We start from the raw sequence: 143555 nt of genomic DNA, 5'->3' as shown, positions 1-143555 counted from the left end.
GATCGTTGGTCTCTTGTATTGGTATTCAAAATTGATACGAAGAAAACCAAACTAATTACGCAGCGGAATTAAAGAACTAGTTGTACCTTTCTTCGTAGCTAAAGACCTCTTGATCTTCTGTCATATTCCTCTTTTTTTCTTGGACGTCGTGTGAGCGATGATCTACCAAGACAAAACCACCCTCCTTCTCTTCTCAGTTTCCAAATCGCCGGCTACAAAAGGAGACTCTAGGATGAGGCAACTTCTCTTCTTCTTCCTCTTCTCCAAGCCGCCGTCCACCAAGGAGTAGAAGAGGGGGACACCGACCTTAGTAAAGAGGGGGACACCGACCTTAGTAAAGAGGGGGATGCTGACCCTTGCAAGGAGAGGGGTCGCCGACTCTTAGCAAGGGAGAAGGGGAGGGGCGCTAGCCCTAGGTGAGGAGGAAAGGGAGGGGCACCGACCACAAGGAGGAGAAGAGAGAAAATTAGAAAGTCAGGTTTTATAGACCACCACCTACTCCTTTTTATAGGCTTGCCATCGGTTACAAAGAAAGAAAAAATAACAGAATTTTGTTTAAAAAAAATCTAAACCAAAGTATGTTAAACCAAACCAAGTTTAACCAAACCAAGTTAAGTTAAACCAAACCAAGTTATGGATGGGTGGATGCGAGGCTTTATATAGAGGGTACAATAGGGACCTAGAGGAGGAATTGGTTTAGGCCTCCTGATGAGCTTGGGCTTCCTATGTTCGGCCCGAACACCCAACTCAAGTCCATCAATAATAACTCATACCACTAAAGGATTATTATTGAACTACCGCACCAATCCCATATTACAATATGGACACCTACTTATCATGAGTGTGTTAATCTCCCCATGTTTAAGATATCGTATGTTCGTTAATTAAATGAGTTACTGACAACTCAATTAATTAACATCTGATTCCAATAGTAGTACTACTCAACTTTATTATCATACAGGACTAAGTCCACCTACAGGGTTTACATGATAGTCCTTATGAGCTCCTCAAGGGGACATCATCAACCTAAATAATTAGGACACAGATTCCTTCTATAATCAACAACACACCATATAAATAGTACTATTTTCCAACTCATCGGGCCTACTGATTTAACGAATAAATCTCACCCATTGATAAGTTAAAGAAATAAATACTAAGTATATGTGTTTGTTATTATATAGGGATTAAGAGGGCGCACATCCATAATAACAAAGGTTCTGTTCTTTTATATAGTAAGCATAAATCGAACAACCTCAAATGATCCTACTCAATACACACATAGTGTACTAGTGTAATTTTATAGTCAAGACAAACTAATATCAAATTACACTACAACTGTTCCAATGGTTTGTCCCTACCATCTTAGTTGTGAGCTACTATTTATAATTTATAAGGAACCGATAACATGATCTTCTGTGTAACACCACACATCATGTTATCTACAATATAAATTAAATGGACAATTGCATCGACATATATATAAATATAAAATGCAGACATTTGACCAAAGTGATTCTCATTTCAAAATATTTCAAAACAGATGTTCATACAAAAGCTAGGCGTATAGTAACATCCCAACAAAAACAACCTTTGGGGTTCCAACAATCTCTTTTTTTTGATGTGAGCAACCCAATTTAAGATAGGGTAAATAGACATAAGATTAAAATAACTAATATTGCAATAAAGTGCAAAAAAGATAGTCTACCTCCCCTTAGACTTATACTCTTCCTTCTCCCCCTTTGATCATATAAAAAATAGGGTTATAAACAAAAAAAATCTAAGGGTAGTAATTTTGAAAAACTTTGAAAAATTATTTTGATATTACTAAAAATTTACAATAATTTTCAAAGAAATTTCTAAGTAAAAATGTTTAACAAATAATTTTTCCAGAAATTTTTCCTAAGTTTTGCATGCAAAATTATTTTTGAGAATAAGTAAAAATTTAAAGCAAGAAATTTTTCTAAGTAAAAGAAAATTCTAACTTAGGTAATTTTTAGACAATTTTGAGAATTTTTTCCAAAAAATGTTTAAAAAATATTTTAAAGCATTATTTACTTTTAATACTTTATTAGTAAGTTAATTAAATATTTTATTTCAATATTTTGACTTCCAAGCAGTGGCGAGGCACTGGACCTTCTTGGTTATTGGAGCAACAACCACTTTCTTAAACAAAACCTCATAAGGAAATTAGCTGTTTAATTTTCTTGTTGAAAGCGCTAAGTCTAATTCACAGTTTAAGTTAGTGATGTTTAAATTTCCATTTTAGTTTATCATAATTTCTCAAATTTAAAGCAGGGAATTTTGAACATGCAGAAAATTGTATTTGTTCCTTTAACATGTTATTTTCTCTTGTTAGTTTGTCGAGATTCTTTAATCAACAATCTGTTGCTAGAGTTTCTTTAAACTCACTATTCTTTATTTTATTTATAATTTCTAATTCACAAAAATATTTCAATAATATAATTTTTAACTCAAAAATATCTTTCAACAGTATTTTAATCGAATTATGCAATTGGTCAGGAGGTGGAGACCGTACCTGACTTACCTTGCCAACTTTTGATGCTCCTCCTGTTGAGTTGATTTCTTCCGAAGACTCTCCCCCTTCATCGATGCTTATCTGGGATGAGTTTTCTGTGTCGTCAGGACGGAATTCGGCTGTTAGGGCTGTCCCGACAGTTTCCTCCGTCTCGGATTCTTCTGACGACATCTCGGTGTCCATCAAGGAGTCGACTTCAAATGGTTCTTCATAGAGCTTCAAAAACTTTTCCCAAAGTTCTTTTGCGCTTCTGTATTTTCTGACTCTTTTGAGATCCTGAGTAGGTAGTACACTCAGAAGGCGGGATTCAACCTTACCGTTTGTCATGAATTCATCGCGCTGCTCGTCAGTCCATTGATGCTCCTCAGTTCTTCTCCTTTTGTATCCTTTGGAGCTTCATAACCATACGTTATTATTAATAACATATTAAAATCAGTTTTAAAATAAACCTGCATTCGTCGCTTCCAAAAAGTGAACTTCCCCTCGAATACTGGTGGGTAGATGTTAGCTCTGGCCATCTTATTGTTTTAGTCAACGGTTAGTCCTCCTGAGGCATCCTGGCTCTGATACCACTTATTGGACCGCATTGGCTAGTTAGGAGGGGGGTGAATAGCCCTGCAAAAGTAAAAGGAAACTACCTTTCTCGAATTCTCAGAATAACACTTGCATAAAATAAAATAAACATAAAGTAATAAATAGAAAGAGGCTCACAGACTTGACTTGGTTACAACGAAGGAGGTTGTTAATCAAAGGAATAAAATGTGCACTAGAATATCTCCTTCAGGCGGAGAAGCCTCTTTACAGCAGTGAAAGCACAAAAAACAAAAGCTAGACTAGAAATGAAAGCACACAAGTGTTGGATTGCTAATTCTTGAGTTGATTTGAAGCTTCTGGACCAAGGCTGCATTTATAGTCTTGGTCGGGGTGCCTGGGAGAGGATAAACTTTTATCCCCTTCGCAACGGATCGCGTTTGACGCGATCCTAGTCAAAATCCAACTCCGGGTGCCCGGACTGGTCCGGGCCTTTTGCTCCGGCTCCGCTCGCTTGGGTGATTTCAGCCAACCGAAATAAAGCTCACTCGAACCCAATTTCGGCCTTCTTAAGCAACCTTTCGCTCCGGCTTCTTGTCCCTCGGAAACACCGCACACTTCCTTCTCATCTGCCGGTGTACTCTTCCGCAACGCCTCGTCCCTCAAACACACTCTCCTGTGTCGTCCTTCTCGCTAGCTGCGTCTTCTGCTCGACTCCCTGTGCTCCTAAGCTCCACTTAGACACAAGGTTAAAACACCACAAGACCTAACTTAACTTGTTGATCATATCAAAACAACCTTTGGGGTTCCAACAAGTACGACATTACTTTTGTGAGGATATTATAATTTGATATGACATAATGAGTTGCGCCAGTGTCAATATATCATTCAGTAGATAAACTCTAATGGTTTACTAGGAGTAGGCATAGATGAGAGTACTATAGGATATGCTCGTGAAATAGTTGATTGCTTAAAGCTGCAAGACCATTGACGACATTTGTATCAAATTGTCTAGGATATTGAGTACTAATATGCCCAACTCTAAGATAAATTTGACATCATCTTTGAGTTTCTGACATTGAAAATAAAAGCAAAAGGATAGAGAGAAAAGAGAAAAGGAAAATTTTGTTAGTTTTTTTAAAAGAAAGAAAAAGGGCTTAAAAAACTAATATTTTTTTCTTTTAGAAGAGGGAGAAAGGAAAACTTTTCTTTTTTTTCGAAAAGAAAGGAAAAAATGGAGAATGAATTTTAAAAAAATAGAGAGGGTTGCGACAAGGATAAAGTGAGAAAACATCAAAAGAAAAGAAGGCTGGTGCTAGAAAAACAGAAAGCACAAAGGCCAAAGGAGAAATAGGAAGATAAATGACATAAAATTGATGGGGACACAAAGAAGCCAAAGAAGAAATAAGAAAATAAACGGTCAAAAAAAATTGAGGAGAATACAGAACTTCCTGTGCACGCTGGACTCGCTGGAGGTGACGGTCGACACCTCAAGGCAGAGGTTCATGACGGATCTTGGCAATGACTTCGTTGACGAGTCGCAAGGAGGATATCGCCGGTGCTAGAGCGGGCGGCTTAGAAGAGAATGATCCTTAAGGAGCAATGATGAGAAGTGGCAATGACGGTAACAAATTGGAGCAAAAATCCCAATAGCAAGAAGTTGAAGACTTGGGATGGCCTGCGTCGCCCGAAGAAGAAGAAAAAGGATGAGCAAGCCCTTTGGTTCAAGGCAGCAACAAAGAAGAGGTGGCTGTGGCGAAGAAGAAAAGCAAATGCTCTGATACAATATAAGAAAAAGAATAGAAAGAGTGTCACCCCCACGATCGGGACCAACCGGGGGCTAACATCGACGTTGCTTTCAACCCAAAGTTCGAAAACAACCAGCCTCAATAGTATAGTAATTGTCACATAAAGTTAGTCTTCACATACCTAACACAAAAGTATGTCGTTTTCACTGCTCAACAAATAAAATTACATCCCCCTAACTAAATTAAGAAATTTGTAGCTGCAGCAAATTTCTAATCCTCCTATCCGAAATTTGAGTCGGTTCACCATCCCCAGAACTCAACTTATTCTCTATCCTCGATCTCATTCTTGGCACCCTTTTCATCTTTATTTATAATGGTTTGTAAGGGGTGAGCGATTTAGGAACCACTCAGCAAGTGGGGGACACAACACAAATACTGAAATTCTTGAGAGGTCGTAGTAAAATAACAGAATTTAGACAGATTTTCACGTGGGCACTTAAATTGGATCATGTTCTGCATGACTTAACTGATATCAGCCCTCTAGAATTATCCCTCCTAAAAGAGAGGTCGGAGATCAGAAATATTGCAGAAGTCAGAAATAAGATGTCAGACATGTTCGGAATACGTATACCTACCATTTAGTTCATGATCAGCCTAGTACCCAAAATTATGAAAATCAGTAATTAGAAATGTTCAGAAATGAAATAAATTAATTGCAGGGAATAAAAGACCATTACTTTTTAAAAAATACAGAATTTGCGTAATAGGTCCACTTACACTTTCCTTGGAAGTTGCTATAACGGTGACCTCTTCTTCCATGCACAACAAGAATTTGTCGAGCTTCTGTCTTCTCTTACGACCCAACCTTTCCTAGATAGGTGTGAGGTTATTTAGAGTGGTGGGGGTGAAGATTTGGTCCCCCACTAACTCCACTACTTCCACCTTCCATTATCCCACCACTCCATTATAATGGTGGGGGTGAGGATTTGATCCCCCACTAATCCCACTACTTTCACCTTCCATTATCTAGCTGGTCTTCACATTTCTCCCTCCTTATGTGAAGTTTCATCCTCGAAACTTTGCTTGCCTTAAACCTCAAAAAGATGTGGGAGTACACGCATTTCCTCTTCCCGTTCCCAAGTAGCCTCCCTGGTAGTATGGTTGGACCATTAGATTTTAACATACGGAATAGTCTTTCGTCTCAATACCTTATCCTTTGAATCCATGATTCAAATCAAGATCTCTTCATACTTCAAGTTTTCCCTTAAGTTTCCTTGAGTCACCAACGGTTCCGCCTTCAGGATATGACTCGGGTCCCCTACATATCTTCTCAATTGAGAGACATGGAAGACATTGTAGATTCTTGATAACGCCGGAGGTAAGGCTAGTCTGTATGCTAGGGAACCGACCCTTCCTAAGACTTCAAATGGTCCTATGTATCTAGGACTCAGCTTCCCTATTTTTCCAAATCTTGCCACAGCTTTCATCAGCGATATCTTTATGTGTACTTTCTCACCGATATCAAATTCTAAAGGTCTTCGTTTTGCGTCAGCCGAATTTTTTTTGACAATCTTGGGTTATTTTTAGTCGCTCTCAAATAATTTCCACCTTACGCACGGTGGCTTGTATAAGCTCTGCCCCATAAGAGTTTTCTCTCTTATTTCACCTCAGTATAAGGGCGATCGACATTTTCGTCCATACAGTGCCTCATATGGTACCATCCCGATATTGTTGTGGTATCTATTATTATAAGAAAACTCGATTAAAGGTGGCAGATCGGCCCAATTTGAACTAAAATCTAGTGTGCATGCCCGTAGCATATCTTCGAGTGTTTGGATGGTCCTTTCTGTCTGCCCATCCGTTTGTGGATGGTAAGCGGTGCTAAGAGTCACTCTGGAGCCCATTGTTTGTTGGAAGCTTTTCCAAAATCTAGACGCAAATCTTGGATCCCTGTCGGACAAGATACTCACTGGTACTCCGTACAGTCGTACTATGTTATCCATATAAAGGTTTGCTAGCTTGTCGAGATTATAATTTATGTGGACTGGTATGAAGTGAGCGCACTTGGTGAGTCTGTCCACTATTACCCATATAGCGTCATGACTCTGGCACGATCTTGATAACCCTACCACGAAATCCATTGCGATGTGTTCCCATTTCCGACATAGGGTTTACGATGCTCTCCCACCACTTTGCAACTTTATCCACCAGGAATGGGGTGACCACCTCTAGTTTAACTTCTTAGGGAACCTCCAGCAATCGGAGATGATTTTCTATCTTCTTCAACCGATTTTGTCCCACCTCCGAGTCTGAGTTCCCATCAAAGCTTGGAACTCTTGCCCTCCGAAGGGACTCATAATGGTGCTTAGTCCCATTGGGCTGAGGGACTGGTGGTGGTGGTTGGTTAGGGGTTGGGTTTACCAACCCTTTAAGTGTGGTCGCCACTATTGTTGCTATAGCCATTAGGTCCTCGCGCCTTAAACCTGGTGCTCTGGGCGGTGGTTGTTCACAACCCCCAGTTTCGTTGTCATTTGGTGGTCTTAGTGGTGGTTGTTCACTACCGTCTGTTTCATTGTTATTTTCTCCTGAAAAAGCATAATGTGGGTTACGATTTGCTCATGGTGCCATTTCCTACAAGATCATGATATTTTAAAAATAATCGTTGGGATGTGTAACTTAATGCTAGGACAGAGTAAAGAAAGATCGTTTTAAATGATTTCAACGAATAAACACCCAACATAACATAATGAAGCACTCTATTCTAACTCCCAATTGTCTATTGCCTAGTCTATTATTTCCCCATCTCCTAACTCCTTATCTTCCATAGGGTCCTCTTCGGGGCCCTCTTCTTCTTCCCCATTACTGTCTTCTCTTTGTTGTTGGTCCATAGCTTCGAGTAAGACCGCGTTTTGTTCACCGAGGAGTTCTATTTTGCCTTGCAGTTCCAACACCTGGTTCTCCATTTGATTGTAGTACCCGTCATTTTCCTGCTGGATAAGATCCATCTGTTGCTGCAGGATTTGTTTTTGCTCCAATAGTGCATTTGTCCGAGTGACGGGTCCTCCAATTTTGTCTTGGGCCTCTTGCAATTCTTCTAGGGCATCCTTGAGTTGTTTCTTTGCAGCGTGGTGATAAAAGGCAAGTCGTGTTACGTCTGCTCGGAGGTGGTCGGTTAATTCCTAAAATCCGGTCTTCACCTGTCGTTCGCATGCTAAGACCATTTTTAGTTCCTCGATCTTTCTCTCTAACTGCCTGGTTGCATTGGTTGTGTTGACCATCGTCCTACACCTTATACGGTCAGGAAATTTCTTCACCTAGGCTGTCCAATGGTTCGATTGTTAATGTATTCTACATCTATATATATATATATATATAAAGCTTTGAAATTTTATCCAAAATTTCATAACGTTGAAAGAAAGAAAAATATATACACAATGGTACAACTTGAATGTTTATCAGACGCTACGTATGGTCAACACACAATTAGGAATAAATTTCATAAAATTACATGAACAGATAGAAACAAAATTGCTAACTGCAAGTAGATAAAATTTCATAACATAGCATGAAAATAGTTAAGTTGCTAAAAGGTCAAAATTTGATCACGTGAACATGCAAATAGGAGTTCAATAATTCCAAAAATCAATAAGGGTCCACTTAATGTCCAACAGATGGTAAAAATATTAAGAATGGCCAGACATATCTAAAACTCTTTGATCTTTCTGTACGAGGAGTTAATGGTAAGTCAACCAAGGGGTAGATTATCATCTAATACCTCGGGTCTAATGGTGTAATAACTCTTTCACGCATCCCTTGAGTTTAGGAGTGGACCGACATCGACGTTTCGAGCTAGCCCCTGATTTAGAAATTAATATAGAACTTGGCTCTGATACCACAAAAATGTCACACCCCACGACCGAGACCGACCGGGGGCTGACATCGGCGTTGCTTTCAACCCAAAGTTCGAAAACAACCAAACTCAGGCCCTCAGTAGTATAGTAATTGCCACATAAAGTCAGTCTTTACATACCTAACACAAAAATACGTCGTTTTCACTGCTCAACAAATTAAATTACATTCCCTAACTAAATTAAGAAATTCGTAGCTGCAGCAGATTTCTAGTCCTCCTATCCGAAATTTGAGCCGGTTCACTATCCCCAGAACTCGGCTTGTTCTCTATCCTCGATCTCATTCTCGGTGCCCCTTTCATCTTTATCTGTAATGGTTTGTAAGGGGGTGAGCGATTCAGGAATCACTCAGCAAGTGGGGGACACAACACAAATACTGAAATTCTTGAGAAGTCGTAGTAAAATAACAGAATTTAGACACAGATTTTCACGTGAACACTTAAATTGGACCATGTTCCGCATGACTTAAATGATATCAACCCTCTAGAATTATCTCTCCTAGAGGAGAGGTCGGAGACCAAAAATATCGCAGAAGTTAAAAATCGGAGGTCAGATATGTTCGGAATACGTATTCCTACCATTTAGTTCATGATCAGTCTAGTGCCCAAAATTATGAAAATAACGAAAATTAGTAATAAAAAATGTTTAGAAGTGAAACAAATCAATTGCAGGGAATAAAAAACCATTGCTTTTAAAAAATACAGAATTTGCGTAATAGGTCCACTTACACTTTCCTTGGAAGTTGCTACAACGGTGACCACTTCTTCCTTACACAACACGAATCTACTGAGGTTCCGACTTCTCTTACGATCCAACCTTCCCTTCGATAGGTGTGAGGTTATTTATAGTGGTGGGGGTGAAGATTTGGTCCCCTACTAATCCCACTACTTTCACCTTCCATTATCCCCCACTCCATTATAGTGGTGGGGGAGAGGATTTGATCTCCCACTAATCTCACTACTTTCACCTTTCATTATCTGGTCAGTCTTCATAAAGAGGGCAACAAAGAATAGAAAAATAATAATAAATCTTATTATTGTTCATTAATATTTGTCCTTAAAGGCAGTATAATAGTCAATTGACCAATTAATAAATAACAAAATTATTTTAATAACTATAACATAATTATTCTAATAATTGTTAAATCTTAATACTAATTTGATTTAATCTACTTGATCCGATCAAACCTAATATATTGAATAATTTTCTTTTAGTGTCATCTATTAGCGTCAAAGCGTATCATCATGTCAGAAGTAGAAGAAAAGGTTTGAAATAGGGAAGAACACTTCCTTCAGGGCGGCTACGACTACAACACCAACCTAGCTCAAAATGTTTATATGTGGTGTTTTGTTTTGAAAGTGAGACTGATGTCCACGGGGAGAGATTTTAGTCCGTCGACGGTCGGACGATGTAATCCTGGAGCTGCTGCTTGCGATTGCCGACATCGAGGAAATTAAATCAACAATGTGTTGCCGCTTAACCTGGTCGCCAAACTTCAGCACAGCATCATGGAGGAAAGCATGGGAGATCACAACAGGTAGCTACCTTCTGCCGACGACATTCAAGCGTGTACTCAGTCCAACACGCGCTGTTGAAGTCGAAATTGCAGAGTGATGTGTAGAGACCAGCAGGCGAGAACTTCCCCTTCATCTGTCAGTCTCGAACTGGTGACGAGCTTCACGCAGCTGAAGCTCAAGGTCATTAATGGCAGCTTTATGATCACGACGAACATCGTCTGGTGAGGTCATTGCGCTCGGCTTCAAACAAGGCGATCCAGTCCATCTCCCACACGGTAAAATGCTCCCCGCCTCTCCGGACAAGCCTTGGCTGAGTAATTATTTTATTTTAATCAAAATTATTATCGATAAAATGTTATTATATTTAAATATTTTTATGAATTTAATCGAAATTTTAATAATTTTTTAAAAATTAATAAAACTATTTTAAAAAGTTGGAATATTCCTATCAACTTCACTAAATACAAAATTTATTTTAAATTTTATATTTTTCATAAAAATCTTTATATTAATTACTCTATACATTTATTAAATTTAGATTTCATCAATAATATTTTTATAAATTTAGGAATGGAACTCATTCTCTAAATATTAAAATACCAATATTTTAGGAGAGAGAAAAAATAAAGAGAATAAATTAAATAATAAATAAATAAATATTATATAGGAGAGAAAAAATAATAAAAAAATAAAACAGTGAAGAAAATAAAATTAAAATAAAGGTAATAAAAAATTTAAGATAACTAATATAGTATTAGTGAAAAATAATTATCTAAATTTAATAAAATAAATATTTATCTTAATTTTTACCAATCTGGTAGGATAATTAACTTATAACAACTATCTTAAATATCTATTATATAATTAAAACAGTTACAATAATATTAAATTCACTAGAGTAATTATAAATACTCTTCTTCAACAGCAACAAATATTGCTTGTACACCAACTCACACGGTCACACTGCCTCACGTTGGCAGAAATGCTCTCCTTCAACAGTGCCAAATATTCGTTCCGGCTTTTTAAAAAAAAACAAATAAATAACTCTTTCCTCTTTGCTATTGAAGCCCTCTATCCCAAATCGTCCGTCTCATACTTCGTTTGTCCTCATCTCTTTATCCCTATATAAATCTGACTCTTAGATCTCATTTATAGATACAACCATGAACTAACTAGATTTTGATCAGATTCACAAAGAATAATTAAATGAGTTAAATAAAAGAAAACGCGAAAAGAATCTTCAACTTTTAAGAAAATCCAAGGGGTTTTTCCACGGTCTCAACGCTTGCTATTTGTTAAGTGTAAATTTGCGTCAAGCAAAGTTGATTCTGAAATTAATTAGTTTTATTACACATAAGTGTAGAAATTGGCCGAGATAATTTTAACATTGATTTATTGTGTGTAAATTTCTCCTTAGCAAGTTAATTCCACGATTAACTTGTTCAATTCAAAATGAGTTATTTAACCATCATGAGAAAGCCAGAATTCTCAAAATATAGATGTTAGGTGAAATTAAAACACAAAAGAATAAAATGAAGGGTGTGACCTAGCAAAAAAATGTTTTATTACAACAATGTTTATGACTAAAATGTTTTAAAATGTTTTAAAACACAAAAGAATTCTCAAAATTGAGTACTGTTGAAATAAAGAACAAAACGTTTTCTACCATATTGCCACTAAACAACAATTGTGCATTTAAAGTTGAGGATGCAAATTTATCTCATCTATGACATTTGCGATATGGTCATCTTAATCAGAGGGGTCATCATTTACTAAAGGAGAAAAATATGGTGATTGGTCTTCCAAATATTCAAATAGCAAGTAATGTTTATGAAGGGTTGTGTCTACAGAAAAAAGATGCATAAGCTTTCATTTTCAAAGTTGTCATGGCGAGCTAAAGCACCACTAGAACTTGTTCATTCCAATATTTGTGGACCAATGCAAACTCCTACTTCGGGAAACAAGAAATATTTTATTATCTTTGGGGATGACTTTACCCGAATGATGTGGATCTATTTTCTCAGCCAAATATCTAAACATTCTCTATATTTCTACAATTTAAAGCACTTGTAGAGAGATAAAGTAGTTTTCTTATGAAGACTTTAAGAACGGATCGAGGTGGAGAATATCTTTACAATCCATTCATGGAGTATTGTAAAGGCAATGGCTTCAAAAGACAATTAACAATTAGTCGATGTCTGTTGGAGTATATACTAAAAGCCTAGCTTTTATAAACATTTATTTTGAAATAAAGTATCACATTGGTCAAAATGTCTACATTTATATGTTAAGTGTAGTTGTTCAATTAATTTATATTGTAGATGACATGGTGTGTGGTGTCACACACAGAAGATCATGTTATCGGTTCTTTATAAATTATAAGCAGTAGCTCACGACTAAGATCGATAGGAACAAACCATTGGAATAGTCATAGTATAATTTGGTATTAGTTTATCTTAACTATAAAATTGCACTAGTACACTCTGAGTGTATTGAGCAGGACCATTTAAGGTAAATTTTTTTTATACTGACTTAATAAAAGAACAAGACCTTAGTTATTATGGAAGTGTGTGCTCTTAATCCTAATATAATAACAAGCACATATATTTAGTATTTATTTATTTGACTTATCAAAGGATGAGATTTAACTTGATACTCGATAAGTTGGAAAATGATATTACTTATAGTGTGTGTTGTTAATTATAAAAGGAAACTGTGTCCTAATAATCTAGGTTGATAATGTCCCCAAGAGGAGCTCATAAGGATTGTCATGTTAAACCCTCCAGGTGGACTTAGTCCGACATGACGATAAGGTTGAGTGGTACTACTTTTGGACTAAGATATTAATTAAAGAGAATTGTCAATAACTCATTTAATTAGTGGGCATTCGACATCTTAAACACAGGGAGACTAACACACTCATAATAAGAAGGAGCCCAAAATATAATTTGGGATTGGTGCGGTAGTTCAATAATAATTCTTTAGTGGTATGAATTATTATTGATGAAATTAAGTTGGGTGTTCGGGGCGAACATGGGAAGCTTAATTTCATCGGGAGACCAAAACCAATTCCTCCTCTCGGTCCCTATCGTAGTCTCTTGTATATAGAGAATTATACCCACCTATACCCACCTTTATACCAATCCTAAGGTGGCCGGCCAAGCAAGCTTGGAACCCAAGCTTGGGCCCGACCAAATAAATAGGATGAGCCAAATTGTGTGGCCGACCCTAGCTTGAACCCAAGCTTGGTGTGGCCGGCCACATCATATTAAAAGGATTTTATTTTAATTTAAAATCTTTTCTTATGTGGAAGTCATGATTTAAAAAGAGAGTTTAAAATTAAATATTTCATTTTATAAGTTTCTACAAAAGATTAAGAAAAAAATTGATATCTTTTCTTATTTGTAGATTGAAAGGAAGATTTTAATTTTATAGAAAACTTTCCTTTTTTAAAAATCATCCACATGTTTTAATATTTTAATAAGAGAGATTTTAATTTATAAAATTTTCTTTTATAACAGCCATGAAGGGAAAAATTATTAGAAAAATTTTTATTAAAAATTTCCGGAAATAAATTAGGAAGTTTTAATTCTTGTGTTATTAAAACTTTCCTTGTTTGGAGCTATGAGGTGACCGACCATATTGTTTTAAGAAAAAGAAATTGGTTTTAATCAATTAAATTTTCCTTTTCATGGCAAAGAAAATAAGGAAGGTTTTATTTAAATTTTCCTTATTTGCCAAGACCAAGAATTATAAAAGAGGGGGTAGAGGTGCCTTCATGAGACACAACTCTATTCCATTTTCCTCCCTCTCTTCCTTGGTGGTGGCCGACCCTAGACCTTGCTCTTCTCCTCTTCTCTTCTTTTTTAGTGGCCGGTTTTCATCCCTCTCTTGGAGCTCTTGTTGGTGGCCGGTTCTAGCTAGGATAAGAAGGAGAGAAAGGAGGCTTTATTTCTAACATCCCTTGGAGCTTGGTGGTGGTGGCCGAAACTCTTCATCTCAAGGGGAGGAGCTTGGCCGAAACTTGCAAGGAGTAAGAAGAAGGGTTTGGGTGGTTTTCAACTCGGTAGATCGTTGCCCACACAACGTCCGAGATAAGAAGAGGATACGGTAGAAGATCAAGAGGTCGTTGCATACAAAGAAAGGTATAACTAGTAATTATTTTTTGCATCATACTAATTTTTCTTTGTATGAATTCCAAACACAAGAGGCATAATTCTAGGTTTCGAATTTGTGATTCGAATTTGTATTTTTTTTATTTTTTGAATTTGTGATTCGATTGTTCCTTTTGGTTAAATCTAGGGTTATATAAGGAAATTAAATATTAGATTTCATTGAAAGACTTTGTTTAGGAAGTGGTGGTTGCTCCCATATCCAAGAAGGCCTAGTGTCTCGCCATGTTTAACCTGGAAGCCGATTTTTGAAATTAATATTTAATTGAATTTATAATATAGGTGGATTTGGATCAATAATGTTAAGCATCGTTTGCGATCCAAGTCTAAACCATTAAGAACAGATAAGTTAAATTTGGAATCAATAATGTTAAATTTCGTTTTCGATTCCGAATTTAATTTCTAAAGAACACAATAGATTGTTAGGAAAGGTTCGACATTTGTACAAAATTTTTGTACAGTGGAACCGGTACAATCTTTCTAGGATCAACCAACAATGCCCTCAACAAAATGGTGTGGTCGAGAGAAAAAATCGTACAATTGTAGAAATGGCAAGGAGTATGCTAAAAGGCAAGGGAATTCCAAATCTTTATTGGGCAAAAGCTATACATACAACTATATATATTCTCAATCGATCTCCAACTAAAGCTGTAGAAATAAAACACCGTATGAAAGTATAAAACTTAGTACAAGAAAAAAATCAGGAGTTAATCATTTCAGAATATTTGACAGCATTGCATATGCGCTTATACCATCACAACATCATGAAAAGTTTGATCAGAAAGGCCAGAAATTTCTTTTCATTGGCTATAATGATGAATCAAAAGGATATCATTTATTAGATCCATCAACAGACAAATTTATTATATCTTGAGATGTTATTTTTGATGAAAATGCTACTTGGGATTAAAAAGGGAAAGAAATTGTAACTCGGGATCATTGAGGTTTGATAATCAAATATCATCTCAACCTGGCCCATCTCAAGTCTACAGTATTGATCTAGTTCCTACAATAGAATTTTCTACAATTGACGAAGAAAGTGACTCAGAAAGTCCCTCAAGAAAAACCAAATTACTATGTGAAATATATAATTTTGTTGAGGTTGAGTTGTTCTTCTGTGAACCTCAAACTTTTGAAGAAGCATCAAAAGAAGAATGTTGGATAAAAGCAATGCATGATGAACTATCCACAATCCAGAAAAACAAAATATGGGAGCTTGTTGACTTGACCAAAGGAAAAAAGACTATTGATCTAAAATGGATCTTTAAAATTAAATACAATGAAGATGGGTCAATTCAAAAACACAAAGGTTGACTCGTTGGAAAAGAATATTCTCAACAACCAGAAATTGACTTCATAGAAACATTTGCTCCAGTCGCAAGGATAGAAACAATTTGTACAACTCTAGCCTTAGCAGCTCATTTGGAGGTAAATGTTTTCCAACTTGATGTAAAATCTGCATTCTTGAATGGAGAAATTCAAGAGGAAGTATGTGTTGAACAACTTGAGGGTTTTGAGATCAAATGAAAGAAGCCAAGGTTTTCAACTTAAGAAGGCATTATATGGGTTACGAAAAGCACCCTGAGCATGGAATAGCAAAATCAACAATTATTTCATCGAAAATGGCTTCGATCGAAGTGCAAGTGAATCATCACTCTATGTGAAGACAATTGAATATGACTTCTTGGTCGTAGGCCTTTATGTTGATGATTTAATCTACTTTGAGACCAATAAAACTATGGTGGAAGAATTAAAAAATAAAATGATGAAAGATTTTGAAATGATAGACTTAGGGCTTATGAAATATTTTCTTGGAATTCAAGTCAAGCAAAGGCCTAGAAACATTTTTCTATCTCAAGGAAGGTATATTGACGATCTTAAAAAATTTAATATGAGTCAATACAAGCTGATCTCTACTCCTATGGGTTTAAATGAAAATTTTCAAATTAATGATGATAGTGAAAAGGTTGGCCCCACTCGCTACAAGAAATTAATTGGTTCCTTGATCTATCTCAATACAAGGTCGGATATCACACATTTAGTAAGTTTGCTATCTAGATTTTTAACTGAACCAAGTAAAATTCATTTGACAGTAGCAAAAAGGATCTTAAGATAACTTAAAGGTACAAAGAATCATGACATTGAGTTCAAAAAAGAAAATAATTGCAAGCTTATTGGTTAGATAGATAGTGATTGGGCAAGATCGATTGATGATCGAAAAAGTATTTCTGGATATATTTTTTTGCCTAGGATCAAATGTGATATCTTGGAGTTCAAAGAAGTAAAAAATCTATAGCATTATCTTCAGCAAAAGCAGAATATTAGCTACAATAGATGCAGGTTGTGAGGCTGTTTAGATCAGAAGAATTTTGAAAGATTTAAAATTCAAGCAAGATGAGTCAACATTAATTCATGATGATAACATGTCAGCAATTGCAATGACAAAGAATTTAGTCTTCCATGCAAGATCCAAGTATATTGAACTACGACATCATTTCATTAGAGATTTAGTTAATCAATAAGAAATATACATAGAGTTTACCAAGATGAATGATCAACTGGCAGACATCATGACCAAAGTTGTTACAATTGAAAAGTTTAACAAATTCAAGACTCAAGATTATAATTAAGAGGGGATATTGAATTGTATTAATTTGTGGAATTGCATAGTCAAGGTTTGGGAAATAGAAGAACTACAATTGCATGTTAAAGTACCAGAAAAGAAGATCTCTTTGGTAAGTTAGCAAGAGTTAATATGGTTGACTAGCTTTAATGTTAATGTATCATGTTCCATTCTGCATTATAAATTCGAATATGACAAGCACTTGAGATCAGGGTGTGAGCAAGAGTGAAATTGTAAAAGATCGAGTGTGCTGTAGCAACTCCCATTTCAATAAAAAAAATCTCTTTTCCTCAAATTTCTACACTTCCGCACCCAACATAACATTCCTAGAGGAACAAATGAGATAGACATACCTAGTGGGAAGAACTAGCGTGGACGGATTGGAAGATGTCTGTGAAGCTACCAGTTACTGGCTTCATGATTCTGTGGGGCATAGTTGCTGGCTTCATGATTGTGTGGGGCATAGTTGCTGGCTTAAAGATAGATGCAAAGCGTACCTTAAATATTTCATCTTCTGGCAAAGATTCCCACCATTGCTCCTCTGCCTCAATAACTAGTAAAGTTGGTGCAAGCTCGTTGGTAAGCCGTGGTGGCCTTAAGTTAGGGCATCGACGGATTTTGATATCAACAAGGGAAGGCAATGACAGATCGCTGAACCATAGCTGTTCTAACTTTCCCAATTGTGAGAAGGAAATACACCGTAATTTGGGCAGACACATTCCGTCTCTCTTGAAATATCCCTCGATTATCCTTTTTAGGATCCGACAGCTAGAGACATCCAATTCTTCTAGACAACCAAGCTGATCGATCATTTCTTCTTGGAAGACAAATGGTATCATGTTACACTCGCACAAAATTATTTTTTGCAGATTAAAGAAGCTAGGAGCAGCAGCAACATTGTAAGAAAAGATGATCGATAGTTTAGGAAGGCGTTCAAGGTGCAAGAGCTGCAAGTGTGGATAAGTATTATCCTTTTGCTCCTCAGAAATAATTATACTCCACATCTCTTGGCAATCCCACACCCAACATTCTTCAACGCATTCAAGGTTGTCCAGCCCAAGTTGAGATATTGAGCGGAGTTCTCTGTTCTGATAGACGCAAAGCTTGTTTGCAAATTTTGCAAGTCTTTTGCAAGCGGCATCACCGGTGATGTCTAAACATCTTCCTCTTCTTTCCGGTTTTCTTGGCCCCTCCTTTTTCGCAACATATTCAGTCTTTGACGTTGCCATAACAGACCCCACTCTAAGATAAAAACTTGCTAGATTATTCAAATTACAGTGTGTTTCAAGGAGAGAGGAAAGTTTATCATTCTCTAAATCAAGTGAGAGATTGTTCAAACATTTCAAATGCTTGAACTGCTTAATGATTTCCTGTGGGTTCTGCAATCCTTCTAAATAAAAACTCTGGTTCATTTCAAGGTCTTCCAGGTGAGAGAACTGAGCAATCAGTCCAGCAGGGATTTTCTGAAGGCGATAGGTGTATGATATCTTAAAATAAACCAATCCAGTTAAATGCACCATACCCTCCGGCAGCTCAATGATTCCAGATTCTCTCATATCAAGGAACCTGAGTTTCTTTAGACATTGAACACGATCAATTCTCTTTAAGCGGGCACATTCTTTGAGAATGAGAGCACTGAGGTTGACCAACACAGAAATAGATTCAGGAAGGAACTCAATACTTGTGGCTGACAGATCAAGAACAGAAAGTAGCTTCATGTATTGAAAGAATCTTTCTGGTATATCATACAACATGACATTACCTTTAACCAACAAAGTGGAGGCATTTGGGCAATATAAATCAACTCCAATCAATTGTATGTTATTTTCCATCAATGAAATCTTATCCTTATCCTTCAAATCCTCAGTTTCGACAAGTTCCTCCAGTCGCATTCCAGCTTTTACCCAAAACCTTTTACCTTCTTCGGTACTATCAGAAGTAATTTTTATAGCCATGTCTCTAATGACATCATGCATCTTCACCATGTCTTTCTTTCTACTCCTTTCTAGCAGACATGAGTCGATCAGTAATATCAAAAGTCGATGAGCATCCTGATAAGCATCTCCCAAGCTTTCAGCACCTTCTATGTACCCTTCCATTACCCAGTACTCTATCAGGTCTTGGTCTGCAATGTCATGGTCCTCAGGGAATAGCGCGACAAAAAGAAAACATTTTTTGAGTTGGCCATCTCTTAGCATATCATAGCTGAATTTCAGTGGTACGAAAACACGATCCTTCATGTTTTCAAAACGAAAGTTTGATTTCTGAAGCAACCTTAGAGCTCGCTTCCATTGGTCCAAGTGGACTTCGTTTCTCAAAGCACTTCCCACAGTGATGATTGCAAGTGGCAAACCACTACATTCTCTGCACACTGAACGAGCAACATTCTCTATGGTTGTGGGGATATTTTTACCTGCTTTCTCATAAAACAAGTCCCATGACTCTTTATCGGGCAAAATCTCCACCATAATTTCCACATCAGTCTCCATCTCATTACAAATCCCCCTTTGACGTGTAGTTATAGCTATTTTGCACCCTTTGTGTTCGGTAGGAGAAGGAATTCCCAGATTTTCCAAATCGATCTTGTCCCAAACATCATCTAAAATTAGCAAGAACTTTTTCTTCATTAACCTCTCACACAATAGCCTCAAGGCCCTTGCTTCATTTTCCTTCTCCAGTTCCATGTACAACTCCTTCCCAATATCAGTACGCAATTTTTGCATGTCTTTATTCCAGTTCTTTGAAACAGTTATAAATATGACAACATCAAAACGCTTAGTTCCTTGGAATTCATTGTTGAGATTTCTCATGAGTCTAGTTTTTCCAACTCCCCCCATGCTCCAAACTCCAATCTTTCCGATGCTATCATCCTGTAGGAAGTCCCACAACTTGGCTAATGCACGAGAAGAGGATGTGTTGTTTTTTATTAGTGACGTAGGATAAGGTAGCACCGCAACTGGTGGAGGAGGAACAAACAAATTCTCCGGTTTCCTTAGGCGAACATCGAAAGAAAATTTACTTGCTCTCAGAATTTGTTTCCCCAGCTTGTACCGCATCATGATCTTGAAGCGGAAGCATGAACTATTTTGCATCATGCTTCCAGCATTTGAACAAATGTCTTCAGCTTCAGCTACAGCTGTATCAGCGTCACGTAGCCAATCGATAACCTCATCTGTGCAAATGCATCCTCTGATCTCAGCATTTCCTACCTCCGTTGAAACATGAGCCATAACAGAGGCATGTATCCGTTTGTTCCTCTCGAGTTCCCTTAATTTCCGACGGAAATGAAAAATATATACAAGATGGCGAGTCATGGGATCCCATAGAAGCTTGAGACATTCTATTGGTACAACGTATGATGCTGCCAGAACACTTGTCATTTTAGAAGCAACAAGATCAATCCACAAAAGCAAACAAAATTAAACTTGTCAAGTCTCTACGCCCTTAGAGGGGTAGCTTTTCTGGCTCTCTATGCTTCAACTGAAAAATATCAAAACAAGAGGAAGTAGTGATAAGTTTAAATGGCTGAGTGCCTGCCTTGTAATTTGATGCTGTATTTCACCATGAATCTTTCAATTGACTATTTCTTCACGTAGTTCTGCACTGAATGTGATCATCTGAAATTTGGGCTGGATTTAGAACGTAATCATTGTTCATAGTCTACACTAGAAATATCTTATGTTTGATTCATGCTTATAGATAATAGAAGTTATCATTGACAAATTGCAAAATTATAAACAGTATCTATAGCATTTATGATTATTCTATTCGATTGTCATTCACTTGTTTTTGTTGGCTAGAGTAAATCATCTGATACTCTGTATCATACTCTGTACATGCTAACTCTTCTTCATGCTTAGCATGAATGCTTTATAGATCAGGACTGTTGGTCAGCAGAGTCGTGTTGAGTTTTGCTCAAATCTGAACTAGCCATAAATGGTCAAATCAATACTTAGCTGCATCAGTATTACAAAACAACATCAAAAAATTGAGGATACTACCGAATTAAAAGCACAGGGACAGTTTGAAAAGAGTAAAGGAACATCAAAGCACTTATACTGAAAAGAGAATAAAGGAAGAACACATCAAAGCATTGAGGATACTTATTTAGAGAAGATGTCTAACAAAATCATGAATATCCAATATGAGTGGTTAAATTTCCATTAAAAAAAAAACAGAATACTTTGTAGGCAATACTTATATAATCTGCTAATTTCGTTTTTATTTTGCTGGCACATACAAAACTTTTTCACATCAACTATATTATAATCTTTAGAGCGTAGAAAATTACATAAGATGTAGGGAAAAGAATAAAAAAATTTAAACATGTAAACAAAGGAAATAGATGAATACCAAACTGCAGGAGATTCTTCTCAAAAGGCAAAGTGATATTCATATGCTAAAACTTGGATAGAAGAAGGGGAGGATTGCCCTAGAAAAAAAAAAAATCAATAGATGAATACCTAGCAGATTCTTCTCAGCCAGCAAAGTCATATGTGGAAGAGTGGACACCGAACATCGACATAGTGGACACTGAACATCGATGTGGATGACTCACACAGAAAGAGACTGAAAATAGGATACTTGATTAATTGTTATCCGCAAGACTTTTCAAAACAAAATGATAAATCAAGAAAAATTAAAAGTTTAATTGTTCTCCAAATGATAAACAAATGAATTTATAACCACAATGTATTTATACAAATTTTTTCTCCAAATGAAAAGTATAATAAAAAAATGCTCATATAATCAAAAGATGCTGAACTTCTGGACTGATCATCGCATGCGCTTCCTAATTTACCTCATAACCTGTGGAAAAATTCCGTGAAACCGAACCGATCATCACCAGAGATAGTAAATAAAAATAACTAAAATTATCATTTTTTTTACGTCTCTAGTTGACAAAAGACAATCACGGTTTACACATAGGGGAGCATATAGGAGGCATTTAACTTGGCTATACCAATACAAACCTCAAACCTCAACATACGCTAATCACTTAACTGTTCCGAGATGAAACTTCAAATGGTCAATGGATTGATCAATATGTAGCCCAAAAATAAATCTATATTTTTCCCAAATCATTTATCTGCTATGAGGTCATCATTGATCTCTACTAGTAATCAAATACATAACAGTATATACATAATAATCGCCTTGCATTCAAACATTGCAGTCAAATACCCTTTTCTCATACACTTGAGGGGCAATTCCAACTAGCACAAAAATTCAAACATTGCAGTCAAACAAATCAAATAACAGAATGCATTATCCAGTACTCAGCATAATATCAAGCCCAAAAAATCATATAAATTAGACACTAGGTAACATCATACTCGTTTGTGGAATATAAGTTCCATGCACACCATAGCAAATAACAGTGCAACATGACTAACAAACGTTAACCTATACTCTAGCAATAGCTCAGTTCATACCTCATGCGCCGAGAAAGTAGCATCTATTAGAAGGCAAAGCATGCAATCATGTCAGCATTAGAAGAAAAAGTTTGAAATGGAGAAGAACACTTGCTTCAGGTCGACTACGACTACAACACCAACCTAGCTCAAAATGTTTACATGTGGTGTTTTGTTTTTAAACTGAGACTGATATCCACGGGAAGATATTTTATTTCGTCGACCGTCGGCCGATGTAATCCTGGAGCTGCTTCTTGCGATTGCCGACATCGAGGAAATCAACAACGTGTTGCTTCTCAACCTGGTCGCCAAACTTCATCTCAGCATCATGGGCGGAAGAAAGGGAGATCAACAGGTAGCCGCTTCTGCCGACGACATTCAAGCGTGTACTCAGTCCAACACGCCTTATTGAAGTCGACATCGCAGAGTGGTGTGTAGAGACTCGCAGGAAAGTGCTTCCGCTTGATCCGGGCCAAGTCAGTCTCAAGCTGGTGACGGGCTTCACTCAGCTGAAGCTCAAGGTCATTAATGACAACTTGATGATCACGACGAACATCGTCTAGCCGCCCATTGAGGTCATTGCGATGGGCTTCAAACATGGCGATCCAGCCCATCTCCTGCGCGGTAAAATGCTCCCCGCCCCTCCGGGCGAGCCTGTCCTGCTGAGCAACTAGAGACAGGGCGTTCTGGCCGGCGGGAGTCCTCAAGAATTCGAGGAAATGGTAGAATTGCTCACCTGATGCACTGCGGTAGTTATCGAAATGCTGGTGATGGATACCGATCTTCAGCACACGCTCTAACTTAACAGCATCATTGTAGTTCAGTAAAGGACGAAGCCGCTTAGCGAACAAGGCACTAGTGTAGCCACGCAGCAGATAGGTTTCAGGCTGGAACACGCTAGCAGGAACGCCAAGACTCTGCAGAGCGGTAGACATCTCTTTAATGTAGGCAATGTGTGATTTCCGCCCCAAGGAGCATATGTCCTTAAACAGGATGGTTGGAGGAACATTCCCGGCCATGATCTGCAAAACAGTGTAAGTAAAAACAGAGAAAGTATACACTAATGTAATGAATCGGGAGGCCAGTACTGTGCCAATCACCTCCATCCTAAAGTAGGCATACAATTGCAGATGTGTAGGGAAGAAGATGAAGATAGAGAGACGCGAGGAATATAAATTGAACATCCAAGAAGAAGAAGATAGATAATTACCAGCTGTAGCAGATTCTTCTCCGCAGGCAAAGAGATAAGCGAAGACTATGATTTTTCTTTGCATATATAGAAGAAGGGGATGGGTGCCAGAGAGTTAGTTCACTGTGACCGAAGAAAAGAAGCTGAAAGGTCTCTTAACTACAGAACCAGCCTTTGGAAATGTAACACAAAACTTATGTCTCAAGGAAACGATCCAGCCTGGTCTAGAAAAAGATCTCACTGTCTTGTTCTTAGATTCGCCTTTCCCTTTACTTTCTGGTATTTAAATTTAAGCGACATGGTTTAGGTGTGCTTCTTAGAGCACTCGTATTAAGTTGTTTATTATTATATTTAAAATTTAAAATAAATAATTTATTTTATTAAATTTAGATAATTATTTTTTACTGTATATTCTATTAATTATTCTAAAATTTTTATTATCTTTAATTTTTTATTATTTTTTTTAAAAAAATTATATAAATATTTATGAAATGAGTAGAAAGAGATAAATTGAAAAAAAAAAATTATTATTTTATAAGTAGATATTTATTTCATAAATTTAAAAAATTATTATTCATCAAATATAAATTTAGAGAATAGATAGAATAGCTGATGCAAAGATTTTTTAACTGCATTATCAAAATTTAGAATAAAATTTTTAGATAGAGTAGTTGATATGAATATTTACTCTTTAAAATATACGAGGATATTATTTAGACAATTATTTAGAATTTTATATTTTAGTTATCTTAAAAATTTTATTATTTTCTTTTCTCTCTTTTATTTTTTTTATTTTTTTCTCTCTATTTTTATTACTAATCTATTTTCTTTATTTTTTCTATCTTCTAAATTAAATAATATTTTAATATTTAGAGAATGAATTTTATTTTTAAAATTTAGAAAAATATTATTTATAAAATTTAAATTTAAAAAATAGATAGGGAAGTTGATGTTAAGATAAAATATAAAATTTAAAGTAAATTTTGTATTTAAAAATTTGATGTGTAAGAGAAATTTTGGCCTTATGGTCTGGGTTTTGGTCTTTGCATTAATAAATGACCCATTCAAAGGAGATTATTTAAATATTCATGTAAAAATTCTGATAATTTCTTAATTATGATAATTATTTAAGATATCAGTTATAAGGTAATAAAATAGAATAAATATTTTTCTACATTTTTATAATTTGTTTACATGTGTGGCAGCGCTAATTGTCCTAAATTTGCACTTAGCATTGGAAAACCTATATATCAAAATTAGTATTGACAAATGTTTAAATTAAGATGTTCTAATAATTGAATTTGGTCGGGGCATTACATCATTCAATTGAATTTGATTCTTCTATATTTTATCAAGTGTACGATAAATATATACATTATTTAACAAAGAGATAATAATAAAAAGACTTAGGGCATATTACATACTAGAGGTCCATAAAATAAAATAAAAAATCAACCATTATAGATGTGAGGATTTAAGTTTGAAGTTTATAGTTTAAAATTTTAATAAAAATTTAAATTTATTTATTTTTATCTCAAAATTAATATAATAAGTATAAAGTTATAGGACTCATGTTATAAATTGGATAAAAAAATTTATTTAAAACTCTAATAATTATAGATGTTTCAATAAATTATTATATTATTGATGTAATATATTATAATCATATAAAAACTCATTTAGAGTTATAATCATTGGAGATGTCTTATATTAATAGTAATAATATAAGATAAAATTTATTTAAATATAAATAATGATATAATAGGAGATAAAATTTAATAACATAGAAGTATCTATACAATCAACTTCACTTAGTGGGAGTAGACTTGATTAATATGATTATATAACAAGAACAATAACCAAGCCTTATCTCACTATGTAAAGTCGATTATATCCTTTTATGTTATTGAGCTCTATCTCCTAATATATTATCATCTATACTTAAATAAATTTTATCTTATTTTATTGTTGCTAACTAAGTCTTTTTTTTGTCTTCCTCTTCCTCATTTGATATGTGTGTTTGTCATAGTTTCATATCACCTAACTAGAGCATTTATTGGTCATCTAAGTACATGCTCGTACCATCTTAAATGCGTCTCTCGGAGTTTTTCCGTAATAGATGCAACTCCAACTTTCTCTCTAATCCTCTCATTTCTGCAACTCTCAGAGTTTGCCCATCCTCGTATGTCCATGCATCCACCTTAACATCCTCATCTCTGTAACTCTCATCTTCTGCTCATGTGCTCGAGTCATAGCCCAACATTCAGCTTCATATAGCATAGTAGATCTAACTGCAATTTTATAGAACTTACCTTTAAGTTTTAGAGGTCACATAAAACACATGACGCTCCCCTCCATTTCAACCATTCTGCTTGTATTCAATATAAGTTATCTTTATCAATCGCACCATCATTTTACAAAAATAATCCTAAATATTTAAATCTCTCAGTTTCGGATAACTCGTCCTCTGCTATCTTAACAATTTCTCATTACTTCCAATATTACTAAATTTAAATTCTATACATTCTGTCTTTAATCTACTAAACTTAAAACCTCTCCCTTCTAGTATTTCTCGCCAAAATTCTAATCTAGCATGTACTCCTTCATGTGTTTCATCTATCGAAATAATATCATCTGTAAACAATATGCACCACGGTACTATATCTTGAATGTGCGCAGTGAATTCGTCCATAATTAATATAAAAAGAAAGGGACTTAGAGCTGATCTTTGATGTAACCCTATATTTATTGGAAATGCTTCAGTTACTCTGTCTGAAGTCTTTACTCTAGTTGTTGTTGGACCGTGAGATTCGATAGAGGGGGGGTGTGAATATCGAAACATAAAATCGTTCGAGTATAAACACAGCGGAAATAAAAGGACAATGCTAACACAAGCTGGCTTTTACTTGGTTCGGAGCCTGTGTCGACTCCTACTCCAAGGCCCCCACACAAGGGTGCTTTCGGTGGGCAATCACTAGCAGTTCGAAAATAATTACAAATTAAAGTACAGGAATGCTAATGGAAATAAAGCAAATACCGACAAGAATAAAAAACAAAGAAAGGAGCGTATTGTCGGATCTTTGTTAGCGTCGTAGGAGCGCAGAGCAGTAGAGCAAGCAGTGGAAGACTTTCTTTTCGTTGTTATTATGAAGCTCCCCTTTGACCCTCCTCTTATATGAGGCTCGGGGCGCCCTGGATCCCTTCCAAGCGCCCTGGTGGGACGTGGCAGGTCCAACCAGCAAGCTCCATGTGGCGACGCTCGAGTTTGGATGAAATTTACCTCCCGGGCGCCCGGATTGCTTCCGAGCGCCCGGACCCTGTTTTCCCGCAAAATCCATCCTGCAAGACAAACGTTAGTCCGGAGGCAAATTTACCCTACGACACAGATTGTTAGCAAAAGCAAAGTGAGTATGAATTAGCAAAAAGGAGTATGACTTAGATTCCGTCTTTCCGAGACCGGAATCAAGTCACGATCTCGACTTAGATATCCGAAATGGATCTAAGCCGGATCGACGCCTAATGTTCCCTTCCCGGGAACGTGTCCTCGCAGTCACTCCCCTCCAGTGACTTACCTTACTTACCTGCCAGACGTCCGGTCAGCCCATCGACCCGTCTGGACTTCGTGCCAGCTATCCGGTCAGCCCGTCGACCTAGCTGGACTTCGTGCCTAAGCGTCCGGTCAGCCCGTCGACCCGCTTGGACTTCGTGCCAGCTATCCGGTCAGCCCATCGACCTAGCTGGGCTTCGTGCCTAAGCGTTCGGTCAGCCCGTCGACCCGCTTGGACTTCGTGCCAGCTATCCAGTCAGCCCGTCGACGTAGCTGGGCTTCGTGCCAGATATCCGGTCAGCCCGTCGACCTGTCTGGACTTCTCTTGCACACTCGATCAGAGTGTTAGACAACGACAGACTAACTTAACCTGATTTGTCATTCATCAAAACCTGAGTTAAATCGTTAGTGCTAACCGCACCAACAATCTCCGCCTTTTTGATGGAATGACAACCTGGTTAAGTTAGTGAAAACATATGCAAGAAAAAAACAAGCATTTAAAGGGTTTTTAAGTTAGTTTGTATTTTCAATTTTGGTTTAGCTAACTTAATCACCTAACCCTCCCCCTTTGTCATTCATCAAAAGAACTAATGTCAAGTAAGCATAAATACAGACTTTAGACAAAGTAAGAAATTGTAAGAAAATGATGTCAAGGTAACTAGGGGGAGTTTAAACTTTTGAAAACTTTATTTAAAGCATTAGCTTTTAGCTTTTAAAAAAATAGCTAAGTTTAGATAGTCTAATTTTCAAACATAAGTGTATAAGTTCTAATTTTCAAGATCAAGTTTAAATTTTCAAAACAAGTTTCAACTTTGAAACGCTTTTCAAACATAAGTTTTCAAAACAAAAATTCCAAAACTAAGTTTATAAAAGATTCAGTTTTCAAAATTAAGGAAAATGATTTTGAGAAGCTTAGTTTGTAAACTTAAGTTTTGAAAAATCTAATTTCCACAATTTTCAATAACAACACAATTTTGAAAACTAATTTTTGTAAAATTTAACTTTCAAATCAAATTGTCAAAATTAAGTAAAATCAAATTTTAAGAACTAGATTCAGGACAATTTTCAAAGTGAAGTTAAATTAAATTTAAACTTTACTTTTAGTTTTCAAAGGAGTTCGGTAAAAGTAAGATCATATTTTTAGAATGTTTTTGTAAAATTCGTTTTCCAAAATCAAATTTTCAAAGTTCAAAAGTACTAGTTTCAAAACCATGGTTTAAAATACTTGAAAAGTTCAGTTTTCAAAGACTAAGTAAAAAGGATAAAAAGTTTGTGATTTTTAAAAAAAATTCACAATTTTAAACAAATTGTTTTTAAACTTTGATTTTCAAAATTAAGTTTAAAATTCAATTTGGAAAACTAAAGTAGTTTTATTTCTCCTCCTGAATTTGATACTCCTTTAATTTATTACTCTCCTTTAATTTATTAATTTTTCTAGGGGATTTAAAAAAAAAAATTGAACCTCCCCCTGAATTGGTTACTCCCCTTAATTTAATATCTCCCCCTTAAGTCAATAATAAGGTTTGGTTGTGTTAAATTTCAAAAGTCCTAACACATTTATCTAATTTAGTAACACTTATATTATTATCTCTGTATCCTTGGTATAACTATTTATTTGAATTTGATTAATTAATTTTAGATTCAGGCGCTTAATTTTAGTTTAATCTTAAATAAGATAAGATTTTAATAATTCAATAACAGTTAAGCATTATCAATAATTTATTGATAAGTTTTTTACTTGATTTAATAATTTAATACTTAGTGAAATAATTTAAATTTCATATTACCTGATTGAGTTGGTCAATGAAAGTGTTAGTTATAATTATTATTATTATTTTTATTTATTTATTTAATTTTTTTAAAGGAATTTCTAAAACAGTATTTAAAAGGAATTTAAAATGATTTTGAAAATATGTTTTATGTTAATTAACATACGTTTGATACAGTTTTGATTTTAAATTTAAATTAATATTAGTGGTTAATTTAAGTTTAAGTTTAATTTTAAGTTTAAGTTAAAATTTTTAATTTTAATTGTAATTTCAATATTAAGCTTTAATTTAAGATTTAATTTTCAGTTAAGTTAAATTAACAAATAATTTTAAGGTTAAAATGATGTTTAAGATTAAAAATGAATTTAAAGTGAAAATAATAATTTTTAAAGTGAAAATAATCTAGAGAAATAATTTATTATTATTACTATTTTTTTAAGTTAACAGAATTTTATTATAGTGAAAAAATAAGAAGAATTTTTCAAAATGATACATAATTTATAAAATAGTTTTAAAACAATTTTTAAAACAGTTTTTTTTAAAATGATTTTTAAAAGTTTTTGAAATAATTTTTAAGTTAAAATAATTTTAAAAATATTTTTAAGTTAATTAAAATAATTTTTATATTAAAATAATTTTAAGTTAAAATAATTTTTAAGTTAAAATAATTTTTATGTTAAAATAATTTTAAAATAATTTTTAAAATAATTTTTAAAAGAGTTTTTAAATGATTTTTAAATGAATTTTTTTTAAAAGAATTTTAAAATAGTTTTTAAAGAATTTTTAAAAGAGTTTTTAAAGAATATTTTTTAAAATAGTTTTTAAAGAATTTTAAAAGAGTTTTTAAAGAATATTTTTTAAAATAGTTTTTAAAGAATTTTTAAAATAGATTTTTAAAGAATTTTTAAAAGAGTTTTAAAATAATTTTTAAAATAGTTGTTAAAGAATTTTTAAAATAGTTTTTCAAGAATTTTTAAAATAAATTTTAAAAGTTTTTAAAAGATTTTTTTTAAAAAAAATAGTTTTTAAAGAATTTTTAAAATAGTTTTTCAAGAATTTTTAAAATAAATTTTAAAAGTTTCTAAAATATTTTTTAAAAGAATTTTTAAAATGATTTTTAAAAGTTTAAAATAATTTTTAAAATAAGTTTTAAAAGTTTTTAAAATAATTTTTAAAAGAATTTTTTTAAAAGGTTTTTTTTAAATAATTAAGTTAAAATAATTTTTAGGTTAAAATAAATTTTTAATTTAAAATAATTTTTAGGTTAAAATAAATTTTTAAGTTAAAATAATAAATTTTTAAGTTAAAAAAATTAAGTTTTAAAATAAATTTTTAAGTAAAAACAAATTAAGTTTAATTTTTAAAATAGATTTTTAAAAAATTTAATTTTAATTTAATTTTAATTTAATTTAATTTAATTTTAATTTAATTTAATTTAATTTTAATTTAATTTAATTTAATTTTAATTTAATTTGAAATTCGAAATTTAATTTGAAATTCGAAATTTAATTTTAATTTGAAATTCAAAGTTTAATTTTAATTAATTTTAAGTTAATTTGAAATTTGAAATTTATTTTAATTTGAAATTCGAAATTTAATTTTAATTTGAAATTCAAATTTTAATTTTAGCTAATTTTAATTTAATTTGAAATTCAAATTTTAATTTTAATTAATTTTAATTTAATTTGAAATTCAAATTTTAATTTTAATTAATTTTAATTTAATTTGAAATTCGAAATATGATTTTAATTTGAAATTCAAAATTTAATTTTAATTTAGTTTGAAAATTAATTAATTTAATCCTTATTCATCTCACCCGATCTAGATTATCAATCAGGGAATCTTATAATTTTATGAGATGAATTAGATTTAATTACAGAGTTTGGTTTAACTTGTGTTAGATTCCGGTTTATCTTTGGTCTCAACAAATAGGCATTTTTCGGATAAACTTCTAAGTTTGGTAAGTCACTTGGACGTCATTAGAAGTAACCAACCTTTCGAGGTTTTCCGAATAGTCCTTTCCACGGAACTTAGTACTAAACCTTGGTCCAACTAGTTAGGATCCATTTAAAGGTAGCTTCGGTCGGTTCCACTTGGCCAAATGCACCAGATTGAAGCCATATCTTTCTAGACATGCGATGCCCAAGCTTCCCCAACGTACTATCATCAAAAAACTTCACCAGTACCATGATTCAAGTTAAACTTGAACCCTCTTTAACTAGTCCTAATTACCCTGTCGGGTAGGTTGGTTGGGGTTACCCTTTTCGGGTAGGTTGGTTAGGGTTACCCTGTCGGGTAGGTTAGTTTTGGAGGTGTCGGCTATTCTGGAGCCTCCCCCTGAATTATTGACCATTAATTTAGTTTTTAGTTCTGGGTTTATTATAGTTAAGTTTTGGTTAAAATTTAATGTTTAATTTGTAATTTAGATTCAAGTTTTTAATTTTGAATTAATTAAATTAGTCAAATTATCTTTCTTTAAGAAAATGTATTTAATATTTAAATTTTCTTTCAATTTCACTTTTATTAGGTTAATTGAATTATCTTTCTTTAATAGTTTATTTTAAAGTTTAAGTTTTTATTCATTTTTAAATTTGAATTAATTAAATTGTTTGAATTATATTTCCTTAAAGGTTTATCTTTTAACCTTTTATTAATTGTTAATTTTGAATTTTTCATATTATCTTTATTTAATATGTTATTTTTAATATTTAATTTTAATTTTGTTAAATTTAGTTTTGATTTTATCAAAGTGTTTGATTTTATTCTTATATTTTCTTTATTTTTTAAGTTGATATAATTAGTGAAATTTATTAGATTATTCTTATCATTAAAATTTAATTTTTTATTAATTAAATTATCTTGGGTTTGGATAGGATTTTCTAGATTAATATTGTCTAGATTATTAAATAATTTATTAATTTTATCTAGATCAATATTGACCTTGCCATCTCTATCATTTGAGTTTTCAGATTTGTTTAGGTTCAAGTTTGAATTTTTTAAATTAATTGGATTTGTTTTATCAGATAATATCCTAGGGGTATTTTTGTAATTATTGTCAACTACATTATTTTCACATATATTTTCTGAAATAATCAGATCAATGCTCATATTTTTTAAACTACTATTAGCAGGGGTATTTTGGTAAATATCACTAACCTTGAGCGCAACCCCTAATTCAGTAGACTTTTCGATTGAATCTAACCCAAGTTCGGATTCGATTTTTACTTGATCCTCGAGCTCCATCGCTCCTCGTAAAGTTTGATCAATTGGGTCCAAAGCTCATGTGCATCTTTGTACTTTTTTACTCTGCATAAAACATTGTTAGGTAAAACATTACAAATGATTTTACTTACATTTGTGTTTAGTTCTGAGTTCTGAGAAGATTTTCTCAATATCAGCCAATAATCAAAGTTTACGCTTCCTAAGAAGCATTCCATTAATCACTTCCAATAGTTGAAATCTTGATCGTATGGTGGTGGTTCGTGGGGGTTCCGTCCTTCTTGAAGAGTCATTTTTCTTGCACACAGAGAAACAGAAAAAAAATCCCAAGACTTGGTCTTGGATTAGCAGTACTGAAAAAAATAATATTTCACTATTTAAAAAAATAATAATAAAATATTGTTAAAATATTAATAAAATATTTGAAAAAATATTATTTCAAAATTTTGAAAATGTAATATTTTTTAAATACTAAACAATGGTGAAAAGATGGCGATGTATTTTTCAAAAACTGTTTTGGAGGGAAAAAACGAAAGGCGTTTTTTTCTTTAAAACAAACAATATCTAATTTTTTCTTTAAAACGACCCCCCTTTGCTTGATTGGTGGTTGCACCAAATCAGAGCGGTACCTGCTCTGATACCACTTGTTGGACCGTGAGATTCGATAGAGGGGGGTGAATATCGAAACACAAAATCGTTCGAGTATAAACACAACGGAAATAAAAGGACAATGCTAACACAAGCTGGTTTTTACTTGGTTCGGAGCCTGTGTCGACTCTTACTCCAAGGCCCGCACACAAGGGTGCTTTCGGTGGGCAATCACTAGCAGTTCGAAAATAATTACAAATTAAAGTACAGGAATTCTAATGGAAATAAAGCAAATACCGATAAGAATAAAAAACAAGGAAAGGAGCGTATTGTCGGATCTTTGTTAGCGTCGCAGGAGCGCAGAGCAGTAGAGCAAGCAGTGGAAGACTTTCTTTTCGTTGTTATTATGAAGCTCCCCTCTGACCCTTCTTTTATATGAGGCTCGGGGCGCCCTGGATCCCTTCCGAGCGCCCTGGTGGGACGTGGCAGGTCCAACCAGCAAGCTCCACGTGGCGACGCTCGAGTTTGGATGAAATTTACCTCCCGGGCGTCCAGATCCCTTCCGGGCGCCCGGACCCTGTTTTCCCGCAGAATCCGTCCTGCTAGACAAACGTTAGTCCGGAGGTAAATTTACCATGCGACACAGATTGTTAGCAAAAGCAAAGTGAGTATGAATTAGCAAAAAGGAGTATGACTTAAATTCCGTCGTTCCGAGACCGGAATCTAGTCACGATCTCGACTTAGATATCCAAAATGGATCTAAGCCGGATCGACGCATAATGTTCCCTTCCCGGGAACGCGTCTTCGCAGTCACTCCCCTCCAGTGACTTACCTTACTTACCTGCCAGACGTCTGGTCAGCCCGTCGACCCGTCTGGACTTCGTGACAGCTATCCGGTCAGCCCGTCGATCTAGCTGGACTTCGTGCCTAAGCGTCCGGTCAGCCCGTTGACCCTCTTGGACTTCGTGCCAGCTATCCGGTCAGCCCGTCGACCTAGCTGGGCTTCGTGCCTAAGCGTCCGGTCAGCCCGTCGACCCGCTTGGACTTCGTGCCAGCTATCCGGTCAGCCCGTCGACCTAGCTGGGCTTCGTGCCAGACATCCGGTCAGCCCGTCGACCTGTCTGGACTTCTCCTGCACACTCGATCAGAGTGTTAGACAACGACAGATTAACTTAACCTGATTTGTCATTCATCAAAACCTAGGTTAAATCGTTAGTGCTAACCGCACCAACAGTTGTTACATCCTTGTACATATCCTTAATTAGTTCAATATATGTTACACTAACATCTCTTTTTTCTAGAATTCTTTATATAATTTCTCTTGGGACTCTATCACAAGCTTTTTTCTAAATCAATGAATATCATGTGTAGATTTTGTTTTTGCTCCCGATATTTTCAATTAATTGTCTAAGAAGCTATATAACTTCTATTGTCGATCTTTCAAGCATGAACCCAAATTGATTTTTGGTCATGTAGTCTCTTTCCTTAATCTTTTTTATTACTTTTTTCAAAGTTTCATGGTATGACACATTAGTTTAATACCCCTATAGTTTGCATAATTTTGTATGTCTCCCTTGTTATTATATAAGTGAACTAGAGTACTTATCCTTTATTGATCAGATATTTTTTGTTTTAAATATCATGTTAAATAATTGTGTAGTCATTCAATACCTTTTTTTCTAGGCACTTCCATACCTCTATCGGAATATCATCTGGTCCAACGACTTTTCTATTATACATCTCATTTAAAGTTTATTCTATTTTTGAAGTTTGAATTCTACAATAAAAAATAAAATTTCTATGCTCATTTGACCTACTTAAATTACCTAAGTTAAGTTGGTCACCTAAACCTTCATTAAAAAGTTGATGAAAATATCTCTTCCACCGTTCTTTTATTTTCTCCATCGTTTACTAAAACCCTATTACATTCATCTTTAATACATTTTATTTGGATAAGATCTCTTATTTTCCTTTCTCTCACTTTAGTTATTCTATAAATGTCTCTTTCCCTTTCTTTTGTATTCAATTTTTGATATAATCGTTCAAAAGTTTCATTCTTTGCTTCACTCACTACTTTTTTAGCTTCTTTTTTTGGCTATTGTATATTTTTTAAGTTTTCCTCATTTTTACAAATATATAATTCCTTATAAGTTATTCATTTTTCCTTCACTTTTTTTTATACTTTCTCATTCCACCACCATAATTCTTTATTTAGTAGTGCATATCCCTTTAATTCATCGAATGCCCTCTTAGCTACGATTTTCAACTTTACCTATACAAATATAATAAACATTCTTTAGATGCATTTTTATGAACAAGAGAAAAAAATAACAATGGTTTAATCAGTATACAATCATTTTATAATAAAGAACCTCTCAATATATTTCATTGTTAAATTTATTTTTAAATAATTAATAATAATTATCACTAACCATGATTTTGTCTATATATCTTGATTCATAATGCATGTTTTTAATGATATTTTCATAGCTTAGAGTCATAATTACTCTACATTTCATCATTTCATTCTATCTTGGACCTAATTGTAAATTGGCCTATTTTCATGGTATTTGATGCTAATATTTGTTTATTATTTTGTAGGCATCAAAAGGGTCATGTACCCGAACAGATCAGGCTACACTTGGGCTCAAATCTAGGGCTAAACGAAACGATCAAGCCTTGGAGTGTTTTGGACCGTCCATTGAAGACTGAGCAGATCGGAGCCATCCATTGAAGATCCGGCTCATTCAACCTAATGAGGAGTAGATCTGGATCATAGATGAAGATCCAGAAGATTTGATCCAGATCTGGAACGTTTTCCATTGTTGATCAAGGCTTGAAGATTCTGGACCGTCCGATCATATTTGAAAGGGGTATAAAACGTTTGAGAAGCTACAGTGCAAGCTTGAGCTCGGCGTTTCCACGACAATTGCTATTGTTCATCATCTCCGACGACCGTAGCTCCCATTCCCGATTCCAGATCTAAGGGCAAGCTTCTTCACCGACAGCGATCTCCGAGTTGCCGGTGTCCATCTTCCGGTGATCAGAGAGTGCTAGAGGGAGGTTTCTCGGCGCATCTTGGTTCTGTTCATCGCCGCGATCCTGTTCAAGGGAGTTTTCTTGGCCAGCGCTCTTCGCAATCAACAGATGCTTCAAGGGAGGTTTTGTTGGAATCCCAAGGTTGTTTTGGTGTGATCAACAAGTTAAGTTAGGTCCTGCGTTGTTTTAACCTTGTGTCTAAGTGTGCAGGAGCTTAGGAGCACAGGTACTCGAGCGGAAGACGCAGCTAGCGAGAAGGACGGCACGCGGTGCGTTCGAGGGGCGAGGCGCTGCGGAAGAGTACCCCGGTGGACGAGAAGGAAGCGTGCGGTGGTTCTGAGGGACGAAAGCCGGAGCGGAAGATTGCTCGGGGAGCAAGAGACGCAGCTAGCAAGAAGGTCGGCACGCGGTACGACCGAGGGACGAAGACTGCGGATGAGTACGCTGGTGGACGAGAAGGAAACACGCAGTGATTCCGAGGGACGAGAAGCCGCAGTGGAGAGCTGCTCGAGAAGACCAGAAGTTGGGTTCGGGTGAGCCCTTTTCCGGATGGCAGAGATCACCCAAGCGAGCGAATCCGGAGGAGAAGAACTGGATCGAGGCGGGACTGAACCAGAGAAGAAGTCCCGGACGAAAAAGTCAACAACGGTTGCCTTTGGGCTCCAGGGCGCCCGGAGCAGTCCGAGGCGCCCGGAGCAGTCCGAGGCGCCCGGAGCCCTCCGGGGCGCCCGGAACCCTCCGGGGCGCCCTGAGCAGTAAAATTGACCAGATCAAGTTTTGACTCGATCTGAACGTTGGGGGATAAGTTTTATCCCCCCCAGGATGCCCGGAACCCTTCCAGGCGCCCCGACCAATGCTATAAATATAGCAATGGTCCAGAAGCTTTATAATGAACTCAAAATTGTAATTCCAAACACTTGTGCGCTTCTGTTCTAGTTTAGCTTCTGTTTTCTGTGCTACATTGCTGTACGAGGCTTCTCCGCCTGAAGGAGATTTTTAGTGAGCTTAATCTTCCTTGGATTAACAACCACATCGGTTGTAACCAAGTGAACCTTTTGTGCCTCGCTTTTTCTTTATGCTTTTAATTTATCAGCTTACTTTATTATTTATGCAAGTGTTAGTTTAAAGAGTTCGAGGAGGGTTTGTTTTCTTTTTGTGTTAGCAGGATATCCAACAACCCCCTCCTAGCCGGTCGAATGGTCCTACAGGTTTCTAAGTCTGTTTCGATCTCCATTCCACAGCAAAACTTGGACGATGTGGTCATTCGATCCGGTTTGCAAATTCTCAGAATCAAGCTATGTTGTCTTTGGCCGATGGGATTACCAGATGGAAGTGAGCTTGAGGGGAGGTTTCCAAGAGCTGTGAACGAAGCCTGGTAATAGTTGGGAGCTAAAGAGTAGTAATTGGATGCTTGATGGGAGGTTTCAGATAACATATCTGCTTCACGGCAGATTGTTGAGGTTTGAACTTGGAGATGGTTGTGGAATGTTATTGGTTTCTATTTTTCTTTCGATTTCATACACCTTTGCTCAGATCTTTAGATCTGATAGGTTAGATTGCAATTCTCGTTTGATTTCTTAGCTTGTTATCAATTTCTTTCAGATTTCTATAATCCACATCCGGTTTAGCATACTTCCTATTTTTGTAATTTGATTTTGATTCCTTAGAATTTGCATTCTGAATGTGTTCAACTTCTGGCAATCCGAATCTTGTTTAGCTATGTGATTAGTTTGTAATCTAGTTTTTGTCTTGAATTCCATGTGTCGGTTTATACTAACTAGTATTTAGTTCTAATCCTTGAATATGTGATCAAACTCTTGATTTAGATATCAGATTTTAATGACTGTGATTGAGTTTGAATATTGAATGAATCACTTAATTTCCTCATTGTTTACCTCTGTTTAATTTTGTTGATTGTGGGAATGAATTGAAGATTTGGTGATCAAATTAATTATTGAATTAATTGTGATTGTGAATTGGATGCTATTTCAGTTTCTAGAAGTGTATGTGGCTGAAGAGAAATGCCTAATAGACCTCGTAATAATAGAATTCAATTTGAATCAATACTAGAATTTGCACACATTAATTAGTTACCCTTGGAAAAATACGACTTGGGACTCGTTACTACAACACTTGTCTAAATTTTAATGAGTTTCAATTTTAATTAATTTAGAGCGCCTTGTGACATGCAAAATGGCCGACACCAGTATACAATCATTTTATAATAAAGAACCTCTCAATATATTTCAATGTTAAATTTATTTTTAAATAATTAATAATAATGATCACTTTTCCTCTTTCTTTTTCTAAATTACCATCTTGTTTAATTTTTTTAGAGTGATTTTACATTCTCGTTAAAAGGAAATCCTACCACTAAATCTTTACATTCTTTGACTTCTTTATCCAACAATAATTAACGAATGACTCCTTCTAGGCATAGGCCTCAGTAGCCTATGCCTAAAGCTAACCCTGAATTCCGTTTGTTCCTCTCAAGTTCCCATAATTTCCTACGGAAATAGAAAATGTATGCAAGATGGCGAGTCATGGGATCCCATAGAAGCTAGACATTCTATTGGTACAACGTATGATGCAGCCAGAACACTTGCCATTGTAGAAGCAACAAGATCAATCCACAAAAGCAAACAAAACAAAACTTGTCAAGTCTCTATGAGCTAAGTTGTAGAGGTAGGCTTTACTCGCTCGCTAGGCTTAAACTGCATAAATGTCAAAACATCATAAATGATTGTTATCTTGATTTATTATGAGAAAGTAGTGTTTTTTGAAGATAAGTGATTGTAATTTGATGTTGTATTTCACCATACGTAAAGATTTCTATTGACTATTTCTTTATGTAGTTCTGCACTGAATGTTATTTGATCATCTGAAATTTGGGTCAAGCTGGATACTCTTTACAGCTAAGTTGTATTACAAAAAACAACACACTTAGCAAACCGAATTAAAAGCACAGTGACTGTTTTAAGAGAGTAAAGGAACATCAAAATAGCTATACTGAAAAGAGAAGAAAGGAAGAACACTTCAAAATAGGGGTGAGCACTCGGTTAATTCGGTCGATAGATTAACCGAATTAACTGAAAACCGATTTAATATTAGTTAATTGAATCAAATCAAAATTTTACTAAAATCGAATTAACCAAATCAATTATTTTGATTAACACCGAATTAACGAATTAACCAAATTAATTGAATTAACCGAATGTTCACCCCTATTTTAAAACATCAATTATTCTTTATTTAGAGAGAGAATATGAAACAAAATCATTAATAGCCAATATAACTAGTCAAATTTCTATAAAAAAACTCAATTAACATTGTAATTCATATAATAGGGAAATAAATCATGATTGCAAGAAACAAAAGGCAATAATCATAAAATCTACTCACATCTTTCTTATTTTTGCTGGCACATACAAAGGATTTTCACATCAGCTATATTCTAATCTATAGAGTGTAGAAAATTATATAAGATGAAGGGAAAAACGAATACAAACAAATCAAACATACAAACAAAGGAAATAACATAAATACCATCGGTACCAGATTCTTCTCAACAGGCAAATTGATCTGCAAAAACTTGGATAAAAGAAGGGGAGGATTGCCCAAATATGAGGAAGAGTTAACATTGATATATGAAGAAAAGGTTAGAAGAAAAGGTCAGAAAAAAATTAGAAGGTATTATTATTGTCATAACCCTAATAAATATAATTAAAAGTGTGCTAAAAAACATAAAATTGTGGCATATGGCAATATAATAAGAAGTTAGTCAACTCCTAGTTTCACTAAAAAAATAGACATCAGGATCGAAAAATTAGCAGCGATCGATAAAGCGGTTGTAAAAACAGAACCAATATAACCAGTCCAACTCAACCGCTTCTAAAACTGATTCGGTTGATCTTTTTTAGAAGTGGTTGATAAACCATTGTTGTTGGCTACATATAGAATCGGTTTGAGAAACCGATTCTATATGTTTGTTATAGCAGCGGTTAAGACCACTTCTAAAGGTTGCATACAATATTTAAAAAAAACATAATTGCATCTCGTATTATTTTTACAATTCCATCAGTCGTTTCTGTTCCAGCGACCCTAACTGTTCCAGCAACTCTTTCTATTCCAGCAACTCTTTCTATTCCAGCAACCCATCAGATTAATTGTATCCTAGCAGTATCCTTCCACATTCACTTCATTAATTGTCTTTGATTTTGTTTCTCGAGGTAGAGTAATAATTTTTTAAGTGTTAATGGTGATAAAATTGTAATCGATTAGGATTTGTGTTGGGGTGGCAGATTTGTAAATTTTTACATCGGATCCCTTAATTTATTTTTTTGTCTAAGTTATTCATATTGTTTTTTAAGTTTATTGTTGTATTTTGCATACAACTTGTACATGATGCGCTTCATTTTCATATTTTTTCCTCTAAGTTAAATAATATCATAGATTTCTCATAAGACCATTAGCATATATGATTTTTTTTCTTTTGAAATCCTTCTATTTATATATTTGAAATTTTATATTTAGGAATTGTATTTTATGTTTGTTGAATTCTTTGAAATTTTAGCTATAAAGTTTCTTTAATTTTGATAAATCTTGCTTCAATATGTAAACTTTATAAATTATTGAACAGGATCAAATCATGCAGAAGGAATGGATGATTGCCCCACGCTAATTATTCTTTCACCACTATTATCTTAAGGGTTATAATTTTATCCCATTTTCTAACTACTCCTACGATTTCATCCTTTAACGAACTATCTACAATAAGACTTACTCTATTTCTTACTTTACTCTTTCAGTGTACCATAACTTAAAATCTGAGTTTTCTATGTTGGTGCAATTTCCCTAAGACAAGGTTGACTAAGTTGACTAAGTTTAAATTGACTCAAGCTTAAATCTTGATGTTCGAGTTTTGATGTTTGACAATGTATGGAGATTGCATGTGCAATCATTCATTTGGGGAAATTGTTGAAGCAATTCTCCTCTAGTCAATATTTGACCAGTTTGATGTGAAGAAGAGTCAAGTAAGTCAAGGTTGACCGGATACTTGATTGAGAAGTCATAACTAGAAGTTAGGCAAGGGCAAGTCCAACGGGGAGGTTGGCAGATGATGAAAATTCAAGTGGGTCAGTGTTGACCGGATACTTAGTGTGGAAAGTCCTAGTGAGTGAAGTCAGACAGATAGAAAGTCCTAGAGAGTGAAGCTAGGCAGTTGGGAAATCCTAATGAGTGAAGCAAGGTAAAAGACCTAGTGAGTAAAGCTAGGCAGTGAAAAAATCCTGGTAAGTGAAGGCAAGTGAAAGACCTAGTGAGAAAGTCCTAATGAGTGAAGCTAGGAAGTTGGAAAATCTTGGTGAGTGAAGTCAGGTGAAAGACCTAGTCAGTGAAGCTAGGTAGTAAAAAAATCCTAGTGAGTGAAGCCAAGTGAAAGACCTAATGAGTGAAGCTAGGCAGTAAGAAAATCCTAGTGAGTGAAGCCAGGTGAAAGACCTAGTGAGTGAAGCTAGGCAGTGAAAAAATCCTAGTGAGTGAAGTCAGGTGAAAGTCCTGGTGAGTGAAGTCAGACACGTAGAAATTCAGGTGGGTCTGGGGTGATCAAACACCTGGTGTTTAGAAGTCCAAGTGGGTCATAGAGGGCCAGACACTTGGCACAAGACGATAAGTCCAAGTGAGTCACGGTTGATTGGACACTTGGCACGACTATAAAAGTCCAAGTGGGTCAAAGAATTGACCGGACACTTGTTAACGAAGTCTCAGCAAGTCAAGATTGACCACATGCTAGGCATGAGCAAGTCCCAATAGGTCACGGTTGACCAGATGTTGAGTTTGGGACCTTAGACTTGAGTTAGTCAAGTTAGGGTTGGTTAATCGATCAGTCGATCAATTGAACCAAGTCCAATCGATCAATTGATCGATTGGAAGAGCTTTGCGAACAAGGGTAGCTCAATCAATTAGCCAATCGATTGAGGCTACGCCAATCTATCAGCTGATCGATTGGAAGTCACTCGCGCGAAGAGCACAATGTGCTTCCAAATCAATCAGCTAATCAATTAGGATACTCCAATCGATCGATCGATTGGGGCTTGTTTTCTCGTGAGATTACGAGGCAACCTAAATCAATCGATCAATCGATTCAGGGGGTATCTGCGAGTGCACAGAGGTACTCTGAATCGATCGATCAAAACCTCCCCAATTGATTGGGATATGACCGTTGCATAAGATGCAGGCTTTGGACAACTGGATTGTGTGGATCTGATGTGATAATCTATTGGGAGCAAACATAATCTATTGGGAGCCCTAGATCGCAACAGGATAAAGCTGTTGGTGAGGTTCAAACTCAAAGAAGCTCTCCCGTTTTCTTCACCAAGCTCACGGCTACTCATTGCTGCTTCTTGAAACATCTTGGAGATAAGTGTTGTTGCACTTCCAAGGTCAAGGAGCATCAACAAGCTATACGAGTTCAAGCAAGAAGGAGGTTTCTCTTATATTCTTGTATTTATTTCTTGCGTTGAGTTGTATGTTTGTGTGAGTGTTGTAAGAGGTTTCTCCACCTTCGATTGTTCCGAGAAGGAGTTTCTTTCTAAGTAGAGAGTATGCTCGGTGTGTGGATCCTTAGATTAGTCACCTCTTTTTTGTTGGTGCAGGTTGCACTAATAATCTGATTTTGATATATGACAAATAAGTTAAAATTAGATGTGCTATTTTTCTAACTACTTTACCGAGTGTACAGAAATTGACTGGTCTGAGGGTCCTGACACCAGGCTAAAATCCAGCTAAGTCTGTAGGGTCTGATAGCTGGTATGAAGTCCAGATAGGTCCGCAGGGCCCAATATTTGGCATGAAGTTTGGTTGGGTCCGTGGGACCTAATAACCGACCGAAATCTAGTTGGGTATGTGGACCTGACAACTGATGAGAAGACATGGTGGGTTAGAGGCAAGTCAAGTGACTGCAAATGGTAAGTGGAAGTAAGCAACTGGAGGGGAGATCCAGTGAGGGCGTGTTCCCCATTGAGGGAACTATAGGCGTCGATCCAATTTAGGTTCATTGGAAAACCTAAATTGAAATCTTGACTAGGTCCTGGTCTAATGGAGACAGGATCTAATTAATACTCACATTTTCTTATGGTGTGCTAACTCTGTTTTACGGGGTAAAATATATTTTTTGATTGCCTGGACTAACCTTTTCTTGCAGGTGGAAGATGTTGAAGAAAAGAGTCCGGGCGCCTGGACTCCAAGCGCCCGGAGCTGGTCCAGGTGCCTGGACTCCGAGCGCTCGGAATGGACCTATTTAAAGGTCTTTGACCTGGAGCTTCAGAACAACAATTGCGACAAGTTTCCTTCTTGCTCGGTGCTCTGAAAATGCTCTTGCGACACTGTGAGTTCTTCCAACAATCGGTGATTCAGATTTTTCATATTTTTCTTGTTGTCGGTAACCTTAATTTTTGTTCCTGTACTTATCTTGTAACACATTTTGCGAACTACTAGTGAATTGCATAATGAAAGCACTCAACGAGTGCGGGCCTTGGAATAGAAGTTGTCAAAAACTCCAAACTAAGTAAAATCAACTTGTGTTAGCGTTGTTTGTTTCTTCCATTTTCTGCTGCGCAACTTCATTTTAATTCAAATTTTTTGACCATCGCTATTCACCCCCCCCCTCCTCTAGCATTCTTTCCGATCTTACATTCTTGAGATGGATATCAAATAAATTCTTGTGTTAGCATTGGGAGCTTGCTTTGAATCTATTCCGCTATAAATCATCATCATTGAAGCTCATGAAGCTATTCACCCTCCCCCTCTAGCTCTGAAGTGACCCAACACTTTATCATCTTTATCTTCTCGCCTACCCATTTTATCTCTTGTATATACAAAAATACTAATTATTCTCCTAATCATCGTATCTACTATCTCCATTGATTTACTAGTGAGAGTTCCTATATTCCATATTTCAAATATTAGATTATTGGTTTTCTTATCATATTTGTTCTTATCCAATTTATAGTGTAAGAATTCTTGTCTATTTAATAGTACACCCAAGTTCTCATGGAAATGTAGCGATCTTTGTTGATACGTTACAGTCAGACCCTATAACGTGAACTGAGCATATTTAGTACTATACCTGAGTTTTGGAGATGTAGCGGTCCTTGTCGAGATATTACAGTTGGACCCTGTAATGTGTTCCTTCCAGGGAACAACTTAGCATTAGCATAATAATTTAATGGATCCATTCATTGAATATTTGTCATAGTTTTAATGCTGGCTGGCAACCTAACGCAACCCTCCTCCTTTATCCGGGATTGAGACTGGCCATGACTGGTCATCATGGGCGGAGTTGATTATGTTGGTTCGAGTCAGACGGCTAGAGAGGGTTGAGTTGCCTGAAACACTAAAATACCATTCTCGATCTTTCAACTCAGGTTAGCAGCAATAGCATAAAAAATAAAATTAAATAATAAGAAACTAAAGAAAGATGCATCAGAATTTACTTGGTTACAACCTAGGTGGTTGTTAATCCAATCCAAATGAAATCTCTTAAAAAGTCTCCTTCATTGAAGACAGAGAAGCCTCTTACATACGTTAATAGCTCAGACTATTGCTAGAAATCAATACAGAAGTTGTTGTTTCTTTCCTAGATCCAGGGGTCTTTTTATAGCCCCTGAAAAATCTTATCCACAGGTTGAAGGTGCCTTCCATAGAGCTGGAAGGCGCCTCCAGCGAGGCAAAGGATAAAACTTTATCCTTTCCGCCAACGGCCAGATTGCATGGTCGAATTGTAACGACCCGATTTTCCCTATTTCGAGTTCCAAATATCCATAAAAATATTTGGAAATACTTTTAAAATATTCTAGAGATTTTTAGAAATTTTTAGAGTATTTTTACGTAATTTTTGGAGGTCGTTTAGTATGTTTACAAAAAGAAAGAAATTTTGACAAAAACCATTGAAGGTAAGGCTCGAACCCGTGACCTCCGGCCGAACCAAACCCAACCGGACACAGCAAACCAACCGAGCTGCGAGCACTTTGTTAACTAGGTATGGAGAGAAAAAGATTTAAAGTATAGTTATATGGGAAAACCCTAGATTTAAAAGAAGCTTAAGTTTTCTTTTCCCCGAACCGAAACCTCTCTTCTTCTCACACGCGACGCCGCGCGATCCTTCTCCTCTCGCGGCGGGAAACAAAGATGAAGTCGAGCTAGGGTTCTTCCTCCAGCGGCCGACCAAAGCTTTCCGAGGGGTCCTCTTCACCATGTGTGATCACCTCGACGAGGGGAGCTCAGAAACGGGAAGAAGAGCCGAGATTTCAAGTTTCTCCGAACCCTAGAAGCCTCCTTTCTCCTTCCCGGTTGTAAGTGCAAGAATAAGGGGTAAGTACTACTCACCTGTAGTAGGAGTAGCTCCGAGTTTCAGATTTTTCTTTCTCGCTTCCGGATTTCACAGTGCCGAGAAGTATTGTATGCTAGAGCCCTTTTCTTCCTTGCACATATTCTGTAACATGTTAAGATAGGCTTTGCTGCCGTGGATCACAGAGAGAGGAATCTGCTTGGAGGGCAGCGGATTTGGGTGGTAGGAGATGATGATGTTATGGATTTCCGAATAGGTTCATAACATTTCTTGTTTGTGCCAATCTGATGGAACAGAATTGGGGATTAGGGTTGCCGTACAAGAAGGGTTAAGCTGTGGGTTTGATATACATGTTTGTTTTAGCTTTACAGTAAGTTGAGCCTGATCTTATGCAAATAAATAAATGCAGAACCAGGTTAGGCTTTGCCTATTCGCAAGTGCAGAATCGGATTATGCCTTTTCCTATTAGCGAGTGCAAACTTAGTCTAGTTTCTTTAAACAAGTGCAGAGTTATTTATGACATAGTTTTGTTTCTAATAGCATTACAAATTTGGTTGCTTGTTTAGTTTATGAACATGAGCAGTTTCATTGTTATATTAGTAAGTGCAGAATACATCCTTACTGTCAGTAGAAGCAACCTTTCCTTATACCTTGCTTAATTGGAAATAATCCAACCTGGGTAGATTTTAGTGATGCGTGCTTTGGCATATCATGTGTAACTTTTGATTACAGCAGAAATCACCTTTTCCTTATGTTTTGCTTTGTTGGAAACAACTTAGAGGTGTAGACCTATTAAGTGCAGATCTTTGCATTTTGGTAGTAGTGTAGGATTTTTACTTCCTTTAAGCATTTAGTTTTAGTTTTCTATGTATCTATGCAATGAGCGTGAGCATGACCAGCCTCTTTAAGCTTATGGTTTAAGCTTCTAGTTTTCTTTAGTATACGCAGTAAATTCCTATACTGTTTAGATCTAGTGTTAGTTAAGGGCACGAATAGATTCCTAAATTATTTTCCTTGAGCATGTAGTAAACCTTTAGTTGCTGCTTTAGCATGGCCAAACAGTTTTTCCCTTTCATTTCAATTTTTGGGTGAAACCCTTATTATCCAGCAAGCATGAACGGCAGGTTTCTTTCCCTTGCATTTCAGCCTAGTGTTGTGGCATCTGTGTATTGCCCGTACATTGTAGGTGGTTGTAGAAGTATGAAGACTAAATCCACAAGCAAGAACAACCTTGTAGTTAGTGTGTTAGATGTGGTCCCTTTGGTAAATAAATGAGTATGATTAATTTTAGGTCAGTGATTCAGTTTAGTTCTTTTGAGCAAAGGTATTAAGCATGGACAACCGGCTTTCTCCTTTAGTTTTGCAGTTTTATTTCCTTGCAAACAAGTGAGCCTGAATGATCTGATTTAAAGCATGCAAGTCTTAGATTTCTTGTTATTGGACAGCATGTTTAGTAAGTCCAAGTTAGCTTTCTTTTGCTCTATTTTACAGCATGTGTAGAAAGTCCAAATTAGCTCTCTTTTGCTCTATTTTATAGCATGATTAGCAAGTTTGAATTAGCTTACTTTTGCTCTATTTTATAGCATGATTAGTAAGATTAGATTAGCTTTCTTTGCTCTTATCACAGCATGCTTTAAAAGTTCAAACTAGCTCTCTTTTGCTCTATTCTAGAGCATGATTAGTAAGTTCAGATGTGCTTCTTTTCCTTTGTTTTACAGCATGTTTAGAAAGTTCAGATTTGCTTTTCTGTTGCTTTGTTTTATAACATGCTTAGAGAGAGTTCAGATTGTTTCCTTGTATTGTTTTTATATAGCATGCTTAGTTAATTGTAATCCTACACTTGTTAGGTATATCTAAAGGATTCCAATAAACTCTAATAAAGGATTATGAGAAAACTGAGTAAAAAAAGAAAGAGACCAAGGTCTAGTTAAAAAGAGATAACAAGTAAACTAAAGTAAGAGGCTAGTACCCGACTTCCAAGGTTGTCGTTAAACAAATCCAGGTGACCAATTCCAAGGTCTTGGCCCTGGTAAGACCAAGGTCTTTACCTCATAGGACTAGAGGCTCGCTACCTCAGTCACTATTAGAGAGCGCGCAAAACAAAGATGGTACTAAGCCTGGGCCCAAAGAAAAGAAAAAGAAGAAGAAAGTGAAAGAGAAATTAAAAGATTAATTTCTAGTAAAAGAAAAGTAAGAAGAACAAGAAGAAGAAAGTAAGAAGAACAAGAAGAAGAAAGTGAAAGAGAAATTAAAAGATTAATTTCTAGTATAAGGATATAAGAAAATGAAACAAGTTTATGCTTAGAATCAATAAAAGTTTAGTTCTTTAATTCTAAGCTTACAGTAGTTGTTTCATTACTTTCCTGTCAGTTAGTGAGCATGTTTAGTATTCAGTTTTATTTCTGTATACCATGAGTACATGCAGCTTTGCTTTAGCATTTTAGTTTCAGTATTATTGCATTACTTTTATGCACTTCGAGTTTTTGTGAGATAGATTAGTACTTACTAAGTATTTTCGCTTATAGTTTTGTTTTCTTTCCTCCTACTGCAGATAAAGGAAAAGCTAAGATATGAAAGGGAGGCGACAGGATGGTGGTGGTGATGAAGGTGTGTGATGTTTGGACTGTGGAGAGATCCAGAATTAGCTGACAAAACTGTTAAGGCTTTTTGTTTAATTCTTTTAGATTTCCTTAAGTGTTATTTTAAGATTGAGACTGTATTTAAGTTTATTCCGCATTTGTAAGTAGTTCACTTGTATTATTGGTGGAGTGATGTAGTTGGTTGCTTTGTTAGAGTAGTTTCTTTCTTTTACTGTTGATTTATTACTGCGTGGTTGTGAATAAAATGTGTTTTAGCTGCCTGTGGCTGCGTATATATCTTATGTACTATAGATTTGGTCACCGGTACAAGGGAGACTCTGTCGAAATTTTTCGGTAGGAGTTCCTCTGAACCATGATAAATCTAAGTGTCGCTAATAGTAGCATAAGTGACACTAGTAAGTAGAGTAGTAGTTAGGTAACGATCATCCTTAGAGAGTAGTAGTAGTAAGAAGGGTGGGTTGTTACACGAATACACCTTCCATGGCTAGTTGAAGGCACCTTCTGCCTGAAGGTCGCGGAGGTGCCTTCAACTTCTTTTGAAGGCACCTCTAGCAGCTCCATAGCTCCACTTTCTGCTGCTCTGTTTGTCTGGGTGATTTCGGCCAACCGAAATAATGGTCACCCGAACCCAATTTCGGCCTTCTCCTCGAGCAGACTTCCGCTCCGGTTTCTCTCCCTCAAACGTCGCGCACACCCTTCTCGTCCACCGGTGTACTCTTCTACAACATCTCGTCCCTCGGATGCACCGAGCTCGTCGACTCTCTCCCGTGTCGTCTTTCTCGCTAGTCGCGTCTTCTGCTCGACTTCCTGCGCTCCTAAGCTCCTGCACACTTAGACACAGGGATTAGAACATAATAAGACCTAACTTAACTTATTTGATCACACCAAAAATAACCTTGGGGTTCCAACAATCTCCCCCCATTTTTTTCATGTGAGCAACCCAAGTTAAGTTAGGGTAAACAAATATAAAGTTAAAGCAATAAAATTACAAGTATGCAATAAAGTGCAAAAAAAAATTCAAATTTCAAATAGAACTACCTCCCCCTAGACTTAATTTTCCCTTCTCTCCCTCTAATCACATAAAAAAAGGGATTTAAAAAAAACTAAGGGTAAATATTTAAAAAAACTTATCAAGTGTTTTGAAAATTGAAAAAAAAATTGATATCAACGTAAATAATTTAAAAACTTTAAGTTTTGCAAAAGGAATTTCCAACATTTTCTAAGAGGGAAATTTTTTTTTAGAAAGGCTGACAACTTATGTAAAGCATTTGTTAGTATTATCCCTAGTACTAATTATGAGATGATTGTAAAGGGCATATTATTGTATCATATATCATTATCAATAAAAGGCAAAGTTGGTTATTATATTTATTTCAGTTCAGTGTCAATTGAATAAGTATAATAATGTCCTTGGGTAGTAGGTTCTTATTTACAGTATATCAATTGGTTGAATTAATAGTGAGATATTGTAAAGAACACTACTCTTAACTATTCCTAGTCGAGCATTAATATACAAAGACAATATTAATGCATTGAGACTAGCATGTAGGTCAACGGATGACTTGATCTCACAAGTCATGGATATGAGATATCAGGTTGACACATGGGTATATATTAGAGAATATATACTGAATGACCCGCCATGAGAATATTTCATGGATCATTATATGAGTGTCATAAACATTCTCATGTGACTATTGGTATAAATAGTCCTTTGACCTAAAATCACTACGGTTCCCTACATAAGGAGTTGTGTACTTTGGTATCGACAAACGTCATCTGTAACAAGGTGGACAATAAAGTCGATCACTGGATATGCAATGAATTATGCGGAAGGATGTGAGTGATGTAGATGGGATCTATCCCTTCCATATGATGAAAGCGATATCTGTGGGCCCCTTGATTAGTAGGACACAAGAAAGCATGACCATGTGCAAATAAGTCAATATGAGATATTGATCTTATTTGATTGAGTGTGTCTACTTAGAGATCAAGAAACACAAAGGTTGATAAGAGGATGACATGGTCTATGCCTCATTGATCAACCTAGATATCAAGGATAGAGGGACCAAGTCATACAAGATAATAGCCACAGACAGGTTAGGTCGGATCTCGACTTTCTCGTCACTTGGGTAGTAATGATGCCTTGCTAGATGTCACTCATTGCTTATGTATCTAAATGTTGATTCAGATACATTGTCAACGTTACGAGAACCTATTGGGTCACACACAAAGAACAAGTTGATTTGGAGATGGGTTCATATGATGAATCATTGGAATTGGACTTATTGAGTTAGATTCAATTAGATCTAATTGTTGGATTAAGTCCAATTCAAACTGGACTCAAGGAGTCAATTCAAATTAATGAAATGTGATTCATTGAATTTGAATTGTATAAGATTAATTGAGTAAGACTCGATTGAATTAGACTTGAGTTAGACTTAAGTGAATTGGACTTGAGTTAGACTCAAGTGAGGAGACTTGAGTTAGACTCAAGTGAGGCTTAATGAAGAAATTCATTGAATTTCGAATTCAATGAATCATGTCATTTAATTTTTGAAATTTAAATTTAAAATGAGAGGTTTTCAAATGTGTCCTTAATGGAGAGTGAATGATCATTAAGGATCATTCATGGAATTAATGCGCATTAATTGTTTTCATTGGATGAAAATACTTAAGTCATTTTTCCTATCATTTTTTGTAAAATTCTTCATTTTTGGCTTCTTCCTCTTCCTCTCCTCTCCTCTTGGCCGAAACCTTCTCAAAGTTGCTAGCACAACCTTAAGTGGTTTCATCTCCATCTTGTGAGTTTGTAAGACAAACGAACTCTTGTTCGTGTGGATACCGTAGAGGCGTGAACGTGAGATCGTGCTGTGATCCGAGCTGTCGGGAGTCCGTAAGCACGCTACAAAGGTATAATACTATCATGTTAGAAAGCTTAGTATATGTAGTAATTTCTTTTTCCCTTCGCATGGATCTTCTGGAGGAACTAGTATTTTTCGCTGCACGTTTGCGTGTTTAGCGCATCTAGTTCCTTACAACATTATCTAATTGTTATTCAATGCTTTATCGATTAGTCAATTAAACATTTTATTTTGTTAATCGACTTCCAGGCTATGGCGAGGCACTAGGCCTTCTTGGTTATTGGATCATCAACTACTTCTAGACAAAGCCTTATAATGAAATTAAATATTTAATATACTCTCTGAAAGCATAAGTCTAATTATACTTTAATTTAGATAAGTCTTTGGAACCCAATATAGGTTCCTTCCAACTGAGTTGATTAAAAATTTCGGGGGTATGTAACTTTTGGATATTTTTCTAATTTGACCCCTGTGAAATCTAGGATATCAATTCAGATTTTTATATTTCTTAATATTTTTATTATATGAGTATGCACTATTTTCCAGATATTCTATCTCTGTTTTCAATTTATCCTTTTTTTATTTTTAAATTATTATATAAATCTAGTGGATGCTTTGGACAAATGTATTTTCAAATCTATGTTTGCTTTTTCTAACTTGCAACAATTTTTTGATAAGAACTTAACAAATTTGAATAGCTTATCAAGTGGAAGAGATCGTACCTGACTTACCTTGTCGATCCTGTCATCTGTAGCTAGGGTTGTAAACAAGTCGAGCCGAGCTGAGCTTTGGGGTGTTCAAGTTTGTTTGATAATGTAACCAAGCTGAGCTGAGCTTAAAATGAACCAAGCTTTTGAAATGAGTGTTCAAGCTTGACTTGGTTTATTTTTTATGAGCTTGAGCTTGTTTGAAGCTTGGCTTGGGCTTGGTTCATTTAGATGTTATCAAGCTCTTAATTCAAGCTTGGCTTGAGCTTGGTTTGAGCTTGGCTCGTTTATATATTATCAAGCTCTCAATTCAAGCCTGTTTGATTGTTTGAAACTTTTAATTGTTTGATTGATTATTGAGCTTGATAATTTAAATTTATTTATTTATTTTATTATTTATTTAGCATATTGAAAAGAGTTTTATTAATGAATATGGTTTATGAACATTGTTCATGAACGTTGTTCACTAACGTTAACGAGCTGAACACATATGTGTTCAAGCTTGTTTGTTTAACTTAATGAGCTGTTCAAGCTTGTTTGTTTAATTAATCTTATTTATATTGAACGAACATAAATAAGCTCTTACCAAGCCAAACACCAAGCTTGTTCACGAACGCTTGGTTCATTTATAGCCCTATCCGTAGCTCCCCCTGAACTACTGCTTTCTTCTGATGTAGCTCCCCCTTCATCAATGCACTCGATGCTCATTTCGGAAGAGCTTTCTTCGTGTTCATCTTCTTGATGACTTGCCATTAATGCAAGTCCAGAAAAGGCTTCGACCTCCGATTCGAACGACGTTTTGTCCCACATCGCCTTTAGAGTCTTGTATTTGTTCTTTTGAATGGGCTTCTTGTTCTTGCCTTTGTTCTTCTCGTTGATCTTTAACTTAGGGAAGTTGTCTTTAACGCACCCTTCTTCATTGCAGTGGTAGCATCTGATTGTCCTTTTCTTTCTACCCTACAGATGGTTATATATTCAAGTTTTAAATAATTTCTTAAACTATCTTACCATCATTACCATTTCATTGTCATCAAGAGAGGATTCTAAAGTTTGTTAGTCTATCTTTGCCTTAAGGGCAATATTGTGCTTCAGCTCCTTCGGATATGCACATCTTATTTCGTGGACTTCAAAAGTAGAAAATAATTCTTCTAACGTGGGGGTGTAATCGAGTCGAGCCGAGCCGAACTCTTGAATGTTTGAGTTTGACTCGTTTATAATCGAACCAAGCTCGAGCTCTATTTAACGAATATATTCATAGCTCACGAGCTTATTCAAACTTTTATTGAGCCTAAACGAGCTTAATAAATATAAATTATACATTTAAATATTTATTAAAAACTAAATTATATATTTAGAGAAAATTATAATATTCTTCTTAAAATTTATAATTTTATTTTAATAAATAAATTTAATATATTTGTCTATATTTTTCATAAGTAGAGTGTAAAATCTATAAATTTAATATCCAAATTATTACCTCTTTTATTTAAAAATTGATTCATGAGCTTAACGAACGTGTTCACGAGCTAACAAGCCGAGTATTGTAAAGCTTGAGCCTGGTTTGTTTATCTTAACGAATCTCATTAAACAAGCTCAAACAAGCTTTTATCGAATCGAGTTTCGAATAGCTCATGAGAGGCTTGGTTCATTTACACCCCTATTCTAACGTAGTTGAATCAAAATCCTTAGATATGTAATAGACATCTACTAATAATGCTCATTCAGTACTTCTAGTGAATGTGTTAAGCGCATACCTTAGCGAATCTCGATTACTTACCTTTTCTCCTAGATTCGTGAGTCCAGTGATGAGCTCCTTGATCCTTAAATGAAGGTGTGCAATATAGGATCGAAAAGAATTTAGATATCTCCACAATGACATGATATTGCCCACTTTGGGCCTAAGCCCTCATGGCTTTGTTCTTGGGCTCTCCCCAAAAAGCCTCATACCAATGGAGATATCTTTTTCTCTTATAAACCCATGATCTTTCCCATGTGTTTTCAATGTGGGACTATGTTTGCAACCTTGCAACCTTAACAATCCCCTCCTCAAACAAAGGACCACAGGCTTCCCATGTCCAATCCTCGACCCACCAGGTCTTCTTGCCCCTCGGTCCACCCGACCTACTAAGGCTTCCTTGCCTAGTCGCAACTAGGACTTCCTGCCTGGTGTCTGGTCCTCTTGATCCGAACATAGAAGTCCCCACTTCCTTTGTTCGAGGTCAATATTGTACCCACATTGGTCAATTAGACCATAGCTCTTGTGAACAGTCGGCGATTAAAGCTTCTGGTAGTCCGGGCTCTGATACCAATTGTTAGGATCGAAAAGAATTTAGATATCTTCACAATGACATGTTATTGTCCACTTTGGACCTAAGCCCTCATGGCTTTGCTCTTGGGCTCTCCCCAAAAGGCCTCATACTAATGAAGATATCTTTTTCTCTTATAAACCCATGATCTTTCCCATGTGTTTTCAATGTGGGACTATATTTGCAACCTTGCAACCCCAACATTGCCTAGTTCCAGTTCGATGTTACTGATATGTGTAGGACCATTAGCATCCGGCCAGAAGGGGAGTTGGATAGCATGCAAATGTTGGTTAGTCCTAGGAAAACGTACCAGTTCCACTGTACAAAAATTTTTGTACAAGTGTCAAACCTTTCCTTAAATAACCTATTGTGTTCTTTAGAAGTTAAATTAGGAATCACAGACGGAACTTAACATCATTGATTCCAAATTTAACTTATCTGTTCTTAATGGTTTAGATTTGAATTGCAAGCGGAACTTAACACTATTGATTCAAATCTACCTAAGTTATTAATTCCATAAATATTAATTTCCAAAATTGGCTTCCAGGACTGCATGGCGAGGCACATGGCCTTCTTGGATATGGGAGCAACCACCACCGCCTAGGCAAAGCCTTTTAAGGAAAGCTAATATTTATTTCCTTAAATAACTCTAGGTTAACCAAAAGAAACAATCGAATCACAAATTTGAAAAAGAAGAAAACACAAACTCGAAAAATAAATTCGATAAACTAGATCTAATTGCCTCTTGTATTTAGAATTTTACAAAGAAAATAACTAGTATGATGCGGAAGAAAATTATTAGTTATACCTTCTCTTTGTAAGCTAATGATCTCGAGATCTTCTGCCGTATTCCTCGCCTCACCTTGGACGTCGTGTGGGCGACGATCCTCCAAGATAAACACCACCAAAAAGCCTCCTTCTCTTCTTCTAAAATCCGGCCACCACCACTACCAAGGAGAAGAGAGCAAAGGGAAAGAGAGAAGGGAGAGGGCCGACCACCAAGAGATCTCCAAGCAAGAGAATAAGAGTTGTATCTCATGAAGCCCCCTCACCCCTTCTTTTATATTACTTGCCCAAGGCAAATAAGGAAAAACCTTTTACAAAAAATAAAATCATCCAAGAGTTTTTCCTTTTTCCTTTTTATTTTTCATTTTCTTTCCTTTTGATTGAATCAATCACCAATCAATGGTTGTGATCAATCCTATTTGGTTTAGGATTGAGTTTTGGCCGGCCCCTTGCTTGGGCACCAAGCAAGGTGGCCGACCACCATATTTAGGAAAGAAAAATAATTTTTTATAAAATTTTACAAGAAGAAAAAACTCTTATAAAATTTTACATGCTCTCTTTCCTAGAGTTAAAAAAGGAAAGTTCTAAAAATTAAAACCACGTTTTAAAATTTAAATCTTCTCTAACAATTTTTTTTTTTTAATATGATGATAGAAAATTTTAATTTTAAAACTTATCTCCCTTTTTTTTTTCTTAAACCATGAGGATGGTTAAAAAAGGAAAGTTTTAAAACTTTTAAAACTCTCTATTAAAACATGTGGCCTAATTCAAATAAGGATAGTTTTATAAATTAAAATCTCTCTTTTAAAACTTATAGTTTTCTACAAAGAGAAGATTTTAAAAATTCAAAACACCCCTCCTATTTGAAATAATTGTGGCCGGCCCCTACATGCTTGGTCACCAAGCAATAGGGCCGACCCTATTAAGAGGAGATGTGACCGGCCATTGCTTGGTCACCAAGCAATGGGCCGACCCCCTTCTTGGACACCAAGACGGGCCTTCCTTTGGATGGACTTGAGGCTTAATGAGGCTACGACAGGGACCTAAAGGAGAAATTGGTTTTGACCTTCCGATGAGCTTGAGTATCTCGTGTTCGCCCCGAACACACAACTCAAGTTCATCGATAATAACTCATTCCACTATAGAGTTATTACCGCACTACCGCACCAATCCCAAATTACATTATGGACTCCTACTTATCATGAGTGTGTTAGTATCCCTGTGTTTAAGATTACGAATGTCCACTAATTAAGTAAGTTACTGACAACTCACTTAATTAATATCTAGCTCCAAGAGTAGTACCACTCAACTTCATTGTCATGTCGGACTAAGTCCACCTGCAGGGTTTAACATGGCAATCCTTATGAGCTCCTCTTGGGGACATTCTCAACCTAGATAACTAGGACACATATTCCTTTTATAATCAACAACACACACTATAAGTAATATCATTTCCCAACTTATCGGGCATATTGATTTATCGAGCTAAACCTCACCCTTTGATAAGTTAAAGAAATAAATATTAAATATATGTGCTTGTTATTATATTAGGATTAAGAGCACACACTTCCATAATAACTAAGGTCTAGTTCTTTTACTAAGTCAGTACAAAAAGAACTTACCTAAATGATCCTACTCAATACACTTAAAGTATATCAGTGTAATTTATTAGTCAAGATAAACTAATACTTAATTACACTACGACTATTCTGATGGTTTGTTCCTTTCCATCTTAGTCGTGAGCTACTGTTTGTAATTTATAGAGAACCGACAACATGATCTTCTGAGTGTGATACCACACTCCATGTTATCTACTATATATAAATTAATTGAACAATTACATTTAATAAATAAATGCAGATATTGACCAATGTGATTCTTTTATTTCAAAAATAAATGTTTACAAAAGCTAGGCTTTTAGTATACACTCCAACAACAAACACAAAAACAAAATCAACCCTTCTCGAACTCTTAAACTAATACTTGCATAAAGAATAAGCAGAAAGTAAATAGAACATTAAAAAAAGAGGCACAAGTATTTACTTGGTTACAACAGATGTGGCTGTTAATCCAAGGAAGTTGAAGCACTAAATACTCCTTCAGGCGGAGAAGCCTCTTACAACGTTGAAGCGCAGAAAATAGAAGTTTAACTCTAAATTACAGTACATAAGCGTTGGAAGTGAATTTCTGAGTTCGTTAAAATACTTCTGGACCAATGTTGTATTTATAACCTTGGTCGGGGTGCCCCGAAGGAGTTTCGGGCGCCCTGGGGGGATAAAACTTTATCCCCCAACATTCAAATCGAGTTTTGACTCGATCTGGTCAAATATCGACTTCCGGGCGCCCTGGTACGCTTCGAGCGCCCCGGAGGGGTCCGGGCGCCCTAGTACGTTCCGGGCGCCCCGGTCAACTTCAGGCGCCCCGGTCAACATCGGGCGCCCCAAGGGAAAAAGTCAACCCCATTGACTTTTTTCAGCCCGGGGTCTTCTGCTCCGGCTCCATTCGCTTGGGTGATCTCTGCCATCCGGAAAAGGGCTCACCCGAACCCAAGTTCCGGTCTTCCCGAGCGAGCTTCTGCTCTGGCTTCTCGTCCCTCGGAATCGCTGCGTGCTTGCTTCTCGTCCGCCAGCGTACTCATCCGCAGTTTTCGTCCCTCGGTCGCACCTCGTGCCGACCTTCTCGCTAGCTGCGTCTCTTGCTCCCCGAGCAATCTTTCGCTCCGGCTTTCGTCCCTCGGAACCACCGCATGCTTCCTTCTCGTCTGTCAGTGTACTCTTCCGCAGCACCTCGTACCTCGGATGTACCGCATGCTGTACCGCATGCTTCCTTCTCGCTAGCTGCGTCTTCCGCTCGACTACCTGTGCTCCTAAGCTCCTACACACTTAGACACAAGGTTAGAAACACACATAACCTAACTTAACTTGTTGATCACACCAAAACAACTTTGGGGTTCCAACAATATGGTTCCTGAGAGATCCCGTCTTGCGAGTTTCACATCCGAAGTTCCTTCATGTAGTTCCAGGAACTTCTCCTAGAGCTCCTTCGTAGACTCATAGACTCCGATCTGATTGACTTCTTGTGGCGGTAGAACGCTTAACAGATGAAACTCTGCTTTGTCGTTTGTCACGAAATCAACTTGCTCGTTTTTGGTTCAGTGGTATTTATCTTTACCTTCGAGTGCTACAACATCAAACTCCGTTATTAAAAATAAATCAAAATCAGTCTTGAAAAATACTTCCATCTTCTTTTTCCAGTTGACAAAGTCCCCCTCGAACTTTGGTGGGTAGATGCTTGATCTGACCATCTCGCGTGCTTCGTTCAGCGGTTAGTCCTCCTGAAGTTGTTAGGATCTAATACCACTTGTTGGTCCGGGTCGGTCGGTTGGAGAGGGTTGAGTTGCCTGAAACACTAAAATACCTTTCTCAATCTTTCAACTCAGGTTAGCAGCAATATCATAAAAAATAAAATTAAATAATAAGAAACTAAAGAAAGAGGCACCAGAATTTACTTGGTTACAACCTAGGTAGTTGTTAATCCAAGCCAAATGAAAGCTCTTAAAAAATCTTCTTCACTGAAGGAAGAGAAGCCTCTTACAGTCGTTAATAGCTCAGACTATTGCTAGAAAATCAATACAAAAATTGTTATTTCTTTCCTAAGTCCAGGAGTCTTTTTATAGCCCCTGGAAAACCTTATCCACGGGTTGAATGCGCCTTCCATAGGGCTGGAAGGCGCCTCTAGTAAGGCAAAGGATAAAACTTTATCCTGTCCGCCAACGGTCAGATTGCTTGGTCGAAGGCGCCTTCTGCCTGAAGGTCGCGGAGGTGCCTTCAACTCCTTTTGAAGGCGCCTCTAGCAGCTCCATAACTCCACTTTCCGCTGCTCCGTTCACCTAGATGATTTCGGCCAACAGAAATAAGGCTCATCCGAATCCAATTTCGGCCTTCTCCTCGAGCAGGTTTCCGCTCCGGCTTCTCGTCCTTCGAACGTCACACATATCCTTTTTGTCTACGGGTGTACTTTTCCGTAGCATCTCGTCCCTTGGACGTACCGAACCCGTCAACTCTCTCCCGTGTCGTCATTCTCGTTAGTCGTGTCTCCGTTCGACTTTCTGTGCTCCTAAGCTCCTGCACACTTAGATAAAGATCAGAACATTATAAGACCTAACCTAACTTGATTTATCGTACCAAAAATAACTTTGAGATTTCAATAGATTAATGTGATTATATGAAAAATAAATTTACACAGAATTTTCTAAATTCTTTTCAACTGATTCATACTAAGGAGATCCCCTTGCTACTGGCGCTAACAAGAACCCTCACAAAGTTCTTTAAGTGCTTCACATAAGTCTTGCTGGAGAGTTGCAGTGGAAGTGTGGAACAGTTGACCGGGCTCCGTGGAACGTTGCTTCAGCAATGCACCGTTCTTTCACGGGCAAACGCGTCGACGTCTATTGACTTTAAGTTCTCCAGCATTGCAGTGCACGTCACGTTGACAGAACAGAAATCTAAATCTATATTTCTTAATCCACACAACAAAATATCAGGGCAGTTTTTTTCCAAGTAGCATCGTTCTCGTCCTTGTAGGAACAAAAGTAAGGTCGTTAAATTTGACATCTTCAAGCAGTTTCTATTTCCATGATCTTCCATGTTGATTGATCAGGGCGTTCATCCGTCAAACGCTGCAATTAGACGAAGTCAATCTCGTTTGCTTGACTCGACAAATGAAGTCATCCGCAAAGGAGTAAATATATAATGAAATGAAAAAAGTTGGAGATTTGAAGTGTGCCCATGGATTTCAATAATTAGCTTCTTGTTGCTCCGGAAGTTGAAGCAGAGCCAGAGGCGGAGATGAAGTGTAGTTGGCATCCGTGGGAGCGCGGCGTTGGCGTCTGTGCCTCCTGCCTCCGGGAGCGCCTCCTCGCCCTCACCACCGAGGTGCAGGTCGCGCCGTCGCCGGAGTTACCTTCGTCGATGGAGTTCCCACGATCTGTTTCCCCTTATGCGTCCCGTGTGCCCGCCGGTCGTTCCCGGCGATCATATTCCTCCATTTTGTCCTCCTTTTTCGGCCGCCGTGGCTCCGGTGAGGACCGCAGTTGGCTTCCCGATATTCTACGTGGCCGACGGAAGAAGAAGAAGAAGAAGCTCACAGCGGCGACTTCGGACGCGAAGGGGAAAGGGCGCGAAGTCGAATCGCCGGCGAGCGGCGGAGGCAGCGGCTTCGGCCTGCCGGAGGGAGACGCCCGGTACGATGTTGCGTCGGCCATGCCGTCGTGTCGGCTGACGCCGCTTCCGATGAGAGCTGCAACCGCGAAGCACCGCCACCAGAGTGTCGGAGGCGAGCTCTCCGGGTATGGCGCGTGCTGCAGCCCGTTGGTGACCGCCGGCGCCTCCCGGCAGCGGTCCTGGGCGGCGGAGGTTGGGACTGCCAACGGCGTGCCTAGGTTGGCGCACCACCGGCGCCACGAGTCCGCCGAAGGGCCTTTGCTCCGCTCGGACCTTTCTCGGAAGTTGTCCGATTTGGTCAAGTTCAGGTGACCGGTGAACGAGACGACCTTTTGCCGTTTTGCAGTCATTTTCTTTTATAAATAAAATGAGACTTTAGCATGCTCATTTAAGTCCTATTTTCCACACATATTACAATATTTTTTTCTTTAAATTTGAATCAATGAAAATCACTGAGGACGTATCTCAGTAATATTTTCTCTTGGTGTTGAGGGCATCTCTGAGCGATCATCTACATAATAAACTTCACTATGTCATTGCATCAAGCTCTCGTCTAAATTCTAATAAACTTGATCAAATGCTCTCTTATTGGAAAATTTAATTTAATTTTTCTATAATCTTTCTAATTTCCACAGTCTCTTCACACACCACAAGATAATACAACATAAAAGATTCAAAAATCCACCAATGGGCAGCATCTCATCTCTTGATAAACTGTATAGTCTAAACTGTAATGATTTGTGCAACAGGAAATTGAACAATAAACTCTATTCACTGCACCTCTGAGTTAAAAATGACGCCACTGTCTTCTAGTTTAAACTACTCTTTAACGCCAAGCACAACTCCCATCAATTGCAAACTAAATGAGCCCTACAGCATGGTATGAACACGTTGGATGTAACATTACACATGAAACGATACTTGTTGATGGGCATCTCCCTAAAGGAATTCCAATTTAAGTAGGCTGATGAAGTATTGTCAATTCATAGAAGCCAACAATTCCAGGAGCAACACAAGTTAATCTCAACAGCTACATCCTCCAGATTGTGACTGTGATTGGGATGAATTTGCATTTGTGGATTTCAAGTTTACATCAACCATGTCATCCTGTTTCGTCGAAGAAAGGGTTTCCATCCCTGGTAAAGCAGCGGCAATTTTTCGAAACAGAGCCTAGAGTTTGTAAAATAGATGTTAGAATTCACATCCATGGAAAGGCAGGCGGAAAATATTATAAAGTACCTTTATATTGAAACCAGCTTTTGCACTTGTTTCAATGAACATGACACCAAGTTCCTGAGCTTTACCTTCTCCTTCCTCTATTGAGACTTGCCTGTTCAAAAACAAAATTAAGTTCTCAATTATAGAAATCAATAACTTTGGGATATATGCAGTTAAGACTTCATTAAGAATGGCTGAAGCTGCAAATTAGAAAAAACTCAGAATGGAAGGTGACATGCAAGTAGGAAATAAAATATGTAGCCAGTATTTATCAAGTTAAGCAAATATCACTAACGTTCAGCATCTTTTATCATTGATGGTGAGTAGCATTATGCATCACTCACTACAGATTCTACATAATGGTACCTCATCAAAATTGATTATCAATCTAGGAGTTCACTTTAAAGAACTGGCCTAGAGATGGACTAATGCATTCTAAGATTTGCAATCTGTAAAAATCCATGCTTCAAGTATAACTTGTTGAGCAATGACAATTAAAAAAAAAAAAATCCAGCTCAATCCTGTTAAACAAATGTCAGGAAAATTTATTATTTGTGACTCAATAATATTGTGAATTGACTCTCAATCTTGTAATGTTTTGATTGTTCAATACAGAATCAGCTCTACATATCAATTCTTAAGGGATGATTTTTGGTGTTCAGCTTCTCTGTCTTTTACACACTACTTTGTGTTGACATGAAATACTTTAGTCCACAATGTTTTACTAGAAGTCACATTATTTTCCATGCTTTCTACAATCCACAATATTTGACAACAAATTTACCATTTTGTTGCAAACCAATTTTCACATTATGACCATATACCAGATTTCCCCTGTAAATTAACCCAAGGAATTCTTCCATAATAGTTAAGGGAGATTAATTTTTGTTTTTCATTTATAAATTGTCTTAACAATAGCCTAGAGAAAGTTTCACAAAGTCACATAACACAAAAGAAGGCTTAATCACCTCTTGTCAACAAGGTCAGTTTTGTTTCCAACAAGGACAATGATGACATCACTTCCCCTCTCTGTATGAACCTCTTCAATCCATTTTGAGGTATTTAAGAAGGATTGTCGACCTACAGCACAAACAAAAAGTAGTTGATTAAATTTCTGAGAAGTTAGAACCAACAAGACAATGACCTCACAAGAAAAACAATATTAAAAAAAAACATGGAAAGAATTAATCAAAACCCTTATGAACAATTTAAAAGCATGATCAAGTTTCAGAGGCAAATTTCAAGAAGAAGTTGAGCAAGCATCATACTTGCAACATCATATACAATGACCGCAACAGAAGAGTCTCGAATATAACTTGGGATCAAGCTCCTAAATCTCTCCTGCCCAGCTGTGTCCCTGTGAATGATAAAATATGAGAATTAAGTATTTCCTAAAAAGAGTTTTAAATGCACAGAACATTTCAGAAAATTAATCATGATGAAATTTATTTGGGGAACTATCTCAAAATGCCTTACAAAAGTGTCAATCATCATTACTGATTTTTTGGGGAAATTAATCATGTCAAATTATAATTCTCATAAGGATAGAGAGTAACTACCAAGAAAAAGTAATCACTAAGATCACAAGCAACAAAAGGCATGAGAACTGTCATTATCATTGTGCAAGGACAAAGCATAGAATTAAATAGCAGCAATGATGAAGCTATAAAACCTACCAAAGTTGCAACCTGACTGTTCGGTCCTCGAGGTACATAGTTTTTGATAGAAAATCAATTCCAATTGTAGCCTGTCCATAATGTAATGCTTCAGTTACATAGAAGTGAAGGAAATAATAATAAGGAGAGCAAACACTAACTTGCACCTGTCTATATAAGTTAAATGTAAGTATGCCAGCCTAGTGTGATGAGAAATTAAGAACTTTAGTTATTTCTCAGGCCACAAGAAAAATTAAGGCTAAACTAATGCTAAATTCTCCAATTGGATCACTTGGATAAAACCGCTAACATTATTCATTGCAAGCTCCCTAATGATTAAAAAAAAAAACATAGCAATTTCAAAAGAAATTGTAGCATGATATGATGTTACAACAGTAAACATTTCTTAAGCTTTTAACAGATCTATCCCCTAGAACTCATACCATATATAATTTAAGGAACCTGAAGTCCTCATATCTAACTTCTTGCTCTCATCTCTACCAATTCTCCTCTCTATAATGCCTATTTTTTGCATGAGGTTCGTTGGTTATTGAAAATTTGATTTTGTATTTGAAAAAAAAATTGTTTTGCTATCCAAAATATCTAAATTAATTTGTTGTCTAGATCACATAAGATATCTAAATCTGGCGTTAATGCTACTATTGTTTTGGTATAAACCTATTTTTAAAGCAGATTTGAATCTGTTTCTTAGCATCTTCTTTTTCTAAGGCATACTCAGGAGTTCTTGTTCCAAACAGTTATGACCTTCCATAAATTACAATTCCGTATATATTAACATGAAAATAGGTAGAACTGTCCTAGAAAAAAACTAGAAAGAACAGATGCAACAATCAATAAACTGAATAAAATTTCTACAAGCACAAACCAGAATAGACTTAACACGTGTTTCAGTTCTTTGCTTGACCAAATTTAAAATACATCTTGAATTTAGTGTAGTTATCCAAAGAATAAAGAAATCGAAAATGCAGTTTACTGGATCTGAGAACACGAAATTCCTTTAACATATAAATCTACAAATGACAATCAACTTGCACCTGATCTTCGCTATTACATTAAAACCCTCAAATCCTAGCCTGTAATAATCTAAACTACAACAGATCGCTAGGAACTACTCGTCTTTTAACCATCTAAACCACGACAGATTTACCCAATTCAAAGACAATCCCGTCACCGTATAATTCAACAAAACTTTATTTGGTGGATCCAGAGATAGCCGAAACCAAACAATCCCTAGTCAAGCTACCTACATTAGATTATTGCAAAGGAAACCAGATCTTCGGCAGAAAATATCTAAAAACCTGATCCGGGATTTCAATAATAAAAGATCGACGAGAACCCGAGACCGACCTGATACGTATTATCGAACTTGTCGTACATGAATCGGGTGATTATGCTCGTCTTGCCTACCGACTGATCGCCCAGGAATACCAGCTTGTACTTTGCGAGTGCCGACACCGGTGCCATGTCGATCCTCCCAAGAAATCCAATACACGAAACGAGAGCTAGAAGAGGCGGCCGATTGAGAGAGGAGGTGGTCGGGATCCAAATGCGAGTCGTCTTCGTTTCTGTCACTCTCCTCCCTTCGCTTGCGTTTCGCCTTCGGTCGCCGCGATCTCGGAAATGGGAAGTCGGCAAAACGCGTGGTCTGTATGAGTCCGATGCGCCGCCAGAGCAGCTTAACGTCGTGGAGACGAGGCTATTGATTGGTCTGCATTCTGACTGCTGACGTGTTCCTAATGTAAATGCAAGAGGAAACTTTCAAAATGGTCCTAAAAATTAATCACATTTTAAAAATACCCCTGCACTTTGAAGTTTCTTAGCTGTACTCAAAACGCAACAAAAACTGAGGGTTTTTTGAGTTTCCACTTATTGGTGAGAGAGCTTGCTCGTCTTGCTTAGTACATCATAATTACAAGAACATCAAGTGACTTGGAGTTCGATCTACTTTTGCCAGTTCCAGATCCAAAAACTGAGTAAGTGGCTATGATGTTCTTGATTTGGCTCTTGTTGTCAACTCACATTCATGAGCAACTTTAGGAGTTTCTTATTCACTATTTAGGCAGAAGAAACAATGTAGTGGGTTTTCCTTACCAACCAAATGGCATTTTTGTGTCAAATGGGAAGATGGAGATGAGCACTAAGAAGCACTTGCAGTTAAAGAGAGATGGCCAAGACTTTACTGTTTCCATCCCAAGTCAGAAATGGAGGTGTTGCAAAGGCAGTACAGAGCTTTTCTAAGGACCAGTATGATGCACAAAGGAATAAGGTGCCATCAACATGGCACCATCATAATTGCACATCCTTCCAAGAAAACAAACACAGTTGGTTGGATCAGTTAAAGTTCCTTTGTCGTCGAATCAATTAAAGATCACTTGGCCTAACTCAAATGAAGACAGTGAGGCTGGCATCCTTATCTAAGACTTGAGTAAAAGAGAGGCCTAATCACCTCAAAATATAATAAGAAAGAAAGGTGTGTTAATCAGCAACCTAACTTCAATAATGGGAAGAAATTACTTTCTTTTTTTTTTATTATTGCCACAGTGTGTTTCGGTTTCAAATGATGACATGTATAGCACTCCAATTATAAAGAAAATAACATGCACCTCATTGACATCTTATTTTTTGAAGGTATTTTTCAGCAATCACATGTTTTTGCACATGTTAAGGTTTGTTTAGCCTTCTTGTATGTACTTCATATATAAATCATATCTTTTTAGGCCGTTTGCTACACACAGCATACATGTGAGATGCCTATGCATTTGATCCTTATTTATGAAGTATACTGTAGATGCCTATGCATTTGATCCTTGGTTATGAAGTTTACTGTTCTTTGTCGAGCCAAGTGAAAACGCAACCTAATTAATGGAGAAGTGATTCATTGGGAAAACACCATGTTTCTCACTTGAACTATTTGACTATTGTGGGAAACCCGCAATAAGAAGACCAATCAGACCTCGAAAACCTAACAGCCTATGGGAGTGATTGCACAGAAATGGGTGACCATGTGAAAGGTTTAATTTCAACTGGACGGTCGTAGTGCTTGAACAACACTTGAGTTTTTATACTCAATTTCCATGGCATTGGTAGATCATGAACTTTATATTTTTTCGCGTCATTGATTTTTGAATGGTTAAAGAGTAGGAGTAGGTAGGTCATCCACTGCACAGTCATCTATACTATTTCAAAGATTGAAGACATAAAAATTTATTGTGCCCTGGGAATGCGCCTAGAAACATGAAATTATTCAGTCCAATAATATTCATACGCTTTGGCATACATAAATGAAGCTTTTCAGGACTCGAGGTATAAATCTAGTGGAAGGAAGATGGAAAATAACACTTCATTGTAACTCCATCTTAGATGATCTACTAAGAAGAAAAAAAAGATAGTTTAACTTGCTGAGATCGTAAATCTGAAATTCATTTTTTGCCTTAGTGCAAAGCAAAAGCAGATAGCAAAAGAATTGAGTCACAGTAAAAGAACCAATGGAAAAAAAAACCTGATTAAGAAAAAAAGAGAGTAAATCATCCATTTCCAATGTGATTATAACCAATCAGATTTTCTGGCATTGACTTCTTTTTGAAGATGACTAATTGCTTTGTGGTTTCAGATGCCATGCTCATCTTGTCCTTCACATGTTTGGTGTCAGATAAAAGAGGCAAATGGGCATTTAATTTGCTCATGGACTGAGTGAATATGAGCAAAAATAAAAGGACAAATCATGTTCCATCTATAAAATTAAAGTGAAGAGACTGACAAAGGAGAATCCATCTTCCTCTTTTGTTTACTGCTTCTCTTGTTTTCTTTACTATGATATCATTATTATTGCACAGCTACTTGCTATCGAACAACTTATGTGAGTGACCCTGCTCAATTGGATCGAGAAGAATTAAGAATAAGATTAATCAGAATCATTATTTAATCAGTTGTCTAGATGGCTTTAAAAATCTTCGTATATGTCCCTATCGAGTATGACTAGTCAATTAGATGAGCATGAAAAGCTCCATGAGATGAATGACAAAATGCAACAAGAGGATTCGAGTAGATTTGGAGTTCTCTAGGATCTTCTATCCTATTTCACCTAATTAGAGTATGACTTTTCTCAGACTATGTGGAACAAATTTCATCTTCATAATTTGCTTTCCTCCAATAAATATGTTCAAATATGAGTCCCAACCTTTTTTTTTTTTTGTTCTCTCCGATTAGTGGAATAGTTAATTGCCTTAATAAACATCATTTTCTATGAGAAGAATTAAACACAGTGCCTCTCTTAGAATTCATACTTCAGTAAATGCCACAGTGTGGTTGTTGGCATGACCTGTAGTTTAGGTTAGGGCATCTCCAATATAAGATTTGTGAGAGCTTTGTAGAATTAAAAAAAAAAAGAAAATACTAAATGGCTAGAATTTGGTCAGACAAAATACACTTTATAAATTATTATTAAGGATATTTTAGTAATATCATCTCTATATATTAATTACATGCATGTATTACAATTCAATTATGGCGAATCAGATTCTGGTCAAATAGATTTACCGTTAAAAAAATTGAATAAAAAAGTTTGAACTATTATAGAGATGAGGTTTGAGGTTTATAATTTAAGAGCATTAGTAAAAAACTCAAACCTGCTTATTTGTTTTGAAATTGATATAATATGCATGCTATAAATTAGACCACAAAAAAGGTCACTTAGAGCTCTAACCATTGGACAAATTTTAATAAAATTTTATAACGTTGATGTGGTATATTGGAAGCGTAAAAAAAACTCATTTAGAATTTTAACTATTGAAAATACCCTTTGAGATATGAGGCAATTGCGATACATTTGTCAACCTTTTGAACTAATGTGGAGATTTTTATGAATATTGATAAAAAAACCATGTTTGGAGGAAGAAAAAAGAAACAAAAGATGACGATCATTTTATCTTTGATAGTTACATGGATCACTTCAACTACAAGCTATTAAATCCTAACTTTGGTGTATGTCTTCGGAGAAAAAAAATTCCTTCCACCTCCTTTCTACTTGGACGGTTGACTATAAACTGATCTCATAATTTATCTCCCATCACATAATCTTGAGACAAACTATAAGGACGCTTGAGATAACATAATCCTCTTTGGCTACTATTAAAACCTAGCTTTGAGAGGAAAACATAGGCCTGTAATGGATGATGCCATTTCCATTTACTCCTCTCTCTCTCTCTCTCTCTCTCTCTCTCTCTCTCTTTTGTTTTCTAGATTAAAGAAGCATTTTGGGGGAAGGATACCAAGTCCTCCTTTATTAGCTATCAAAAGAGACTATTATTTACCTAGTTAGATCTAGAGATTCATATAATATAAATTGTGGAAGAAATATAACTCTATTGAAAGCGGCCATAATTCTGCACAACATCCCCATATTTAACTGCATAGTAGTAAAAAATAGGAATAATAACATTTATTTAAAATAAAACTCTGTTTCCTACATATATGGTGTATATCTGATATCTAGTAGATATAGGTCATATCATATGATCTTTTGTCGGTAGAAGGACTTGTCGATCAAGATCTTGAATGCAGATTTTCCTCTGGTTGTCAGGTACAGAAACAAAAGACCAAGAAAGAAAGTTATTGAGATTGACAATAAGGTGGGGCATTCATTTGAAATGATCAAGCTCCACACTTCAACTTTTTTTCTTTCTGCCACCATCCATGAGTAGGCCATTCTCCACCTTTAGCATCAAAAGTTAGGGCATGCTTCTGCGAAGGTGCAATGGTCACCTTGGCAATGTTTTCCAAATTTAATACAATTGTGCAAATTGTCGCTGGCGAAGGTGCAATAATTCAATTCCAGGAGATGTAGAGCACACATGGCTGGATGACCGAACAAAGGGAAAAGAAGGAGAAGGTGCACGAGCATGTAAGCACAAGGCACTGGAAGAAAGCACGAGGAATCAACCAAGGGAGATGCAAGCTAACAACTCTTGTTTGAATTTTTCGTTCGAGAAGAAGACATGTGGTATACAAGCACAAGGAAAATGCAGGGTGAGAAATCGACTAGTTCGATAGAGACCTACAAGTTAAACAAATATCTTAACCATCTCCCTTCGACCTTCCCAATTTGAGTAAATCAACACAAAGTAAATACAAAGAGCCCTTTCAATCAATAGGAACATGTTAAATCAATAGTTTATAAGTTGATGACATGATGTAATGCCGAAATACAGTATTTAATCAAGATTATCAACATCTCGAGCATAATTAAGCATTCACACTTTATACCGTAGAAAAAAAGAGAGTATATTCTTAATCACATTAAGAATGACCAATATTGCACAAAGCATAAAAATTGACACAATTAGCTTCTTCTAATACCAAGAGCTGCTTGTGGTCAACCCAAAGAAATTTTACCCTTAATTGTTCTCTTTGGATGTCGCCTTCATGCTGAAACCCTCGAGATCACCGCATGCACATCCGGAGATAACACTAGAAGAAGTTTGACAAAAAAATTAAAAATTGTAGATGTATAATATAATATAGTTTAATTGATGTCATGCATGACAATATTTAAAACAGCATGAAAAATATTGTGCAATTGAATTATTCATATCCACTGCAATCCAATACAAACACCATTTTAATTTGACCTTTCATTTACGGTGACAATTTGTATTTGTAACCCAACTTTGAAGACGAAGAGTTTGTTTCTAAGCTGCATTTAATGGTTTTCCAAGAGAAGGAAAAGAAGCAAGAAAAGGAAAAGTGTCGGGTCTGAAGTTTGGACTCCACTCCAATGTCAAGAAAGAGAAGCAGTAACAGCACCAAATAAATATGATAGCAAACAAGAAGAGCATCTATGGAAATCCATGCAGCAAGCACAATGACTGGCTTAAGAAATCTCAGCACCAGATGAGACACTGTTACTGAGGAAAGTGGATCGATTTATTCAAAGCATAATAGCAAACAGGAAAGAGAACTTACATGCTGCTTAGCACCATCATCATCTCGCTCTCTTCCTCACACTTTCCGCCGCTCCTTGTGGAGGAGTAAAAGAAGATCTATTTGGAGTGTTTCGGTCGTGTCCATCGCATTTATCTCCGTTTTTGATACAATTCCAGCATCGAATAGAAGACGGCAAGAGAGGCGGGAGGACGAGAACGAAGAAGAAGGAGGAGAAGAAGTGCAACAGAAGCTACAAAAAAGTTGCATTCAAAGCTTTCAGTAATGGCTGTTCATTCCCGACGCGCCTGTAACTTTCCGTTCCAGATGGGGTAATCAATCGATCCTCTTCCATCGAAGTTCAAGTTCCAATCTTGAACGGTTTGTCGATGGTTTTCAAACAGTTTCTTTCTCAAAATCGAATTTTGTTGGTTTCTTCTGGCGATTTTTGATTGCTGGATTGGCACAGAGGCGAGCGGGATAGGAAAGAGATGGACTTGCCTCGAGCCGCTGCTGGCTTTCTTGATCCTTCAGCGTTGTTGCTGACCGGTGGAGGTGCGCAGTTTGTTGTTGATCTGGTCTTCTTGCGCAGTTTGTTGTTGATTTGGTTCGCTGATGGAGGTGCAATCGTTTTCTTCAACAGTGGCAGGGAATCCGAGGAAGAGAGGTGCAGAGAGCATCGCCGACCCAGCGGCAGCGCTGCCGCAGCAAAACGGGTCCGTTGATCTCTTATCGCTACGTCCGCAACACAATCGCACCCCGTTTTCATCTCCGGTGATCGTCAGCCTTGCACAGGTACAGAGCCACCCGCCTCCGGTTGTATCCACCGGCCTCCGTCTTTCTTTGGAAGAACAATACCAACAGCAAACCCAAACCGTGACCAATCCCCTTCCCTTCTCTTCCTCTTCCCTCCCCTCTTTTCTTTTGTCCATTGACCTAATCTCCCAAATCGACCGGCACAAGGAAGAAATCGAGCAATTCCTTCGCGCCCAGGTACCATTCGCTTCTAATCCCTTCTCCGATCGATTAATTTGTCCGATTACGGCTTCGAAAAAGTGTTGTACTTCTCCTTTTCAGGGCGAGCAACTACAGATCGCGCTGGTGGAGAGGCATCGGATGCACTACCGATCTTTGTTGTGCGCCGCTAGCGTGGACGCCGCGAATCGCATCCGGGAGAAGCAGGCGGAGGTGGAGAGAGCGGCGCAGAGGAGCGCCGAGCTCCAGAACCGCCTCGTCCGCCTCCGAAGCGAGTCGAACGCGTGGCAAGCCAAGGCCATGGCCGACCAGGTGATGGCAGCTTCCCTCCACTCTCAACTCCAGCAGGCAGCAGCCGCAGCGGCAGCGCTATCCCAGGCGCGGAGTGGAGACGCCCCGCCGGCCGAGGATGCGGGGTCGGCCATTGTTGACCCAAACCGCAACGACGCGGCGCGCACGTGCCGTGCGTGCCGAGGCCGACCGGCGATGATGGTGCTCCTCCCCTGCCGCCACCTCTGCCTGTGCGAAGCCTGTGACGCCGCGGCCGACGCGTGCCCAGTTTGCGAAGGCGACAAAACCGGCAGCATTCGCGTCTTCCTCGCCTGAGAAGGAAGACCACGAGGCACTGCTGTTAATATTTTTTGCAAAATAAAAAATCGATATAAGACTTGTAATTAGTTTTAGGAAAAAAGAAAAAAAGTTTTTTTTCTAAAAAGAAAATCTATTTTGTTTCCCAACTTTCTCGGCGTTGACTTCTTACTTACATAAACCTCCCATCAAAGTAAGAAATTCGACATTGCCCCTATACATTTGCCTCTTTTTAAAAATACCCTATGAAGTTTAATATTTTCAAAATGCTTTCCATGTTTTCATAACTCACATATCCCTTAGCCACTTAGGAGAAAACAAAGGGAAGTTTCAAAGTGTTGTCTAGTTAAAGTAATTTTAAAAAAAACTGGAATTTGTTGTTAATTATTTTAATTGATTAATTATATAAATTAAGTGTTCACTTATTTAATTAAATTGAAAGAGAATAATTGCAAAATCAATAGTTAATTTGTAGTATAAATTTGAAGAGTTAAATTGAAAAATGAATAAGAGCTTACTGAATTCTAATTTTAACTTGGGTAAAAATGTGAATGGGTGGTCAGGAAATGAAGATTTTATTATGAATGAGATGTTAAGTTGTATGGGAAGTTTTAAGATTAGTTAGTTGTTTTATATTATTGTATGTATGGATGTACAGGGGATGTAAATTCAAGTTTTGGATTTACATTGAATTAAGTTGATTTGTATGTTAGCATAATCTATACGTGTCGAATGTCAGATCGATTGGGATAAAATATGCCTAACCTGATTTGGCTGACAATTCGATTTGGACAAGGGTACTAATATAATCAAAGAAGAAGACTAGAATTTGAACAAAAGAACATAAGCAAAATTTATAGTAAAGAAATCTCCATCCACACATTTCCACTTAGCTCTCAGCCTCTCTGTAATGATCTTTTGTTTGGCGGAATACTTATGATAGTATTTGGATACCTTTTAGTTTTTTATGACTATTAATGTTCGGTGTAGATCACGGTTGATCATTATATCCTGAAAAATATATGATCCAAATAATCTCAAAATACAATCGGAAGTGAAAAAAATATGTTTTAAAAAATCTACGTTGAATGTAGGCCTGAGTGTCTTACTTTCTGAGCAATCAAGAACCTTTCCCGACTCGACATCTTCATTTCCTGACTCGATGATTTAGTCAGCTTGCATCTGAGTCGGCATCTACTCGAGAAATTCGACATCCACTCTAGAGCACTCGGTATTCACCATCTCAATTCTGTTGTACCTGACATCTTTTCCTCTCAACTCGGTATCTATTTGGGCAACTAACGTTCCGACTCGATAGCACTTGACAAAAATTAATCTCACCGGCAACTTAAAATTATCTATACAGGCCTCTCAATAGAGAAAGACGGACTGATTTAATTTTATAATTTCAAATTCAATCATTTTTCTCAGAATCTCCAACAACGTCCAACAAACTTATCATATTTTCAGTACTTGTTCTTATCTTGTTCTGTTCAGGAAATCAATTTTTTAGTATGTTTAGATGAAATACTTTGAGTAGATCATCTGAAACGCGGCTTTATTGTCACCGATTAATTATGTTGAATGAGTCAACTAAGATCATCTCAAAATTAAATTGTTAGCAATAAATAAGTTCCATGTGCCATCCATTTGAAAAAGGATGTATATCTACATTTCGTCCCTGGCTTCTTGCGAGATTCGCAGTCGGTGACTTGCATCAACTACTCGAACTGTTCTTGGTGAAAGCCAATTTCCTGAAGCAATGGCCCAGAAACAGAGTTGAAGCATCGGGGGGCGCTCATCTGCTGCTACTACTGACTGAATCTTTCTCTGGCAAATCTACGAACAACAGTATCGTAAATGTAGTTGAAAGCGTCTCCTTGTGCAATCAAAGCACGCCTTCGCCTGCCACCTGCTCCATCTGCCTCTCTACTTTTCACATGGCGATTGTATTACAGGTCGCTGCCAATCAATTCTTCTCATTTTGACGTAAACCGATAAATTTATTCTTCTTCTTCTACTTCTTCTTAATAAATACCGTCTTCTTTCAAGGCAGCGTACGCAAGTAGAAGCAGAAATTGGGATTCCCTGCTGTACCGTTCGCTCTGTTTTTGCCAGCGTTTAGCGAGCCATGGCCGCCGCCGCCGCCGCCGCCGCCGCCGCTCCCCGGAAGCAGATTCACATCGACGTCATCCAGTCGGTGATGCCGGTGGCGGTGACGCCGCCGGGGCGGTCGCAGCGCCTCTCAACGACCGGCGGCCCGCTCCGCCCCGAGCTTTTGCAGAGCCGGGTGCGGATCGTGCTGTACTACGATGACAAAGGGTCGGCGACGCCGGCGACGGTGGGGGCGTGGATCAAGGAGTCGCTGAGCGCGGCGCTGGCGACGGAGCCGGTGATGGCCGGGCGGCTAAGGCGGGAGAACGATGGGAGCGGGCGCTGGGAAGTCAAGTTCAACGACTGCGGGGCGCGGTTGGTCCAGGCCACCGCGGAGGCGAGTATGGCGGAGTTCATGTCCGGCGACGGCGACCGCTGGGAGGCGCACTTGGCTCACTGGGTCGACGTCGACGAGGAGAACCCAAACTTCTCAGCCTTGTTCTACGTCCAGGTGACTCAATTCCATGGAGGTGGATTTTCCATAGGCATCAGCTGCAGCCTCCTGCTCGCTGACCCCTTCTTCTTAGGGCACTTCCTCCAGTCATGGGCTCGGACTCACGCCGCCATGTTGTCCCACGGTCAACTCACTGACTCATCCATCTTCCACCTCGCCTATTTTCAAAGACCTGGCCAATCGAACCACCTTAAGTCCATCGACCTCGGCTTGAGCTCGAACTCGAATCCGAGTGCGGCTAACACCACCCTACTGTTTGCGGCTAACCCAGAGACTGACAATGTTTGCCAAATCGCAGACAATTACTTTCAGGTGGCTACAAGGAGACTCCGAAAGAAGGATTTATCGAATTACTCTCTTATCGTAAGCGATCACTCGGGCGATAAGATAGTCGAGACGCATACTATCATGAGTCCGAATGTCATAGATGAGACGGTCAGTGGTGCACAAGAGGAAGGTTGGGTGAAGCAACTTGGACTCGAGAAGATGTGTTTTGTAGGCGGGAATGATCCGATTCGAATTTCATGCCAAATCATATCGTGTGTCGATGATGGACTAGTAATGATAATAATGCCGCCAAAGAAGGCATGGTTAATTAGTGTTACAGTACCAACAATTTAGCAGTGTGATTATGAGGTAGGATTACTTTTGGACTGTTGTTATGTAATAATTAAGCTGATTGTTATTGGATTGTGTGAGAATTTAAATTAATTATTGTTACTAAACTATTGTTATGAAATAATAAACGTCTACATCTCTTTGAACTAATTTCCTTTTTATTCAACTTTACTATTTGAATTGATTATTCACAATGTTGGGCAAATAAAAAGATCGCTTAAGTTAAAAAAAAATGCAGTTGATCACCAAACTCAAGTTGCACAGTTTGAACTGAAGTAATTAGACGTGCACAAAAACTTTAAATTCTAAATCTTAAATTCTAAATATTAAATTCTAAATTCTAAATTCTAAACATTAATATTTCAACATATTTTATCAACTCATACAAAATTATAAATGTTAAGGCCCGAGAGTAAGGTTATCCGACGAAACTCGGACAGCACCTCCCCTGTAACAATGACAAATGAACCAGTATACATAGCTAACAGATATACATATGTAAAATATAGTCAACTCTGTTAGAACTAAACACATCCACACAAATAACAAGCATCCCACTCGACTGATAAATCAAACACAGCAGAAAACAAAACAATAAGAACAAAATAGTAAAACTACTCACCGCGGGCCGACCCGGCTTGACTCCTCGACAAAGCAAAATCAATCACAGAATAACATCAAGTCCCCAAAAGGGTTATTACAAGACCAAGTTCAAAAGTTCAACTCACAACCAGAAAGCTAAACAAAATCGGAAATCCGTCCTCGGAAGCGACATGGGACTGACAGTCGGGATCCCCCAAGTGTACTGGCATCACTATCGGCTACCTAGCCTGATGAAATTACCAATGTACGAGGTGGTGAGTATAAAACTCAGCGAGTAAAGAATAGATAGTGCATGAGTAATATAAAGAGGCAGGAGTACAACAGGATACAATATCATAAAGATAAATAGCAGTTACTACTGTGAAAACATAATGTATGTCCATACCTGAAACCATATCCTAGGCTAGTAAGGTCGGGAATAGTTCAGACCTGCTACAGTACTGCTCATAACTACAAGGATATCATGTGAGGTTTTCTACCCATAAATAAATCAGTGTCTAAACGCATGTAACGCCCCGCCCCTTCCTGCTAAAGCTGACGGGGGTTACTTATCTTTTCTTCTTAAACAGCGGAAGTCTTATCTATAGCCTATATTTTTTTTTCTTTAAACATTTCTTCTATTCTCTTTAACACATCATCATCAACTACCTATCATATGAGTCACATAACATGCTTAACATAAACTTAGACCATGATACTAAAGAGCATAATGAAGTGCCATAGAGTTATAAAGGAAAACAACATGAACATAATTCTTATTAATTAAAAGCAGGTTTTTCCTCTTTAGCCAAGTCACTACTACACACGTCCTTCTTGCCCCTCCTGCTCATCCCTTAGTACATCCATTCTTTGCCCTTATCTGTGATACAAGGAAAGTAAGCTGTGAGCACTCAAGGCTCAGTAAGATTTTTTCCTATTCACAAAAACCGTATAGCATAAATAAAGCTTCAATGCATAAAGCATAAAGATAACTCATCATATCAGGTATAGAAGCATCATATCATAACAAAATCATATGGTATCATGGCATATCCTCATAAGGTCATAAAGTGCATTCTAGCATAACATGATCATGATCATAACATATCAAAACATAATCATAAGGTTCATCCTAACATAACATAACATAATCATAGGCATCATGGTATATCGTAACATAATCATAATGTGTTATGCAAGATGATTTTTAAAAACATGATTCATGCAATAATATATGCAATATGTCCTTTGAAAACTTATTTCATACATACTTAAACATAATCATAACATGGTTAGGGCCCCGGCTTGTACCACATACATAAATGTGCGCGTCCTATATAGGTCCAAGGTAGCAAGTCTTGAACCCTACAAGGCATACATACTAGGCTCGTTTCTTAGTCCATCGACCTAGGGGCACTTAGGAGCTCGTCCCTAACGAGGTTCGTTTCTTAGTCCATCGACCCCGGGGCACTTATGGAGCCTACCCTTGGTACAAGTTATACATAAAGTAAAATAGCATGTCTTACATATCATGGTTCTTATCATTTCTTGCACATCGTATCTCTTATCATATCATATCATATAGAATTTTTGGGCACACAGCTCATCCTAATGGTATGTAAAAATTTGGGCACACAGCACATCATATATTTTATGCATAAATTAGGCACACAGCTCATCACATATGTCATGCATAAATTGGCACATAACTCATCATAAATAATACACATCATAGCATAAGGGTTTCCATCATGTATAGATCATAAGGGTGCATAATTAAACATAGAAGCATAGAAATCTCCTAATCATGACATATAATATACATGAAAAACATAATTAGGTTTCTAACCCTAATGTCTTATAGTGGCCGAACCATATAGATTGGGGTTTTGGTAAAAACTCCATACCAACATGTGAACCCTAAGTAAGCATCATTTCTTATACCATAAGAAACACCATGAGCAAGTTTAGGTAGAGTTCTAGGATTCTTAAGCTTACAACTTATCATGGCCGAAACTTATCAAGCATACATTGGGTTAAAAACTATCATTCAAGCTTGTGAACCCTAAACAACTTCCATAGCAAACATTTCAAGGAATAACATGAGCATAGTTGAGTTAGGTTCTAAGTTTCCTAGGCCCTTAAACATGAAGTGGCCGAGAGTTATAGGACTTAAAACTAAGGTTCAAGTGTCCTAGAGCATGAGAACCTTAAACAACTTTCATAGCAAATATTTCAAGGAATAACATGAGCATAGTTGAGTTAGGTTCTAAGTTTCCTAAGCCCTTAATCATGAAGTGGTCGAAACTTGTAGGGCTTAAAACTAGGGTTCAAGTGTCCTAAAAGCATGAGAACCTTAAATAACTTTCAAAGCAAATATTTCAAGGAATAACATGAGCATAGTTGAGTTAGGTTCTAAGTTTCCTAAGCCCTTAATCATGAAGTGGCCGAAACTTGTAAGGCTTAAAACTAGGGTTCAAGTGTCCTAAAAGCATGAGAACTTTAAACAACTTTCATAGTAAATATTTCAAGGAATAACATGAGCATAGTTGAGTTAGGTTCTAAATTTCCTAAGCCTTTGTACATGATGTGGCCGAATGTTATAGGACTTAAAACTAAGGTTCAAGTATCCTAAAAGCATGAGAACCTTAAACAACTTTCAAAGCAAATATTTCAAGGAATAACATGAGCATAGTTGAGTTAGGTTCTAAGTTTCCTAAGCCCTTAATCATGAAGTGGCCGAAACTTGTAGGGCTTAAAACTAGGGTTCAAGTGTCCTAAAAGCATGAGAACCTTAAACAACTTTCATGGCAAATATTTCAAGTAATAACATGAGCATAGTTGAGTTAGGTTCTAAATTTCCTAAGCCCTTGAAAATGATGTGGCCGAATGTTATAGGACTTAAAACTAAGGTTCAAGTGTCCTAAAAGCATGAGAACCTTAAACAACTTTCAAAGCAAATATTTCAAGGAATAACATGAGCATAGTTGAGTTAGGTTCTAAATTTCCTAAGCCCTTGAACATGATGTGGCCGAATGTTATAGAGCATGTAATTAAATTTCCATGCAACAATAAACATAAGAACATTAAGTTAGTTTCATAACATTTCATCAAGGAGGTCATGAGCATCTTAGACTTGTTTTAAATTCTCCTAGGCTTCAAAACTAAACATGGCCGAACCTTCATGGACATGAAATAGAGTTCAACTTAACATACAATCATGGACATATCATAATAGTTTCATATCTTATCTTAGGGAGATCATGGCATGCTTAATTTTAAATTAAAGCTTTCCTAGGCCCTTAGTTCTACCATGGCCGAATACTCATGAATCTAAGTTCTACCAAACATTTTAACATAGAAACATGAGGTAAATCCTTATCATAAAATACATGTTACAAGAAAAATATCGAGCATATCAAATTTAGATCTTTTCATTCCCTAGGTCCTTCCTTTGGTTTTATCTTGGTTGGAATTCTTCATGATGTTTTCTTAGATTTTTATGTAACCGAATCTTCATAGAATAACAAGAGCTATTGTACCACAGGTGAGGGAACTTACATCCTTTCGCTTGTGGTTTTCCTTAGAGAGAAAAGTGTTCTAGGTGTCAAGGAAGGAGGAAGCTTCTTCTTCTTGTACCTCCTTTTGTTTCCTTTGCTTGTAAGGGCTAGAACTTGAAGGTTTCTTCTCAGAAAATTAGCTTTCTTGGAGAAGAACTTAACTTAGCTATTGAAATGAGGAGAGGGAAGTTTTCTTGGTTCGGTGAAGAATGAAGAAAGGAGAAGGAGAAAGAAGAAAATGAATTTAATCCCTTGTTTTTCTTCTCTAAACCTATTTATCCCTTTGCCAAATGAAACATGTCCTCATTCATTCCCTCAACTCCTCTTTTCCCCCACTCCTTTAATTCCCATGAAAATAGAGAGAGGGAGGGAAGTAGACAATCCCTCTTTTGCTTGCTCCTTTTCTTAACCAAGAGAGAAAAGAAGGAAAGCAACTTGATTTTCTCTTGCTCCTTTTTGCTTAGTTTTCTTTTCTCCTTTAACTAAATTTTTCATTCCTTTCTATCCAATTATTTCTCCTTATCCTAATGGTTATCATTCATCAATTTATCTCCATCAATTATGGGAGGTTCAAGGTTCAATCCTTGACCTCACCTCTTCTTATTCTATATTTTCTTTTGTTTTTATTTTCCTTTTTCTCTTATTCTTCTCATTTCTTTATGCTCTAAGGAAAATAATATTTATATACCTATCGTATAATTTTGTGGGTGTTACAACACATACCTCAGATATATATCTCAACCTATGGGAGCATATCAGCATAAATAAACAACAGTAGCATAAGTAAGTAACAGCAACATAAGTAAGCAACAACAGCAGCAGCATAAATAAGCAACAGCATCAGCAGGTATATAATAATAACAGCGTATGCACGGATGGTCACCCCACCCACCTTTCTACACCACGACCCTTGTATGGTCGAGAGGCCGGATCAATGACAATTGTACCACTAAAAGGCCGCCACTACTCTCGAGTGACCGGATGGACAGGTGCTAAGTAGCTATCTAGCTACAAAATGAAGGGGGTCCGTGCTACTCGCAACTCCAGCTATCACTACCCATAAGTGGTCGGGTGCGACACGACAGGACAAGCGACATCTCCTCCAGCTACCACTACCCATGAGTGACCGAGTGTGCGGCTTAGCCCGACGACTCACTCCCCCACAAGGAAGATGTGGTCGTCTGCATGCATGCAATGACATGATGCGTACAAAGCAACAGTCATCATATATATATAAACAGAAACAGGTATGCTACATGAAGCCAGCATACACAGTAAGGTGATTAAACTACCTTCAAGCAAATAAGCATGGTATCAAGTGTCCTTTTATCCAATATCTAATATCTAGTATCTGGTATCTAATATCTGATATATGCTAAATATCATGGATAACAACGTGAGACTGTATAGAAATCGAAATGAGTAGCTCAAATATTGAGTGGAAGTATCTGTTGGATCATGAATTTAGATAGGGGGGGTGAATATCGATTACAAAAATATGAGAGTAAGCGCAGTGGAAAAGACGAAATCAAAACAATGCTAACACGGTTCGATTTTACTTGGTTCGGAGCCTGTGTCGACTCCTACTCCAAGACCCGTACTCGTTGAGTACTTTCATTGGGCAATCACTATCAATTCGAAAATGGAATTACAAGATTAAAGTACAAGAACTGATAGAAAAGAAAATACCGACAAAATGAAAGAAATAAATTGAAGACGACGCTTTGTCGGAGTAGCCTCGCGGCGTTGCAGGAGCACAGTAGAGTAGATTGTTCGTTCAAAGTTGTTGTTGAAGCTTCAGCCTTGACCCTCCTTATATAGGAGGTTCGGGGTGCCCGTAACCCGTCGGAGCGCCCTGAAGCGACGTAGCTGAGCCAACCAGGAAGCTCCACGTGTCGACGCCGCGAAGTGATAACATTTTGCCTCCGGGCGCCCGTATCACCTTTCTCCAGAAACTCCTTCTCCTGCAAGACAAGGTTAGTCCAAGGCAAATATACAATGTATATCCTGCAAAACAAAGTGTTAGCACAGTTTATAATTTGGCAGAAAGAGTATTAATTAGATTCCGTCTCTTTGAGACCGGAATCTAGTCAAGATCTTGACTTAGAGTTCCGAAATGGTTTTAAGTCGGATCGGCGCCTAAGTTACCTTCCCCGGAATATGTCCTCACAGTCACTCCCTTCTAGTGACTTACCTTTACTCACCTGTCAGACGTCTGGTCAGCCCTTCGACCCGTCTGGACTTCTCGCCAGCTATCCGATCAACCCGTCGACCTAGCCGGACTTCATGCCAAAAGTCCGGTCAGCCCTTCGACACATTTGGACTTCGTGCCAAGCGTCCGGTTAGCCCGTCGACCCGCTTAGACTTCGTGCCAGCTATCCGGTCGGCTCGTTGACCTAGCTAGGCTTCGTGCCAGATATCCAGTCAGCCCGTCGACCTGTCTGGACTTCGCCTGCACACTCGATCAAAGTGTTAGACAATGACAAACCTAACTTAACCTGATTGGTCATTCATCAAAACCTGAGTTAGACCGTTAGTGTCAACCGCACCAACAGTATCAAGTGCAGGAAAAATAAGAGTGGAGTCAAGATAAACATGATAGCTATCTGAATTTATAGCTCATGCACTAAGATCGATATACTAAAGAGATAAAGCAAGAAGTACCCGCCTCTAAGTGTAGGTTGAATCTGATGTCACTTCGTCACGACACCCGCCTCGATCAAAGTTCTGCGTCATCATATCAATTTTAGCTAATCCAATATACGAGACAAATAATTAATCCAACTCATTCTTTTCCCAAATAATCCCCTTTGCTCTATCCGAAACTAATCCACACTCCGAGTTTACATTCTCTATTTCCACAACTCCAGCAAAACCTTAACCTTGCTAAAATTGCTAAATCACTAGATACAAATAGACATCTACTGAATAAGGTTATCACCTCCTTAAACAAAATCAACAGCTATCAATCATCTGAGCATCCATCAAAACAACTTCCCATTTGCTTCCAATATTCCAATCTCTAACAGAATCAACATACCTTACCTAACTCCCCACTGTTGACTCACTGTTGGAAGGTGGAATCGTCGGTACTAGCTCACTAGTGTTGTTCGCTATCGCCGATCCATAGATCAGAGCTTCTACAGAGTTACCAACAATACTTTCACATTCAATTCACACATGATCCTTACCGAAACCTAATAATTTTGAACTGCAGATCTATATCCAAAGCTGCAGATGACTTACCCAATGCCTCACGGCCTAAAATCATCTACTGGAGTGTCCGTCAATGTCGATTTGCTGTTGGAGATCTTGGTCGGGCTCCTCACAGTGTGCCACTGTCAAGAAACAACCCCCAGTTACCCTAATCTTCCCCTACCGACCTCAAGTCATAGATCCAAAGAAATCAAACCCTAATGGAAACAATCCACATCTCACTTACCTCAGCGACAGTCTCCTCCCAAGCGGCGAAGAGCATCCGACGAAGGTAGCTCAGCGTTAGTGCTAGGGAACGATGTGACCACCGATTGGAATGCACCCTCAGCTGAGATAGAGCTCGGGGTTCCGACGATTCTACCCTCAACGTCTTCGGTCTTCAGCTCTGCTCCTCCTGCCCGACGGTCCTCGCACGAAGCAACAAATCCGAAGAGAGGGGCCTCCGGTGACGCTGTAACCAAGGGGTAGAGGACTGGAAGGCTTCGGCAAACTCCGCGTTGCCGTGAGCTCGGGTGTGAAGATGCCGTCGCGGTTCTGGGTTGGCGGAATCGGGCGAAGGGCGAACTGGAGGGGAGACGGTGTTTTTTAGGGCTTTAAGCCCTGTAGCTTCTAAATATATAAGTAGGGTTGTTAATTAAGCCTCTTACAATTAACTCCTCACTTGGCCTCCTGTAATATTGATTTCCATTACCACCTTATGCTTAACAATTATCCCCTTAAACTCCACCATAGGACCTCCAAATAAATCTAGAAAAAATACCTAAAAATTTCTGAAAAATCCTCATAGGTTATTACTCTAATAACCCATATTATTAAATGATCGGATTTTACATTCTCCTTCACTAATAAAAATTTGATCCCCAAATTTACAACATAAATGTCTGACCATCGGAATCTAAAGGACATCCTTCGTTTCCTTGACTGTTAATAAGTATCTCTCTAGATGGTAAGGATCCTGATGTCTCACGTGTCTAGCGTGTAGGTAACACCCCGATTTTATCCAAAGATACTCGAGGGATGAACAAATAAAAATCACCAATATCTATCAATAGATCTATTATAAATGTATAAAGTAACATAATACCTCGAAAGACCGATCTCTCAGCTCCCTGTGCCTCCTCTCGTGTGACAGCATAAATGCGACCCTCCTCTGAGCTCAGCTGAGGCATGTCTGGGGTGGTCTGTGCTGGAATCGGAAGTGCAGGAACCAGCTGCTGATACTGAGACTGAGGTTGCTGCTGATATGCCGAGTAAAGCCGAGATGGATGAAAATCCTGCTGTACTGAAAATGCCTGATGAGAAGACGCAGCGGCAGAATACTGTGTAGTCGCTGGTTCCTACCCCTGAATATGATATATCCGTCCCTGAGAAAACAACGGTCGTTGCTGACGTGACACACTCTGAGTCTTTTGAGATCCTCTCTGCTGCCATGGTTGGGTGGGTCGATCTCCTTGAAAGGTAACTGTAGTAGTCTCCAACTGAGCCTTCAGGGCACATTCCCGACTCTCATGGCCCGGAAGCTTACAATAGAAGCATATAGAGTGATCCAACGGACAATTATGTTTGCGGTGACTTTTCGAGCCGCACTGGAAACACCTAGTTTCACTAATGTCCTTCTTCCGATCTCTCTTAGGGGAACAAGTAGACTCATCCATGGTTCGTCCTGTTTTCTGCGGCCGAGAAGATCCTTCGGAAGTAACTTGCAAGTCTTGACCCGTATTCCCTCTCTTCTGTGACAGCTGCTTGTCATTATTTTTCGCCTGAGCCACTTGCTGCTGAGTCATCTCAATGGAAAATGCCTGATCCAAAACCTCTCGGTAGGAGCTACCCGGAAATCTGAACATCCTGAGCCGAATGTATGCTGCAAGACCCTGGGTAAACTACTGCATACGATCATAGTCCTGGGCCACTAAGCGTGGACAAAATTCAGTTAGTCTACAGAATTCTGCGTTGTACTCCAACACTGATCGGTCGCCCTGCTTGAGATTCAGAAATTCCTGGCGCTGAGCTAGACAAAATGTGGCTGGAAAATATTGCCGCTCAAAAGCATCTCGGAACATTGACCACGTGATGCGCTGCTCCCCAATGATCATCTTCTGCATGTCCCACCATGTGACTGCCTGATCCCAGAGGTGATACGCTGCCAGTTTCACTTTCTCCTCATCTGTACAATTCAGGTACCCGAAAGTGCTCTCCAGATTCTTCAACCAACTACGAGCAACCCAAGGATCTGCTTCGCCCTGGTATAAGGTGAATCTGTCCTTGACGGACCTTGCCAGTAATGGTATACGTGCTCGATCCCTCATCCAGTCGGTAGTAGCGGGCGAAGGAAATGCTGATGGTATCGCGGAGGGAATCCCCCGAGGCTGGAATTCTCGATCTCCCACAGGTGGTACGACTAAAGGGATCTCCTGAGGCTGACGCCCCTGATCTCTGTGAGGAGTCGGATGAGCTTGTCCCCGACTAACCGTCTCAACATCAGTTGAATCCCTAGAAGAATCCGCCTCCTAGGTCACTGGTTCTGGCTCCTCTGTCTCGATAGGTCGTTTCTGTGATCACCCCGGACCATGACGAGAACTGACTGCCGACCGACCTTGTCTCATACCTGTTATAAACCATTAATAAGTAATACCAACAATATATGACTATACTTATAAAACTTACAACCTATAACTTGGAGGTGTTCCGTCGCTGCTTGGTCCCAAATCTCAAAAAGTCACTTCGAGAAATCAAATCATGAAAATCCAAAACGTACGAATTAGGCATCGTAAACATGTGGCTCTGATACTAATAAATTATCACGCCCCGAGAGTAAGGTTGTCCGACGAAAGTCGGACAACACCTCCCCTGTAGCAATGGCAAATGAACCAGTATACATAGCTAACAGATATACATATGTAAAATATAGCTAACTCGGCTAGAACTAAACATATCCACACAGATAATAAGCAGCCCACTCGGCTGATAAATCAAACACAGCGGAAAACGAAACAACAAGAACAAAATAGCAAAACTACTCACCACAGGCCGGCCCGGCTTGACTCCTCGACAAAGCAAAACCAATCACAGAATAACATCAAGTCCCCAAAAGGGTTATTACAACACCAAGTTCAAAAGTTCAACTCATAACCATAAAGCTAAACAAAATCGAAAATCCGTCCTCGGAAGCGATGTGGGACTGGCAGTCGGGATCCCCCAAGTGTACTGGCATCACTATTGGTTACCTGGTGAAATTACCAATGTACGAGGTGGTGAGTATAAAACTCAGCGATTAAAGAATAGATAGTGCATGAGTAATATACAGAGACAAGAGTACAACAGGAAATAGTCTCAAAAAGATAAATAACAGTTACTACTGTGAAAACATAATGTATGTCCATACCTGAAACCATATCCTAGGCTACTAAGGTCGAGAATAGTTCAGACCTGCTACAGTACTGCTCATAACTACAAGGATATCATGGGAGGTTTTCTACCCATAAATAAACCAGTGTCTAAACACATACCTCAGATATATATCTCAACCTATGGGAGCATATCAGCATAAATAAACAACAATAGCATAAGTAAGTAACAACAACATAAGTAAGCAGCAGCAGCATAAATAAGCAACAGCATCAGCAGGTATATAATAATAACAGCGTATGCACGGATGGTCACCCCACCCACCTTTCTGCACCACGACCCTTGTATGGCCGAGAGGCCGGATCAATGACAACAGTACCACCCAAAGGCCGCCACTACTCTCGAGTGACCGGATGGATAGGTGCTAAGTAGCTATCTAGCTACAAAGTGAAGGGGGTCTCTGCTGCTCGCAACTCTAGCTACCACTACCCATGAGTGGTCGGTGCGACACGACAGGACAAGCGACATCTCCTCTAGCTACCACTACCCATGAGTGACCGAGTGTGCGGCGCGACCCGACGACTCACACCCCCACAAGGAAGATGTGGTCGCCTGCATGCATGCAATGACATGATGCGTACAAAACAATAGTCATCATATATATTAACAGAAACATGTATGCTACATGAAGCCAGCATTCACAGTAAGGTGAATAAACAACCTTCAAGCAAATAAGCATGGTATCAAGTGTCCTTTTATCCAATATCTAATATCTAGTATCTGGTATCTAGTATCTGGTATCTGCTAAATATCATGGATAGCAACGTGAAACTGTATAGAAATTGAAACGAGTAGCTCAAAGATTGAGTGGAAGTACCAAGTGCAGGAAAAATAAGAGTGGAGTCAAGATAAACATGATAGCTATCTAAATTTATAGCTCATGCACTAAGATCAATATACTAAAGAGATAAAGCAAGAAGTACCCGCCTCTAAGTGTAGGCTGAATCTGATGTCACTTTGTCATGACACCCGCCTCGATCAAAGTCCTGCGTCAACATATCAATTTTATCTAATCCAATATACGAGACAAATAATTAATCCAACTCATTCTTTTCCCAAATAATCCCCTTTGCTCTATCCGAAACTAATCCACACTTCGAGTTTACATTCTCTATTTCCACAACTCCAGCAAAACCTTAACCTTGCTAAAATTGCTAAATCACTAGATACAAATAGCCATCTACTGAACAAGGTTATCACCTCCTTAAACAAAACCAACAGCTATCAATCATCTGAGCATCCATCAAAACAACTTCCCATTTGCTTCTAATATTCCAATCTCTAACAGAATCAACATACCTTACCTAACTCCCCACTGTTGACTCACTGTTGGAAGGTGGAATCGTCGGTACTAGCTCACTAGTGTCGTTCGCTATCACTGATCCGCAGATCAGAGCTTCTACAGAGCTACCAACAATACATTCACATCCAATTCACACATGATCCTTACCGAAACCTAATAATTTTGAACTGCAAATCTATATCAAAAGCTGCAGATGACTTACCCAATGACTCACGGTCTGAAATCATCTGTTGGAGTGTCCGCCGGTGTTGATTTGCTGTTGGAGATCATGGCCGGGCTCCTCACAGTGTGCCACTGCCAAGAAACAACCCACAGTTACCCTAATCTTCCCCTCCCGACCTCAAGTCACATATCTAAGGAAATCAAACCCGAATGGAAACAATCCACATCTCACTTACCTCGGGGGCAGTCTCCTCCCAAGCGGCGAAGAGCATCTGACGGAGGTAGCTCAGCGTTAGTGCTAGGGAACGATGTGACCACCGATTGGAATGCACCCTCAGCTGAGATCGAGCTCGGGCCTTAGCGTCTCCGGTCTTCAGCTCTGCTCCTCTTGCCCGACGGTCCTCGCACGAAGCAGCAAATCCGAAGAGAGGGGCCTCCGGTGACACTGTAACCAAGAGGTAGAGGACTGGACAGCTTCGGCGAACTCCGCGTCGTCGTGAGCTCGGGTGTGAAGATGTCGTCGCGACGCTGGGTCGATGGAATCAGGCGAAGGGGCGAATAGGAGGGGAGACAGCATTTTTTAGGGCTTTAAGCCCTATAGCTTCTAAATATATAGGTAGGATGGTTAATTAAGCCGCTTACAATTAACTTCTCACTTGGCCTCCTGTAATATTGATTTCCATTACCATCTTATGCTTAACAATTATCCCCTTAAACTTCACCATAGGACTTCCAAATAAATCTAAAAAAAATACCTTAAAATTCTTGAAAAATCCTATTAGGTTATTATTCTAATAACCCATATTATTAAATGGTCGTATTTTACAATAAAAAAATATTAAAATCATTTTAAATTGATCAAAGTTATTTTAAAATAATTATAGTAACTACCCGATCATTTACTACGATAATTATAGTAAAACATATATTTTTTTTTTCTATCCTTCTTGACGATTTGTACATCTTTTTAATATTTGCCCAAAGTTCATCACCAAAAGAGTTCCCTCCCGAGACTCAGGTAGACATATTAAGTCAGCAAAGAGGAGGAAAGTCCGACAACAATGACTTCATTGGATTAGGTGCACCGAAGTCAAGAGAGTTGGTGATGAACTGATAACTGCCCATTAGTATATCAGCCAAATCACTCAACCAATTCATAAATCAATGATTAGATTAGTTCGCAGTGCCTATATTTAACATGGCACCAACAATCGGTCCATTAATTCATTGCTTTAGGCCAGCTTCGATCTATCGATCAACACCAGAGATGATGGCTATACCAGCAGCTCTTCTTATCTTTATCGCAGTAGCTGTTCCGGCTGCCACCGCCACCGACTATACCGTCGGCGGTTCGCAAGGGTGGACGAGCGGCGTCGATTACAATTCGTGGGCTTCCGGGAAAACCTTCAGCGTCGGCGACGCACTACGTAATTAAGCTTATTAATTTTCACACACATATATTTTTTGCTTATTTGTTAAATGCATTCGATGAATCGTGACCAAAAACGCTATGGAATTGGATTTTGTCGCCGGTCGGTCAGTTTTCCAGTACAGTTCGCAGCACAGCGTGACGGAGGTCGGCGAGTCGGACTTCAACGCATGCTCCTCCAGCAACTCCATCCAGACGTACACTGACCAGAGCACCAAGATCAGTCTCACCGAGCCCGGCAGCAGGTACTTCATCTGCGGCACTCCCGGCCACTGCTCCGGCGGCATGAAGCTGGAGGTCACCGTCGCCGGTTCCACAACACCGAGTTCGCCGTCGTCGTCCTCGGGAACGACCCCGTCAGCTTCCGGCTCGTCATCTGGTGCTCCTCCGTCGACGTCTTCAGCTGGGATTATTGCTGGAGGGAAAGTGGTGCTTGGTGGGCTGGTGCTTGTGGGACTCGTCGGGGTCGTGGGCTAGGAGAGAGGCAGTGCAGGGCTGTTTAGCTACGTTCATATTCCACTCTGTATCTGTGGAATCGCTTATGTTTGACGCATGGGAATAATAAGATTAGCATGAGATTTCTCCTAACTTTGAAACTTCGAGCATGAACATAAAAGAAATAACTAAAAATAGATAGATGCAAATTGAGAACCGAATTGTGTAGATTAATTGAAATTTTGAAATGGTTATACATTAAACGCATCTCAGTATGGTAATACTTTGGTGTAGATTAATCACTATCATACATTTATACAAAGGCTATCACTACTATAATTTAAAAATATGTCGCCTAATCCATTTTGAGACGCAATTAATTGGAACATTCAAGCAAAATATCAAGTCAATACTAAGGTACAATATTAGCTTTATTGTTAGACAGAAAAAATGCTAAAGAAGTACACAAGGAAGATCATCAACATGAATTGGGCTTCCTTTAGTTTCATTGTTATCAGGTGCTATCTATTTCATGTAGACCACCTACTCGATCTTCCCTACCTACTTGTCTATTAAACAAAACCAAATTCGATACTTTTCTCAACCATTAGGATCGGCCCTTCCAAATCTCCACTGTTAACTAGCAACACAAGCAAAGCAAGTAGGTGCAGAGTAGGCTAACAATTAACCGCCCAAACCCTCTCCAATTTATACCCCAAAACGCTTTTCTTTGTGAATATATCGCTAGCCATGGCGACCAGGCTTTTCCTGCTTATGCTTGCTATGGCCCTGCTGTGCCTCTCCGTTTCCGGTAATTCCACGGAGTACACCGTCGGCGGTCGCGCCGGCTGGGATATCAGTGCCGACCTCGCTTCTTGGGTCGCCTCCAAGATCTTCTATGTTGGAGACTCTCTAGGTACGTTGCTTGACGATACGAAAGCTGTCGATGTTGATTAATGTTGAGTTTTTCATTTAACGAATTGAATTTGCGGCAGTGTTTCAGTACTCAAGATACCACAGCGTGAGCGAGGTGGACAAAGCCGGGTACGAGAGCTGCGACTTGGCCAGCCCGCTGCTGACGAGCAGCAACGGCAACACGACGGTGGAGCTGACGGCGGCTGGAGACCGGTACTTCGTGTGCGGGAACCAGCTGCATTGCCTGGGAGGGATGAAACTCAGCGTGAGCGTGGCGGAAAACGAGACCGCCGCCTCCGCGGAGGGTCTGTCGCCGACGACATCAACGGCGCAGGCAGAGAGTCCGGCGACGCTGCCGTTCCCGAGCGATGGCTCCCCGTTCTCGAGTGGCTCTCGCGGTCGCGTCGCGAGTTGCATGTTGGTGTGCGCTTGGAGTGCGGTGGGATCGTTGGCAATTTTATTATGAGCAAAATAAATATTAATTACAGATATTGTGCAGCAATTAAAAGTGTTGGTTAATGTCCTGATATTTCCTCATAATCTTGTGATATAATGTTCAAATTTTAAATAAATCTCTTGGGACCAACTTGACTCTTGTTAGCCAAAATTTTTTGACTTTTAAGTGATCGCTCAGTTCCCAGTACTGAATTGTAGGTTGGTCAACGAGGATCACCGAATCTCAGCTAATCTGCAATACTTTAACTTCTGGCAAGTTGTGCATTTCTGACATAATAAAGATTGGTGTTGAATCCGAGCTCGTTAGATCGCTCTCTGATTTCATCTCCTCAGTGAAGGCCGCTAGAACACTGGATGATATATGATGATTCTACTTGAGGCTCTTTAATTGATCGACAACCCACCAAAATGGAGACTTGCCCAAATAATACGAATATACCTTCAAGAAAAGGATGGGAGAGGATGTTGAGTTGCTTTTCCCTCGTAGCCACTCGACGTTCATGTGTTTACTTGAGTGATTTGGAGGAGGGAGAAGCGGAGGCAGTAAGCGAGAGAAAGGCTATGATGAAGAGCCATGTTGAACAGGTTTTAAGGATCAAAGGTGTTGTCGATGAGGAGAAGACACTGGCTTTTCATTTGGAGCCCAAGGCAATAACAGCATATTAATGTTTAATTGCCGAGTTATTTTATTTATTTCTTAAGCTCATTCTTCTTGATATATAGATTCATTTGTGTTGCTTTTCTTCTATATTTTTTTTCCTCCTGTGAATTTTGTAGAGTGTGGTTCTAAGGGTATCAATGCACTGCACTGGATGTGCAAAGAAAATGGAGAAGCACATCTCAAAGATGGTAGGTAAGCACATTTGTTCTGCTAATATGATATATTTTTCCTAAAAGTTTATTCTTTTTACTGTCAATGCGTCAAACAATAGCAACGGGTTCTGTGTGTGAATAAATGCATACAAATAATATTATTGTGTTTACTTATCTTTGCATGTTTGTAATCTCCATGCATGCATGAAGTCGTTGAAAGTGGACTTGGAGAAACAGGTGGTAGTGGTTTTTGGAGACAACATCACTCCATTTGAAGTCCTCAGCGGTATATCAAAGGTTAAATTTGCAGAATTGTGGCTGGACACTAGTTAATTGATTGCTTAACAAAATGATACAAACAAAACCAAATGCAAACTTATTCTCTCTGGATTTCAGATTATGATTTTTATTGCAATATCCTGTTTTGCTCTTTGTTTTATGTTTGATTCGGACTAAACTAGGTAGTGACTCTAGGGTCAAACTAAAATCGTCTACTTCGTTACTTACAGGCATGGGTTTAACTTGCGTTGTCAGAAATAGGGACGGACATAAATAAAATTACGCTACAAACTATGTAGGAGTATTGCTTGATATATATATATTATGTCTCACAGGGTCAAAATATTTTGAATAAGTAAATCTCATTCTACCAGCGCATAGATAAGTTGATTGGGTAGAAAATGAGAATATACAAGATAGGATTCAATTTTGATAATAACAAATATCAATTAAATTACTCCTGGACAAACATTAACATAAACATTGTTGAAAAGGAATGACCGAATCATCTTCCAGAATCAACTATCTCAATGCCAAGTAAATTGCTTCAATTGTGAAGAAATATGTTTTTCCCTGCAAAACTTCACCGAATCCAGCGTTTCACAAGGATTTATATTGTTCTATCAGACGTGACGCATGAAGGCGCGAGGAAGGACTGATGGTGCACCCCAAACTATGTAGATAAGCAATCTGCATGGAGGGAAGACCAACATATAAATATGCATGAATAGAAACTTCGGGCTAACTAAAAAGTCTTCAACTTAACCTATGCGACGATGTCATTGGCACAGAAAAGCTAACTAGATACTAGCAAAAACAGAAGATGAGAAGAGTCAAAACCTGTTTAGGCGTGGCTTTGGATGAACCCATAGAGTTCTCGATTCTTTGCTTTTGGAAGTGTTCCTAACAGCAATTTAATTTGAATTAGTGTAGGAATTACAATTGCAAATTTAAAGAGCTACATCATTGTTTTATTTAATGATCCCTTTCAAGCAATGTTTTAAAAACAGATTTGATAATTCTATTGGTCAAACCAGTTGGCCCAAATAATGTGTGTTTGGTGTGCACGCCAAACTAAATTTTCATCTGGTCTTTGGTTATATCAGCTGAATTGCCGACCCAAATAATGATTGTGTTTGCCGGTCAAATTTTAAGGCACTGTTTCCAGAGACTAGAAAGAATATTAACAAACAGTAATTGACTGGCAGAAGACATTCAAAAGCCATCTAAGAATAAGTATGCTAAACTATTTCTATTTTGCATGGAAATACAACTATTTCTATTTGCATGGAAATAAAAAAAGAACGGCAAAACCAATGTGCTAAATGAAACCTGAAGATGGAATTCTACGCCACAATTTGTGGGAACAAAAACAAACAATGTAGAAATCACAACTGCAGATTCATATTATTTTTTTAAAATGCTCTAGTTGTTTAAACCTACAGGATGATATATTCAGGTTTTCTGTGTGATATACAACTTATCTATCATAAAGCCATATTTACAACATTAATTATTCTGTTTCGAATATGCATTAAATTTCAGTGTCTAAGCCTAAAATATTTCTACACATTACATTTTGATTTTTTTTTTTTCACAAATCTTTGATCTCCTACTGTACTGCTGCTCTAAACTGAATGTTTCCTGAAATCTTGATCAACAACTAAATGGAACTCGTATTTTCAGCCTATGTATCACAAACTACCTGTTTAGGACAAATGTACCACACTAGCAGTTATCCAACTTAAACCATTCGCCAAGCATATAATGAAGTGCAACAGTAATTTTCCATTGTTCTAAGTAAACGCATGGCCAATCAATAGGCATGGTTGGTAGCCAATTGTAACAACAAACCTGATAAACTTCAGCAACAAGCTTTGCAATATCAATTTATTCATTAGATTAAAAAAAAAAGAGAGAAACTTCTCCTAAAAATAAATTCACGCAAGGAATTGAAAGAAATAAAAAATTACCTGTTTTTCTCTATTTAAATGTACTCGAAGTCCAGCAGGAATTTGTTCCCACTTTATCACCTGCAAAATGCCCTTTCTGGTGAACCTCATAAAAATTGTCATACCTATACTTGAGGCAGAAATTAGATTTACACAGAGACTTACGTATTGTGCATAACTGATTGCATCATCATCTTTCAAGCAAGATTTGAGAATTCTCATAACATCCTGAGTGGTGAAAGAAATTAATTATGTAACTCAGCTACTGGAGAAATCATTAACTCCATAAAAGGAAGCGGTAGTTATAGGAAGCAATATAATATTAGTGTCAATGTTCAAAAGCGTGGGATCAAATAGATGAAAAAAAAAAAAGCACCGGTAGTGCTGTAAATGAATATTGTTCATAAACAGTGAATTTTGTTTATAAACATTAACGAACTAAACATGTGTTCAACTTTGTTCATTTAGTTTAATGGGTTGTTCAAGCTTTGTCCGTTTAATTGACCTTGTGTATAAACGAACATAATCAAATTCTTACCAAGCCGAACACCAAGCTTACTCACAAACATTGGATTTATTTGCAGTCCTACATTTAGCTTCCGTAATTGCATTGGGTAGTTGGTGTATCAAAAACTGAACCAAAAATATCTCATGCATAAGAGTACTGATGGATCAAATAGAAAATCTCTTTGAACTTGGGAGAAACATAACAGAGTGTGATAATGACATATTAAGAACATACATAGGTTTCTTATTCAAACACCAAGTTGCCTGGAATGAACACATTCTGTGTTCAACCAGTTCCAGATATGACTCCCAGCTTTAGCATCTATGGCACATAGCATACAGTAGTGGAGATTATAAAAAAAAAAAAGACAAATATGGAGTAGCTAGAAATAGAGGAACATGAGAGAAGTAGAAGAAAAACCTTATGTTTGTATGTCTTGTTCCTTAAACGTTCATCAATGACAAAACTGATCTGTTAAAGTAAACGAGAGAAAAAACAGTTTAGGCTTTATGACATACTGGCAAATATAAATATATAAATAGAAATAGATGGAAGGTAAAGAACAGACATCATCTGCAAACTGGTTCACGGGGAACATGCTGCCTCTCATGGTAGCATATGTACCAAATGGTTTGTCAATTAATCACAAAAAAGAAGCTAATTTTACCTTTAAACAATCAGTTAAATATCCTCTTTCTGAGGTCATTTGGCCAGCCCTTGTTTGCTTATATGCTACATTCATGGTTTTTCTGTCCACTAGAGAAACTAGATCATTTGCCTTATTACATATTTGTGCATCAACAACAACCCCATCATAAATTTATCTCCCTCCTTGTCCTTCAAAGTAAAAATAGTAAAAACGCAGCCCATATAGTTGCATAAATCATTTCAGTTTCCATAAAAACTATGTGTTAGTGGCTTAATTAAGAATATCAGAATATTAGGGACCTGTATGTAATTTTACATAATGAAAAATAAACATAGGAAAGAGCGAATTGGGAGGCAAAATTCCTAATTCCTTCATATTCTAACATGGTAACAAAGCATGGATGATACTTTGTTGACCCACCTGTGCAATCTTCCCTTTCCTACATCTCTACTTCTTTCTCCTAGTGCATATGTTGTAGGTTGCAAATGTGTGTTCATAGTGAAGACATCAAGTATTGAAATGTTGGTTCAGTGGAGGTTTTGATTGGTGGTTAGGTGAGTCAGTGGATTACCTAGATGTCTTTCCCTTTAAAGCTAAGATTGTCTCAATCCAATTGTTTCTCACCATGGCAGTCATATTCTAGTGGTTTCTTCACAAGTTTAATATCAAAATGTCTTCTAGAAACATCACACAAAAAGTATAGATAGAGCAACCTCCAAAGTTTGTTGCTTAGGGAGAGCAGACTAGTGTGATATGCAAACTTCAAGGCAATCACTACTTCTGCTCTCCAAATCTGTGCCATTCTGTGGCAAAAGGTGAAACCGTCACCTTGGACATCAAGTATTCAATTCAGGATAAGTGGAATCTTGATTGGTGGTTAAGTGATAGCCATTAGATAACCCAGACACCTTTCTCTTTAGGGCTAAGATTGTTTCATTCCGATTGTTTCTCACCGTGGCCATCATATTCTAGTTGTCCTTTCATGAGTAAGATATAAAAAAAGTCTTCCTATATAGTAACCGCACAAAAGAAGTATACATAGAGCAACTGCTAAACTTTGTTACTTAGGGGTAGACTAATGTGGGAAATCACCTACTTATGCTTGGAAATGACTGGAAAAGTTTTAACTCACCTAGAGTCAAGTTTTCCTTGGTTGTGGAGAATGATGTGATTTAAAAATTATGGTTAAATTAAGGGTTTAATTTTAAATTGAAGTCTTAAAATTTTTACAACTTAATTTTTTATTAAAAACAGTTACGATCTCATGTAGGATGATTCTTCAAATTATATAACTATTCCCCTTTATGAGATGTATTCTCTATGTGACATTCCCTTTCTCCTTGTGAGATTGTTTTTGAGGTTTCCATGATTCATTAAATTTGATGTTGCCAGATCGAGAAACTACAATCTAAAAAGATTATCGCATCTTTTATTAATTCCAATTAGTAGCATATTTGTTAATAAGCCTAGACTTACTAGAATTGAACATATTTGTAATAAGATGAAATTTTATAGTATCTTTGAGCTACTTAAGGATGATTGTCAAGAATATGCTTCTGATTATGCAAGTATACAAGGACCTAAATGTAAATTATATTAATCTAATACATATATAGTAGAGAGGGCTAACTTTTTACATCTTCCTGCACTATCCACAACAAAAACAAAATGCTGGCACAAAACTATCCAGGATTAAACCAGAATCAATGGAAGAATGATTTAGATTGTTACCAAAAAAAAAGAAATGACATTGAATTTTAGTGAACATTACTCCAAAAGTCACCTTATCAACCAACCGGCTAGGATGTTGAAATGCAGGTCGTTTTCCCCATTGATGAAATAAAAATGACACAATGGATCTGTCTTCCATGTTGAACCTGATAAGATAGCAACAGCATAAGGGCCTAATGACTATAATAATATAGACAATAACCTGAAGAAAATTTGTCACTTCTTTCAAAGTAGAAGTACCTCTTCAGAAAACTATTGTTCAAGGCTATGTCAGTTATCCCTTTGAAACAACTGGAGATATCATCAATTTTCTTAACATCTCCATGAACCTTCTCATCTGATGTTTCTAGTCCCATTGAATTAGAAATAATTTTATTTGAAATTACCAAATCTCTGGAAACTGCCTCACTCTAATAAATTAAACAAACAAAATGGTAATAGATCAATACAACATGTTCCTGACATAGGGTGCAAGATGAGAAAAACAGCACAGACATCTATAACCATCATTAAAAGACATAATAAACAGCCAAACTAAGCAGTAACTAACATGTACTCATCAAGAATGTATACTCAAATATCTGAAATTCAGACAAGAATACAATAAAAGAAGGAAAAACAAGGTTCAGTACAAATAGGAAATTCAACCATAAATTCAAATCATCTGAAGAACCAAAAGAAAAGTTAACTGAAAGCACCTGTGTCTCGAGAAGACGATCTGGAATTTCGTTAAGAAAACGTGAAGGTTGGAGTAACTGAAAGTGGCACCAGAAGATTTAGACCAACAATAATAAAAGGATTTGTGAATGTGAAAAGGCCTTATGATTACCTGCCAACTGGAATCCATGATGACATACACAATATACAACTTCTTTCGAGCACGAGTCATTGCAACATATAGAAGCCTACGCTCCTCCTATTCATGACAAGATTTCAGAAGGGAGGAAAGCTAAGAGTATAATGAAGAAACAGACTTATTACAAGGCTGACCTCAAGAGTTGTTGCACCTTGGTGAACACCATTATATTCATGAAGCAAAGGAATTTCATTATCATTGGCCTACAACCAATGCTAGTGTCAAAATGCTAAAGTACTAATTACTAAATCATAAATAAAGTCTTGATGAGATACCACATCAGAAGGCAAAAGCAGAAATAAAATGTTGAAGTTTACATCTTCATGAGTTTTGGCATTATTATTTTAAAACAGAGAAATTCAAGTCCCGATTAGCTGAATGTGTCTCACAATATATACACCCAACTTGAAAATGTCCTTGTATGTCCAGTTCCCTGAACACAGAACAAGCAGCTGCAAAGGAATAGATAAGCCATAAAACTATTAGCATGTCATCATCCACCAACTTGAGAATATAAATCTCACATTTCACTTTATCCAGCACCTGGATAGGATGACACAAGATCCAGAAGTCATACAAGGCCAAGCCAGCAATATCATTTTCCTTTTCAAGTTACAATGATATTCTTTTTGCATTTTGGAATTTTACTAATAACTAATTACATGTCAAGCTATGATGATGGTGCATACTGCAATTTGATGTCTATGGTTGGCCATGTTTTCATTCTGAAGGAACTGTATGATACAATATTAGATAGACAAGCAGTGTTTCCCTAGGGTATTATGCTTTACAATATTGCTCCCTGAACCTTTTTGAACATTGTCTCATAAAGAGGCTCTGCATCAACTACCTCTTCTTTTCAAGTCCATCTATGGTAGACAAAAATGAGTCTATTTCTGTTTCGTGTCAAACTGGCGACACATCATGACAATGGTGAATTGGAGGTGGAAGGAGGATGGAGATGAGAAAATTCTTCAACAGGAATCACATAATTTTGGAACTAAATTATACTAACAAGGTCACACTTTGGCTTGCATTGATGCATGCTGAGATAAATTTAGATTAAGTTTATACCTTTACTAGTTTTTCACTTAGTAAACTAAAAATAAGACTATAATAATTAGACAGTTAACTGAAATTAATTGTATCATACTATAGCAGATTGACACTAACAATTAAATAGAACTAAGAACACTTGGCGAGAAGAAGAAAGATGGTTTTAGTGTGTTTTGAGGTTCTAGTTGTCTTTTTGTAGAAAATATCAACTTCGCCTCAAAGACCATTCAAAGGGAGAAAGCCACTGACAAGCATCCCTCAACTGTTGCTTAGTTGACAAACTCTAATCATTGGGCTAAGCTCCATTTAGTTAACACTACCTACTTTAATTTCTCTTCATTTTAGCCTTCTTTACACACACGCGCGATTACAAATTATTATTTTGATGAACTTAATTGTATATGAAAAAAGAGATCTGAAATGGAATTCATTAAAAAGGGAGAGGATTTAATTTATAAGAAAGGAAAAGGAAGAACCTTTAAGAAGTACAAGAAGTCAGGCTAAAGGAAAGGAGAAAAGTCTCCATCTCCATGCGAAAGTATTATTATTAATTTCTTTTATCACACATTTAATTTTCATTAACTCGTTATTGCCTTACAAATTTTGTTAGTTCATTAATATTAGGTAATAATTGTAACAAAAAGCACAAAGAAACATAAGAGATCAATGCTAGATGGAAAAAATAAATTAATTGAAACTTGTAGAGAAAATTAACATAAAATAATACTTGGAATGCAAATTGCACAATACTTAAAATGAGTGCAAATGGAACTGCAATTGCTGGCAGACGCATTTACATACCTTCACGATGAAAACAACATCCCATTCTAGACCTTTTGACTGAAAGAAAAAAAAATGTGTTCGGTTATATCCTAACCATCGACGTCAATATGAAGGAAATAACATTGTTAATTACAGAAAATGAACCTGGTGAATAGTTGTCAATGTAACAGAGTTTTTATTTTCTTGCCTACGAGATCGAAAATTTTCTGTTTCTCTCAAAGTTATGAAGTCAATGAAGGACTTGAGTATGCTTCGACAACCTTCTTCTTTGCTAATGTTTTGATCCTCTGAATTAGTAAAATGCATGGACAAGAAATCTGACACATCATCCATCAAATATTGAACTACCTGCCAATGATACAAATTTTCAGAAAAAGCATAAAACTGTAAGCACATATTAGACAAACACAAGAAAAATACGATATAAATTGAGTTGTGCATGATTCTAGTTCCTTTGCATATGCATTCTTTATCTCCAGGTTTAACAGTGTAAGTATGCACTTTGTTTATCTGCATCTGTATCCTAGGAGAATAGCCACAAAGATATTAAAGCATAATTCATAATTTTAGAAATAAGTAAGGATTAAAAAAAAGTGACATAGAGGCATTGTTTTGAAAAGGTTCCAACCGCACAAGAATCATTCAGGCTAGAACAATCTAGATGGTTAGATTCTCAGTCATGCTCAAGTTAGTATTACTTAGATAAAACTATTTTTTCCAAGCAAACAAACAAGAGCAGACTATATATATCGCTTAGAACAACATTTGTAATTTTGTTATATAAATTGGCATTGGTTATTTGACATGAATCATTATGAGTCATGTTTTTTGTGTGTATTATCTATATCGCTTAGATTCATTTAGGGGGTGCTTGGTTTGTGGAAGGGAATGAGATTAGGAATGGGATTCATTGAAGTAAGAATGGGAATGAGGAGTTTTGAATCCGTGGACCCCACCATTCCCATTCCCCCCATTTTACTTGGTAATGGCCAAATCCCATATTTGGGGGTTTGAATCCGTGGGCCCCACCATTCCCATTCCAAATATTAACATTCCAAACACTAATTTTCAATCCCTTTCCCATTCCTCATTTCCATTCCCTCCAACCAAACACTCCCTTACAAAATATTTACATGATATTGAGAATTATTTATGGCGGTTTAAATTTTTATTTATAAGATCGATTAAGTTGATTAATAGGATGCAGTATATGGTATATGTGAACTTATTGTTTTCATGCCATGATATATTAGCAATATAATTATTTTAAAAATAATAATAATGGATCACGTGTTATGCAGAGAATTTTGTGTAATACCTTACAGATTAGTTACAGTATGAAAACCTTGCAGGTTTAAGTTGCAAGAAAATCTTTCATTCACAAATAACAAAGGGTTCCCTCAATTTTCTTGGCCTCTGTGTAATACGTTACAGATTAGTTACCGTATGAAAACCTTGCAGATTTAAGTTGCAAGAAAATCTTTCATTCACAAATAACAAATGGTTCCCTCAATTTTCTTGGCTTCAGTGGGAATATAACAAAGGTTGCAAAGAAAGAAAACATTTTTAGATTCATCGCTGCATAGTTCCTATTACGTGAGCAATTAGTTTTTTTACAAATTTTTAATAAAAGAAAATAACCAGAATTTACAATCATTTAGCGTTTATCAATTTCAGGGAATGATTATCAGCATCATCACTACCATCTTATTTGGAAATCAACTTGAAATATTTAGTTCCACAAAGTTGCGTTCTTAGATTAGAATCAGTACATAAGCTACATATGCAGCATGTTCGAGATGCAATTATATGTTCCCTGAAGCTTAATTGTCAATTTTATTTGACAAAGATCATATATTGCAAACAGTCAAGATTATCATGCATCAAGTAGAATCACTAGATAAACAAGAGCTTTCTAAATAGTCACAACATATTGGATTATGTTAAATGCCATAATGCACTAATCAGTACATAGCAGAATCATTGGAAAGGTTTAGTTGGCGCATAATGTATGCCAAGAGATTAACATGCAACAAAAGAACTTACTGATCTTAGGTCATTGTCCTCATTCAAAAACTTCCCACCTTCTGCATCAACTATCGCACGCTTTTCAAGAAGATATTTCTGAAAAACATAAAATATCAGTGTAACAATAAGCAAAATCACATCAAAAGAAACTTAAATGGCAGGTTTTTATATGAATGTTAACATGATGACTCGAACATTTATTTCAATTAAGGTTCAAAATCTCAAGAACCATGATGGACTTTTAGACTTTGACTAAAATGATGGTGTTTTGGTACTTGATCCGGTGGTAAGGACAAGGAACCCTCATTGGCGGGAGGTCAACGACACGTGGAGGTTAACGGTCAAGGAAGTCAACCCCAAGGCCGTGCCAAACGGACAGAGGTCATGCCGAGCGGACATCCGACCAAGGGTCTCCCGGACCGGACGAAAGACAGCCCGACCAGGGGTCGGGTTTCCGACGCTCAAGTAGAGTCTATGGGCCGAGCGGAACACTCGGCCGAGCCACATGACAATAAGGCGCAATTCCATCCGAGCACAGAAGTAGGGCTTCCCAAGCCAAGGTAGGCGCATTCCCGGAAACCAAGAGCGCCGAGCGGCTGGTCCGCTCGGCCCGGAAGCAGGTGAAAACGCTAGGAGACAAAAAGGAGTAGCTTCATCCTCGAGACACCTGCCGCCGACAAACAGCATGGTCGGCGACCGGAGCGGACAGAGTATCGTACGGTGGAAGTTTCCACCGTCACATCTGGGATATGCTCGGACGATTGCGGAATGGCGTCAGACATGCTTTTCTGACACAACCCTACTGAGATATGTTTGGGGAAGCGTGCACGCATCGAGAAGCGTGCCCGCGCCTCCCTGGGGTCCTATATAAGGACCCCCAAATTTCGACGAAGGTATGCAATCTTGATCACTGTAGCCACAATAACGTTACTCTGCTTCTTTGTTGCCTGACTTGAGCATCGGAGGGTCGTCGCCGGGAAACCCCTCCCGGCTCTGCTTCTTTGCAGGTTTGCCGAAGATCTACACCACCAGTCGGAGACAGCGGAGAGTGTCACGTCCCCAGCATTCGTCGACTTAGCGCTCAGACAGGATCAGTACTGTATTTATGTTTCGACCTATGATGTTAGTGGAGAATTGGAAGGAGGAAGAAGATGAAAAAGAAGAATAAGAAAATAACACATCTATATTCCTAGCTGTATATAAAATTGTACGATTTTAATATTGTATTGCATGAACAAAAGCTACAAAAAATACAAACATCACTTCAACATGATGTAGTTTGTCGCATGTCAAAAGGTGTTGAATGTTAGTATGACACTATACACATCAATTTAATTGATACAAGAACACAGGATAAATTACCTGTGCCAAGTAGTTTTGCGTAGTTTTAGAAATTTATCGGAACATTAAGTTTTGACTATCGTCCCGTCACGGTACGAAATTTCAAACCATGCCTCAAAAGGAGATTGGCAAAAGCTTGTCAAGTTTACCGTATTACAATCACAACACTTGCTTCATATATTTTCATCACAAATAAAATAAAAACATCTATGGATATGTAATATTTGAACAAATGACACTCAAGTTATATTAGCAAGAAACACACAAATTAGCATATTCTTCATTTTTTTTTTCTTTTTGGTCTTGACGACAAGGCATCCCCACATTACACTAAATGTGAGAATATTTCCCATTCAGGACAAGAGCAACAAGGTTAAATGCTTTCCAGAAATATCATGATACAGATTCAATGCATATTCTTCATTTATATATACTTGGCAATTGCCTGAACCACTTGATGCCGTATAAAAATTGATTGAAGTGTGCAAAACTACCTACATCTGTTTGAAGTTTGAGGTTTTGTTTTCATATCTGTTAAGCATGAGTAACAGTTTAATATTTGTGCATCTCGTACCATTAACCTTGCAAGCAAAGTGGAATTTATTTAACAGAACCTAAACACCAAAAATCACAAAAGAACAACCTTATGTTGGCACCAAGTCTAATCAATAGTGTGAGTAATACATTGATGACCAATCAAACAAAGATTCCGGTAATGGTCAGGATAACAAATTCACAATCACCTATATGTCAAATTACATGGTATTCAATGATGAAAAATTACAATGCAATGTGACAAGATTTGCGCCACAAGTTCCAAAAGGGACAGAGCCTCAGAAAGAAAGCAGTTCCTACCAATAATTAAGTGAAAAGGAATTACAAGAAAAATAAAACTAAAGTAATCTTGAAAAAGATATTAAACTGAACCTGAGGTAACATATTTGCTGCAGAAGAGATGACCATTGAGATTGAACTTTCCTAACAGGATGAAGATAGCATCAAATTATAAATCGATCAAAGCAAAAGAATTATATAAAATATTAACTTCTAAGTTTCAACTGAAATGAGTAATCCTCTATCCAAACTGACCAAAGAGAATCATCTCAGATAGAAAGGACAAATTGTAATGTTCCTTGGAACATAAAGATGTTTCCTTTTGGTATCGCAAAAAAGTAAAATATAAAAAATAAAAAAATTCTAGTAACGATACTAAAAATAAAAGAGACTGATCATTCTAAAGGAATATTAGGTAAAAACCGACAAAACTGTTGGCAAAGCACTATAAGAGACAGATAATGGAGCATGGGGTGATGTGCCTTGGAAAGCAATCACAAGATGGAAAGAGAGAAGAGAAAATGAGAAAATAAGAGGCTTTTTTATTATTATGAAAACTATAGTTTTTTCCATTAATTAGTTAGGCCTAAAAGTTATATAGTCATTGATTGTAGTCTTATTTGATGAATAAAAATTAACCTACCTCTTAACATAAATGAATTAGAATAGAAAAGTTGATACATCAAACAAGAACTCCTAACAAATTATAATGTCACCCTAATTAAGAATAATATGGCAAGTGAATAGTATGATGATTTGAAAGCTATTAGGCGTGGCTGAAATAGGTGATAAAATGAGAGAAATAGGTTAAGATGATACAGGCAGCTTCTAAGGCACCCAATAACATCTAAAATTCTTCAGGTTCCTCGATCAGAGTTAAGGTTTAAGGAGTAGAGGAAAACCACAGACTAAGACAATAGTTAAGGAACTAAAAAATCAAATAACAGATCTCAAAATTACTAGTGATATAATTTATTCAATGGAGACAAGATCCATGTAGCTAAAACCCAAACAGTTGAAACTAGCATGGGTCGATGATAAAAATGAGTGAATAAAACAGAAGCTTGTGATGAAACACCCTGCTCTTCGATTACCTGTTTTTCCTTGTTTGATATGACTGAAAAGAATGATTTTTAAGCCAAAATTTCATAAATGCTTCTTCTCAAGTTGTTCTTATGAAGTCCTTTTAATAGAAAAACATCAACTGCAATACCTACCAAGGTTATTTACCAACCAAGCACTCCTGTTGGCGCATACAGCTAAGAACCAAGATAGAAATTTCATCTAGGAATGAATATTAAGAACATTGTAAAAGTAAACACCAAGATAACAAAGTAGTAATATCAATATTCATTATTTCTTACTCTTCTTACAAGCGTGGAGATCATATCAAGTGAAAATAATACTTTGCGTCCTTGAGTAAGTTGAGACCTTGTAAATGAAAATACAGGAAAGATTGGAACCATAGAATATTCAACATAGGTAAAACAATTAACATAATAATTAGTAGATGAGCAAAGGCATGAATCTGAAGATCTTCCATGTGATGTCAATGGAATTAGCAAATTTCATCATAAAGTTAAATGAAACAACAGGGACGACATTGACAACTCATTTATTGTACATCAACCATCCAGAAATAAGGGGGGAAAGTGTAGTTGCTTCTTGCTTGTAGGTGAAGGAGAATAGGTCAAGTAAATGTCTAATTACTATAGATCAAGGAACATAAATATCATATGTATCTCTTATATGGACAACTTAAATGACATTGACCAAATATAGCAAACCACTATGTAACAACCTAAATATTATTTCCAAATTAAGAAGAAGCAGTTGTTATAGAGAACAATATAATTATATTAAATGCAGGATCATAAAAACACTGAATTATACTACTAATCAAGTTAAAAAAGACCTCAGCTGAAAGTTCCAAGTTATCAACCCATGATGAAGTTAACCTTAAGACCAACAGAATCCTATGGAAGAGGAACTAGGACTTCGCGAGCATTGATGTCATAACTATGATTTCACAATGCTTTCCTTACAATGATTGTGATACAGATCCTCATAAACCATTAGCACAGCAACGTGATAGAAAAAAAAATGCTGAGATAAAAAAAATAAGAGCCTGCCAAATCAGCCAAAGGAACTTGCTAGCGAAGTGAAGATACCTCCTTCCTCGGAATAAATTACAAAAAACAAATGCTATCAGCTCAACTAAAAATAACAAGATCATAAACATAGCATGTACTATACAAATCATATAATTAAGTCTTAAGAATATAAAGGAGGCCGAGGACAAAAACCTTTTGAAAGTACCAGAAACTTTTGCATGAAAAATGTCTTTTGCAGCTGCCAAAAAGCTACATTGTCTTGCTGAGGAAATCCTTTCAACATAATCAACAACCTGTATGCCACCATGCTAGTCACTCAGGTTGCTCAATGAAAAGTTGAGCGCCTAAACTGAAGATAACCACAAATGAGAAGAGCAAAAAGAACCAATTTCTTTTCTTCGTTATCACCAGGAAAAAGTGCCTTGAAGGCAAGTCGAAATGGACCATCATCACAATCAGGCAATGTTGTTCTCAGTAATGCCATAATAGCTTTTATTACCTGATGTACAATGTCTTCATTAGCTCAATTTCGGAGTAGCACAAAAATTATAATAATAAACATAAAAGGCAAAATAATTAAGTTCATCCCATTCAAAAGAGCCTAGGATTCTGAAGTTTACCTACTAATTCACTTGCAATGGCGATATTATGCAAGCCATGGCCCAAGAAGAAAGCTTCCAATGATGAGATAGAGATCAACTTACTCTAAGATGTAATCAGGATGCATATATTTGCAGTATGAAGCAAAAACTCAAAGATATTTCAAAACTAGTAATAAATTTTTATGGTCAACTTGATTCATGTGTTGTTTCTTTTAGCAGGGAATGTAATGGAAAAGTGAACACATCTATTCTTATTCTAGCATTACAAATTACACGACTTGTCAATCTTAGCTAATTTCTGCAAAATAAGATGATGTTACTAGCTGATGAGCCTACTTAGAGTTAATAATTGCTTGAAGAAGCTTCATCATGCATTGCAATAACCTACAAGCATACAATAAGAAGTAAAAACCTAATCACTAAAACGAAGATGTAACAGCACGAAGATGTAACAGCATAAACTAGTTTATCCTCATGAAATAGCAAAACGCAATAGTAGAGCAAGTGAGAGACCAGCACTCACAGCTCCCATGACCTAACAAGCAATTACAAGATGCAAATATAATTAAGGCACGAGCTAAAATTCTGCACGAAAACAGAAAGCCAACCTTTTTCCGATAAAAGGCAACCCCATGAGTATTAAAAGGTATTTTCCTGTCTCGCAAACATGCTTGGAATGCTTTTCCAGAGACCTGCATTATTTGATGGCACATGAGTAAGCAGAATAAACAAATTGGATATAGCATCATATGCAATAACTTACTTGTCTCCGGTAAAGGATCGCAACATTGCCAAAGGAGACGTCAGCATTTGAGTCATGTGATGCCATCTCTAAAATTTTGTCAATGACAAATGCACATTGAGCATCTTCGTTGTGGCATTCCTTAATAGTAACCTGGATATTGTTAAGCAGCATACTTCAAACAGTGACATCAACACTTAAAATGTATATCAAATATCATCATAATCATTTCCTCTTTGCGAGTACACTGCATGATTCTTATCACTCCATTGAAATCCATGCAAGGCAATATTCTGATTAATTAAATTATTTTTCTACATTAACTAATATTATCACTGGCCTCCCTCCACCACTTACATCTTTCATTGTAATAATTTCACTCTTCCAACAACACAATTCATCAATCATCTTTGAACATGTATATATCATCTCTTTATTTATTCTTTTTAGGAACTCCTCACATCCATTTCAACGTTCTCGTCTCTACTATAATAGCTTTTTGAATATGTTGTTTTCCACATCCCAACACTCAATCAATAGAGTATGGCAAGTCAAATCACAATCTTATGAAACTTTAATTTCAGTGTTTGAGGACATGATTATCACAAACGACTCCAAATGCTTCACTCCATTTTGATCACTCATTCTATAGCTTATTAAGTATATCTTCATCAATATGCTTATTACATAAGTATACCTTGCTTCCGCAGGAATTATCAGTCTCAATTTGTTTAATACAGCAACGTTTATTATTGTTCTGTATGAGAGAAGAAGCTGCCTCAACAATGCATTTGGTAGAGCGATAATTCTTCTTTAATCTAACCTGTAATCAGTTACAGTACAAATAAGAAATTAGGACCTTCACACAGAAGTCAAATGCTAGCATTCATGAAGAGTTAAATATTTTTAAGACCAGAAATAGCAAAATCAAAGGCACAAAAACCTCTTTGACAGTAGGAAAGTCTCTTCGAAAGGAGTCAAAACCACAAGCATCAGCACCATTAAAACTGAATATAGACTGGATGCAGTTAAAAACAGTAATAGTAAGAAACATGAAGAAATACAAATATCTGGCTTTGAAAGAGAATAACAGCTTTGATCGTATCAGAAATATGTATCTCAAAAATAAGAATAGAAGTAAAGAAAACCAGAATAAAATAAGCAAACCTGATCTTCATCGCCAACAATTGTTACACGATTATGAGAAGCTAAAATCTTTAAAAGGCAATACTGCATTGAACTTGTATCCTGAAATTCATCTATAACAATTGCCTTCCAAGTGTTCAAACACTCATTGTAAACTGGATATTCACAAATATTAAGTTAATTTCATATAATATTAGCTAGAGTATGCTTGGATGCTATTAGCATTAAGTGCACATAATGACCTTCAGGGAAATCAGTAAGTAACTTCACAGATGAGCTAATGAAATCATGATAATCCAAAGCATTGCAAGAGGCAAGAATCTTGTCATAGTTTTCAAGGATCAAAGCCTGATTTTAAACAAAAAAGGTTAGGTCATGTCATTCTTAACAGAGATGGAGGGATGGATTTATAATGAGAAAAATCACATACACCAGTTTCATCACCATTTATACCACAGTCTTCAGCTGTTCTGCCAGAGGCCTTAGCCTGCCAATGTATTGTAAATGTCATTACACATTTGCAAATATAAATGAGCAGACTAGCAAAATCTTCTGTGTGCAATGATTATACTTAAACAAGAAAATATATCACAACCAAGTCATAATGTTTTAACAATAAAAAAGATTAAAAGATATGTAAGTACTGGTGTGTTAAATTTGCAGATTCTGGAGTACAAGTAGCAACTTTTCAGTAGATCATGGCCTACAACAAATTATGCATTAGAAAGCACATTAGCTGTCCATGTTGAAAGAGATAACAAAAAGTTAACTTCAGAACAGAGTTTTAAATGCAAGTCAAATATGATGACTCAAGTTCATTGCACGGTCTGAGATGTGCTTTTCTCTGTCTGTACGCTGGACACACAACTGGCATGAATCACCTATCCTAACTAGTCACTAAAACAGAAAGCAGCAATAACTTGCGAGGAATTTTTGAAACTTGAGTCCACAGTCACTACAAGTAGTTCATAGAATATGTACTGGGATATCAGCCATTATACCGAGCTGTATGATCCTGTGGTAAAAATATATAGGTACCAATTAGCGCAAAACCTTTTCTAGTACCAGCACTCCATCAGACTAATTTGTATATTACCAGACCAATGAAAATTTAATCTTTGCTTGTATGAACATTCAAAACAGGTCACTACAGATATGTTGATCGTGTACTTTTTTGCTCAATGTTAGGTTTCATCCATCGAGATATTAATGTTTTCTAAAGAACTAAAAGGTAAATATAGGGGGGATGATAATCCCAGCTAAAGAATTAGTCATAGAATTGAATTATCTGAATACTTGCCTTTAGATTCAGATGAACAGATAGAAAGTCTAGAAAAACATGTGAATATATATAAACAAAAACTACGACCTAACACAAAGAATGTTTGGGTAAATTAAAACTTTCCCTATGATCCTAAAATTTTAAACAAGTAATTCAAAGAACAAAGTTCGAAAAGCAAGACAATTAACCATGATTCTCAAGAATGTTAAATTAATTTACATAGGACAAGGCATGTATATGGTGCTTGCCTGTGCAACAAACTTTAGCCACTTCTTGGACTTTTCCTTCAAAGAGTTAGCCATATCAGTACCATGAACTTCTTCAAGCTTCTGGATTACTGTTTCTGATGCATTTTTTTGGCGAGTCATTATCAAACGCAATGCCTCAATGATAGCCCGTCTTTGTTGCCCAGGTCCATATATTAGGAAGTCAGGTGTACGTCCCAATCTAAGACACAATAGCAGATCTATGAGGATAAAGTGTTATAATTGAGTAACATTGGAAGCATCAAGAGGTCATCCAAAATAATAATGGGTGTAAACTTTAGTACAGTTTAAAGATTCTTAATACATGACGTGACTGAAATGAATATACAATTAAAATCATCATGCATTGAGCAGTAAAAATCTCATCGTCAACTATATTGGGAAAATTTAATTTGGACCTAAATGATAAGGTTAGACAATAACAATTAGAATCAGTAAGGTAAATTTGTTGCAAGCATTCATGTCCAAGAAATTCAATCCAAAATATTACTAAAAGAGGTGAATATGTACTTAGATAATAGATGATAGAAATTCAAACCAAAAGTTTAATAGAAGAGGTGAATATATATTAGCAAAATAAATGATAGTAAACAGTGATTTTGAACAAAAAGGCGCCACATACATAATTCTACATGCCTCAATTTCCAAATTGATTATAGCTTCATTCATAAGATATTGCTCAGGATGAAATCACAATAAGAGTAGTTTTTTACATTGAAGTGGGTTGGCACCTTGGCTTAGAATGCTGCAGGCTTATTGTACCTGGCCTTGCTGGTATTGTAAATTCTACTTCATAATATTCCAATCTAGGGTGTTGTGTCGCTAAGTTCAGAGAAGTTGTCAACACCATCCAGAATTGCTTCAGGTGATCAAAGTGCTGTTCACACTATTACTGACTGTGGGAAGCAGCCACCCTCCACGGTCCATTATTTGTACACATGGGATTAGATTAATCCCACAGAAACTCTTTACATATCTCCTACAAACTTAGCTTCATGTCACCAGACATGCTCATGCATTTTTTATTTTTTATTGGCGTGTTTTTGTTCTAATTGTACTCTTTTTACTCAAGGACAGATCAAGTTTATTTCACTGTGATGGACCCCAACAAGTACGAGTTTGGGTTGAGTCAAAGGTGGGACAAGAGAATTGGAAATCGTAATACGCTATAAATCTTTATTATATTATATCATACAATGATCTTCAAGATGTGGAAAATTAAGATAAAACCTGTGTTTGCAAAAATTGCACTTCTTGCATTGTTTGAATGAAGAAACCAGTTTGAAGGCACATTAGAGGAAAAGAAGCAAAAATATTGAAAGGTCAGTGGATATTCATCAATCTCTTGTAAACAAGTTATTTGGGAGATGGGAAAGCAGTAGTTAAGCTTTGAACAAAGGAATTGTAGTTGTACTAGGTGATGCATCAATAAAATCTCAACTGAATTGCATGCTGATGAAGAACCTAAACAAAACAAAAATAAGATGGGGAACAAAGAATTGGCCTTATCTTCATTTGCACAGAAGTTCTTGTGCCACAAGGGTGCACAGCAAGGATTTGATTCCCTACAAAATATGTAATAATGTCCCAAGGAACATAAGGTAATGCCAACTTCATGAAGGTTGCATACAGATCTTCGGTAGACAAGACATCAGGAAAAACACATTAAGATAATCTAATTTGAAATCCAATCAAGAATGTGTCAATATGAACTACAAAAACATTAAGAAAAACAATGAAATGATCAAAGGGACATGTCTTACACAAGCATAGTCTAAAAACTCGATCAATTCCAGTCCAGATTGTTGGAGTTGAATTGGAATTTTGAATCAATCAAGTCTCATCTAGTTTTGACTAATTCAGGGGAGATTTGACCAAAAAACTTATGATAGAATGTAAATCAGAGAAAATTACATGACTCTGTCTCTTCAATCAAGACTCTTTTGGACATGTCTTCTAAGATAAACTATGGATTCCCTCTCTTTAACATATTTTTTATTAGCCAAACTATGAAAATTGTGTTGTTAATTATCTATTGTATATTATTGTTGTTTTGCTTTTCTACTTATTTTTGGGTGGATTGTAGAAGATAGTAACAATACAAATACAGGCATTAATTTGCAAACAATAAAGGTACGCAGGCTTACACACTTTTCTGCATGTTTCCTGCAAAGCTGCAAACAAAATGAGTGAAATGTGCTGATTTCAATTTCTTTTGCAACTGATTTTCCAGCTACTATTCCAATTCGATCCCTCATCTCTGATGCAGCAGCAATTGTGAAAGTCATTGCTAGGATGTTGGATGGATCAATTCCCTGAGAGAAAATCCAAATAAGGAGCTAAGCAAATGAATATCCCTACAAATAATAACAATCATTTAATATTAGTCATGATTAGGATTCACATACCTCTTTGAGCAGTGTCAACACGCGCCCAACCATTGTGGATGTCTGAACCATTGCATCCATCAAAACCAGGAGAATAATAAGTATAGTTCGGAGCCAAGAGATATACCTTTCCACTTCCTGGGCCAGCAACAATCATCAACGGGACTGAAGTGTCACTGCAGGCAGCTTCCCTCTGCGCATCATTAAGGTTTTTCCAATAATCCCAGTACTTATGCAGCTTCAAAGACTCATCGTCAGTGTCCTCGAATAAACCCCCCTGCCTACATGAACCCGAGTCCTTATATCCGCCCACTACACGTCCCTTATTTTCCACCACCTCCTCGCCTAACCTTTCCTTCCTCACTGTTGACCTCTTTTCACATATGGCGTCCACCTCGAGGAGAAACGCCTCGTCAAGATCCTCATCAAGAATGCTTTTTGCTGGAGATACAACGGAATCCAGACGTTCTTTCCAAGGTATCATGGTTCCGGAAGACGGAGTCAAGCAGCCGTTTGTAATGTCAGAAAGCGGAACCCTTTGGCGGCATCTGTCGAGTAAGCAGTGAGAAAATACTAGCTCAGCAGGCAAACCAATCCAAGAAAAGGAGTAGAATCGAACAGAAGGAGTTGATTACTTGGAGGAGGAAGAGGGAGGCGAAGGGGAGAGTCCATGGCGGGATCTCTTGCTAGCGACGAGGTAGGGTTTGTTCGCACGGAAGGCGAGCGAACCGCCTTGCTCGGCCAATCTGCAGTCGACGGCGACTTGGCGATTGTTTTCGCCGGCGCCCTCCATCTCCCGGAACCGATTCAAAAAAAATGCAGCACTATGAGGGTCCGACTCAGTTTTCTACCTGGGCGTTGGGCGTTAGGCGTTGGGCGTTGGGCGTTGGGCCTTGGGCCTTGGGCCTTGGGCCACGTTTAAATTAATTTTAAGAAACACAAATAAACGATTTTGTTTTATTTTCTTGAATATTAAACATGATTCTTGCAAATACAACGGTAATAGTTCACTTGATGAAGCGTGAAGGGGCCGTATTGTACAGTAACAGTAGTCCTATCCGGGACCTTGAAGCTGCTGAAGCTGATTTCAGAGGCCTATAATTTAGGTCTTCTTCCAGATAACCAGATCTCTCTCCTCTTCGTCTTCCTCTCGATACCCTCACCAATCACCATGTCAATGGTCTTCCTCTCGCCGCCTCCTCCGCCCACCACCCTCTCCTCCCTACCCATCAGAACCCATCTCTGCCTCCGGTCCCAACTCGCCATCTTCCCCAAGAAGCTCCCCTCCCTCTTACTCGCCAGGTCCACTGAAAACGGCGCTGGGGAAGTGATTTCCTCTGCGACTGTTCTGGAGGAGGAGGCGGAGCAGAAATCGGAAGAGAACAAGGAGGGAACCCCTCCGGCGGCTGCTGCAGTAGAGACGCAGGTGGAGGATGAGCAAAAACCTAATCTTGAATCAAACGGCGCCGTCTTGAAAGCGGAGGAGAAGTCCTTGAAAGCGGAGGAGAAGGCGGTGCTTCCCAAGTTCAAAGACCCCAGGTGGATCGGAGGGACGTGGGATTTGACGCAGTTTCTCAAGGATGGGAAGACGGATTGGGATGCGGTGTTAGATGCTGGTGAGACATATCTAATTCTTCAACGAATTGTGTGCTAATGGCGATGATTCCTTGGCCAATAACTGGGGGAAAAGCCTCTACTGTGCTAATAGTTTTAAACACTGAAAATTGCTTTACTTGAGCAAGTGTTTGTGGAATGGCTTCTTGTTTTCATGTTATTATATGCCAGATTTCCTAATACATTTTTTTTTTAAACAATTTGTTTGATTCCTAAGGCAAGCAAATCAGTGCAATGCGTTTCTTTAACTACTTTTACGATCCCAAAGAGTTTGGATGTGGTTTGTTCACTTGGAGAAAGGAATTGCAATCTTTACACATGATTTGAATATCTGATCAACCTTTTTATTTAACTGGTAGCGGCACTGGATCCTATTGAATGTTGGCTTAGACCTTAAGCTTAGATGCCACAGGGTTAACTCATCTTGTGAATCTTGTTCATAATACCAGGGTTTGCAGATTTCAACAGTAGATCTTCACCTTTGATACATGCTAAATGCCACTAGCAAACTGTGATGTAACTATTGTTTCTGTTCTAACAAGGTTTTCTGAAATGCTCAAGAACTATACCAAGTAGACATTTGTGGATTTTAAGGTTGTAATGGAAACTGAAATGTTTCAGAAATCCATTATACACTGAATAATTTGCACATCGAGATTATTTGTGGCACACTAATTGCTACAAGGAGTTTGAAGTATCTTTAGATGCAGCTTCATCTAGCAATGCTTATACTCATTGGAATGAGATCCCATAAATTTAGTTACGGAGATGGTCCTGAATATTGAACTCGAGTCATTGGTCTGTTCATGTCATTACTTGGACTCATTTGGACGTAATACTTGTGTGGATCAATCTGGTTTAATGTCAAAAGTTAAATTAATAATACTAGTCCAACTACTCGTAAGCTCTCACATTTAATGTACTAAACCTGCTGTTAGACACCCCATATACCTATCTCCATATACCATACATTGTCAATTACTTTAATCCTTCACATCACTGCCAGATATTATCACCACCATTGACCATGTGTAGAAATCTTTAGAAGTGAATGTGTTAAACATATAGGTGCATGCCTGTGTTGTAACTTATACTCGTATGTGAGTCTTTGCTACAAAGGTGATAAAGAACCAAGAAACATTAAGCTGGACTTTTAAAAAATGTCTTCTGTTTATTGACACATGAGATTTCATGATCAAATTGAACAGGACTTGGAATTGCATGCTAATCAAGTTAATTGATTACTGTCTTTCTGAACATTGCTAGCTGTATCATATGACAAATTGGATTATGATTCTATGACAATACAAGGTAGGATTACTTTAGGGTGGTGATTTCATTACTGTGAATTTTCTTGTTCCATTTTTTCTATTATTAAAGATTTTAGACAGACTGATATCGTGCATAATTCTTTCAGAGGTCAGGAGAAGAAAATGGCTTGAAGATAATCCAGAAGCATCCAGCAACGAAGAGCCTGTGATTTTAGACACCTCAATCATTCCATGGTGGACATGGGTCAAAAGGTTCCACCTTCCAGAAGCTGAAGTACTCAATGGTTGGTATTCTTCAGCATCTTCCTGCAATTCAATCATTTGTATACGTAGGAAGTATCATTTATTGCCTCGCATCATATTCATGTAGGGCGTGCTGCCATGATTGGGTTTTTCATGGCATACTTTGTGGATAGCCTCACCGGAGTAGGTCTTGTTGATCAAATGGGGAACTTCTTCTGCAAAACTTTGCTTTTTGTAGCTGTTGCAGGAGTTCTACTTATTCGAAAGACCGAAGATATCAATACCCTAAAGAAGCTTCTTGAAGAAACAACCTTCTACGACAAGCAGTGGCAAGCAACTTGGCTGGAGGATAAATCCTCAAACGACACTAAAGGTAAGGAGTAGCTCGGCTGTTCAATTTCCATCTAGTTGTTTTGATTGCTGTTGTTTGATAGATAAGCAATGGACAATATATGATTTGGTCTAATAATGTTTTAGAGAGAGGCAATGTAAACGTTTATCATTTTATCTGCTCTGTTAACCTAGAGAGGCAGATTGAAAGGTTGAATGCTTGGATTGGAAACTTCTTAATACATACGAACCCCTGCTTCGTTCAGACAGGGTATGGTCATTTTCTTTGCAAATACACATTTTGAAAACAAACTGCAAGAACAATTTAACACAAGCAACTTTAACAGCAAAATCTGTCTTACCTGGGAAGATTGTTCACTTATTTGCGAGAGTACCTTGAGAAATTAACGACAAGACACGACCAAATATAGCAAACTGAAGCCTTAAAGATGACTAGTTCGATTTTATCTGTGCAGGCAGTGCTCTAACATAACTTAGGTCGGGTGGACTCCACTGACCCAATCAGGTTGGGGGGCACTGCTTGCACAGGCAGAGTCGAAATAATCCCTAGAGATGGAGGGTCAAATCTAATTCTCTACAGTTTTCACCACTTCCATCCTCGTCATTAAAATTGACTTCCATTTTACTAAGAAGATTCTTAGTCCGCAGGTCTCGACCATCGCCTTCGTCCCAACGACGCACCAGGAATTTGCAAAAGCTATCGTCGACGCTCTCGGCATTCATATTACGATCTGCTACACGAGGACTTACACCTGCACAGTTTGAGCTCAACCGTAAAAGGACAGTTAGAGCTACGGAACTGAGAATTGAGTAGTACCGCTGTTTGAGTAGCCATTGAATTGAACTGCCGGAAGAGCGGCTTGTTCGGCTTGCTTGGAGCTTCTTTCGACGGTTTCTTTTTCCTCCTCCAACCTCTCGCTGCGTCGGTGCCCTGCGATGTGACCGCCGAGCGCTTTGCCGTTGTCAAAGCGGCGATGGCACTTTGGGCAAACAAAAAAATATTTCATCTTTAAATTCAACTGCGACTCCTCACACCCAGCGTCGTCATCATTCTGTTCTTGCCCGGTTATCATTTTTACGGTGCGGTTGCGTTACGGTGCGGAAGATTTGTTGTTAGCTAACGGGATTTTATAGGGAAGTCGTGTGGGTCAAAAATGTCTCTTTTTGGAATGTCACCGAATCTTGAAGGTCTATATGTGAAAATAAATTCGCAAAGTGAGAAAGAAGTTCATGCATAACCCGCATGAGGAAACAAGTAATGATTATTAGTGGATGCTTTGTACTGCTAAGTGTTAAAATAATTGTTATAATTTCATTTTGCCCATAATCAATATGAATGTTAAATTTAATTTCTTTCTTCTTTTATTTTTCTAGTTAACTGTAAAAATAGTATTCTCTTAAATTCTATATATTTTTTTTGGGCCTTTTTTTCTGGACTATATTTGGCATATATGCTAGGATTCAATAGATTTATAAAACAATGGAAACTAGAGTAATGTCAAAATATTCAATTGAAATTAAGAGATAGGCTGACTCTTTACGGGTCAAAAGAACACTTCTAATAGGTCGGATATGAGTCAGGTGGTTGACTTCTAAACTTCTATCAGCTTGGCTCTTATAAGTAAGCTCCTAATGAGTGAACTCCTATCAAATCAAATAACAAAAAGGCTTCTATACATCCGGCGAGAACCTGACCATTCCGCCGAAAGTTTCAAGTGACGACGAACATGTTATAAGTAAACTGAGAGCATTCAGAATGAGTTAAAAGGGAGTTTTAGATAAACCTAGGAGAAATCCCTCCGGGACTTAAGTCATGCTCAGGCCCCGATAAAAAGGAAGAAGATGAAAATTTTGAGCTAGTAGAGAAAAGTATACCGTATGTGTACCTCCGTTCACATATACGAATATCCTATTTATACTAGTATGGCAGAGTGGGGGTCCTTATCAGGAAGGAATGAATTTAGAAATTGGAGTTGAGGGATTAGAGCTGAGGGTAAACCCGGCTCGGGCCCGTAACCTGGTCAATCGGCTAGTTGCACGTTGACCTGGGTTGTCGTGCCAAGTCATAACCGATCCACAAGATACTACACCTATTACGATTTCATACCTCCAAAAATCAGTGGACCGTCGGTTAATCTGCAAGTTCCAAGAATTTTTTTTTATATATGTTTCCGTTGGAACCGTTGGTGGTTTTTAATAGTTGGGAGGGTGGGGATGATTTTTTGGATATATTTTTTTCAACGATTAAGATCATTTTACCAATTTTTTCAGCAATGACTATGATTTTATCACGCCCCAAGGGAGTCTCTGCCCGACAAACGGAGAACATTTCCCTCTTAAGACAATATTTGAAAGCTGGATATATTATCACAAGATAGTACAAGTACAATATCAATAGTCCACACGGCTGGAATATACACAACCATAGAAACATAATCATCACTCAAAAAGAGGGATTTACACAATCCCCTCACATATAAAACACAAATGATTGTGTAATGGTATGACTTACACAACAAATACAAACACAAATAATTGTTATAATTTAGTTTCGCTCATAACCATTATGAATGTTAAATTCAGTTTCTTCCCTCTTTCATTCTTCTAGTTAACTGTAAAAATAGTATTCTCTTAAATTCTATATATTTTTTCTGGGCCTTTTTTTTCTAGACTATATTTGGCATGTATGCTAAGATTCAATGGATTTATAAAACAATGGAAACTAGAGCAATGCCAAAATATTCAATTAAAATTAGGAGATAGGTTGACTCTTTACGGGTCGAAAGTGTTGGTTAGTTCTAAGAAAATCGTACCGATTCCACTGTATAAAAATTTTTTGTACAAGTATTGAACCTTTCCTTAAATAACCTATTGTGTTCTTTAGAAGTTAAATTAGGAATCGCAGACGGAACTTAACATCATTGATTCCAAATTTAACTTATCTGTTCTTAATGGTTTAGATTTGAATCGCAAGCGGAACTTAACACTATTGATTCAAATCTACCTAAGTTATTAATTCCATAAATATTAATTTCCAAAATTGACTTCCAGGACTGCCTCGCGAGGCACATGGCCTTCTTGGATATGGGAGCAACCACCACCGCCTAGGCAAAGCCTTTTAAGGAAAGCTAATATTTATTTCCTTAAATGACTCTAGGTTAACCAAAAAGAACAATCGAATCACAAATTCAAAAAAGAAGAAAACACAAACTCGAAAAAACTATTTCGAAAACTCTAGAATCATATGTCTCTTGTGTTTGGTATTTCCATAAATAACTATACAAAGAAAACTAGTATGATGCGGAAAACAATTACTAGTTATACCTTTCTTTGTAAGCAAAATAACCTCTTGATCTTCTACCGTATTTCTCTTCTTATCTCGGACGTTGTGTGGGCAACGATCTTCCGAGACGAGAACCACCAAGCTCCTTCTTCTTCAAGCTAGATTCGGCCACCAAGAATTCTCCATGAGAAGTAGAGGTCCGGTCACCACCACCAAGCTCCAAGGGTTGCAAGAAACAAAATCTCCTTTCTCTCCTTCTTCTCCTAGCTTGAACCGGCCACCATCAAGAGCTCCAAGAGGGGATAAAACCGGCCACTAGAGAAGAAGAGAAGAGGAGAGGGAGAACCTCTAAGGGTCGGCCACACCAAGGAGAAAAAGAGAGGAAGAAAAGAATAGAGTTGTTCTTCATGAAGGCACCTCTACCCCCTCTTTTATATTCCTTGGTCTTGGCAAATAAGGAAATTTTAATAAAAACTTTCTTAATTCCTTTGCCATGAAAAAGAAAAAATTATTTAATTAAAAATAATTTTCTTTTCTTAATATCAATGGTCGGCCACTTATTTCCCCAAAACAAGGAGAGTTTTAATTAAAATAAAATTTAAAACTTCGTAATTTGTTTCCGGAAATTTATAAAAAATTTCTCCAATAATTTTTCCCTTTATGGTGGTTTGTAAAAAAGAAATTTTATAAATTAAAATCTTTCTTTTAAACATGTGGATGATTTCCAAAAAGGAAAGTTATCTCTAAAAATTAAAATCTCCTTTCAATCTACAAATAAGGAAAGATATCAAATCTTTTCTTAATCTTTTGTAAAAACTTATAAAAGAGAATATTTAATTTTTAAACTCTCTTTTAAATCATGAACATGGTTAAAAAAGGAAAGTTTTCTCAAAATTAAAATTTCCTTTCAATCTACAAATAAGGAAAGATTTCAAATCTTTTCTTAATCTTTTGTAGAAAGTTATAAAAGGAAAGATTTCAATTTTAAACTCTCTTTTAAAACCATGATATCCACATAAGATATAATTTTAATTAAAAATAAATTCCCTTTTAATATGGTCGGCCAATCAAGCTTGGGCTCCAAGCTATGGCCGGCCAATTAACTTGGCTCAACCTTTGGGTCTTGGCCGGCCCTAGCTTGGGTTCCAAGCTAGCTTGGCCAGCCACCAAAGAGTGGGTAAGAAGATGGATATGTGGTGGGTATAAAATCTCTATATACAAGAGGCTATGATAGGGACCGAGAGGAGAAATTTGTTTTGGTCTCCCGATGAAATTAAGCATCCCGTGTTCGCCCCGAACACATAACTTAATTTCATCAATAATAATTCATTCCACTAAAGAACTATTATTGAATTACCGTACCAATCCCAAATTACATTTTTAGGCTCCTTCTTATTATGAGTGTGTTAGTCTCCTTGTGTTTAAGATGTCGGATGCCCACTATTAAGTGAGTTACTGACAACTCATTTAATTAATATTTTAATCCAAGAGTAGTACCACTCAACCTTATCGTTATGTCGGACTAAGTCCACCTGCAGGATTTAACATGACAATCCTTATGAGCTCCTCTTGGGGACATTATCAACCTAGATCACTAGGACACAGTTTCCTTCTATAATCAACAACACACTATAAGTGATATCATTTCCCAACTTATCGGGCTTATTGATTTATCGAACTAAATCTCACCGATTGATAAATTAAAGAAATAAATATCAAATATATGTGCTTGTTATTATATTAGGATTAAGAGCACACACTTCCAGAATAACTGAGGTCTTTGTTCCTGATCCTGTCCGAATGCTGAATCAACGGACGCTGGGCACGTGGCGCTCTCCGAACTGATGACGTGGATCTCCGGCCGGTCGTAGGGATCTCCGGTGAACCTGCAAGGAAGTCGGGCCGGGAAGGGGTTCCCGGCAACGACCCTCCAACGCTCAAGTCAGGCAAGAGGAAACTATGAAGTGGCTCCGAAGATGCGAGAATGCGTGATCGCGTACCTTCGTCGAAGTATGAGGGCTCTTATATAGAGCTGTGGGAAGGTTTGTGCACACTTACCGAGGTGTACACGTGTCGTTTCCCATACCGTAGTATGGGCTTGTCAGAGGAACATGCCTGACACCATACTGCTACAGTCTGATCACCTCTCTGATGGGACAGCAGAACTTTCTGTTGTACGATTCTGCGTATGGCCTGGTCGTCGAACATGCCCGCTGTCAGAAAAAGATGTTCCCCAATGTTCCCTCTGCCTTTGTCTTCTTTTTCCCCGAGCCGAACATCCATCCGCTCGGCAAGCATAGATTCGACCGGACGTAGGTATCGGTCCGACCGGGTGTTTGGCTCAAACTGTTCCTTTACAGTATCGATGCTTTAAGCCTCGGCTGAGCGGGATACCCGCTCGGCCAGGCTACTCTGCACACCATGAGCGTCGGAGACCCGACTCCCCGTCGGGTTGCCTTTGCTTCCGCTTAGACCCTGTTCGGCCGGTCGGTCCCCCTTTTCCGATCGGCCGTTTGACCTCCACGTGGCGTTGACTTCCCTCAAAGGGGGTCCCCTGTTCTTACCGCCGGATCACTTACCTCCCCTTCAAGTCTAGTCGAAGGAGGCGATTAGTCCGACTGACTGGACGCCCGTTGTGCCGAGCGGCGCTTCCAAGAAACCATCATCCGCTCGGCCGGTGTGGAGATAAGTACGACCTCAGTCAACGCCACCCTCCCTCGGATCTCCTCGGAATTTGCACCAATCTCCGTCATTAAGGGCGAGCACGCGCTCTGTGCCTCGATAAGGCGCTTATTAAATGCTCTCCCGTGGTGGAATGCCACATGACATTGCTGTCGTCATCGTACGGCGGCGGCGCCTCGGGTGATGAGACCGAGACGGTTTGAAATGGACGGCGTGATGCGTGCTCCGGTTCTCGCGACCTGAATCCGACGGTGGAGGCCGCTCGGGCTCAACCCTATAAAGCCTTCGCTCTCTCCGCCTTCGCCGCATTTCTGCTCTCGTGTGCCCAGAAGCTTCGGTGTTTCAGTGCTCCGGTAGCTTCGGTTCTCTTTTTCCGGTGATCCCGCATTCTTCGTCGATCCTCCTTCTTCTCTGTAAGGCTCTTTTTCTGTTCTATCTCTGGTTCTTGTGTTTTCTTTGCCTTTCTTTTCCCGAGTTTTGGTCATCGGGGCACTGTTTCGTTTGCCATCTTCTTTCTTCTATCCTCTGCCTTTCCTCGCCTTTTTTGGTTTCGTCACGTTCGGACAATGGCTAGCTCCTCTCAGCCTCAAGACCAAGCCCTCGGCCCATGGTATACTACCATGGAGTCGCGCTTCGATCGGCGCGACCCCGATATTCTGATGGATAATTTTGACATCCCATCTGACTTCGAAATTATCTTACCCTCTCCCTCCGCTCGGCCACACAAATCGCCGCGCGGAGCTTTTTGTGTTTTTCGTGACCAGTTCACAGCCGGTCTACGATTTCCCATTCATCCCTTCATCTCTGAAGTTTGTAATTTTTTCGGCATTCCGCTCGGAAGCCTAGTCCCCAACACTTTTCGCCTTTTATGCGGCGGCGTCGTCTTGTTCAAAATCCAAAACATCCCCCTCCGACCGGAGGTTTTCTATTATTTTTATTACCCTAAACAGTCCGAGCTGGGCACCTATATGTTCCAGGCTCGGCCCGGTTTAGTTTTCTTCAATAGACTGCCCTCTTCCAATAAGCATTGGAAAGAATTCTACTTCTACCTTCGTATGCCCGAGCGGGCCCTCTTCTGAACGCAGTGGCAGATCGGACCACCAACTTCCCCTGAACTAAGAAGATTCAAGACCCGACCGGACTATCTTCACGCCGCCAACATGCTAGCTAGTCTGAGGTTTGACATCAATAAGTTCTTGCCAGAAGGGGTGATGTACATATTCGGCCTAAGTCCGATCAGGACCCCCCTCCTGAGCGGCTTCGGTAAGAATTTTATTTATATATTTGCCTTGATTGCTAACTGATTTTCTCCTTTTTCCTTTGCAGCGGACATCGTCATGGAGTCCGTGATGGCCGGCATTTTGAAAAGAAAGGCGGCGGCGCTCGAGGCTGCGGCGGCCAAAGAAATGGAGACGCTTGGCATTCAGCCGGTCGACTCTAACGAAGGAGAGAGCGAGACAAATGCTGGGGAGTCGGCCGCTCAGGCTTCTCTCCCGGAGCCAGCGGCTGGCGCAACTGCTAGTCGAGAGCCTTCCGTCTGGGAGGAAGGCTCGGCTCAGGAGGAAGAGCGCCCCCTCCGACAAAAGAGGCGTCGCACGAAGACACCACTCCGCTCGGCTACATCTGCGGTCCATCCATCCGAGCGGACCACCGCTGATTCCCGCGGCAAAGCCCCAGCGGTGGAGGCGATATCATCCGATCGGACCCCATCGCAATTGGATGCGTCCGCGGGCCCCCTGGAGGCCATACCCATTAGCTCCCTTCCGCCCACTCCTCGCCAAGTCCAACGCTCAACCATTTTGTCTCAGCTTTCGGCGCCGGCCTCCGATCCTTCCCCGGCTTCCGTCCAGACGACCCTCGGTCGGCACCGTACCATCCGTGTCTCTTTGCATCTCCCCACCGAGGAATTAATGCCTGAGGCCGATCGGCCAACCGCGCCCGAGCATATAATCACAATGAAGGGACCTTTAGCCGAGATGTGGGCCGACGCTCGGGCGCGCGTCGCAATGATTCCCCTCAGCAATCTGGCCAACAGTCACATGCAGCAGGCCACGGGGGTAAGTTTATTTTCTCAAGTCCTTCACGCTTTCTTTTCGATCGGCTATTAACCATCTTTCTTTTGTCAGAGATGGGTGGAGGAGATTGCTGTCTCCAATCGTCTGGCGATGGTGGACGATGAGCTCAAGAGGCTACGGAGTTCGGGCGGCGCTCCTTCCCAAAGCCCATCATATGCCAAGCTGCAGAAGGAGCTCAAAAAGACCCAAAATCTGTTGGAGGCCGAACGGAAGAAGACGGCCGACCAGGCTCACACTCTGTCCGAGCTCGATCGATAGGTTAAATCACTTGACCGAAAAATAAGCCTGGTGACCGAGTGGAAGAAGACTGCTATCTCCGATCTGGAGAAGAAGAATGTCAAGGCTCGGGGCTTGGAGCATCGAGTCAAAGAGTTGATGGAGCAGCTTGATGGCGAGAAGGCGAGCCGCTCGGCCGAGGTAATTAAACATAAGGAGGAGTTGAAAACTCTGCAGGAGTCCCTCGCAGCCTCCCAAGCGGCCTTCAAGGAATATCAAGAAGCTGAGCCTGGCCGAGTCGCAGCCCTAAAGCTGAATTACATCCGTTCGGAAGTGTTCTCGGAGAAAGTCCGTGAACGGATGTACACTGCCTTCGAGCTCGCTATGACTGCCACCACAACTTATTTGAAGTCCAAGGGTCATCTTACCGACTCCGTCCTCATCCCGGCCCAAGACCAGGCGGCGCTCCTCGGCACCATCCCCCAGGACATTTATGATTTCCTTGAGTAGAAATTTTTATGTAACTCGGCTGCTCGGCCAAAAACTCATCCATTTTTGTAATTCGGTCGCTCGGCCTTAATTTCTCTGTTATGCTATCCTTTTGCTTGCTTTTTTCTTTCGCTAATCATTACGCATGATGTCCGCTCGCCTCTTATCACACCTCTCTTGTGTTCGAAAGGGATTTTTTACAAAGTATTTTGCATAGCTAGTCCGCTCGGCTGAATATATCCTGTTTCGACAAAAGAGGTTGTTCGCTGGATGTTGGCGAAGTACTTTTGGTTACTTGGCCGATCGGCCAAACAACTCACAATTCTGACTTCTTTAATGTCTTATTCCGGCCGGAGGGTTTATAGTCGCCGGCGCGACTCTCGATTTTTAACGTCGGAGCTCGACGGTCTTCCGGCCGGAGGGTTTATAGTCGCCGGCGCGACTCTCGATTTTTAACGTCGGAGCTCGACGGTCTTCCGGCCGGAGGGTTTATAGTCGCCGGCGCGACTCTCGATTTTTAACGTCGGAGCTCGACGGTCTTCCGGCCGGAGGGTTTATAGTCGCCGGCGCGACTCTCGATTTTTAACGTCGGAGCTCGACGGCCTTTAAGGCTAATTTCAACACTGTCGTTCGGCGAAGATTGCCAAATGCATTTTTTATCATTTTGCTTCCTGTATTAAAAGAACACAGCCGACTAAGAGATACACAAAGTGAATTACATCAGCGCACCTCTCACCCAGCTCGGTACGGCTGGAGATGATTTACGCTCCATGGTCGATCCAGCCGCCGTCCGTCTTCGTCCTCCAAATAATAAGCACCCGAGAGGAGCTTTTCGATGACTTTGAAGGGACCCGCCCAAGGAGCCTCCAGCTTGCCAACGTCCCCGACCGACTTTACTTTCTTCCAACCTAGGTCGCCGACCTGGAACGCTCTGGGGATCACGCGCAGTTGTAATTCTGCTTCATCCTCTGCCGGTACGCCATTAGACGGACAGACGCTTTGGCTCGCTCTTCATCGATCAAGTCCAACTCCATGTTCCTCCGCTCGACGTTATCATCATCATAATTCTGGATCCAGACGGACTCGACGCCGACTTCAACCGGGATAACCGCTTCGCCGCCGTACACTAAATAGAACGGCGTGACGCCCGTTCCCTCCTTTGGAGTCGTGCGGATGGCCCATAGGACGCCTGGCAGCTCGTCCACCCAACTTCCTCCTATGTGGTCAAGTCGAGCCCGAAGAATTCTGAATATTTCTCTGTTGGTTACTTCCGCTTGGCCGTTGCTTTGGGGATACGCCACGGAAGTAAAGTGTTGTTCAATGTCATAACTTTTGCACCATTCTTCGAGCTGCTTCCCGACAAACTGTCGCCCGTTATTAGATATGAGTCGGCAAGGAATCCCGAACCGACAGATTATATGCTGCCAGATAAACTTTTTGACCATCTGCTTGGTGATCTTGGCCAGTAGCTCGGCTTCCACTCATTTGGAAAAGTAGTCGACCGCCACCAGTAGAAACTTCCGCTGACCGGTCGCCATAGGGAACGGACCCACGATATCCATTCCCCCACTGATCGAACGGACAGGATACCGCAGACGCTTTCATCTCCTCTGCTGGTCGGTGGGAGAAGTTGTGCTACTTCTGGCAGGAGAGGCACGTCGCGACGGTCCAAGCGGCGTCTGTAACGACCCGCCTTCTACTGGCTAGGCTGTAAGGCCGGACCGTCACATTATGCTATGCTAAGCTATTTCCATGACCATTACTAGTCTAGGTGCGGAAAGCTGTACCAATTAAAACTTTACTAAGCTAACACAAGTTCTTGGTCCTACATGTGCTAAGGGATGCAATCTAAGGTATACATGGCATATCTTACATCCCCTATGGTCAAGGAGCTGAATTACAGGGTCTCTTGGTCGAAACCCAGCTTCCCAATCGATCCAGATTGAACTCAATCGATTACAAGCTGTTGAATCGATCCATGGATCGATTCCGATGGCTACTGTGCTCGGGTTAATATTTTGGATCGATCGGCTGATCAATCCAGACTGGCCAATCGATCCAATGATCGATTCCAGAACTCTCTGTTCGCGGGAGTGATTTCTTGATCGATCGAACGATCGATCCCCAAACTCTCTGTTCGCAACAGAATGCGACTGGATCGATCGGCTGATCGATCCAGAAGACTGGATCGATCGGCTGATCGATCCAGAAGCTTACTGTTCGCGGAACCAGGCTCCCAATTGATCCACTGATCGATTGAGGGCTCCCAATCGATCCACTGATCGATTGAGGGCTCCCAATCGATCAGCTGATCGATTGGGGTTTCTGATTTCGCAGCAAACCTCTGATTTCAGCACTGATTCGTGCCAAACTCGCCTACAAGAGTTCTATAATAGCTGGAAACATACCAATAACACATAACTAAGATTATGAGCATAAGTACTAACAATCTAAGCAAGTTGTTCGCAATTCAAGGCATTAAAATAACTAGAAATGCGGAAAATAATACTATGTAAAACTAAGGTCTTAGTTTGCTAATTTCTCCAAGATCTTTATTCCAGGTTCCTTCCACACACATCTTCATCGCATTAACTTCCAGCCTCCGCTAGTCCATCTTTCCTTTACCTTTATCTGCAGTATAAGGAAAAGAGTATCTGTAAGCTTGAGAGCTTAGTAAGAAACCATCTATCTCACTAAAACATGCATACGATGCAATTTATGTTTTTAAAACATGCTGTTTGAAACATATGAATATTGAACATGTAAGAGCATAGCATGGCATGCAAACAAATTAGTCATGGCAACAAGTACTAATCTAAGCTATCATATTGTATCAATAGAAAACTGAACTGATACAAAAACTGAACTGTGCTAATTCTAAACTAATGCTAAAGCTGCACTGAATTCACATAACCATTTGTGAGGTTTTGAAAACTATTTTCATAAATAGATTAAAATAATAATCATGTTGTTGTTTGGGCCCGGCAACTGTACCTGTTATGCGCGCATCCCTATCTAGACTCGGGTTTGCAAGTCCTGAATTTAGTATGGTTTACTAGGTTATCTAAACCTAGGGACGACTGTGGGAGCCCAACCCAATGGATATCTGATCCAGTACAGTGTCATTGCTAAAAGTAAAATACTGAACATAAGCTAATTTTCTTATCTTGTTATTTCTAGGTTATCTGAACCTAGAGCTAGGTTATCTGAACATAGAGCTAGGTTATCTGAACCTAGAGGCGACTGTGGGAGCTCACCCATTGGACCGTAGTCCCATATAAGCTGTAGTAAAACTACATATACTAAATAAATGCTTCTATCGCACTTAGCTAACTATTAAAATTCCTAAGTCGCATTTTAATGGTGCTGAACATACTATCGGGCACTTGGCGTGCGCTGTTGCACACCCTATGTGCCACAACTCCATACTACTTAACTAAAGCATGCAATCACACGAGAACTACTTATATTGCAGGTGAGGGGTTTCTTACCTCCTGCTCTAATTTTCTTACGATTCTAATCGCTAGATTTCCGGAGAAGATGATCCTTTCGACGATCTTCTCGCGTCTATACGTTCCTCCCGCGGAGGGGAGCGTCCTCGAGTCGGAGTTGTTGCAGGAAGGAGCCCTTATGACCCTAGGGATGAAACCCTAGCCTTTCCTTGGCTTTGGCGTGAAGAGAGGGTGCGGGAGAGAGAGGTTCGGCGGTGAGGGTTTGAGGGAGAAAGAAATCCCGATCAAAATAAAACCTCACTTAATCCCTTCCCTATTTATATTAAGTGGGTAATTCAGCCCAACTCTAACATAAATATAATTGACTCTCTCTTCTCTCAGCACGGCCCTGCTGGGTTCACCTGGTTACTAGAGATCACCTTAAGTCGTAGGTCCCAATAGGTCTCGGGTTCAATTCCCGCTTAGGCTATTCACGATTCTATTTATTTTTGCTACTTCCGCTACTATAAAAATTCTGTAAAAAGTCCTAAAATTCTAGAAAAATCATAGAATATTTCTAAAATAATTTTGAGAATTTTCGGGCGTTACAGCGTCTGCTTGCAGTGTTAGCCAGAAGTACCCGGCCAACAGGATCTTCCTAGCCAGCGATCGGTCGCCCGGATGTCCCCCACACGATCCTTGGTGCACTTCGTGGAGGATGTACTCCGCGTCCTCTGAGCTCACACACTTCAACAGTGGGCGGGAGAAAGCCTTCTTGTAGAGTTGGTCTCCAATGAGCGTGAATCAACCGACTCTCCTCCTTAATAGCTGGGCTTCTTCCTGATCGGACGGTGTTGCCCCCGATTTCAGAAACTTCATGATGGCTGTCCTCCAATCGCTCGGAAACGCGAGGCCCTCCATCCGGTCGACATGCGCCACCAAAGATACTTGTTCAATCGGCTGCAGAATGACGACCGGTGATATTGAACTTGCAAGCTTGGCTAACTCGTCTGCTGCCTGGTTTTCCGCTCGGGGTATCTTCTGGATAATGACCTTTCTGAAGTGGGTCTTGAGCTTTTCAAAGGCCTCAGCGTAAAGCTTGAGCCGAGCATTGTTAATCTCAAAAATGCCTGAGAGCTGCTGAGCGGCCAACTGGGAGTCTGAATGGAGTGTCACCCGACCGGCGCCTACATGCCGAGCTGCCTGCAAACCGGCTATGAGAGCCTCATACTACGCTTCATTATTTGTGGCCTTGTAATCCAGCCGGACGGATAGGTGCATCCTTTCTTCTTGGGGGAGAGAGTAATAATACACCAATCCCGCTCCCGAGCCGAGTGGATGATCCATCCACAAATATTTTCCACATGGCTTCGGGCTCGAGATTTTGCACTTCAGTAACAAAATTTGCTAAGGACTGCGCCTTTATTGCCGAACGGGGTTAAAACTGGATGTCAAATTCACTCAACTCCGTTGTCCATTTGATGAGCCGGCCGGACGCTTCTGGGTTCAGCAGCACTCTTCCCAATGGGCTATTTGTCCGGACTATGATGGTATGTGCTAGGAAATAAGGGCGAAGTCTCCGAGCGGCGAGAACCAAAGCAAAAGCCAGCTTCTCGAGCCCAGTGTAACGAGATTCAGCGTCTTTTAAAATATAACTCAAGAAGTACACGGGTTGTTCTTCTCCGCTAGTCCTCACTAATGCCGAGACTACTGCCTGCTCGGTTGAAGATAAGTAAATACAGAGCGGCTCACCACAGATGGCTTGGCTAGCACGGGCAAAGAGTTCAAGTATGTCTTCAGCTCTTCGAACGCTCGATCGTACTCCTCGTCCCAATAGAACTTAGTAGCTTTGCGTAGAATCTTGAAAAAAGGGAGACTCCGATCGGCGGTCTTCGAGATGAATCTTGACAACGCAGTTATCCGACCGGTCAGGCGCTGTACTTCCCTTAGATTTCTTGGGGGCGGCATATCTTGCAACGCTTTCACCTTGCTGGGATTTGCCTCGATGCCCCGCTCGGTTACTATATAGCCCAAGAAACGCCCGCCTTTTGCTTCGAACAGACACTTCTGAGGGTTCAGTTTAACTCCATACTTCCTCAGTGTTCGGAAAGTCTCCTCCATGTCTTTAAAAAGATCAACCGCTCGGACGGACTTAATGAAAATATCATCCACGTACACTTCTAGATTACGTTCAATCTGCTCTTTGAATACTTTGTTCATCAAGCGCTGGTAAGTTGCTCCCGCGTTCTTCAGTCCGAACGGCATCACATTGTAGCAGTAAGTGTCGTCGGCTGTAATGAAGCTGACCTTCTCTTGATCTTCTCGGGCGAGCGACACTTGATGGTAGCCCTGATAGGTGTCGAACATGCATATCAACTCGCAACCGGCTGTGGAGTCCACCAGTTGATCGATCCGGGGCAGAGGATAAAAATCCTTTGGGCATGCTTTGTTGAGATCCCGGAAATCGATGCAAACCCTCCACTTGTTACCCGGCTTGGAGACTAGTACCACGTTCGCCAGCCAGCTCGGGAACTGGACCTCCCTTATATGGCCGGCCTCCAGGAGCTTCTCCACCTCCGCTCGGATTATGACATTTTGTTCGGCGCTGAAGTCCCTCTTCCTTTGCTTCACCGGCCGAGCGTCCGGTCAGACGTGGAGCTCGTGCTGCGCTATACTTGGCGAAATTCCGGGCAGCTCATGCGTCGACCAAATGAAGACATCACAGTTTCTCTGGAGACATTTGATCACTTCCTTTTTCTGGCTTGCCTCCAGATCGGCTGCAATGAATGTGGTGGCCTCCGATCGGGTCGGGTGAATCTGCACTTCCTCTTTTTCTTTATAAACCAAGGAGGGTGATTTTTCGGTTATGGCGTTCACCTCGATCCGTGGCGTCTTCCGAGCGGAATTAGCTTCAACTCGGACCATCTCGAAGTAGCATTGTCGAGCCGCCAGCTGGTCACCTCGTACTTCTTCCACTTTATCTTCCACCGGGAACTTGATTTTCTGGTGGAAGGTGGAGACGGTCTCTCGGAACTCGCTGAGCGCCGGTCGCCCCAAGATAACATTGTATGCTGAAGGAGAGTCGACCACGACGAAGTTGGCAGTCCGCGTCCTTCTGAGCGGCTTCTCTCCCAGCGAAATAGCCAGTCGGACCTGTCCGACCGGCAGAACCTCATTGCCCATAAACCCGTAGAGGGGGGTTGTCATGGGCAGCAACTCGGCTCGATCAATTTGTAGTTGGTCGAAGGCCTTTTTGAATATAATATTGACCGAACTTCCTGTATCGATGAAAACGCGGTGAATAGTATAGTTAGCTATTACCGCTTTGATGAGGAGAGCGTCGTCATGTGGCACTTCGACTCCTTCCAAGTCCCTGGGTCCGAAGCTGATTTTGGGCCCGCTCGCCCGTTCTTGACTGCAGCCGACCGCATGGATCTGGAGCTATCTGACACTTGCCTTCCGTGCTCTGTTGGAGTCACCTCCGGTCGGCCCGCCAGCGATAATGTTGATTTCGCCGCGAGACGTGTTGCTTCTATTTTCTTCTTCCCGAGCGGACGGCCTAGGCTGCTCCCTAGACACCCGGGGATAGTCCTCGTGCCTCTGAGGATGATGCCGCTCGGGAGACTGTCGTCGATCGACCTCACGATGTCGCTGTCGTCTGTCGGATGACGGCGATCAACGGTGGCCACTCCGGGGAACGGGGTGGGCGATCAGGGGAAGGCTCTGGCAATCTCTTGTGTTATGCGTGTCAGTCCGGTGGAATGAGTAAAACATAGGGGTCCATACCTTCTTCTTTGGTTTGGGCCGCTCGGCAGCTACCTCTTGGACTGCTTGGGACCTCGCGTGGTGAGGGTGGACTGCTTCGATCCTCGGTCCTCTAGGCGGCTCCTGGCGATTGACAGGCTTCCGCTCGGCAGGGGCTAGCCGCTCAGTTGGAACTTCCTTTCTTCGGGCCGCCTGGGCTTCCTCCATATTAATGTACTCGTTGGCCTGGTGTAACATATGATCGTAGTCTCGGGGCGGCTTCCGAATGAGTGACCGGAAGAAATCACCGTCCACGAGGCCTTGCGTGAACGCATTCATCATCGTTTCTGAGGTGGCCGTTGGAATATCCATGGCCACTCGGTTGAATCGTTGGATGTATGCTCTGAGCGACTCCCTGGGCTCTTGCTTGATGGCGAATAAGCTGACACTAGTCTTTTGGTAACACCGACTGCTTGCAAAATGGTGGAGGAAGGTCGTGCGGAACTCCTTGAAACTTGTAATGGATCCGTCCGGCAGCCTCCGAAACCATCGTTGTGTCGATCCCGAGAGGGTGGTAAGGAACACCCGACACTTTACTCCATCTGTGTATTGATGTAGGGTAGCCATGTTGTCGAACTTACCAAGATGGTCGTCCGGATTGGTGGTTCCGTTGTATTCCCTGATCGCCGGGGGCACATAATGTTTTGGTAGAGGGTCCCGCAGGATGACCTCTGAAAATTGCCGGTTGATCCGCTCGGGGGAGGCATCCGTTCGGGGGGCCTTGCCTTTTCTGTTGTCTCGCATAGGCGCCTCGTCGGATGAAGATCCTCGGTCACGATTAACTGTTGTGGCTTCAGGAGGCGTACGAAATAGGGCCCGATGAAATGGAATCGTGGCCGGTGGTGCTTCCGCTCGGCCTCCCGATGCGGACGTCGCTTGTTGCTCCATCCGCTCGGCTTGTGCCTTCTGTTTTTGTTCCACAAGCTTAGCGGCTCTTGCCTCGATCAGAGCGTTGAGCTCCTCCGTGGAGAGCATCACCGTATGCGGTCGTCCAGCTTCGTCCATTGATTCCGCTCGGATGCAGGTGCGTTCCCACAGACGGCGTCAATTTGATCCTGTCCGAACGCTGAATCAACGGACGCTGGGCACGTGGCGCTCTCCGAACTGATGACGTGGATCTCCGGCCGGTCGTAGGGATCTCTGGCGAACCTGCAAGGAAGTCGGGCCGGGAAGGGGTTCCCGACGACGACCCTCCGACGCTCAAGTCAGGCAAGAGGAAACTATGAAGTGACTCCGAAGATGCGAGAATGCGTGATCGCGTACCTTCGTCGAAGTATGAGGGCTCTTATATAGAGCTGTGGGGAGGCTTGTGCACACTTACCGAGGTGTACACGTGTCGTTTCCCATACCGTAGTATGGACTTGTCAGAGGAATATGCCTGACACCATACTGCTACAGTTTGATCACCTCTCTGATGGGACAGCAGAACCTTCCGTTGTACGATTCTGCGTATGGCTTGGTCGTCGAATATGCCCGCTGTCAGAAAAAGATGTTCCCCAATGTTCCCTCTGCCTTTGTCTTCTTTTTCCCCGAGCCGAGCATCCATCCGCTCGGCAAGCATCGATCTGACCGGACGTAGGTATCGATCCGACCGGGTGCTTGGCTCAAACTGTTCCTTTACAGTATCGATGCTTTAAGCCTCGACCGAGCGGGCTACCCGCTCGTCCAGGCGACTCTGCTCACCATGAGCGTCGGAGACCCGACTTCCCGTCGGGTTGCCTTTGCTTCCGCTTAGACCCCGTTCGGCCGGTTGGTCCCCCTTTTTCGATCGGCCATTTGACCTCCACGTGGCGTTGACTTCCCTCAAAGGGGGTCCCCTGTTTTTACCGCCGGATCAGTTCCTTTATAAAGTCAGTATAAAAAGAAACGGTCTCTAATAGTCCTACTCAATACACTCTAAGTGTACTAGTGTAATTATATAGTTAAGATAAACTAATACATAATTACACTACGACCTTCCAATGGTTTGTTCCTTTCCATCTTAGTCGTGAGCTACTGTTTATAATTTATAAAGAACTGATAACATGATCTTCTTTGTGTGACACCACACACTATATTATCTACAATATTAATTAATTGAACATCTACATTTGGTATATATAAATGTAGACACTTGACCAATGTGATTCTTATACATGTTTATACAAAAGCTAGGCTTTTAGTATACACTCCAACAGAAAAAATACTTCCAATAGGTTGGATATAAGTTAGGTGGTTGGCTCTTATAAGTAAGCTCCTAATGAGTTAACTCCTATCAAATCAAATAACAAAAAGGCTTCTGTACATCCGACGAGAACTCAACCACTCCACCGAAGGTTTCAAGTGACGACTAACATGCTATAAGGAAATTGAGAGCATTCAAAAAGAGTTAAAAGGGAGTTTTAGATAAACTTAGGTGAAACCCCTCCGGGACTTAAGTCATGCTCAAGCCTCGATAAAAAGGAAGAAGACGAAAAATTTGGGCTAGTATAGAACAGTATATCGTATGTGTACCTCGGTTCACATATACGAACACCCTATTTATACTAGTCTGGTAGAGTGGGGGTCCTTATCAGGAAGGAACGAATTCAGAAATTAGAATTGAGGGTAAACCCGGCTCGGGGGTCAATCAGCTAGTTGCACGTTAACCCGGGTTGTCGTGTCAAGCCATAACCAATCCACAGGATACTGCACCTATTACGATTTCAGGCCTCCAAAAATCGGTGGACCATCGATTAATCTGCCAGTTCCAAGAATTTTTTTTATATGTTTCCGTTGGAACCGTCGGCGGTTTCTAATAGTTGAGAGGGTGGGGATGATTTTTTGGATATTTTTTTCAATGGTTAAGATCATTTGACCATTTTTTTAGCAATGACTATGATTTTTTCACGCCCCAAGGGAGTCTCTGCCCGACAAACGGAGAACATTTTCCTCTTAAGACAATATTTGAAACTTGAATATATTATCATAAGACAGTATAAGTACAGTATCAACAGTCCACACGGCAGGACATATCCCAAGTCGCGCACAATTGGCTGGACACCCAAGATGCGGCACCAGGGTGGGAATTTTGGAGATAATCCCCAGGCCAGTCCTCAAATATTAAAGCCAATTCCTGGATCAGCCCCAAAGAGCTTCTTACCTGACCTCTCCAGGTCGGGTCTCAAACTCTTGCCTCGGTGCGAGTTATAAGTGAACATGCTCTTACGCCCAACGACCTTCCAAGTCGATGTTTCAGACTCTCGCCCCAGTGCGAGATATAAGTGAGCATGCTCTCACGCCCAACGACCGTCCAAGTCGGTGTCCCAGACTCTCATCCCAGTGCGAGCTATAAGTGAGCATGCTCTCACGCCCAACGACCGTCCAGGTCGGTGTCCCAAACTCTCGCCCCAGTGCGAGTTATAAGTGAGCATGCTCTCACGCCCAACAACTGTCCAGGTCGGTATCTCAAACTCTCGTCACAGTACAAGTTATAAGTGAGCATGCTCTCACGCCCAATGACCTTCCAGGTCTGTGTCTCGGACTCTCGCCTCAGTTCGAGTTATAAGTGAGCATGCTCTCACGCCTAACGACCTTCCAGGTCTGTGTCTCGGACTCTCGCCTCAGTGCGAGTTATAAGTGAGCATGCTCTCACGCCCAACGACCTTTCCAGGTCGGTGTCCCAGACTATCGCCTCAGTGCGAGTTATAAGTGAGCATGTTCTCACGCCCAATGACCGTCCAGGTCGGTGTCCCAGACTCTCGCCTCAGTGCGAGTTATAAGTGAGCATGCTCTCACTTCCAATGACCTTTTAGGTCGGTGTCCCAGACTCTCGCCCCAGTGCGAGTTATAAGTAAGCACGTTCTCACGCCCAACGACCGTCCAGGTCGGTGTCCTAAACTCTCGCCCCAGTGTGAGTTATAAGTGAGCATGCTCTCACGCCCAACAACCTTCCAGGTCGGTGTCCCAGACTCTCGCCCTAGTGTGAGTTATAAGTGAGCATGCTCTCACGGCCAACGACCATCCACGTCGGTGTCCTAGACTCTCACCCCAATACGAGTTATAAGTGAGAATGCTTTCATGTCCAACGACCGTCCAGGTCGGTATCCCAGACTCTCGCCCTAGTGCGAGTTATAAGTGAGCATGCTCTCATGCCCAACGACCGTCTAGGTCGGTGGCCCAGACTCTCTCCCAGTGTGAGTTATAAGTGAGCATGCTCTCACGCCTAACGACCATCCAAGTTGGTGTCTCAGACTCTCGCCTCAGTGCGAGTTATAAGTGAGCATGCTCTTATGCCCAACGACCGTCCCGGTCGAGTCCTAGACTCTCACCTCAGTGCGAGTTATAAGTGAGTCTGCTCTCATGACTAATGACTTTCTCAGTCGGTATCCCCTACATTTGCCCTAAAATGGGTTACAAGAAGACATACTCTCATGCTCAGCGGGTCTGTAAGTCATATCTCCACTACTTCCACTTCAAATCTGAGAACAAGCAAGCATGTCCACATGAGCCGCGTCTTCCTAACCCTCATGGTAAGAAAAAGGTATGGAAATTAAATGGTCCTTTCTAAATTATCTTTTCTAGCAAATTATCTTGAGAGTAGGCTCATGGAACATGATAATAGGAAAGACAAAGCCATAACTTAATAGACAGATAATGCAGAGAACAAGGTTTATTTAATAAGAGTTGGGCAACATTTGTCAAGGGTTCACACTATTGCAAGAATGTCAAGGGTTCACACTATTACAAGAACAAGACGCCTAGTCCCTCCTCATCAGATGAGCCTGCGCTTGAGCCAACTCTTCCTTGATACATTGGATATTGCTTTGCAGACGGCCAATAGTTTCATCTTTTATCCAGCCTTCCTCTTGTAGGAGGGCTACATTGTCCTCGTGTTTCATCTTCAGGTAGGCAATGAAATGGGCCTGACTCCTAAGGTCTGCATATGCCTTATGCTTTAGGGCTACCTCAGCTCGAGTCTTGGACTTAGCAGCCAGCCAGAGTTCTTCCATTTCACGAGTAAGGGAGGCTTGAAGATCCCTGCTTTGAGTCAGCTCCAGTAAGGCCTCATCTTTCTGGGCTAGTAATTCAGTCAGATGGGTAATCTGTTGATGCAAAGAAGAGGGTTTGTCAGATCCCATTGTAGGTTCCATGAAGGCTTGAGTATGAGAAGATAGTTGATTCTCTATTGAGGAAGGGTGGCTCTATTTAAAGAGACGTGTTAAAGAGACGTGTATAGGCATTCTCCTTGGGAAAGATGAACACCTTTAGGAAATCAGGGCCCATTTAAGGAGGTGCTACATCTCCCCGGATATGCTAGTGGGTGCAATAACTCAAAACTCCTAGGAAGAGGTGAGACACTCCAGCACATGATGAGATTCCCAAGGACTCGAGAAAAAGAAAAGGGGTTAAAGTCTCAGTAAGGGGAACGACTGAACTAGGACTTGGGTCTAGTCAGTCAGACTGGAACCTCATTCGATTAGACTTGAGGGTGAGACTTGTGATACGACGCATGATAGTGGAGTCAGATAGCGGACATGGTCGGAAGTCAAGCCCATGGGGCGGTCAGCAGTCAAGCCCACGAGGCAGTCAAAAGTCAAGCCTACGTGGTGGTCACAAGTCTGGCCTACGTGGAGGTCAAAAGTCCGGCCTACGTGGAGTTCAGAGAACCAGGTTACGGGATGGTCCTGGTCGAATATAAGTGGCATTCCGGAGTTAGGCCTATGTGTCGAGTAGGAACTCGAAAGCCAAGGATTACAGGTCAGGATTTATAGACTTGCAGAGCAGGATAGCCGGACCAAAACGTATAGGTCGAGATATGCAAACCAAGGATTACAGAGTAGGATTTATAGACTTGCGGAGCAGAATAGCCGGACCAAAGCGTACAGGTCGGGATATGCAAACCAAGGATTACAGAGCAGGATTTATAGACTTGTGGTGCAGGATATACAGACCAAAATGTACAAGTCGGGATATACAAACCAAGGATTACAGGGCAAGATTTATAGACTTGTGTTGCACGATACACAAGCCAAAGCGTACAGGTCGGGATATGCAAACCAAAGCTTACAAGGCAGGATTTATAGAATGACGAAGCAGGATAGTCGGACCAAAGCTTACAGGTAGGGACATGCAAACCAAAGATTACAGGGCAGGACTTATAGACCTGCAGAACAGGATAGCCGGACCAAAGCATACAGGTCGGGATCTACAGGATAAGACTCACCGAGCAAGATAAGCGGACCAAAGACGTACAAGTTGGGAGACACGGTCAGAATGGACAGGTTAGGATAGGCGACTTAAGGTTTGCAGGTCAGGAACTCGCAAGATAAGACACGCAAAATAGGACACGGATCAAGACGAACAAGGCAGGGCAGTAGGCACAGGTCTGGATCTACCGAGATAAGTCGAATGGCAAATACAAGGCAGGACGTACAGATCTGGATTTGGGGGACAATAAACACAAGCTGGGGATTGGGCCAGGGGATGCAGGTCCTGGCCCACAGGTCAAGATTTACAGGTACAAAGACCAGTCTAAGGTTAACAGACCAGAGTGAACAGGCACTACGCGACAATCAAGCCAGAGAATCGTAACAACCCGTCAGAGAATAATCACCACATGTCAGGGAATATGCTAACGGTTTGTGGCTCGTTGCCTCCTAATCCCTTCTCAGACCTATAGAAAGATGTCACGTGTTATTCACTGTCAGACAAAGTCTGACACCCGACATTCCCTGACACTCGTCAGACTCCAGAAGCATCCACTGCCGTATAAAAAGGGAGGTTTTGTCTCTACGCAGGTACGCTCACTCATTATTTCATTCTCGTCTTTTACTTTTCTTCCTTTCACTGTGCTTCTGGGGAAAAAGTACCTGACTTGAGCGTCGGAGGGCCTGACTCGGAGACTTTTTCCCTGGTTCTTGGTCTCTAACGCAGAGGCGGCTTGTCTGAGTGTGCACAGAGCACTCGCGTCGTCATCCTCGTCATCACCTCCCAACATCCGCCCGTGTAAGTCCTTTCGACAGGTGTCAGATCGACCAGGCTTCGCAACGACTTTCCGTCAACCGCGGGTACAACATAGCCAACCTTCATCCGACTCAGCTTCTGGACGGGATCAGACACCAAAATGGTTCGGGCGTTCGAACCTCCGAGTGCCCAAATCAGTCAGCCTTGTGCTAACTGTCTAGCACCTTCTTCGGTCGCTTAGGTAATCTTGGCCATCCGGAAGTGGGCTCACCTGAACCCATCTTCTGGCATTCTCCTTGACCAATCTTCCGCTCTGGCTTCTCATCCATCGAAAATATTGCATGCTTCGCACTTCCTTCTCATCCGCTATCGTACTTTTCCACGGCACCTCATCCCTCGGATGCACCGAGCCCGTCGACTCTTTCCCATGACATCCTTCTCTCTAGCTGTGTCTTTCACTCGACTTCTTGTACTCCTAAGTTTCTACATATTTAAACACAAGGATTAAATACAACATGACCTAACTTGACTTGGTTGATCACACCAAAACTATCATGGGAGATTTACAATCTCATCCTTTTTGATGTGAGCAACCCAAATTAAATTAGAGAAAAACAAACATAGTAAAGTAAATTTAAACATTAAAATGTAAATTAAAACAAATATAGTAAAGTAAATTTAAGTATTAAAAATGCAAATTAAAACAACTAATATATAAAATATTGCAAAATGTTAGCTCCCCTATACTTAATCTATAAATCTCCCCCTTTAATTATATTAAAAAATAAGGGTAAAAATTCCAAGGGATACATAAACAGTGACCAATACTTAAAAAAATTTTGAAAATTTTTTTTCAAAAAACTAAGGGGGCGTTTGGTTTGTGTTTGGTTTGTGTTTTCTATGCTGTTTTCTGTTTTCATTTTCTAAGAAAATGGAAAACGCGTTTGGTTTGCGTTTTCCACATTCATTTTTAAGAAAATGAGAGAGCGTTTTCTAAGAAAACGAAAAATGCGGAAAAATCATTTTATGAAAAACAAAAAACACGTGTTTTTCAGAAAATGAAAATGAAAATGGGGCAAACCAAACACACCCTAAATTTTTGTAATTTAAAAACCAACTTTAGAAGAAATAATTTTAAAATTATTTTTAGTTTTTGAAAAATTCTAAAAATTTTTAAAACGGTTAAATATGCTTATCCAAAACAATGATAAAATTTCCAAGAAAAAAATTAAAATAATAAGTAATTAATTATATATATATATATATATAAAAGATGTTTAAAAAATAGATTTTAAGCTCGAAAAATTTGTAAAAAAAATTCTGAGTATGTACAATAAGAAGTGTTTGCTGAAAAATACTTTTTTAAAAATTAAATATTTGAGAATTTTTAATATTAAAAATTAATATTTTTGACAAAATATTCATATTCGAAAATATTTTTTTTTATAGAAACATGATATTTTATCAAAAAAGATAAAATTTTTAAAAATAACTCTGCAAAATAATTTTAATTTTAAAGATATAATTTTTATTGAAAAAATAAAAAAATAATACAGCGGTAAAAAAAATTAAAATTTGTTCCTATAGATGAGTAGTAAAATTAAGATTTAATTAATTTCGAACAAAAAAGAATCGAAAACAATTTTATTTGAAAAAATTATATAATTTTAAACATGCAAAAAATATTGATTTGTCAAAATTAAAATATGCATACAAAATTAATATAAATATGATTTTAAAACCCAATATAGTTCCTTCATATGGATTAATCAAATACCTTTTAAGAATAATTTTTTTTTATTATTTTTCTAATTAGACTCTTGTGATATTTTTAATATTAATTTAACCCTTGTTAGTTCCTAGAATTTTGAAACTGATTCTTTTCAAGTTTTTCTATTTGATCCCTTAATTTTTTAATTCTAATTTTTAACTTGTCTAAATCTTCTAATCAACAAGATATTGTTAAAGTTATTTTTAATTCTTCATTTTCCTTTTTAAAATTTTCATTTTTAATTTCTAAATGACAAGAATTTTTTGAAAGTTTTTTATAAACTTATATAATTTATCAGGAGATAGAGATCGTACCTGACTTACCTTATTGATATCATTGTCTGATATTCCCCCTGTATTGCTGCTTCCTTCTAAAGTGACTCCCCATCCGTCGATACTCTCGATACTCATTTCGAATGATTTTGTTTTGTCGTCTTCTTGGTGACTTGCCATTAGTGCAAGTCCGGCGTAGGCTACGATTTTTTATTCTGATGACGACGTTTTGCCCCACCTCGCTTTTAGATTTTTGTGCTTCGTCCGAGTCTATCTTTTATTCTTTTTCTTGTCCGTCAGTTTTGGACAATGCTCCTTTATATGCCCTTCTTCTTGGCAGTTATAACATCTCACATTTCTTTTGCTTCGTGAATGTCTCTTATCCTGTGACTTGTTAAATTTATTAGTTATAAGGAATTTACCAAATTTTCTTACCATAAACGCGGCTTCATCTTCGTCAAGTGCCGTGTTTGAATCTGGTTCGCCTTTCTAGTTAGCCTTTAGTGCAAGATTTTGAGTCATCTTTTCTTCTTTATTCTTTAAGCCTGCACATCTTGATTGGTGAAGTTCAAACACAGAAAATAAATTTTCTAAGACACTCACCTCGAGGTCCTTAAAGATATAGAACGAGTTGACTATCGAAGTCCACTTAGGTGTTCTTGAAAATGAATTTAAAGCGTACCTTAAGGAATCTCGATTTGTTACCTTTTCTCTGAGATTCGTTAGTCCAGTAATTAGTTCTTTGATCCTCGAGTGTAGATGTGCGACTGTTTCTCCTTCTTCCATCTGGAGGTTGCTGATTTGGTTTCGGAGTAGGTCCAGTCTTACGAGTTTCGCCTCCAAAGCCCCTTCATGCAGTTCCAAGAATTTCTCTTAGAGCTCTTTGGATGACTCATAAGCTACGATTCGGTTGACTTCTTATGGTGGTAAAACACTCGACAGATGAAATTTTGTCTTGCCATTTGCCATGAAGTCGTCTTGCTTCTTCTTCGTCCACTTCTTCTTTGTCGGCTCCTTGTTAATCCTTAGGTGCTACAAAGCTATATTTCATAATTAAAAGTAATTTGAAATTAGTTTTGAAGAATACCTCGATCTTCTTTTTTTAAATCGCAAACTCTCCCTTGAACTTAGGTGGATAGATGTTTGGTCCGACCATTTTTTGTGTGCTTCGGTCGACGGTTAGCCCTTCTGAAGTGTTCTCACTCTTATACTAATTTTAGGTCATCGTGTGCCCGACAAAGGGGGATGAATTACCTTGAAAAAATAAATATACCCTTCTCAAAACTTATAGCTTTGATTAAGACAAATATTTTAATAAAATAAATTAAAATACATAAAATAAGTATGAGACATAAACTGTTTACTTGATTTGTAATCAGGGGGTTGCTAATCTAAGGCAAATGTAACTCAACTAGAATACTCCTTCGACACAAGTCGGAGGCGGAGAAGCCTCGTGCAGGACGTTGACAACGCTGAAACTTGAAAACAGAATAAGAATTTTGAGTACAAAAAATGTTGTACTAACTACTGAGACTAGGGCTCTATTTATATCCTACTGATCAAATATGATAGTTTGTTGTTATGGCATGATCTTGGTGCCTCCAGCGTGACAAACTCTATCACCACGCAACGACCTTCGTAATTGTACGAAGATAACCTTTTTATCCACTCTCGAACGCTCGGACCGCTGCTGGCATGGACCTAAAGTTGATCCACTACGTCGAGGCGCCCTTTCAGTACCAAAATGGTCTGGGCACCCAGACCATCTTGTCCGGGCGCCCGGATCAGTCACCCTTGTGCTGACTGTTAGGCATCTTCTCCGATTTCTTGGGTGATCTCGACCATCTGGAAATAGGCTCACCCGAACCCATCTTCTGGCCTTTTCCTTGAACAATCTTCCGCTCCGGCTTCTCGTCCCTTAGAAACTCCGCGCGCTTCCTTCTTGTCCGCTAGCATACTCTTCCGCAGCACCTCGTCCCTTGGACGCACCGAGCCCGTCGACTCTCTCCCGTGTCATTCTTCTCGCTAGCTGTATCTTTCGCTTGATTTCTTGTACTCCTAAATTCTTGCACACTTAAACTCAAAGATTAAATACAACAGGATCTAACTTAATTTGATTGATCACACCAAAACTATCACGGGATACTTACACAAACTATTTGTGGTAATTTAAAACTTACAAAAACATAACTTTTATTAAAAGAATAGATGAAATGTCCAGGATGATCCTCAGATTCCACACAAGAATTTGAGAATTATTTTACGATTTCTTTTGATTTTAATGAAGCAGATAGTGAAAATTTCAATATCTTAAAGTGGTGGTCACTCAAAGATTTCTTGTCGTTTCCATGATCACTAAAGAATTTTTTAGCTTGTTCAATGTCAACTGTTGCTGTGGAGCAGACGTTCAGTGTCGGCGACAACATATTAGATAAATAACGATTGACTTTATCTCCCGGCTTATTAGAAGGCCAAACATTACTTGATGATTGGACTAGAATTGAGAAAAGAATCTATGGAATACAACTTTCAGATGACGAAGTCGAAGATATTGATACCAAAGGAACGAATATAATAGGAATAAGAAATAAAAGTGAGTAACTACGCCACTTCTTAATGTAAAAGGGTAAAACATAAAAACTACATGAGCTTTGATTCCCATAAATCTTAAAAGGATACGTAGACAATTTAAATAAGTACAAGACTTTTTTAAAATAATTTTAAAATTTTTAATATAATAGTCTTGAATTGTGATGAACTATGAATCGATGGTTCCAAACCGTAAATTGTAATTGTCTTGGACGGACGACGGTTAAGATTAAGAGTTGACCTTTTAGGAATCATCGAACGAGTGGTTCCGAACCGTGGTTAGGTCTACTTGAGGGTTTGAATTTAATAAAGCAAATTGGGTTTTGGGTGTGAAAAGAGTGGGTTTATTGGGTTAAGCAAAAAAAAAAAAAAAAAGACGAACGACGATTAAGATTAAGAGTTGGCCTTTTAGGAATCATCGAACGAGTGGTTCTGAACCGTGGTCAGGTCTACTTGAGGGTTTGAATTTAATGAGGCGAATTGGGTTTTGGGTGTGAAAAGAGTGGGTTTGTTGGGTTAAGCAAAAAAAAAAAATACAATTTAATAAACAAAAATTGATGATAGCCCTAAACAAGATCCATCTCTATTATTGGATGCCCTAGGGCATGCTAAATTCATGATCAAATGATATATTTATATAAATTAGTAAGGGTTGATTTTTGTACGAAGTAGATGAAAATATTCTTTCGTATAATTAGATTTCTTAATATATATATTGATCCTGTCCGAATCGCCGAACCAAAGGACGCTGGGCACGTGGCGCACTCCTAGTCGATGGTGTAGGCCTCCGTCTGGTCGCACGAATCTCCGGCGAACCTGCACAGAAGTCGGGCCGGGAAGGGGTTCCCGGCGGCGACCCTCCGACGCTCAAGTCAGGTAAGCGGACAGCAAAAGGAGGACGCGTTCTTGTCTTTTGACCATGACTAGCAAAAGGTAAGTGTAGGCCTCCGTCTGGTCGCACGAACCTCCGACGCTCAAGTCTGGTCCCGCATTCTTGTCTTTTGACCATGACTAGCACCTCGCAGTCGACCGGCGGTGCTCCGGGTCTATGGTACTCGACCATGGAAAGTCGTTTTGACGAGGAGGACGCGTTGCGTCTCGCTCGGACTTACAACATTCCTTCCGACCACCAAATAGTATTAGCCACACCGGCTGATCGGCCTCATGAACCGCCGATCGACACAGTTCTTTTTTTCCGAGACCAATTTCTGGACGAACTACGCTTCCCACCCCATGAATTTTTCCTGCAAGTCTGCAATTACTTCCGCATTCCGCTCGGCCAGGTAGTTCCCAACTCTATTAGGCTGTTGAGCGGAGTAATAGTTTTGTTCAAACTGAACGACATCCCCTTAGACCCAAAAATTTTCCACTACTTCTACTATCCCAAGCAGGCCGAGTGGGGAACTTTTGTTTTTCAATCTAGGATAGGTTTCGTCCTCTTCGACGGCATGCCGAGCTCCAACAAACATTGGA

General features: G+C 38.8%; 11 protein-coding genes across 25 annotated transcripts; 7 read left to right on the top strand and 4 right to left on the bottom strand.

Annotated features, from left to right (window-relative positions):
- Positions 1–11175: 11175 nt before the first annotated feature.
- Positions 11176–21667, bottom strand: LOC121998038 (probable disease resistance protein At4g27220). Of its 9 annotated transcripts, XM_042552757.1 has the most exons (4): positions 21502–21666; positions 17536–20994; positions 17392–17461; positions 11176–11364 (listed from the first exon to the last, which is right to left on the bottom strand). In XM_042552757.1, exons 2-3 carry the CDS (start codon positions 20416–20418, stop codon positions 17438–17440), a joined length of 2907 nt encoding a protein of 968 aa, XP_042408691.1. In that variant the 5' UTR covers positions 20419–20994; positions 21502–21666; the 3' UTR covers positions 11176–11364; positions 17392–17437. The 9 variants fall into 9 exon arrangements, with proteins under 9 accessions (XP_042408691.1, XP_042408683.1, XP_042408692.1 ...); XM_042552749.1 differs by having other exon boundaries at positions 17392–20994; XM_042552758.1 differs by lacking the exon at positions 11176–11364 and having other exon boundaries at positions 17290–17461; positions 21502–21667.
- Positions 21668–22567: 900 nt separating this feature from the next.
- LOC121998040 lies at positions 22568–23820 on the bottom strand. Its single transcript, XM_042552759.1, has 2 exons — positions 23663–23820; positions 22568–23474 (listed from the first exon to the last, which is right to left on the bottom strand). The coding sequence occupies exon 2, from the start codon at positions 23469–23471 to the stop codon at positions 22779–22781; it is 693 nt and encodes a 230-aa protein (XP_042408693.1). The 5' UTR covers positions 23472–23474; positions 23663–23820; the 3' UTR covers positions 22568–22778.
- A 34940-nt stretch (positions 23821–58760) lies between these two features.
- On the top strand, positions 58761–60021 carry LOC121998036. The gene has a single exon (XM_042552747.1). The coding sequence runs from the start codon at positions 59260–59262 to the stop codon at positions 59944–59946; it is 687 nt and encodes a 228-aa protein (XP_042408681.1). The 5' UTR covers positions 58761–59259; the 3' UTR covers positions 59947–60021.
- A 283-nt stretch (positions 60022–60304) lies between these two features.
- Positions 60305–64268, bottom strand: LOC121998037 (ras-related protein RABH1b). The gene is made up of 6 exons (XM_042552748.1): positions 63876–64268; positions 62529–62599; positions 62121–62209; positions 61821–61932; positions 60874–60964; positions 60305–60804 (listed from the first exon to the last, which is right to left on the bottom strand). Exons 1-6 carry the CDS (start codon positions 63990–63992, stop codon positions 60658–60660), a joined length of 627 nt encoding a protein of 208 aa, XP_042408682.1. The 5' UTR covers positions 63993–64268; the 3' UTR covers positions 60305–60657.
- Positions 64269–69124: 4856 nt separating this feature from the next.
- On the top strand, positions 69125–71158 carry LOC121998035 (BOI-related E3 ubiquitin-protein ligase 1-like). Of its 3 annotated transcripts, XM_042552746.1 has the most exons (4): positions 69147–69778; positions 69916–70001; positions 70090–70439; positions 70524–71158. In XM_042552746.1, the coding sequence occupies exons 1-4, from the start codon at positions 69732–69734 to the stop codon at positions 71025–71027; spliced, it is 987 nt and encodes a 328-aa protein (XP_042408680.1). In that variant the 5' UTR covers positions 69147–69731; the 3' UTR covers positions 71028–71158. The 3 variants fall into 3 exon arrangements, with proteins under 3 accessions (XP_042408679.1, XP_042408678.1, XP_042408680.1); XM_042552745.1 differs by having other exon boundaries at positions 69125–69827; positions 70090–71158; XM_042552744.1 differs by having other exon boundaries at positions 69132–69778; positions 70090–71158.
- Positions 71159–72682: 1524 nt separating this feature from the next.
- LOC121998034 lies at positions 72683–74328 on the top strand. Its single transcript, XM_042552743.1, has 2 exons — positions 72683–72967; positions 73066–74328. The coding sequence occupies exon 2, from the start codon at positions 73141–73143 to the stop codon at positions 74236–74238; it is 1098 nt and encodes a 365-aa protein (XP_042408677.1). The 5' UTR covers positions 72683–72967; positions 73066–73140; the 3' UTR covers positions 74239–74328.
- A 13294-nt stretch (positions 74329–87622) lies between these two features.
- Positions 87623–88480, top strand: LOC121994399 (mavicyanin-like). The gene is made up of 2 exons (XM_042548448.1): positions 87623–87890; positions 88005–88480. Exons 1-2 carry the CDS (start codon positions 87662–87664, stop codon positions 88367–88369), a joined length of 594 nt encoding a protein of 197 aa, XP_042404382.1. The 5' UTR covers positions 87623–87661; the 3' UTR covers positions 88370–88480.
- A 572-nt stretch (positions 88481–89052) lies between these two features.
- LOC121994398 (stellacyanin-like) lies at positions 89053–89809 on the top strand. Its single transcript, XM_042548447.1, has 2 exons — positions 89053–89243; positions 89323–89809. The coding sequence occupies exons 1-2, from the start codon at positions 89078–89080 to the stop codon at positions 89706–89708; spliced, it is 552 nt and encodes a 183-aa protein (XP_042404381.1). The 5' UTR covers positions 89053–89077; the 3' UTR covers positions 89709–89809.
- A 297-nt stretch (positions 89810–90106) lies between these two features.
- Positions 90107–90844, top strand: LOC121995314 (protein SODIUM POTASSIUM ROOT DEFECTIVE 3-like). Its single transcript, XM_042549086.1, has 3 exons — positions 90107–90346; positions 90476–90547; positions 90722–90844. Exons 1-3 carry the CDS (start codon positions 90107–90109, stop codon positions 90842–90844), a joined length of 435 nt encoding a protein of 144 aa, XP_042405020.1.
- Positions 90845–91086: 242 nt separating this feature from the next.
- Positions 91087–111881, bottom strand: LOC121997986 (ATP-dependent DNA helicase SRS2-like protein At4g25120). 5 transcript variants are annotated; one of them, XM_042552690.1, is made up of 30 exons: positions 111703–111881; positions 111195–111615; positions 111089–111130; positions 110832–110995; positions 108663–108861; positions 107563–107619; positions 107375–107480; positions 107154–107287; positions 106930–107004; positions 106684–106809; positions 106008–106139; positions 105853–105936; positions 105028–105141; positions 104835–104935; positions 103893–103959; positions 102622–102672; positions 100372–100449; positions 98470–98673; positions 98344–98382; positions 96876–96938; positions 96621–96689; positions 96460–96546; positions 96329–96385; positions 95871–96040; positions 95683–95776; positions 93671–93721; positions 92908–92970; positions 92764–92823; positions 91631–91693; positions 91087–91480 (listed from the first exon to the last, which is right to left on the bottom strand). In XM_042552690.1, exons 1-30 carry the CDS (start codon positions 111858–111860, stop codon positions 91391–91393), a joined length of 3219 nt encoding a protein of 1072 aa, XP_042408624.1. In that variant the 5' UTR covers positions 111861–111881; the 3' UTR covers positions 91087–91390. The 5 variants fall into 5 exon arrangements, 3 of the variants coding, with proteins under 3 accessions (XP_042408624.1, XP_042408625.1, XP_042408626.1); XM_042552691.1 differs by lacking the exon at positions 96876–96938; XR_006116409.1 differs by lacking the exons at positions 91087–91480; positions 91631–91693 and adding an exon at positions 93485–93571.
- A 204-nt stretch (positions 111882–112085) lies between these two features.
- Positions 112086–114818, top strand: LOC121998012 (light-harvesting complex-like protein 3 isotype 1, chloroplastic). The gene is made up of 3 exons (XM_042552728.1): positions 112086–112683; positions 114099–114236; positions 114323–114818. The coding sequence occupies exons 1-3, from the start codon at positions 112239–112241 to the stop codon at positions 114577–114579; spliced, it is 840 nt and encodes a 279-aa protein (XP_042408662.1). The 5' UTR covers positions 112086–112238; the 3' UTR covers positions 114580–114818.
- The last annotated feature ends 28737 nt before the right edge of the window (positions 114819–143555 follow it).

The sequence above is a fragment of the Zingiber officinale genome, chromosome 6A (assembly GCF_018446385.1).
Source record: "Zingiber officinale cultivar Zhangliang chromosome 6A, Zo_v1.1, whole genome shotgun sequence".
NCBI classification, from domain to species: domain Eukaryota; kingdom Viridiplantae; phylum Streptophyta; class Magnoliopsida; order Zingiberales; family Zingiberaceae; genus Zingiber; species Zingiber officinale.
This window is presented reverse-complemented; position numbering and strand designations above follow the sequence as displayed.

Coding starts and splice junctions, on each gene's coding strand:
- LOC121998037 (XM_042552748.1), bottom strand. CDS start 63,992: ATGGCACCGGTGTCGGCACTCGCAAAGTACAAGCTGGTATTCCTGGGC. Junction 62,210..62,528: donor ACAGTCAGGTTGCAACTTTG/GTAGGTTTTATA, acceptor TATCATTCACAG/GGACACAGCTGGGCAGGAGA. Junction 61,933..62,120: donor CATTGTATATGATGTTGCAA/GTATGATGCTTG, acceptor TTTGTGCTGTAG/GTCGACAATCCTTCTTAAAT.
- LOC121998040 (XM_042552759.1), bottom strand. CDS start 23,471: ATGGCCGGGAATGTTCCTCCAACCATCCTGTTTAAGGACATATGCTCC.
- LOC121998034 (XM_042552743.1), top strand. CDS start 73,141: ATGGCCGCCGCCGCCGCCGCCGCCGCCGCCGCTCCCCGGAAGCAGATT.
- LOC121997986 (XM_042552690.1), bottom strand. CDS start 111,860: ATGGAGGGCGCCGGCGAAAACAATCGCCAAGTCGCCGTCGACTGCAGA. Junction 106,810..106,929: donor ACTTTCCTACTGTCAAAGAG/GTTTTTGTGCCT, acceptor AACTGATTACAG/GTTAGATTAAAGAAGAATTA. Junction 96,041..96,328: donor ATCGTCTTCTCGAGACACAG/GTGCTTTCAGTT, acceptor TTAATTTATTAG/AGTGAGGCAGTTTCCAGAGA.
- LOC121998012 (XM_042552728.1), top strand. CDS start 112,239: ATGTCAATGGTCTTCCTCTCGCCGCCTCCTCCGCCCACCACCCTCTCC. Junction 112,684..114,098: donor GGATGCGGTGTTAGATGCTG/GTGAGACATATC, acceptor TAATTCTTTCAG/AGGTCAGGAGAAGAAAATGG. Junction 114,237..114,322: donor AGAAGCTGAAGTACTCAATG/GTTGGTATTCTT, acceptor ATATTCATGTAG/GGCGTGCTGCCATGATTGGG.
- LOC121998035 (XM_042552744.1), top strand. CDS start 69,732: ATGGCTGTTCATTCCCGACGCGCCTGTAACTTTCCGTTCCAGATGGG. Junction 69,779..69,915: donor AACTTTCCGTTCCAGATGGG/GTAATCAATCGA, acceptor GGATTGGCACAG/AGGCGAGCGGGATAGGAAAG. Junction 70,002..70,089: donor GTTGTTGCTGACCGGTGGAG/GTGCGCAGTTTG, acceptor TTTCTTCAACAG/TGGCAGGGAATCCGAGGAAG.
- LOC121998038 (XM_042552749.1), bottom strand. CDS start 20,418: ATGACAAGTGTTCTGGCAGCATCATACGTTGTACCAATAGAATGTCTC.
- LOC121994398 (XM_042548447.1), top strand. CDS start 89,078: ATGGCGACCAGGCTTTTCCTGCTTATGCTTGCTATGGCCCTGCTGTGC. Junction 89,244..89,322: donor CTATGTTGGAGACTCTCTAG/GTACGTTGCTTG, acceptor AATTTGCGGCAG/TGTTTCAGTACTCAAGATAC.
- LOC121998036 (XM_042552747.1), top strand. CDS start 59,260: ATGAAGTGTAGTTGGCATCCGTGGGAGCGCGGCGTTGGCGTCTGTGCC.
- LOC121994399 (XM_042548448.1), top strand. CDS start 87,662: ATGGCACCAACAATCGGTCCATTAATTCATTGCTTTAGGCCAGCTTCG. Junction 87,891..88,004: donor CAGCGTCGGCGACGCACTAC/GTAATTAAGCTT, acceptor CCGGTCGGTCAG/TTTTCCAGTACAGTTCGCAG.
- LOC121995314 (XM_042549086.1), top strand. CDS start 90,107: ATGGAGACTTGCCCAAATAATACGAATATACCTTCAAGAAAAGGATGG. Junction 90,347..90,475: donor CTTTTCATTTGGAGCCCAAG/GCAATAACAGCA, acceptor TGAATTTTGTAG/AGTGTGGTTCTAAGGGTATC. Junction 90,548..90,721: donor AGAAGCACATCTCAAAGATG/GTAGGTAAGCAC, acceptor GCATGCATGAAG/TCGTTGAAAGTGGACTTGGA.